Raw genomic sequence first — 144179 nt, forward strand, 5'->3', positions numbered from 1 at the left:
GCCTCCAGGAACAGAACATGCCTTTCCTAAAGTTCCAAGTACTTCCAGCCTTTCTGTCAGCAATCTCCCATTATAAATGCATTGGCTTTCCATACATCTTTCTACAGAAAGAAAATGTGTCAAATAGATGTCCTTCCACTATGCTGATCCTCTTGACAAAAATTTCACCCTGTATGTGAAGTAATTGCTGTTACAATCTTATATACAACTCTGATGACCTCATCTAATGTGAGTCTCTTCCTGAGAGATGAATCGATTCCTTACATTGACACAAAATCAGATCTGAGCCTGTAGAACTAAGAGTGAGGTTCCAGACTACAATAAATTCACAAAGGCACTCATTCAACATTTGTCCAGTTTCTTCAGCTTGAGCTTGGCAGTCTTATCTCCTGGCAGGCATAAACGGATATACCAATATTATCAGACATAAACATGTGTACTTTCTAGGGAGGAAAGTGGTATTTTAGAAGGGATTTACTACTCATGAGTGCTTTTCTAATATGCTAATATGGATTTACTGCTACACATTTTCCTCTAAGAACTACTTTTGATGTCTTCCACAAATTTTGGTAGGTTGCACTTTCATGATCATTTTATGGCCCTGATTTTCTACCATTATATTCCATGTTGTTCCACTGGAGATCTGTTGTAACTCTTGGATTTGAGGCTTGTTATCCTTAACAATTTCTGGGCTCTGACCCATCATTTTCTTTTAAGTTTACTCTGGAAGGACCAGTTTTACTTTAAGGAATAAAATTTCATGGTACCCTGAAGCGCAAAATATCTCATGCTTAAAAGGAAATAGTCATGTTCCTATCCGAGACAGCTCACAACTGTTTTTGCTTATAATTTCAATATTCTTGTCTCCTAAATTGAGATTAAGAAATAACTAACTATTCAATGGAATAATTTCAATTAAAAGCATTAAAGAAAACAAATTTTATAAATTAGAAAACACTTCAAGGTATGGATATTGATAAACATGTCTTTCTTTTTTTTTTTTGCCAGTCCTGGGCTTGAGCTTAGGGCCTGAGCACTGTCCTTGGACTTTCTCAAGGCTAGAGCTCTACCACTTGAGCCTCAGCACCACTTCCGGCTTTTTTCTATGTATGTGGTACCGAGGAATCGAACCCGGGTCTTCATGCATGCTAGGCAAGCACTTTAACCACTAGGCCAAACTCCCGGCCCAAACATGTCTTTCTTAAGACCTGTAGAAATATATATTGATTGGAGAATATATATTATATATTTATATATAGATAGGAGATTTATAGATTTTAATGATTATAGGTCACTCAAAACGTGAAAGTACTCTGGCAACCAGTGCTCACGAGGGATATCATTTTTGATCTTCAACCAATAGACTACTGACTTTTTATTACAAAGGGATTCCCTTCATTATATGACCATAATTGTCATGGCCCCAAATGTTGAAAGTGTACATTAGCCCTAAAACTACTTACTGACAATTTCTCGGTCTATAGCAAATACATTTGAGTTCAATTTTGCCTAGGCAGTCTTATCTAAACATTCAATTTCTGTTAGGATTTTTGAAATGTCAAATATTACTCCCTGGAATTTCTCCAGGTTCCCTCCCCTTGAGTGAGGTTCACCAAGATAGATTTAAACAGTGGGGAAATAAGTAAACAAACCTCCATCACAAGTCTTGCTTTGTGCATAAGAATATGGCAATATCCTCTTTATGGCCCAGGCACATTCATTTTAACATTAGATTGAATAGTCCCACAGGGAATTACTCAACCCACTGCAGGAGACTGAGAGAGAAAGCATAAGGAATAACAGCAATGCAAGATGATGCTGTGGCTAGATCCCAGACAGCAAAGATGAGAAGAATAGATGAGTGTATGAAAGACAAGGACAAAAAACACCCATGAAGCTAATCTGCCATCACATTCAAAGACTGTGCAGAAGTAAGACAGATAATAACAAAGCCAGAAGCTCTAGATCCAGATGCAAACAGGAAGAGGGCTGATTAACAAAGGAAGAAATGAAGTGGCAAAATCCAGATAGATTTCAGTAAATATTAAATGATGTCTTTGATTGTAATAGTTCCCAGGATGCGGTGGGTGAAGAATGTGCCAGTTCAAAGATTGGAGCCAGGGTTAACCTGTCCAGGTCTCTCTCCCTGGAGCAGCATGAGCTCAATCACTGATGCTGGAGTTGCTTACTGCCCAGTAGCTCCCTACACATGCTACCCATCACTCTACATTTGGCATTTTACCTTCTGGGGGCAGTCACTCACAGTGTTAAAGTGAAAGCCCCAAGGGGCTTGTTGTTCTCCCCAACCTGCAAACACTAACTATGAGCTAGTTTCTATGCCTAAAACTGAAACACTATAATTAACTTGTTCTCTGGTTTGAAAAGAGGAAATAATGTGAGATGGATGTGACTCAAGGGGAAGCTGAATGCAAGGACTGTAGGAGGCCTCACCGGAGGAGCTGACATGGGCTTTAGCTGAAAAGCCACGAGAGCTGTGGCTTTTCTGCTCCAGTATTTATTTGAGAGAAAGGATTAAACCGGCACACAGTGTAAACACCGTGGACTCCAGCGTCTCACACCCTACATTTGGATGCAGGTTAATGAGTAGTCTCACCTGGGCCATTGGATGTGGACTCACATGGAAACCCTGTGAAACTGTGCCACATGTGACAATGCAAGGGAAAGTAACTGCCTTCTTTCCTGCTCTGTTAAAGGAAGAATGTGAATCTACAGTTTTCAGTGGCCCCTCTCCCCAAGCTGCAATTTATTCGGCACTTTCCAGAGATAACAGGAGTCGGTATGGACCTGGCCATAGCAAAGGCCTTGGAAGACAACCCCAACTGCTTCCAAGTCCTTTCCTCTGGAGACAAAAGGAACCATGATTGCTCCCATTCCCATTCTTGGGCGTTGCTCCTTCTCAAAGGAATTGCATCTGTTACTATTGACCAGCTGCCTGGGCTTTGCTGGACATGGAGCTGGTGACAGCGCCCAGGTCTCTGCTTCCTTCTCTGGTTCCTAACCCTTGCAGACATATGGAGCCTAACAGAATACAAGTCTCTTTAGACCCACGATTTATGGCAATAGAACATAATATCCTTGCCTACCATCCAGATTTGGCCTTAAACTACCAGCCCCGTGCTGAAGGGAACGGAGACAGAACTTGGTTCTGCTTCTCCTCATTACTGTTACCTGTTGACTAGGCTTAAGCTTGGTTTCCTTTTTTACTTTCAAATGTTTCAAAGTTGAAAATTGTTTAGACCCATTTAAAGGAAAACGCATTTCACAGATTCTCAATATTGCCTAAAATTACTAAAGTTTAAAAATACTGACTTCCATCTGTTATCTGTAAATGAATCTCTCTCCCTTAAATACCATCTGTCACTGATGTTTCTTTTAAGGCAGGAATGGGAAATGTTTGACCAAAAAAAAAAAAAAGGAAATGTCAAGGTCATTGGCTGAGCAAAACTTGCAGAAGCCTTGGCTAGACAAGTAATGATAAAATCAGAATCATCTAGGCACTACAGAAATGGGCATTCCTGAACTCCATCATAGACTTTAGAAACTTATGGAGACCAAAATCACGTTTTAACAAGTATTAGGTTGCACACTGAAGTCTAATAACTGAGCTGTAGAAGAAGGTGAGACTTCCCCGATTTACAATTCCTGTGTCACGTCAATGGGAAGGGAGGACAGCAGACTGGGAAATTATCTTGTATTTGGGGCCCCATTTGTATTTTGTAAAGCAGGTTTTCACAAAATTAAAAGCAGATAGCAAAATGATTTTTAACACAACTCATATAAGGCAGAAGTAATAGCTTCTCTGTTCCAAGTAAGCTATGTGATATATGCAATGGAATTCTGAACTTTTGTCTTAAAATCTTTGATTCAAAAAAAGACATTAATTTTGACTGAGATTCACCAAAACCATCCACAATAACTCCATCATTAGATGGGCTTACAGTACTGAAAATGCATTTTAAACCCTCTTTACATTCCTTATTAATTCTAATAGCAATTCATCTATATATATCTACATATATCATCAGTCCATCTGCAAGGACTTCTTTCCCTTGCCTTTGTCAGCTGTCTAGAATTCATAATGCAGTATTGAATAAAGTCATAAATGTCTTGTAGAGCTTAGCATCTCAGAGGGAAAGCTTTTTATCATTTCCATCAAGTACGTAGAAGGTTATGGTAAACACTGTTTGTCAGATTAAAGTTGTACCCATTATTCACTGTTTATTAAAAGTATTGCAAATGCACAATGAAATTTACTGAGTGCTTCTGCGTCAGGAAAAATTATATTTATTTCCCCCTATTCTTTTTATGCCTAATTTCTTTGCATAAAGCTGTGTGAGATTCATTCATTTTTGTTGTATGTTTCAATGCCTTTTCTCTTTCATCTTCAGATAATATTCCATTATACATGTATAGTCGTTTACCTGTTTTTTTTATTGGTAGACATCGGGCTGCTTTCAGCTAGAAATGATATGACTGGAGTACCTGCCGATGTTCCTGCACAAGTGCTTCAGGAACATATCTTTCTATTTCTTTTGGATTAATGCCAAGGAGTACCATTACCCTTTTTACTTTCAACTTTTCCATCCTTACATTGAAGATTTTCCTCTTGCAAGCAGAATCTAAATGATTAACTTTTTGCACATTCAATCTGACTATATGTGCCTGACTATATGTGGAAAATGGAGTTCAAAACCAATGTAATCATGGTCATATGTAAGTTTAAATTTAATGTCTTTCTCTTTCTTCCACTTCTAGTTTTGCTCTTCTCTCCTTGAATACTCTTAGGTTTACTTGTTTATGTTTATTTCCTCTGCTCTCTGCTTGAGTTTGGAAATTATTACTTCCTCTGCCTTTTTGTATTTACTTTAGGGATCACTGCATGCTCCTTGGTTTGTTAAAATTTGATATAAATTCACATTTGCCACGTAAACTATCCCCTTGCAACTTTTCTGCTTTGATGGCCATTGTGTTTCACGTTTTGTAATATGTTTTCTTGTTCTTTATTATGTTTATTATTTATTATTTATATACCATTTATCTTCAGTCTATAATTCTCTTTCCTACTTTCTGAGTTTCTGTGGTTTTTATCCTGAATTATTATCCTTGTCCTTGAGGACCTCCTTTACTTCTCTTTGTGAGGTCTGCCAATGGCCAACTAAGGAATGTCTTTTCTTTCTTTTTTTTTTTTAAAAAAAAAGGAATGTCTTTTCTTTTAACTGCTGGCACATGCTTACGGTCTTCTGAGTCTGATTTCTTCCCTTTGTGTGTTTGCTTTGTGAACTTATTTTATATGTCAAGTCAGTTGCTAGTTTTACCTTTATTGCTTTGAAATTCTGCTTTGCTATAATCTGCAGCTTGACAGGATTTTGGGGATCAATTTCAGAGCCATTATCTCTTCACGGTTGTTCCTTTCCCATCCTCCTTTTCTTTTGTTTTTGTATTGCTTTCATTTATATTAAATCTTTACACGGTGCAAGTTACCTATTGTGAGTTTTTGTCATTTTGATCCTTTCTCTGTATCTTTTCTTCTTATATTTCACTAATCCAGATTTTGTGCTCACTTCAGAAGAACCCTCTAGTTTACATATCAGTGACACCAAACTCTCCTAGCTCCTGCATCCTGTGTCTTTTCTGCTTTTTGTGAAACCGATCACTCTATCTGCTATCATCTCTCTGCATCCCTCCATCTGTAAAATATCAACTCTAGCATCAGATGGTCCTCCAGGATATATTTCTTTACCCTTTGTAAACAGGACCAACAACTGCTGTATCACTTCTTGTTTCATTCACTCTAGCCAAGGACTTACAAAAACTGCTTCCTGCGCTTAGAGACCCATATACTTGCTGCCTCCCACCGGGATGGGGATTTCCGTCTTACTCATCTGAAAGCCTCCAAGATCTAGCCAATGCCCAGCACACACATAGTAACTAAGGAAATTACTGCTGAATGAATTAGCATAATGTGACCATCTCAGGTTACATATAAGACTCACACAGGAGAGATTATTTGAAAAACCTTGATATTTAACTACAGTAGCAAATCAAATCTGTAAGTGTGGTATGAGTCTCAGAATCTTTCTCTTTTTTTATTTTCTTTGTTTAGAAATTAAAACAAAAACATTGCAGATGAGTCTTCTGTGCAGGCTACATAAAGGGTTGTTTACTTACAAAGTGTGGAATGGTGACTTGATGGCAAAATCAGCTGAGGTTTAAAAAGGATTCCTTGGTGGAGAACCAAGTAGGTCCAGTGAAAGGCATGATTAGAACTGTGCATGAGCAGGAGATACATGGGGTGTAACTTTCTGTGAGGGTTAATAACCAGGAACCCTAGTGGACAGTGTGTACAGGGTGTGTGTGTGTGTGTGTGTGTGTGAGAGAGAGAGAGAGAGAGAGAGAGAGAGAGAGAGAGAGAGAGAGAGAGAGAGAGAGAGAGAGAGAGAGAGAGAGAGAGAGGGAGGGAAGGAGGATGGGAGGGAGGGAGGGAGGGAGGGAGGGAGAGCGAGAGAGTTGAGAAAAATGCAATTCTCAGAGCCCATAGAAGTAGCTGCTTAGTTCTCTGATCCAAATGCGGTGTTAGTCTCAAGGAAATTGATATTTTTCTCTCTTTCTCTCCACCATGGTAAATGCCAAGTGATGTTGGCAGGCATCATCACTGTGCTGGCAGGAGGTCACCTGGTCCCTGTCTGTTCCAGGACTTTAGGGAGATGGAGAGTGACTGATAGAGGCATGCAGGAGAGGGGAAAAAATGATGACAGGCCTTAGGTGAAGCTGTCAGCACTACTGCCCTGATTCAGACCTCTTGCAGCACTGGTGTGTGGGCTCCTCTGGTTGTCATAGAAACTGGATCTTTCCTGGTGACTCTCATCGCCTTTGCCGTGTGTTTGGTTTTTCACTTTTAATGAAACTAGCTATGCGGAAAAGTACTCACAGTCTCTCCCTCCTAACCCTGCTCCTCCCAAATCAAAACAGCTCTGGGGTTATGTGCCTGGCAAGACAAGCAGGCCCTGGGAAGCCCTGCTCTCTTCTCTTCACTATTGTTTGGGTACTAGCACCCTTCAGGTTATACATTGGATATTTCTGGAATTTCTGATCAGGCATGGGAGAGGAACATGATTCATAAAAATATAAGAAAGGAACAAGAACATTTTCTTGACTTCGAGAGGGTATTTGTGATGCCCGGTGATATTGAGGACAATGACTCTAATTGGAGAAAAGTAAAGCAGCTCTCTGTTTATAAAACAACTGAGTTTAACAGAATGTTAATGAGGTCACCATATTTATGAGATAGCTTAGTTGTCCTCTTGATAGGAATTTGCATCTCCAGTGGTTTGCACTGGTGGTGTACTGGGCCCTATCCCTCCTGGTTTTCTGAATGTTTGTTTCACAGAGAGGGAGTTTTTTTTTTTTGTTTTCAGGTTTGTTTGTTTTTTTTAGAACAAGCTGGTTACTTGCTATATTGGGAAACTAAGTATTATCTTAAAGTAAATAATGTTTTGTAAAATCTTATGTAATAGGACATTTTCTCATATCTTTTTTAGAGTAGTTGGAAGACCGAGTTATCTATCTATCTATCTATCTATCTATCTATCTATCTTATATTTATTCATGTATTTATTGTACTAGGGATGGTATTCAGAGCTTTAGGCTAGCAAGAGCTCTAACACTCAACTATTTCTCAGACATCTTGCTTTCAATTTGTGTTCTGTCTTTATAGACTCCAAGTTGGTCTCAGACCATGATCTTCCCTTTCCACCTCTTGAGGAGTTAAAATTACAGGCTTGTTATGTCAATTAGACATCTTCATCTCCACTGGTTAACAGCAATGAAGCCTGGACCAATTTTAACTTTCTCATACTCTATAATTTATCTAAACATTATTGTGTATTCATATTCTTTCCCTCCTTTTGACCGTTTTGAATGTATCTATGCCAAAAGTAGCTGAGACCAACTTCTGAGGCATGCTAGTTGCTTAGAATGTTAGGTAAAATGGGTATTATATGTGTCTTCAGTGCTCAAATGTTCAGAGGGGCTTCTGTGACTTATGGTGGACAGGTGTTTATGACTAAGTAGCCTGGGATCCACAGTCCCCATTCTTACCGTCACTGGATATAACTAAGTTCATTCATTCATCCGCCCTCATTCAAGATCTCAAACCTAAGTCACCTTTCCCTTGGGCATTTTGGTCTAAGCAAGTGACATTACAATAAGAGAGGACAAATTATTTTCAAAATCATTCCTTCATCCAGGTACTCTTTCTCCCTGGAAAACTGCTAAATTTGTGTCAAATTCTGTTGACATAAAACTCCTTTATGTTGTGGACTTTTTACACTTAGAAGTCAAAATAATGCTTATTTCCTTATTGTCTGAGCCTTTTAAATAATTTGCAATAATACTAAACTCATCAAACTAGTCCCAATTTATTATGTAGCACTGGGACCAAGAATCGCATGCAAATACCAATTAAATCTGCTACAGAAGGTCTGTTTGCCAACCAATATATTACCTCAACAGAATGATTAACCTGGTACTCATTTTTGAGCATCAGTCATCATGGATAGGTTTAACAGTTGATCTGGAGGAGAACATTCCTGTCTAGATATACAGATATATATGGTAACATCTATATGGTAACATTTACATCTATATCTAAATATCTATCTATCTATATAGATAGATAGATATAAATATATAATCAGCACCAAACTAGGAATCCATTTTGACCTGAATACATCAACACTCATAATCTTTTTTTTTTTTTTTTTTTTTTTTTTTGTGGGTCATGGGGCTTGAACTAGGCCTGGGCGCTGTCCCTGAGCTCTTCAGCTTAAGGCTACCACCCTACCCTTGAGCCAAGCCCTACTTCACATTTTCTAAAGGTTAACTGGAGATAAGAGTCTCAGGTCCTTTTGTGCCTGGGCTGGATTTGAAACTTGATCCTCAGAGCTCAACCCCCTGAGTAGCTAGAATTACAGGTGTGAGCCACCACACCCGGCAACACTTATAATCTTTATGTAAAAAAAAGTCTTGATTAACAGAACTCTTTAGATAAACATGACTATTTCTAACAAATAAGTTACTGAAAATTCCTTTGACTTTAATAAGCCTGATGAGCAGAGTTGTGAATAATGCAAATGTAGCCACAATCTTTGGCCCAGAACTTTCTATTGGAAAACCACAAATGGGATATCCCAGTCCCCAAACGAGAAACATCCATCCACCCCTGCATGTCCATTTCTGTCTCCCAGGTTCTAACCTTTTCGATGCTTTCTGACCCAACAAACTCCAGTTAGTTCTTTTTACTTTATCCTCAGACTTTATCAATTCAGTTTGTATATCACACAGGAAATGCTAGATTGTGCCATGCTGCCAATTGTCCAAAGTTTTAGTTGTCCTAACACAACAAAAGTTACTTTTATTCATGCAAAATCCATGAGAGGTCTGGAAAACTTCTATAGGATGACCACTTTCTATGCAAAGCTCAACTCTCCAATTTGAAGCAATTCTACCATATCATGCCATTGTTTCAGGAACACTCAGACTTTCCTTGACTAAGAAGAAAGTACATGTCTAGAGCAGGGATTGATGTACTTTTTCTTAGGTAACCTGACATTTTAATTTCTAGGTAATGAAATCTTGGTCAAAACTACTAAACTCTGCTTATGTAAGATGAAAACGGAAATGACAATGTGTAAATGTATGAATATAGCTGTGTTTCAATCAAACTTGATTTATCAAAACAGGAAAGATTTGGCCAGCAGGTCATTCATACTCTAGAATCTGTCCCTGGTAATTAAATGTTTTTGCTTGGAAAGGATCTGGATCACTTTCTTACATATTGTTTACTAAAGCAACTCACATGGTGATGCCTTCTGGAGCCACAGAAGTATGATTTCTCTCCTTTTTCAGGAGACATGGGAGAATACGTATGAAGAGTTATGTCTGCACATTTTTCATGCTGTTTTGTAACAGAGGTCATAAATGAGAGTCTCAGAAATAGAAATTAATTAGTGAGCCATCTGCTGTGGTCCGAATGTGTGTATTCTCACAAACCAAATTCATATACTGAATACATATTTATATCCATTATCCCCAAGATAATGATATACAAAGGGAGGTGGTGCTTTGGGGGAAGTGATCATGAGAGTGAGGCCCACTTGAATGAAATTAGAGCCCTTATAACACTGGCCCACATTAGCTCCTTTGCTGATCTCCTGCATAAGGACAGTGATACCTGCCATCCTGGCTACTCAGGAGGCTGAGATCTGAGGAGCGTGGTTCAAAGCAAACCCAGGCACGTTAGTCCATAAGGCTCTTATCTCCAAAGAACCTCCAGAAAACCGGAAGTGATGCTGTGGCTCAAATAGAGCACTAGCCTTCAGTTGAGGAGCTCAGGAACAGTACCCAGGCCCAGAGTTCAAGCCCTGTGACCGACAAAAAAAAAATCAAAATTAAAAATCAAGAACTTGCCACCAGACATCAAATCTGTGGGCACTTTAATCTTCAACTTCACAGGCTCTAAAAGTATACATAATATTGTAGCAGCTATGATGGTTAGACATGTTGGGTTAAGGAATGCCTAAAGAGCTGACTCTGTGTGTGTGTGTGTGTGTGTGTGTGTGTGTGTGTGTGTGTGTGTGTGTGTGTTTGGAGGAGGGGTTGACTATAATACTGTTCCCAGAAGAAATTAGTACTGGAAGAAGTAGCTGGAGTATAGATCTTGGGCAACGTAGGTAATTGTCATCTAATCCCTTTAAGGCCCTGATGAAACAAAAAGACAGATAGGGGAGAGGGGGCTCAATTGATCTTCCTTTCACTTCCTCCTCCTCCGGATGTTAGGGCTCTAGGTTTTCAAACCTGTGGTTTCTGAGGTTTCTGATTGGGAGTTGCTCCATTGGTTTTCTGGTTCTCCCTTAGGTCACTTAGCTACTCTCCACAAGTCCTGGGTAATTCAGTTTAACATCTTGGTCATTAGTATTGGTAACACAATGATCACTGTTTTTCTAGAATTTTTAAGGATCAAGTTAGATTTTGTAAGATGAAAGAATTTGAAAATTAGATAGCAGGGATTCACACTGTTAACATTTGTTATATTGTGTCTTAAGAGATCCCGGACTCAGACTCTGCTTCAACTGAAAATGTACACACCTATGAAGCTGTGAGTATTGCATACTCTGAGTTGCAGGCTTAGTAACAAAGAGGTGGCTTCTTTTAGATCTTCTGTGTAGGCACCAGAGCAGATGTCCAAAGTTTTTCTTTCCTATTCTCTTCAGAGTACATCTCATAACATTACTTAAAGTGGGCCCAGAGGAAAACTGGAAATGGAATAACTGGCTATGTTATACAAGATGGAAATAAAGTCACATTTTATGGTCTCAATGAGAGCATATGAATAGTCCATGTGCTAAAGGCTCGGGCCCAGGGTGCTATTAAGAAGTAATAGAATCTTTCTAAGATGGTAGCTAAAGAGAGGTTCTTAGGTCATCGAGAACATGATCTGGAGGAAGATTATGGGCTCTCAGTCTCTGTCTTTCTTGGCTCACGGTGAAAGCAGTTTGCTCTACCTTACTCTCCCACCAATATCTGACATTCTTGCCAAAGACACAAAAAACTGGCTGCCAGATCCTGGAGCAGAAACCAGTACTATGAACCCAAATGACTCCTTTCTCTTGATAAATTAATTCCCTCGAGTACTGTGTGACAGTTACTTTAAGCTTACTAATATACTACACTAGACATTTTTGAGGCAAAATTGCTTTTGTGAGCTTTTCTTCTGGTCTTTTACTTCTTAGTATCCAAGAGTCTCATTATCTCCTAAAAGAGTTCTCCTAAATCATTTCGGTCCATGTTCATTTGTTAGTCCAACATGATATGCTTTAGCTTTACTTGTTTTCAGGTCTCTTGGTGGTAAAGAAGGGTGGGAATGGTGAAATGGGACCAGAGATAAGACCAGGAAGGTGCAACTTCAAGGAAATAAATGTTCATCAATTCTTTTCTCTGGGTTAGAAACACTGCATATATTATCTAATTCTATTCTCCCAGAAGCACTGAACCATGGGTTGTTTGATTTCCATCAGAGATATGGAAACTCTAAGAGTTTAAGTGGCATTCCTAAAGACTAGAACAGCTACAAAGGAGCAAAGCCAGGTGCTTTCCAAATTCACTTATTCCCGCAGCCCCATCCGCCCACTACCAGGCTTGGCCCTTCATATGTCAATGATGCCCAGATGGATGTCTGTCACCCTTCTTCCCTTTAGGGAAGTTTATTGGCTCATCTGCCCCTCAAGGCACAGTATTCCGGAGAATTCAGTACCTGAAAACTTCCCGACAGCTTTCCCTCATCCCATTTATGTAAGCCACTTCATACCAGCTCTTTCCTCTTACCTTCCATACAATTTTAGGATTAAGCTTCTCAACCTACAGGTTATGTCTGTTCAAGGCACTACAAGTCAGTGAAAGCTTATGGAAAGAAACATCAGTAAGGTCGTCACTAAACTTAGAACATCTTGCATTTATTGTGACTGCTGCTTTGCCAGCTACTCTCCCAAATATTAGCTTATGTAATCCTCACAACACTACACATAGTTTCATAGCTAGTAAACAGCAAAACTAGGGTTGATTTGTGTCTAGAAAATATAACTCCGAAGACCACTGTCTTAACTACTATGCTGGTCATTTATGCCATCTTGGTATAACAATTCCAAATTCCTACGATCTGCTTCTCACTCTTCACATATTTTCATATATTTTCCACATTTGGTAGAAAATCAGGGCATTAGAGGTTTTAATGCTTTTGTTTTCTTTTTGAGTTGTTAGGAATAAAACCCAGGGCCTCATGTGCCCTAGCCAAATGCTATGCCACTGAGCAATGTGCCCAGAGCATTCCAGTGTTGTTTTAGAGCACTTCCTGGTGTGAATCTGAAGGACAGGCTGAGTGAAGACTCTCACTCAATTGTCCTACTCCCCTGTGCCTCATCTGAATAGAAGTAGGATTTAGACCCGTGAAGGATATTACAACAAATGAAGCATCTAATAGGCGGCTTCAAATGATGCCGGAGATCATATTGCCTAAGAAAGAATTTTCTTGCTCAAATTGCCAGTAACATTTCAATAGTATAATGTACCTTTCAGCTTCCAAATTCTGTGCATAGGAGATTCTAAATGCTAAAGCATTTCAAGGGAGGTAAAATACTTTCCTTCATTGCCGAACAGATTCTTTTGCTTTAAACTTTTAAATCAAGAACGCTAAGGGAGTCTTAGGCAAATTGGTGCATTTGGCTCCTCCTGGTACCATGCCACTGTGACCTGAAAAAATGTATCCTCCATCTAGCTCTAGCGCTCCTCATTTACACAGTGAGATTCAAAAATAATTCAATTTCTTCTGAAGGATTATATAAAATTGTTCATGCAAAGATCTGAACGAAAAGATGCTTGGTACATAGTAATACTTGATGCAACACATGTGCACACACACAAATACATACACCCCAAAGAATTCCTATTATTACATTAAAGTCAGCTAAAACTGAGCCACGAGACCTCATTTATATGTGTACTTGTATATGACAATCCATTGTGCTACAACTCCTAGGCCATTCCACTCCTAGTATATAGACCTTCCTTAGCCAAAGATCACTCCAGCAGGATCTGGTAGTTGTACATGAGGGGAAAGAGAAAACAGATAGGAACGTTAGAAGCTCAGGAAATGAATGTATGGATCATCATCCTCCTTTTCTGGGAATCTGAAGTCAAATAATCATTTTCCTTCCTAAGGCTTATGCCATGTGCACCTGAGTTCCTCAGATTTGGTAGAGAAAAGGGCAGGGTTCTCCTTCAAGTCTGATGCAGGAAGGATGACTCTTCATTGGTTATCACACCACCTACGGTGATGGTTTGGGATTGGCGATAACCTAGGAGCCTGAGAGTGAGGCATGGTTAAAAAATATGGCAGCAGACATCTGAGTGGATGCTCTTTAGCACAAAGAATAAACAAATCAGCTTGTTTCCCAGCAATAGCTGGAGAATATAAAACAAAAGGATGCCATTAGTACAGTGCCATCTGAGTAAATGTAAATCACAATGCAACAATAAAAAACATGTTTCTTATAAGGATAAATAATATCTGAGATTAATATTCAACATATTAGAATGGTAAGATAAGAATGTGCAATAGGATAGAGGTGAATGGACAACTTTTTTAAAATCAAACAAGTGTGATGCCTTAGGTGAGCCAAAATTCTGGAAGTGGGGAAATGATTAGCACAACTCTACATAAAACTATCTCAACTCTCAAAGATTCCCTGAAACTAACTGGAAATTAGGTAGAGCTAAAAATAGAGGTAGACCATACCTCATGAATCTGAGAACTAATTTTGATGTGTTTTTAAGTACTTCCAAACCAATCTAAAAAGATTACATAATGTTCCAAGTGCATGGCATTTTGGAAACAGATAAAGCAACAGAAACAGCCCAAAGATCAATGTTTGTCAGAGGCTTGGGCAGAGAAAGTGTGTGTTGTGTGTGTGTGTGTGTGTGTGTGTGTGTGTGTGTGTGTGTGTGTGAGAGAGAGAGAGAGAGAGAGAGAGAGAGAGAGAGAGAGAGAGAGAGAGAGAAAGAAAGAAAGAAAGAAAGAAAGAAAGAAAGAAAGAAAGAAAGAAAGAAAACACATATAGAGTACCAAGGTTTTTCTAGGGTAATGAAATTAGTCCATATGATACTGTAGTAATAGATCCATGTCATCACATAGTTGCTAAACATAGAATAAAAGCTACTACATAAAGTTTTAAACTACAGAGTGTAGATGATAATAATGCATTGTTTTTGCACATCAGTTTTAACACATGCACAACACTTAGCAAGAACTATTCTAATGTAAATTAAGTCTCATAAGGCACAGAAGCACAAGAAATGGATGAGTGCATTCAACAGTATCAAGAAGACACTCATACTTTGAAGCAGACAGAGCGTCAAAGTTCACCAGAACTCTAAACAAAGCATGTTTTCTCTAGAGCAAAATAAAATGAAAGGTAACAGAAAACTATTTGTGTCAGGGACACTTGAAACAACCTAACCCTAAAGTCTCCTTTACTTAAGCTGAAGGACAACATGCAGCAAGGTACTGTTAAGAGATTTTATTTCAAATTAAAGGTACTTTGTGTAAAAAATAAAAATGGAGTAAGTCAGACACAGTAGTACAAACTTGTAATCCCAGCCTTCAGGAAGCAAAAGCAGGAAGAATCTGAGTTAGTGAGACCCTGTCTCCCACAAAAACAAAAGCAAAATGGAATAAAGAGATGAATTGCTTATACAATCTAGAGCGGTTTGTGCAAATTCACGTACATGCCTACTTCCCTTATATGTCAGCATACAGAGAAGCACTCTTAGTAATTGTACAGTTATATGACAGGAAGATCTAGAGTACCTATCTACGTCTGTCTGTCTATCTATCTAAATTTAGCCCTTGATTTATAACCTACATCTCCTTAGCTTTTTAAATGAGGATCTCTACAAGAACAAAAAGGGTTATTTGATAACAAGCCATTGAAAGCAATGTGGAAGGGGGAGGTGAAGGTGGACATGGATCCTCTCATTAAGAAGAACATGATATGAGCTGCCTTGACAGCTGGTAAAGGAAATGAAAGGAAGTGGGTATAGAACAATGCTCTAAAGAATTATCAGGAAACTTTATCCCAGGCCATCAATTTCACCACGGCCTATTACACACTCACATTACAATCCTTTCCACAACTCTGATCGAACTGAGTAGAAGGTGGGGGGCAATGTATAAGCACATCCAATGACTAGTCAGAGACAAAACCATGCTATAGCCTTGCACAGAGGTCTTTAAATTCAACTTGTGGAAATGGCTTTGCACCTAACCACTGTAGAATGAAAATCTTTGGGAGAGGCCAAGGAAACAGAAAGATTATAGTATAGAAAAAGAGTCATAATGATCTGGGCTGTATCGCCAGCTCTAGAGCTTTCTAGTTAAACAGTCCTAGATTAAACAATAAACCCGATGCTCTAAAGTTCATCTTAAGTAAAACGGGAGTACTAATATTTACCATTCAGGATTGGTAAAGGTATTCAAATCATAAGGCCTGAAGAGTCCATGAAAACAGCCATTACAATTGTAATCATGTTTAAGGAAAGTACTGACCTCCTAACAGCAGGGTTACAAAAGAGTTTAGAGAGAAAGAATTCCTCCAAAGTCCTCAAAGGGAGGGCTCCCATATTATCAGTGCCACCCTGTGAATTCCAAGATAAGGGGAGCTTTGCCCTGTAGTACTTAGGAAAACAATTAGGAAACAGCAAGAGATCAATAAATATTAACTGTTACGTTTTGTAAAGCAACTCACAGTGCCCTCACTCATAGCAGGCAGTCTGTCAATGCCTCTTGTGCTGCCTCTCTGGAGTGCGTAAGTCAGGAAAATGCCCTGCCAGCACAGTGGAGGTCAACCTCTGCCCGTGTGGCTCTCAGATGCCCAAGTGCAAGCTTTCGGGAGCCAGGTAAATAAAGGCTAAATATGCCATTGTCAAGTTTAATAAACAGAGAACTGCTCATGGGGGCACCTCTCTTTCCCACTGGCAGTTACAGACAATCTTCTCTCAATTGACTGTAGCTAATTTTAATACAAGGCCAGCTCTTCTCATGTTGCTCTCCATGTTCACCTCCCAAGTCTCCAGTGAGACCTGCTTAGAGAATATAAACCCATATTAATATCATCCTGAGCAAACATAATTAGAAAACTATATCAGAAGCCACAGGAATAGTGCGAGGCTTTCCAAAGCTGCCTATTGAGCATGTGTAATGTGGGCTTGAAACAATTTCCTTTGACTGGGAAGTAACCCTGTTTTCCTTACACCATAGAACTATCAAGAAGACTGGATGTCTGTCTTCAGCTCTAGGTAAGAGTAGAAAAATAGGGCTGGCAACCCAGTCTAGCACTCTGCCTGTAACTCTAAGTCAATTCTGACTGAAGTACATCCCACCAGTTCACCCTGAAAATTGTCCATATCTGCTTTGGAGAACAGATCAGTTTTGACAGAGACTAGGTGGCCCAATGGCTGAAACTATTTACTATCTCTCTTCTGGAAAGTTGTGTCCCCTATCCTAGGGTACCTATAAAAGAGATAGCTTTCAGAACAGCCCCTTCATCCCAGTCAACATTAACAATGATTGCTTTCCCCAGACAAACAGGTGGTCTGGGAAGATGGCCTAGCTGTGATATAACTTGACAGATGACAGAACCCTAATGAGGTCGGGACTCCATGTGGCCCACCATGTGGTTGTTGCTCCCCAAGCACAAAGAGTTCAGGAAAGACTGGATAGATCCTGCATGGTCTGGAAATTACCTTAGGGTCAATCTAAACTTGAAGTGTGAAGATGACTGTGTGGTTTGCATCCCTGCTGACTGAGGCCTCTAAACTTCATCACTCACTTTCTGGGAGTCAACTTTGAAAGCATACTTGGTAACTGAACACAGTGGATCATAACTGAAATCCAAGCCACTCAGAAAGGAGGCTGAGATGTAGAAGACCTCTGTTTGAAGCCCATAGGAGCAGAAAACTCTGTGAGACTCCAAATATCCAAATATCCAGCAGAACTCCACCCTGGTAGAGTTGTTCAGCTGGCATAATGCCAGCCAAGCAAGCTAATAAGCTGAGCAAGCCCCTATATTCAAACTATAATATCAGGGGAAAAAAATCAAAGGTTCACTCTATAGAAAACAAAGATAGAAGTTGATAGTTATTACTGTGTCTAAAGATCTCCAACAAAAAGTAGTCTCCCCTCTGTGGTCTGAACGTGTGACACATGCTCCGGTAAATTCACTGGGTGGTGAGGGTCCTAAGGGTATGTATAAAAAAGAAAATTGCATTTCCGCAATAAAGGATAATGTCTAGGTTCATGCCATAACTTGGTGCTGGGACCAATTTCCTCCCTCTGGTATCTTTCAAGTTCAGTCTTCAGGAGATTGTCTATCCTGTCTATCCAGAGTTCCTATCCAGTGAATCAAAGAATTCCTTCTGCAGAAAATAACCCGAGGAACAACTGACACATGAGTGTCCTAAACTCCATGGGCTCAAAACCCATCATGAAGTTGGCTCCTCTACCTTTCTCATTTCCTGATTTCTGCTGTAATTAAGATACTAATTTGTGACACTAATATATCTATCTTCTTTCTCTTCTGTTCTTGTTTGTATGGTGGGACATTGCTCAAAAAGAAATGTACTGTCTTATGTAACCATAACCCCTCTGTACATAACCTTTACAATCATGATTAAAGAAAAGGTGCTATTGGGAGATGGTGGAACATTTAAGGGGTAGAGCCTAGACAACTGTCTTTAGGAACTGGCTCCTCTGATTCCTGCTCTTCCTTTGTTTCCTGAATTAGGGCCAAGAAGCTTTAAATTTAAATGCATAACCGACTGCTAGCTAAGGCCAGTGAGTTATTCTAGCCTTGGACATCACTAGAACTAAAATAGAAAAGACTCTCAAACTGTTGTTGATGCCAATGTATTATTGTTACACTATCATTATCAAATCCAAGTGGCTCACAGAATCTGATATGATGTTGAACACTGACAGCTTAAAGCACTTTTTTGTGCCTGTTCTGGGGCTTGAACTCAAGGCCTGAGCACTATCCTTGGGCTTTTTTAAGGCTAGCGCTCTACCACTTGAGCCTCAGCACCACTTCTGGCTTTTTCTATGTACGTGGTACTGAGGAAATGAATCCAGGTCTTCGTGCATGCTAGACAAGCACTCTACCACTAGGCCAAACTCCTGGCCCCATAAGGCACTTTCGATGCTTCTTACTTTACTGTCTTAGCCTGCTGAAGTTTCTTGTATCACAATCTGTTTCTGTGCCATAGATGTCCATATCAAGGTCTACTCGATGGTAAATTCCAAGGACAAGCATTGTGTAGTAGGAGGTGTAGGGGGTACTCTATGATTCTTTATCCTGTACCAGCAAAAATAACTTAGTAGAAAGAGAACTAAAAAAATCCACAAGCTGGGGGTCTAGTCCTAGTTTTATTGTAGGAAACTGTCAGTTTCCTAATCTTTGAAATAAGGGATATGCATTTCACTTTTTAGGTTACCAAGAAAATTTAGTAGAAAGAATGTTTGTGAAAAACAACAGTGCGTGAGAAATGTGGGGAGTGGCAGTGCTGCCATCCTGTCACCTTAATTCTCAGCTTTGAACTGCTATTCCAGAACAAATCCAACAGAACTGTACACATATGACCGTCACCATACTACAGCTACCTCTGCTTGACCTCTAATGAAGGTTGTGAGAGAATGCATAAGCTTAGCACATTCTTTAATTCTCTTAAAACACTATGATATTTGAAATAGGAACTGTGGGGACTATGCAATATTATGGTGGAAGAAGAGTATATTATATTCTATGAGACCTAAAGTTATTTTTTTAACCTAGGGAGAGGAAGGGACACTTGTTGATTAAGACTAAGAATTGCACAAAAGCAGGGCTAGCTTGACAGATTCCCATCTGCTGCACAGGGTGCTGGCCTTTTCCCACCTCCAGAGATGTAACTTTAAATCAGACAAGGTATCTGCCATGCCATTAGGTTGCTAAGCCATACATCTTCTTTCTACTGACTTGCTAATAGTTCTTCTTGCCACCTTTCTGGCTAATCCAGAATAACTGTAATGAAATATGGGCTTGTTCTGTCTCTCCCAGCTGTGGCCCCTCTGTCCTCCACTCATCCTGGGGAGACGCAAAGGCTCTGTGTTTGTCACAGGGTGTCCGTTAGAACAGTGAATGCTGTCACAAAGAATGTGACATCCCGAAGAAATTAGAGGAGCCACAAAGAAGCCCTGGAATCTGAGAACCAATGGTCCCTCCTACCCAAACTCCATCAGTAAATGGCCTCTGATTTATTTAGGAGAGACAGAAAGCAGGAGGTTTCCATTTGTTCTAGGGGCCACACTATTCCATGCACATATTCACTTATTGCACAGTATAGAGCATTTGAAGTAGATCAGCAGAATACTGGGTTAAACTGAATGACAATAAACATGATCACACATGTTTTACAGGAGTCATAACTAACTGAAATGGACTGAAAGGATATTTTTTCTAGGTAGAATAATGAAAGACATAGAGCTGGAGGGATTCAAGAAATATAGTTTTAAGTCTTCTCTATTCCTTAGGGAGAATGTGACCTCATATAAACCCTTGTTAGTCTTGAAAAGTTCTATCTATGAATTGTCAAGCCTCTTAAACTCCCGGCATGGATTTTGAAAATTCAGCATGATAAGCTTTGTGGTTACAAAACTTGCCTTGTCTTACTTATCTGGTTTCAGGGTCCAATTTCTCAGCTGGCATCTAAACATTATCTTGCTACCTTGCCCATGAATTCTACAGTGGTGACTGAATGTCAGAGATTCATAATTACTGTGCAACTTGTGCAATGATGGATAGCTATTGAATACATGCAGTTGGTTGTCTACATGGCTTAATTATGGCAGGTACACATTGTATTGCTAATTGATGAGCACAAGTCCATGTCCCAGAAGCCCAACCGACCTAAAAGGAAAGATAAAAGAAAGAAGAGGCATCCTTGAAGGGCCAATTTTAGTATTAGGTCATAGATCTCCTGACTAAGCATATTTCTGTCTTTGATGCTACTCTTCCATTACTGAGAGTTGGCAAGTTGGGATCTAATAAAATTATTTTAATAATTGCCCAACAATTTAACTCCCAATTTTTATAACTTCAGATGGGTAATACAGATTGATTCTGGAAATCCTAGAATGAATCGGTTTAGGATTTCAATTAGTTTAAGATGCTCATGTTTTTTCAGAGTAACAATGCCTTTAGTAAGTGAACTAAAATTTTCTGAGATTTTTTTCTGTACAAGGCATCATATTAACATATTTGTACTTATTTTCTTGGCAATTCATAAATATCTGAAGCTACCGCTTTTGCTTTGTTTTTTATTTTTTGGTGTCAGTACTGGAGCTTGAACTCAGGGCCTGGAGCTGTCCTTGATCTTTATGTATTCCAGTTCCACTTCTGGCTTGTAGTTGGTGACAAGAGTCTCATGGACTTTCCTGCTCAGGTTGGCTTCAAACAACAGCCCTTGTAGCCCTTGAAGCCCTTGGCATTAAACTCAGCCTCTTGAGTAGCTAGAATTATAGCTGTGAGTCACCAGTGCTCAGCGTAAATGTCATTTTTAATCTTCCATTTTATGGATGTGGAAATTGAGCTCCAAGAAAGTGCTAAAGATGAGGATGTCTGGTATCACACAGCAACTTTTCAAGCTAATCGTATGATGATAAAATTATAACGCATTGGGCCAGGAGTTCGGCCTAGTGGTAGAGTGCTTGCCTAGCATGCATGAAGACCAAGATTCGATTCCTCGGTACCATATACATGGAAAAAAAAGCCGGAAGTGGTGCTGTGATTCAAGTGGTAGAGCTCTAGCCTTGAGAAAGTGCAAGGACAGTGCTCAGGCCCTGAGCTCAAGCCCAGGACTGGTTATCTATCGATATATATCGATAGACAGCTATATCACATTGAATCATGCAAGATTGGCTTAGCCATGTTAAATCTTTGCTTGGTGAATGCTATCATATCCTCCACTGGTTGAGATCATGTACACAAAGCCCAATTATATCTACAAATTTAGCAGAATAATGAGGGCTGAGGGAGGAGACAAAGGATGGCAGAAAGATGGAAGGCATGAGCGAGGAAATGGAAGGACCATCCCCACATCTCATGTTGGTAAGAAGACAATGCCATGGCACAGATTTTGAAATATCGGTTTCCCTTTTTATCATCAAGATGAATAAAAATAAGAGCCTGAACATTTGTGAAGGATAGCAGAAGAAAATTAAAACAGCAAATCTTAGTTTTATTCCAAAATCTCATTTTCTTTTTTCTGAGACCTGGACTCAAAATTCAGTATCTGATGCTATTGCTCATTGGCTGGTATTCTATCAGCCAAACCCCTCTTCCAACCCCTCAACTGGTTAAATATGACCTCATTCAGACAGTTATCTTACCTTTACAGGTGACAGTTTCTCTATCTGCAACACCTACTCCAACTTTGTTGGTCTTTTTCCTTCTACATAACTCTTACGTGTTCTCTAAGATTCATCTTAAGGGTCATATCTTCTAGTGAGTCATCCCTACATCTTAGTCAAGTTCTCCCCGTTTTTCCTACTACAATAGCATCACATTATTGTTCGGTGCTTTTCCACTTTCCACAATGACCATGCATCGCTTTAATGAAAAGATTGTGCTTAACTCCTAGTTGTATATTTAATGTGTGCTAGCGGCAAACGAATGAATGAGTACATTTTGGCATTGAACAGGTGGGCTATGTCTGCTTAATTATACGTAGTTTAATTATAAACTACTTGCTTCCTTTGTAAAAGTCAAGACTGGAACTCTGTCTAACAGAGACCTAAACCTGGAAGGAATAACAAAGATAGGTAAGTGCAACCTCTTCCCTGTGTAGTTGATTCAACAGAGGCCAAGGGATTTATGAGCCTTCTCTAAGGACACCTAACTGATCAGGGACAGAACTGGACTAGAATCTAGAATGCCTGACTGCTAAGAAAGGGGTCTTTGCCACCTCATATGAGTTCTCCTTCCATGGACGGTTGAACTTCACTGCCCTGAGAGGACTACATGTTTTCACATCTCTTCAAGGTAAAAACTGTTAAAAGTTAAAGACTGAAATGTGAATTCACATTTCACAAGTTGCAAACAACTTTCAGGGTCTCTGGTCATTCAAGGTATTCAACCATCACTCTGTCAATATGCCTCAAAAATTCAATTATTCCAGGGCACTGCTTACTTTTTCTCAAATAATTCTGTACATAAAGGACATTTAAAAAGAATTAGAGACAGCCTCTTATAGCTGAACGAGCAGTCAAGGACAAATGATACATCACGATTCTCATTTCAGCCACGATAGGGATTTCTAATACATCTTTTCAAAAGGATAAAGTGGCTATTCTTTCCTTTGGTAAAATACACTCACAGTTCACAAAGTATTTTTTGATAGAAATGTTAGCAAGTAATGGCATTTAGGAAGCCCAAAGCCACTGACATGCGGCATAAGGCCCGCCAGCCACAAGGAAATGAAAACATCACTTTGGTGGGCAGAAGTGAGTCCATGTGTCTATCCAATGCTTTAACAGAAACACTACTAGAACACTGGGAAGAACAGAAGCTATGAGAACTGCATGATTTGCCTTCATCCATATATCCCTGCCATCTATTGAATGAATGTTCACTTAAATGTTCATTTAGGTACTGGGTGTACAGCAGTGAGAAAAATTAAACAAACAAAGTTACTCTCTAAACTCATATTCTCATAAGGGGAGACTTGGGAGACAAATAACTCATGCAAAAATAGGAAGTGCCTTGTAGGTTATTTGGAGACTAGGATTACAGAGAAAAATCAAGTTAGGAAGAGGGGGTGTTAGGAAGAAAGCAATGTAAAACAGGGTAATTAGGACAGTGAGACTGAAAGAAAGTGGAAAAGGTAAGGGAATGATTAAAGAAAGCACATGGAGAACAGTGTCCCAGCACAGGGGAGAGTCAGTTCAAAGGACATGGAATGGGTCCGGACATACGTTTATTCAAGGGAGTTTTTGTTTGAATTTGATAATAGACTAGATGTGGAGTTTGGGGGAAAATAAATCAAAAGTAAGTTCAAGGCCTTATAATCTAGCAGTTAAAATGATGGAATCATCCCTAACAGAGATGGAGAAAATGGCGGGAAGAGCAGGTTATTGATTCAAACCCAAAAGTCAGTTATTTGATCTGTTTTGGATATCTCCAATTAGAGCTTTCCTATTAAATATCTAAAAATTATATATACTAATTAGGCCATTGGGTCTACCATGTCAGGAAATGTCTGTAGACTGTATAGATTTTCATCTGTCTTTATCCATTTGTTTAGGCTGTGAGAGAGAAATGACCTCACCACAGCAAGAATAGTCATACAAAGACCAGGCCATAAGGTGCCCAGTGTGAAAAGATGAATAATAAAAAAAGCTCGCTCCCATGGGGGTTTACCATGTGGTAGGCTTGAAGTGCTTTATATATAAGTACTTTAACCATTGAGGCAGCCCCATAAGGTAAGAATGATCATTACCTTCATCTTACAATGAGGAAACTGGGAGAAAGAGGTAAATCAGTTTCCATCTGGTGTATGGTGAGTGGAGAACCACAGTTGTATTTGTTTACTGTTGTACCCCCTTTTCTGTGCCCCCTCACCCTCCCAAAGACAAATAAGATAAAAGAAAAAAAACTAGCAACAATAGCCACTAAAAAGTCACTTGTTTCCTTTTCTTGGCATTTATTTCATAAAGTATCATTTTATATGATGTATATCACCTCTATAATAACAATAAAATGTATATTTAGAAAATAGATAAATCAGAGACTGGGAGTTTGGCCTAGTGGTAGAGTGCTTGCCTAGCATGCACGAAGACCCGAGTTCAATTCCTCGGTACCACATACATAGAAAAAAGCTGGAAATGGTGCTGAGGCTCAAGTGGTAGAGCTCTAGCCTTGAGAAAGTCCAAGGACCGTGCTCAGGCCCTGAGCTCAAGCCCAGGACTGGCAAAAAAAATAATAAAATAGATAAATCAGCTTTACCAATGGCATGTACTTATTTGAGTACAGTATGGATTCTGACTTGGGCTGTGTGGGTCCTGAGTCTGGGCTTCAGCCCCCCTTTTTTTCTTGCTTGCTTTTGGATAACTAGAAAAGAGATGTCATCCAGAGAGGATCCTCAGAAGGATCACCCAGAGGGGTAAAAGGACATCAATGAAATGTGGGTTCCAAGAGGAGGGAAGTGATCACAATGCCTAGCAATGTTTGGCAGGCCAAGAAAGACAAGGACCAAGGACAGCAATATGGAGGATCAAGAGCAACTTAGTTGAGAGGTGGCTAAAAAAGATGGATTGAGGGCTGAAAATATGACTTAGTAGTAGAATGCTTGCCTAGCATGCATAAAGCCCTGGGTTCAATTCCTCAATACCATATAAACACAAAAAGCTAGAAATGGCACTGTGGCTCAAGTGGTAGAGTGCTAGCCTTGAGCAAAAGAAGCTCAGGGATAGTGTCCAGACCCTGAGTTAAAGTTGGACTGGCACTAAAAATAAAAATCTAGATCAACTGGCTGAGTTCAAGAGAAATGAGCAGAATGAATGATATAAATAAGTCATTTGACAACCTTAGTGAGTACTTCGTTATATAGAGGAACATGTAAATGGGCAGGTAGCTAGATATGGGTATGAAATTCACAACGATTTGTTCAAGAATGGCCTGACCTTTGAAATGGTAATCTCTTCTGTAGATCACCTGTATAATAACAATAAAAATATTAAATTACTGAAGTTATTGAGAATGATAAAAAAAAACAAAGACTGCTGCAATGATATACTTAGTAGTCAGGACATGAGCTTAGGTGAGGAAATGGGCTCTCCATCCACTCTAAAAAGAGAGAAGCAGTATCTATAGGCACAGCTGATGACACATAGTATGATGGTAGAACTTGGTGAACAGCCTTCCCCTTCTTGGCTGTTTGCATTCGAGTACTTCAGTTTTCTCATGTAACTTTGTAATTGTATATCTATGAGGGTTGGATGAGTTAACCTGCATAAAATGAGTATGAGGGTCACATAGAGCAGTTTTCATGTCTTCCTCCTAATTGGATATTGCTATTATTAATATTAGTCACTAACATTTATTTAACTCTTACAATGCAGTGACACTGTGCTTGGTAAAGGGTTCTCTACATACGGTCAATGAGGCTTCCATATTTGTGGGAACTTAGTGAGACTTTCTAAGCTCTTCGAAGGAACCTATATGATTGGCTGACCCAATCCATCTTCCATTCCCCTTCCATCCTCCCATTCTATTTCACTTCCCTTCAGAAATATGACATCCTTTCATCCGCCTATGAGAGGAAACTGGAAGAATGAGGGTACCTCAGAGGTCTACTTGGGTATTAGCATCATGGATTTTTTTCATCCCACAGACAGACTATCTTCTGCCTTTTGAAGTAAATATGGATTTCTCTACTGAGTCCCCTTATCAAAATGTGTATGCTCTGAGACACCCCAACTCCCTCTAGGTGAAAAGCTTCAGTGAGAGTATTATCTATTCTATTTTCTCCAGCCTGTGTCTAAGGGAAAGCAGAATTCAATACCTTCTTGCTGATGAATTTTAAGCAATCTGCCCTTGTTTACTGCCCTCTTACACTTTTGAGACCTGGAAATTAAGGCTGCTCTACGTAAGCTAAGATCATAATTTCTTTCCTCTGAGGAAGCAGTTAACATAAACATTGGAATGATCCTGATGTGTGAAAATACGACTACAGGTCCTTCATTAAGAGATGGGAGGGTCCTTAAAGTGAAAAGACAGAGCTACAGGGTGGAGTTTGGGGCGGGGGAGTGAAAGTAGGATAGGCATGGAGATTGCTTATGTACCGTCTAGCTTCTTGGAGCACTTCTACAAGCTAAGTACTACAAGTACTAAGTACTACAGGTGAAGAAAGAGGCTCCAAGAGGTTTGAGACCTTGTCCAGTCAGTAAGTGATTGAGTTCATGTTTGATCCCAAGTTTACTTAAAGCTATACAATCCTTGGCTTATCTTTGACTTTAACTTTAACCATCAAATATCGAAAGTCACAGAAAGCTGTGGTGCGAAACTTAATGATGCCCATATGTTGTTTTGTTTTAAACCTGGAGACATCCCGGAAGCTGTAAGTTCATCAATAATGTCTCTTCAGCTTGTTCAGGTTCCCAGGGCCAGTAGGAGTCAGATGATCTAGGGCTTTGTATGGTATCGCTGGAAGCTAATGTGTTACTTCATAGTCTTGGGTTGCCATCCCCTGGAGTGCTTTGATGTGATCAGTTGTCAGTTTCAGGTCTGTTGTTTCTCTCACCAGAAGCCCAGCCGGTAGAAGATGACAGCCCCAAAGCCCTGCCTGTGTTAAGGGAGCTATCAAACTTGGATAATGACATAAACGAGTCGGTGTTCATTTGGGGAATCTCAGACAAAGCAGCCCAGAGAAAAACCATCTCTGCCGAAGGTTCATTTCACTTGCAACAGGAGAAGCAGCTGCGGCGACTGGAGCCAGCGCACAGGCTGGCGAGAGGTAAAGGGAAGCTGAGGCTGCTGCGTGTGAGTAGCATTTGATGATTTCTCTGCAGCTGGGGACAGGATGCTGGGGCAGGGGCTTGGCTGGGGTATGAGTGTGCATGTGTGGGTTTCCGTGCAGCTGGGGGGAGGGGGAGAAGCGGTGGCTTACACAATTAGCAAGTGCATTTGGGATCTCCCCTCCTCTTCCAAAGGAGGCACGGGAGTGTGCCCACACGCACTTACATTTTCTCCACGGGCTGATCGTAAAGCATGCATGCAAACACCAGGTGTGGAAGATTTTCTGTTGGTTTTCTCTTTTATTTCTTTATCTTTTGCAAGTGGACTGCAGGGCAGAAAGACACCTCATCCCCTCCGAGCTTTCCAGAGCAGTAAGACTCCCCAGAGGGTTTTTTACCCAAGTTTCTCTCACAGACATGTGGGTTGTCTATTGCTCCTCCGGGAGAGGTGTTCATATCTCTTGTGCTGCAAAAGGAGGAGAGGGTGAATCTGGGTCTGTTATCAGTCTGTCTGTAGTAAACAGAACCAAATCCAGTCTGATTTAACCTCTTAATACCATTGAGAGTTCCATGAGTGGAGTCCAGGTGTGGAAGTGTGAGATGCATTCTACTTATCTTCCTAGACTGAAACAAATGTGCAGGTCTCCTAGCATCAAAATCATTTTGAACTTTGCGAAAGTTTTCCTTTGTTCCTTTTGCTTTGTTTTCTTTTGTTTTGAAACCAAGCCTTGGATTTTTGCTCTGAGTGAATACTGAGGTGATTTAAGTTGTAAAGAAACAGAAAAGAACGATTTTGCTTTAAAACCCACACACTGCCAGCAGCAGGTGACTTGTGGTGTATGCTTTAGGTAGAGGTTGTTTACTGTTGCTATATAATATGCCAGACCAAGGGGTGTCTGGTTATCAACTTGCTAGTATTCTGGTGTATACACAGACACACACAGACACACAGACACAGACACACACACACACACACACACACACACACACACACACACACACACACACACACTTTCTTTTGAGGCGTGGACCTTCCTGAGTCTCATGCCTGGGCATCTGCAGTCAAAGTAAACTAGTTTATCTGCTCCAGGAGGAGGAAATGAGGGGGAGGTGATCATTTCATGTATCCTAAGAATCAGCTTTGAGCAGCTGTGCATGAGAGTGAAGAGTCGGATTGGGATACACAACTACGTACGGTTACCTGGGAGGCCAGGGCCCTGCTCCCAAGTTGTTATGGGGCACATGATGAAGTATGGAGCAGGGTAGTGGGGAAAGGAAAGAATTATCTTCTGTCGGGACACTCTACCTAGGTAGCTTGTTCCAGACTCCTTATATCATCAGCGTGAGACAGCTCAGGGCTGGGAATGAACAGAAAGAGGGTTCAAAGGCTATCCAAAGTAGACAGGGTTCATTAGTCAGCGTTGTCAGACGGCCTAGACCCATTCATGGCTTCGTAGTGTGCCTTTGCTGGCAGGTTGAGAAGAACTAAATTAAGCAACCCAGGGGAAGCCAGAGAAATGGGGGCAAGATGAATCACTGGATGCCTTGCTTTGTTGTTATTTGTATTTGCCATGACTCATAAGAATGGTTGCAGAAACCTTACAGAATCTTTGTAAAGACCTCCTCCTGATCTCACCATCTGAGTGCCTCAGATTTTGCTCTCCATGTGCCTCTCTTTCACCATGCAGAGCAGATACACATCCTTGCTCTCCTTCCTCGCCAGTCTTCTCCCACACCATTTCCCCATATTCCATTACAATTTTCCTATACATCAGCAACTGTGCTTGGATTAAATGTATTCATCCCTTTAAGTGGATATGCCACAATCTGTTAAGCAACTGGTGGGTATTTAATTATGCTATGAGTATTACTATAGTCAGAGCACTCCTACTTCCCTTTTAAAAAAAAAGAAAAACCTGGGAGGAATGAATTCACAACACTGGTATTAATAAAGTGAAAATGTGAATTTTTGGCTTCTTGTATTTCTTACCAAACTGTTTTTAGAATTGTATTTCCATTGACCCAGGCCCCAGTGGTTCCTGCCTATAATCCTAGTTACCCAGGAGGGGGAGATTTGAGAACTGTAACTTGAAGTCAGCCAGGACAAAAATAGTCTGTGAGATTCTGGTCTCCAATTAATCCCCCCAAAAGCTAGAAGTGCGCTATAGCTCAAGTGGTAAAGTGCTAGCCTTGGGCAGAAAAGCTAAGAAACAGCATCTAGGCCCTGAGTTCAAGCCCAAGTATTGGTGCATGTGTGTGTGTGTGTGTGTGTGTGTGTGCGCGCACGCGCGCGCACACACACACACACACACACACACACACACACGAACAGGTTCTGAATAATACCAGTTTATCTAGTGTCTGCACACACATTGTATTCCTTATTGTCTTTTTCTTACTAAGGGAGTTGCCATGTTATTAAAATTGGCATTGGAATCCTAGTGAGGCAGATAATCAAGACATCCTCCACAGGGCAGATCTGTGGCTTCCCAGTCCCTCCTCAAGGTGAAGGGGGTGCAGAAGGGAAGGAAGGATGGATGGAAGCCCTCTCTTGTACCCAGGGAGTCAGCAAAGGTGAGCTGGGGTTCCACAGGGAAGCCAACCTAGCACTGACACTCACTCCTTGGGGCCTCCTATCTCCCTCCCAACTTTGACAAACTAAGCATAGAAGTCAACTCACTTCTTGGGTGGGATGTGAGTGATGGCTTTTCTGGTGGGATTGGAGTTCTTAGGAAAGTGAGGCCCAGCCAAGCGGAGCAGAGAAACAAAGGAACATGTGTCATCGTTAACTGTCATATGTATTTCTTCCAAGGCCATGTGCTTTGATGACAGGACCAGAGATAGAGTAGAGCATTCTAAACAACCACCCCAATCAAATAGAAACTGTTCACTAGTTCAGCACGTGCAGCTCCTACCTTCTGTGACAGCGTTGTTATCAACCATTTATTTTCTTTATCTCTTTCTTCCTCCCTCGTGTCTGGGCAATTTAGAGATTAATCTGTGCTTTCCTGACCTCCTGTGTAGCTCACTATAAATTGCTTCAGTGCTAATCTCTTTTGTTCATTCAATAATTATTTGTGCAAAGGCCAAGAGTGCCCAGTGGGAGCCATGCTGCAGCTCAGCATGCATTTATCCGTGCTGACCTATATCGGTAAGAAATAACAGCAGCTTGGGAGCAAGGATTTTCTCCCATAGATAAGCGATCAATTTTTTTTTTTAGGATTTTTATTGACTTTTCAGTCTACAAAGGTTTGGTAGAAACAGCTTTACTAACTGGGGGGAGGGGGAGGGTCATTGAAACGTAGATGTGAGCACAGAGTTGCTCAGAGGGACAGAGTCCTAAAGACATGTAAAATAGAATAAAGCATTTGTCCTCTAAGTAGAGCAAAAGAGGCTTCTAAGCTATAGCCCCAGTGTTCAAACAACACACTAAGAAGGCCTTCCCACATGCCAGCACCCCTACTGGCTTAAGGTCTACTTTTCCTACAGTATGGGCAAATGTAGTCACCACTGTCTTTGCTATTACTTCTCCAGGCATTAAATCTTGCCTAGGATCTCCTGTATGCTAGGCCCTGTCTCCATGTATTTCATGTGATCCTCCAGAAAACCCCATGTGGTTTGTACGCTTACTACTCCCCGCTTATCGTTTAGAAAGCTAAGAGACAAGTTGTGGTGCTGAGGGGTAAAGGATGCCTGGTGTGTTAGGTCATCATCAATGTTTACCATGAGATGAGAGAATGACAGGAAGTCAAATAGAATATTAACACGCCTTTGTGCAGCTAAAACTAGGAATTCTGGCCACGGAAAAGGTGATGCTGTTTATCACAATAGTGAGAAACACTGTATTGTGTGCCAGGAACTTGTTATAGAAGCTTGCTCATAAATTTTTAATCTTCACATAGCCTCAGAAAGTTGCCATCTTTATCTTTTTGTCTTAATCAACAAAGTAGCTCAGAGTCTGTGGATGTTATTTAGCTTGTGTGTCTCAAGATGATGACTTCAGACCATATCTCACTAATGGACTAAAAGGTTAGTTTTGCACATTTGCCTAGTGCTGGGGCTTTGTTCATATGGCTTTTTCTGCTCTCATTTGACTTAAGAGATCTGGGGGTTGCTTTTGGGTCACCTTAGGACTTACCTCTGCTACTGGCTCAAAAGCAAATTTCTAAAGGACAAAAGGCTCTGAAAAGATAAGAAAATCATTGGAAAAGCTTTGTACCAGCTAAGCAGTTAGTTGTGTACAGATATAGCAACATGTGGCTACTCAGTATTTGAGATGTTGACGGGTTGCATAAGTGTGAAGGCACACACTGGACTTCAAAAGATTTATATTGATTACATATTGAAGCAATAATGTTTTGGCCACAATAAAATATATTATTAAAATAAAATAAACTTGGGCCTGGATTTTAGCCTAGTGGTAGAGTGCTTGCCTAGCATGCATGAGGACCCAGGTTCAATTCCTTGGTACCACATACATAGAAAAAAGCCAGAAATGGTGCTGAGGCTCAAGTGGTAGAGCTCTAGCCTTGAGAAAGCCCAAGGACAGTGCTCAGGCCCTGAGTTCATGGCCAAGGGCTCGCAAAAAAATAAAATAAAATAAACTGGATGTGGGTACACATTTGTAAACTGCAGCTATTAGGGATGTTGTGGTCTGAAGTGGACTCCAGTGAAAGTATGAGACTGAGAAACAAAACTAAAGCAAAAAGGATCAAATGGATCAAGGTTATGGCACAAGTGATTCAATTCTTGCCTAGCAAATGAACTAGCCTTGAGTTCAAGCTTACTTTACTATGAAAGTATGTATAGTAGAAAATAAACAAATATTACCTGTTTCTGCTAGGGGGTAAGGAGAGGGTAAGGGGAACAAAAACATGAAAAGGGTATCAAGGTTCGAGAAGTAATGTACCCATTACCTGACAAATGTAACTGTAATCCCTCTATACATTATCCTGATAATAAAATACAATTAGAAAAAAAACTATGGTTAAGTATAATCTGAACAATTTATTTACTTCGCTTAACTGTGTTTCATTGATTTTTATGATGTGTGTATGTACACATGCACATACATACACTGGTCCTGGGACTTGAACTTAGGGCCTAAGGACTGTTCTCAAACTTTTGTGCTCATGATTAATGCTCTCCAACTTGACCCACAGATACACTTCTTGTGGTTAGATCAAAGAGTCTTGTGGACTTTCCTACTGGAGCTGACTTCGAACAGAAATCTTCAGATTTCAGCCTCTAGAGTAGCTAGGTGTACAGGAGTGAGCCATTCGCACCAGGCCCCATTTTGTGGGTTTTAAAAAACTCATTGATATTAATCACCAAGCACAGAATATGGTGTGCATGCTGCAGATATGTAAGTGCAGTTTTTAAAAATTTTCTGTATATGTTGTACACAGGAGTCAAACCTGGGTCCCCTTGCATACCAGGCCTGCATACTCTACCACTAGGCAAAACAGCCCTCTCAGTAAGAGCAATTTTATCATGCAAGGTGGCATTATCAATGAATGAAGGACCTTAAGGTGGAGCTGGGACCCTGCTCATCAAATTTACCCTGACAAGTTCCCACACTGGTGTGGTGGCTCAAGCCTGTAATCCAAGCTACTCAGGAGGCTGAGATCTGAGGATCAAGGTTCAAAGGCAACCTGGGCACAAAAGGACCTGAGACTCTTATCTCCAGTTAACCTCTAGAAAATGGGAAGTGGGACTTGGTTCCAGGGTAGGGAGGTAGCCTTGAGCTGAAGAGCTCAGGGACAGCTCCCAGGCTGAGTTCAAGACCCATGACTCACAAAACAAAACAAAACAAAACAAAAAGAGGAAGGTCTTGTTGGGATGTAAGATGAGGGGAGTGGGAACCTATTTTCTACCAGGCTACTAAGTTTTTATTATTTTTCTAGTATTCTAACATCCTATTATAAACATGTTCAACTACGCTGAAACATTAACTTCCACAGTGGAATAATTTCCACGCATCCAACACCTCGACTGTTCAGTTAATTACTCTTTGTACTTTATCCGTCAACCCATCTTTGTTTTTTATGCATTGCAGAAGAAGTTCCAAAATTCATTTTCACTGTGAGACCAGAAATGAAGGTGCATACCTATAACACCAGCTACTTGGAATGTAGATGTTGGAGGACTGTGGCCAGGGGTAGCTCAAGTAAACTTAGTTTGAGATCCTACCTGAGAAGTGGAAAGAGTTGGGGCATAGCTCAAGTGGTAATACATTTGCCTCACAAGGGAGAAGTCCTATGTTCAATTCTTAGTAAAACATAGACACACACACACACACACACACACACACACACACACACACACTCAGAGTAACCACTATTAGTCAGTTTTCTGTGACAAAATACCTGAGCAAACAACATAAAGGAGAAAAGGCTCCTTTTGTCTCATGGTTCAGTTCACAGCTCAGTCCATGGTTGTCTGGCTCCATCACTTTGGCACTGAGGGAAAGCAGCGATAGGGATATGTAACAGTCCCTCATGGCAGCCAGAAAACAGAAAGAGACAGAGTATGGGGCTGGAATCATAACCTTCCTGGGCTTTCCTGACAAGGACCCAGTCTCTTAACTAGGTCCTCCCTTCTTAGTTTTCTCCAACTTGCCATAATCCTCCCAGGTGTAGCAACAATCCATTAATAAACCCATCAAGAGATCATCATCAACCAGTCACCTCTGGACAATGGTACTTTGTGGACTGATATTTCAACACAGGAGCCTTTGGGAAATATTATAGATCCAAAATAACAATAGTTTTAAAGTTAATAATTCAGTGGCATTTAGGATATCTGTGATGTTCCATAGCTATCATTTATATTTACTTCTGAAACATTTTCACTCCAAAATAAGATTCCTTACCAATTAGGAAGTCATTTCTCATTTCACTTCTTCAGGCTCTGGTCACTACCAATGTGCTGCCTTGCTTCCATGGACTTACTTATTCTGAAAATTTCATATAGACAGAATCATACAATAGGAGATATTTTGTGAGGGCTTTCTTGGCATGTTTCATGGTACATCTACTTTATAGTATGTGACAATACTTTGAAGGAAGGATAATTCCTCATTGTAAAGGTAGGGTACAATTTGTAAATCTACTCATCTGTTGATGGACATGAGGTTATTTTAGCCTTTTGTCTACTGTGTATTTTGAGCATTTGTATAGAGAGATTTATTTAAGAACTTGTTTGCAGCTTCACTGGGTCTATGCCTAAGAATGCCTGGTGTCCTCTGACGCTCATGAGTCCCAGCTGGCAGAAATCAGACAGGGCACCCTCGGGGTGCTCTAATGGGTTCTAATGGGAGCTAAGTACAACAGGTTTGGGTTGGAGAGAAGTTGCCAGAAATGCATGGGAGTGGAAGCTTCTGGAACAGACATTGACAGCTGGCGTGGGACTTCAGAGAGTTGCCCCAGCTCTACTAGCCTGAGAAAACAGAAGAAATTCCAACTATTGCATGATATCATCTTTGCCATAAAAGCATTTGTTTTTAAACTATGGCTTTAATTGCTGTTCCACTGGCTCCTATTTCTTTGTTCCCCAAGAAAAAATGGAATCTTTGAAATTCCCATGAAAGCATGTTCAATTGCCATTCCTGTTCCAACTTCCAGACAGAATTATCCCTAATAATGAAAACAAATCTGTTATTGACAAAGCATACATGAATGTTGCTTTTGGAGAATCAGCAAGGCAGAAGCAACATGGAGTCGCAGGAACAGGAAAAGCCACATAGTGCACAAGCATGCCAAGAGCCCATCACACATTCCTACAGTACTTTGGCATGTGGCAGAGCAGTTCACAATAGCCCTAAGAGACAAGCAGAGGGGTGCAGGCAGGTCTTGACTGAGGATGAAGCACTCTGAATTATAAAGAGTTGGAAGGATTGAGGACGTAGGTCAGTGGTTTAGAGGATGCTTAGTATGTGCAGGGTGCTGGATTTTGTCCTCAGTACTATAATAAAGGAAGGAGGATATAGGGTGTTTATTCAAGACCACAGAACAAGGCTAAAAACTCAAGCCTAAAAGGATAAAAACCTAGGACTCAAGCCCAGTACTAGTGTTAGTATTGAGAAATAAATAATGGCTATACCAGGTAGTGGGGAAATTAGATGTTGGAGTCACTTAGAACTGGAGTTGGGCTCTTGGAATTGTGACGATCATTGACAAGTCATCAAAGCAGGCCCTTCAGCACTCCATTTTCAATTTCCTTCTCGGTGTCACGGAGCTAATAGTACTTAACTCCCAAGATGACTGTGCAGATAAATGAAGTCATGAATGTGAACTGCCTTGCATACTGGTAGTTGCAGGTGTTAAAATTTTTGTATCCATATTAGAGCACACTAGCAGATTCTAGAAAAAGCTTCTTCAAGTCTTGCTCATTTTTTTTCTTCAGAGTATCCTAAACTGCACCTTCTTGAGCAGCAAGCAGAGCTCTTCCAAATGAGAAGATATTGTCCCTGACATTAGAACAATGGGGTTCCTTTGAGATGAGGGCACAGCAGTCAGAGGGTACAAAGAATAGATGTTCATTGCTTGATTGGGATAAACATTCATTTGTACATACAGCTGTCAGGAAGCAAAACCTGATCAAAGGCCCATTAGTCACAAGGCTGGCTCTAGGAAGGGCCACTTAGTTAAGGCTGTGAATTCAACATGAAAGGAAAAGAGGGGGCTGGAACACTGAGGCCTAGAACATTGTGCATTAGTGATTATTTTGGTCCTAGTTCAGCAGCAAGCTTTTTCTAGCAGAGATTAACCCAGATCCTAAAGGCTGACATATCAAGTGTGGATGGCAGGCAGGGGGAGTGGTGGCTTTTAATCTCCTTGTTGCTTTTCTGAATGGGGCAAACTTGAGGAGAGTAAAAAGTAGAAATGTCTTGATAAATTCTGCAAAAAATGAAAATACTCGAAGTAAAAACTAAATATCTTCTGGCATTCCAGGGCAGAACAGAATGACTTGCCCTTGGGCTCTATCTATCTCTGCCACACTTTCCTAGATTTTTGCAAAGGTCATTTGTTTTGAAGCTCTGCCAGGGTCGTGCCATACACAGATGTTCCAATAGCACTCATTGTTTAATATGGAATTCTCATCTGTGACAATCATAATTAATGATAATATTTATATAATTATGTTCTATGACCAGTGTGAGCCACAAATTAACAAGCATTTGCTCAACACCCACACAGCACCAGATGCTGCTGCCACAATGAGGAATTGCAGAAGTTCATGGAAACACAAACTATTTCTCTCTCTTTTTTTAACATTTGTAAGCACATTTGCATGGAACAGGCTCTCATCACAATTGGATAATCTGCTAGCTGAATGAATAAATCGGCAATGTATTGTCAAATTGTCTTTAATATGTGGTAAAGATAGAGTTGCCATTTTCCTCTAATTGTCCTCTGAATATCAAGGATGGGGAAACCACATGGGAACAGCAGTAGACAATGGTAGACAATGACTAAGAACAACTACTAAATTCATATGGCTAGCCAGCCGCTGGTGCTCATGCCTGTAATCTTAGCTACTCAGGAGGTTGAAATATGAGGATCATGGTTCAAAACAGCTTGGGCCGTTTTTAAAAGTCCATGAGACTATTAAAAGCAGATAGGTGGCTCAAGTGGTAGGAACAATGTTATCCTTGAGCAAAAAGGCTCAGGGACAACTCAAGGCCCTGAGTTCAAGCCCTAGGACCAGCACACACACACACACACACACACACACACACACACACACACACACACAAATTCATATTGCTGCCTTTAGTTGCTATCTGCTGCCTAGCTGACTATCCTTCAAACCAAGTTTTTGGTATCTTTAGGATTAAAGTTCTCCATCTGTAACTTGATGGTAGCAACAATAATTTCCACTATAGAGTATCGTTACAAAGACTAAACAAAGTAATGTTTGTAATGTGATTATGACAGTATTGGCACAAGGCAATAAAATATTATAAACCTAAGTGGTGACTCATGCTTATAATCCCAACTACTTAGGAGGCAGAGATCCAGAGAATGATGGTTTGAGGCCAGCCTGGGCAAAACACCATTCAACAGAAAAACTGGGTGTGATGGCCTATACACCTGTAATCCTAGCTATGTAGGAGATGCAGAAGAATCATGGTCTGAGGCCAGCCCTAAGCAAAGTGTTTAATCCTCACTGAAAAGTAATTGAAACAAAGAAACAAAAACAAACTAAAGGGGCTAAAATGTGGCTTAAGTGGTAAAGCACCTGCCTAGCAAACAAACACGGTACCCTGGTATACCTTGTACCATAAAAGCTCAATTATAACTATCATAATTGTAGAAAATACATAATTTAGCAGGAAAAAATATCAAGAAGGCACCAAGAAATTAAAACCCTTTTGAGTAAACACAGAGAGGTAACACTTCTATCTGTCACCAGCCTGCCACCTTTTACTGAAACAAGAATCACACTAGGTCCAAGAAAAGGATTTGCTTTCTGAGATACTTTAAGGTGGCAACTCTAAAGTCAATGGAAATGAAATGACCTTTTGCTAAGACTTTCCATTGCTGTGGCATTACTTTGATTTCAACATGAAAAATTCATTCACTCAACCAAGCTGTCCTTTGTTGTTCACTGCAGGTAGATAATACTGGAGGAAGACTGAACTTTGCTCTCTGCTTTGCAGGCCTTAGTCTTGAATTAGGATGGTGATTTTTCTAAAGCACATGGCTAATCATTCAAATTTTCAATTTACCCACTGAAGATAATGGTCACTTAGGATTCAGCTTCACCCTTGCTTTCTTTTTCTTCCCATTGTATTTCTCTCATTGTATTAGTGTCTGAACCCAGAGCCTTGTGCTACTTGGTAGCAAGATGCTCATCTGCTCTGCCTCACCTCCAGTCCTTTTTGAGGTGGTTATATTTGAGATTGAGTCTTGCTTCCTGCTTAGGCATGTGTCTATACTAAAATCTACTTGTTTACTGTCCCCACCACAGCCAGGATAACAGACAATGCACCACTACGTAGAGTGTCTTCTTTGGAGATGATGTTTCATGCACTCTTCTGCCTATACTGTGTGGAGCTACAGTCCCCCAATCCAGCCCTCTCCATGGCTAGGATGATAGATTTGTGCCACCATGCTTAGGTATTTATGGAGAAAGGGTCATTCATGTATGAATGGGCTGGCTCCATCTACTAGGCCTCCTAATTTCAGCCTCCCAAGTAGGTAGAATTATAGGTGCAAGCTGCCTCTTCTCCCTCTGATGATCTGATCTTCTCTTGATGAATAAAGGAACAGAGAGCTTGGGGGCTGAAGAGCCTAGAGGTCTTTCATGATCAAACATCACCACTTCACCATAACAGGGAAATGTAGCTATCCCAAGGGCCTGTTCTAAACCTATCGTCCCACACTCTCAAACCCTAGACTGCTTACTACCTTTCTCATAAGTGTCCTTGCTCTTCTCTTCATTCTATCCCTTACAGGTCCCTACCTACATGTGGTTGTTTTGTTTTCTTTGTATTTTTTGAAGTGGTCTCTTAGTATGCACTATTTGTTTAAAAACAACAACAAAAACAACTCCTTTATCTTTTTCTTTGGATAGATCACAAATTATCTGAATGTTGATAAGCCTTTTAATATGCCTCTCTCCCTCTCTCTCTCTCTCTCTCTCTCTCTCTCTCTCTCTCTCTCTCTCTCCCTCCCTCCCTCCCTCCCTCCCTCCATCCCTCCCTCCCTCCCCCTCTCTCTCTCTCTCTCCTCCCTCCCTCCCTCCCTCCCTCCCTCCCTCCCCCTCTCTCTCTCCCTCCCTCCCCCTCTCTCTCTCTCTCTCTCTCTCTCTCTCTCTCTCTCTCTCTCTCTCTCTCTCTCTCTCTCTCATATTCCTCTTGTTCTAGGGCATAAATGAGCTGGTAATGACAGATGTGCTTTCTCTTGTAACTTGAAGTGTTTACTATTATTTGGCAAACCCCTTGGTGAGTGTTTCCTGTTCTTGGTCCACAGCTAAGAGATATAGATTGTGACTCATTAACTGTAAGTCAAGTACACTGCCTGAATAAATCATCTTGTTTAAGTCTTATAACCACCTTCAAGAAGTAGTCATTCTATCTTGTAGAAAAATTTGAATTTTTGTGTTTTACTGTGTTGGTAGGATAAATTTTATTACAGTTATTCTTCTGAAGAATACTAACATTTTAAGCAGAAAATAAATTTTCTTAGACTAAAATTGTACTTTCTTACTTGTGGTGGATTGCAGCTTAAATTTCAGTTTAATTCTTTTTCTAAGAGGAAGGTTCATATGTGTGGGATCAGGGATCAATCAGAGGCCATGCAGAATAGATCCACAGAAGTTCTGGATCCTTACTCTACTGAAGAGGGAAGTGCTTCCTTCTCCACTCTTTTTTTTTTCTTCAAAATATGAAATAATCAATTTTATTAGTTTAGCTCATTTACTAACACATTAAAATATGAAAAAAGGTAAAACAGTTAAAAAGTCACAATCTCATATTACTAAGACATGTAGCAGTTGTTACAATGAATTGTAGAATGGACCCCAAGATTTAACGCAAAAGCACTGTACACACAAGTTTCAGGCTTCTAACTTCACTGAGTCCGGTACAGAACGCGTTTCTTTATATTCCTCGGTTTCTTCCAAGTCTTTCTCACTTTCTAATATCTGCTGAAGATCGGTATATGCAGCTTCTAACCTGCGTTGGCAATCTGGGATCATCATTCGAGATTCTTGAAGGATTTCTGCCTTGCTTCTTAATGGCATAATTTTCACCATCTTCAGCTTTCATCTTTTCAATCTTTTCTTCATGCTGTTTTGCTTCTTTTTCATACATTACTTTTTCTTTGACCAATCGCTCCACCACGCCGGTCTTGATCTTGATCTGCCTCACACGAGGGTCGGCCATGGTCTCAGCAGCGCGCGGGAAGGAGGGGCAAGGAGCTGAAGTCACAGGGGAGGCATCAGCAGATCCCCTCTCCACTCTTTATAACTATGTCAGTACTGAGCTGTGTCTCTGATTCTTTAGCCTGGGAAGATGGCAAGTCTTCTCTTATTCTATCCATTCCCTTGACAAAATTGCAACTCAGCAGAGACCTCAACCACTGGGCAATTCCTCTTCCAAGTCTTAGCTCCCATCTATAATCCACCTGCTTTTGTTGGCTTTCCAGAGTCTATGGTATACTTTCTCTCTTCTTTAATTTGCCCAGAGTTCTTAGCTGTTTTGTGGATGTCAGCCTGCTGAGCACTTTCTCTACCATACTGGATGAATAATTCTGGAAATTCTCATTAAATGAATAATATTGTTATCACTATTTCCATAATCAGTCCCTCTCTGAGAGTCACAGGACCAGACACTCTTGGAAGGCATGACAGAGCTGACAGACCATGAATACCAGGTACCTTTCTGTAAAAAGCATTTCATCCCTAGGCAGTTGCTCTCTCCAGAGCTGTATGGGGCATAACGCTTCTTGAGTCTCTGGGTATATGTGGGGAAAGGTTCATGAGCAAGACACAGCTGGGAATGGTTCATTTTACTTTATCCCCATTTCCCACAAACAATGCGCAGTGAGCACTCTGGAAACAGGATCTTGTTGAATGAAGTACACAACACAAGTAAGATGGAATGGGGTGGATATTAGTGTGCCTGAAGAGGCAGAAGCTCCCTATCCAAGTTCCTTGTGGTTTGGGGGAGGGTCACAACAGCAACTGCTGACAGAGCCTGCAGTCTCTCTGTGAAACAGACACCATGAAACATGGTTCTCATGAAGAATATGGGGCCATAAGTAGCAATGACATCTGAGGATGTTCTCTGTGCTAAGGGGCATGGGAAATGAGTACTATTTAAGATGCAAGTGCTAGGGCTGGACATGACAGGTTTTGTCTAAAATCCACTAAATCTCCACTTTGGAGGTGGAGATATGGAGGGTCATTGTTCAGGGTCCAGCCAGGCAGTGTAATGAGACTATCATCTGAGTAAATCATGTGCAGTACTCACATCTCTGATCCAAGCTACATACAGAAGAAGAGAGAGGTAGGAAGATTTTTGTCTGGAATTGGTCCTGGGGAAAAAATGCAAGACTGTATCCAGAAAAAAAATAATTAAAGCTAAAAAGGTTTGGAAAGCATGGCTCAAGTGGTAGAGCATCATCCTAACAAGAATGAAATTATTATTTAAAACTCCAGTACTACAAGACAAACACAAATGAACAGAAACACATTCCTTAAATGCCTCTACATCTGCAGAAAATTACATCCGTTTTTTTATTAAAGAATTTATTAACATTGATTTTTGCAACACATTTCAAATGACATGTTTAACAAACAAATATTCAAGAAGGGAATCAATATACACTTGGATTTTAGAACATAATTAAAATTAAGCTGGGGGTTTGTATGTCATAGATATATACTAATCTATATAATAAAACATTATGTGTATAGAGTCATAATTTTTTATGTCTATGTAGTTGTGTTTATAGTTCCAATACCATGTCCATAGCATTGGGTATGTGAATAATGCATCCTCACTCTTGTACTATTTGGATCTAATAGCCACATATTAAGGATGTCATGCGCCTTTTGTTCCTTTGGTCTTTACTTGTCTCACTCAACATGATTTGCTCTAGATTCATCTACTCCCTTGCAAATGCCATTATTTTATCTTGTCTTTTGGCTATGTAGAATTCCATTGTATTTATATATATATATATATATATATCACATTTTCTGTATCCATTCATCTGTAGTAGGGCATCTGGGTTGTTTCCATTGCTTGGCTATTGTGTATTATACCAGTTTTTAAATATAGACATGCTCTTCCTACTGTGCTGGCCCCAACAGCTCAACAGCAGTTGCTTAGAACCAGAAGCCATGTCATTCCATATCCAGGAAGAAATGGAAAGAGCAAATCACCTCAGAAAGAAGAGGAGGGGAGAATGAAAAATGAAACTGAAGAATAGTCATTGTCTATGATTTCAATAACCAAGGTTGATGGAGAAAAGAAAAACAGGAAAGACAAAAAGAAGCTGCCTGCTCTAGGTAGATGGGAAGTTAAGGGAATTTATAGTTCTGAGGATGAAGTGGGCTGTGCATCAGAATATAACGAGCAGTAGCTTTGTCCTTGTATCTCCTATATACCCTGAACTCGGAGTCTAGGTTCTCTAAAGATTGGCATTTGAGCCATAGTATCCAAACCTCTGTAGCTCAAGAAGCATCCTCAAAAGGCTAAGAGGAAAGTAAGACATTAGTAAAGCCAATTTACAACATATAGATTAAAAGAAATATGTCAATAAATTAAGTAAGCCAGTGGAAATGGACAATTCAACAACAAGTCACAAAAGCGGATATGTTAAGTGGTTAAGAAGAAAATTGGTTGAATTTCTCAGGAGTTGATGGTAAAGGAAACTAAAACAAGAAAACTCTTGTTGTGGCCTATATTACTGGCAAAAAGATTTTAAGTATTTGTATTGCTTTGGGGTTGGAGAGAAAAAGATTTTCATTTTATGGTGCTGAGATCCATAGATGGATACACATTTTTCTCAAAGCCAACCACAGTACCTGACAAGAACTTACATGTGTTTATTCTTTATCAAATGATTTCATTTGGAGAAATCTATCCTACATTATCCCAAGTAAAGAAAGAAACATGTAAAAGAGTTTTTCATATAAAAGAGTTTGCTATATTACTAATAATTGAGAAACAAGAAATTACGTAAATGAACTGTAGTAAAAGAATTCTCAAGAAACCATGGATCCACAAGAAAAAGTGATATATATATATATACATACATACATATATACAATGGAATTCTATGCTACCCATCAAAGAACAACATCACCCCACTCCTAAGGAAATGAAAAGACTTAGAAAAAAATCACGTTAAGTAAACTAAGCCAGACCCAAAGAAACACAGACTCCATAATTTCCCTCATTTGTAATAATTAGTATGGGTGGTCTTAGGAGAGGATCACAATAGCTCAGCAGCTATGGATATATGGCTACATAAGATGAGGCTAAGTGAAATGAACTCTAAGTCATGGAAACGAGAGGTTTTTCTTAGTTGTTTTTAATGTACTGTGTGAAATCGCTTTTTTTTGTTGTTGTTGTTTTCTTTTCATCCTTTAGTTTATCCCTTGTTGTCACTGTATTTGATTTTGGTACTCTGTGTCTTGTATATATGTTTATCTGATTTGGGAAAGGGAAGGGGAACAACAAAATGGTGAAACAAAGGACAAAGGGTGAATCAATGTGACAGTGATACTCACAAGGCAGTATGCTGGAAATGAATTTTATAACTTGGGGGGTGTGGGGGGAAAAGTGGGAGAAAATGAGGGAAGATGGTAAAAATGTTCATTAAGATATGTACTCATTACCTTATGTATGCAATACCTCTATACATCACCTTGACAATAACATTAAATTAAAAGAAAGAAATCATGGATCCACCATGTCCTTTGGGGTTCAAAAATATTAAACAGTTATTAAAAAGAGAGAGGTCTGTGTATGACTGAGAACTGGTGCTTGATAATCATGCAGTGGCATGAGCAAGTTGCTTAAGTTTTCATGTGGTAGGTACCATTCGCAGAACTTCTCAGTATTAACTTGCCCCGGCAATCTGCCTTATGTCACTTATGCTCTAAGTGTTAGCTCCTAGCTGAGTCCTTCCCTAAGTGATGTCCTCTGCCCAAGGAAGCTGTCTCCTCCAACTTCATTCTGCAGGAGCTGAGGGGCCATCACAGCACCCATACTCCACACCTGAATACACCCAAGCCTTTTTGGTAACTACATCCCCATTCCACCTCTCCCTCTCCAATGTGCTTCTTTCACTTCTGCCTGGGCCCAGGTCTTAGACCTTGTCCCAACTGACCTTTACTTTACCCTACAGTCTATCCTTGATAGCTGGAAGGTGGAGAGTTGAGGGGGAATAAAGAACAGTGTTTTAGCTTAACATATAGATAGATAGATGAGATACATAGATACATACATACATATGTACATACATACATACATACACATATATAGGAATATTTATTCACATATTGGAATATATACTACATAATAATATATGTTGTATATATTGCTATTTGAGAATATGTAGATTCATTCCCCCAAAAATCAATACAAAAACTTTTTTTCATGAAACATGAAAGCATAAAACCAGTTAGTGTTGCTATTATTCTGTAACCAACATAGAATAATAAAATTGAATTCTGTAAATTAGGCTGAAAGTTTGTGTCCTGAAAGGAAATACCATGGCTTTCAATTATTTCCTGGATCTAAGAAAAATGCAGTGCCTTTCTGCTGTTCCCAGATTTTCCCTCCTCTTAATAGAACCATTTTGTTTTCCTCTTGCTTATCCAAGTTTTATTTGAAAAATGTGATTTTTTTGTCTCTCCAACGGCTCTCTTGTAAGAAGCTAAAGGAAGCTTATTGCATTTACTTTTAAATCTGTGTCACAAAGAACATAAGATACCCCAGTATGTGAGAATTCTGATGCATTATACAAAAGCAAACAAAAAAGCTGTGCATTTAGATCATTGACAAAGAAAGATTTGCTGATGGAAAGGAGACTGATTGATTGATTTCTTATTTAGAACAGGAACACAGTAATTTTCAGGTCTCTATTTTACTTGGTGCCCAGTTGGTACATGCATTCTCTGTCCATTTATTCATTCTTCAAAAGTGGACAAGACCAGGCACCAGTGGCTCATGCCTGTAGTCCTAGCTTCTCAGGAAGCTGGAGGATTACAATTCAGAGTCAGCTGGGAAAGAAAATTCCACAAGATTCCATCTTCAGCAAAAGAGCAAGGCTGGAGGCATGACTCTAGTGGTAGGGCACCAGCCCAGCAAGCATCAGTCCCTTAGCTCAAACCCCAGCACTACCAAAACCAAAATAAAAAATAAAATAGAAAGTAGCGTTTGGAAAAAGTGTTAGCTTGATTACAATTCCACAAAACAAGAGAGTTATTCCTTGGATTTTATTAAGATGTCATTTAGTGAACCTGTTCAGCATTGAAATGACCTGTATCTTACCTGTAACAAAGAATGCTGCAAGATTTTGATAAAACTGAGATTATGTGAGTCACTCCAGCCAACAGAAAAATACTACAGGAGAGTATTCTTTCCTGAGTGATCACAGCATTTGTTCTATACCACAAGGAGCCGTCAAGGCTCAATATTAAAAGTGTGTTGAACTGCTAATGATAAGAGTAATATTTGACTGTTGAATAAAATTTGGGTGAGGGATAAGATTCTGAACTGACAGAGAGCTGAGGTTACCCATGTAAATAGCACTGCAGGAAAACTAAACAGGCATTCTGAATGGATAATTGAGTATGCAAGTGAAACCCAAATGCATCAGAGAGAGGATTTATACATCATCTGGGCTCTGTAAAGACCACAAAACAAAATGCAGAGACTGAGACCTGTGGGCTAGATAACTGATTTCTCTCCTTTCCAGCCTATGTTGAGCACCTACTACATGTCAGATACAAAGAACTTCACACAAATTAAGGCAAACCATTCTTTACAATTCCAGAAATCATTTTCCTACATACTTCTTTATATTATTTTTCCATAATCAGATCTTTTAAGAAGTGAGGAGTTCAGAGGAGAGGAGTAAAAATGTAAGTTCAATGTCATTTCTAATGTAGCTACTCAACTAAAACCTTTATAGCCTCGAAATCATTCTTTCGGCAGAGGATCTGCTCTGAGATCAACAAAATCATCATGTCCATGCAGAGATGTGTGTATTGTTTTTAGTTGCTTTAGTATCTGACTTTAAGCCCAATATAAAAGTGGGAGCTGCCTGGTTCTAAGAAGAAAGAGGTATCCAGGGGGTAGGTGCTACAATTCTAACAGGAAAGTCAAAGCAGTGGGGAGGGGGACAATACAAAGAAATCCCAATGGAATATTTTGAACTCAAACTCTTTTCAGAAATAATGTGGGTCCTTGTTTGGGGGAAGTTAGGTATAATGACTGCTTGCCTATGCTTGAATAGTTCTTGCAACACAAATGGCACACTCTGTTGAAAGGACACCAGCTGGTTTAAAGAAAGCATTCAAATTCAAGTGTCCTAGGGAAGGTGCCATGAAAAGGGGAAGCAGGAAGGGATTCTACTTCAGGAATCCCAGAAGCTACATGGAAGAAGTCCTCAAATACTAATTTCAAGTATATCAAATAGCCTTGTAGGAATTTAGGCTCTAGCATCAGAACCTGTAAAGAATCCAGAGAATCATAGTTTCAAAGTCTTCCAAAGAATGACAACGTTGACTGAAATCTCTAAAACTATAACTATTTTAAAGTAAATCCCATTCCAAGGCCTGTTTTGGTGAGGTTTTCATCAATGGGAGGCCCAAGCAAGACAATGTTCCCCACTGTCAATGGTGAGCATGGAAATCAAGAGGAGGAGTGCAGCACGTGGGGGTTGTCATGGCAACCAAGGACCAGTACGGAAGATGGTGTTAATGGAACAGAACTTCCTTCCTTCTTTCTTTTTCTTTTGTTTCAATTTGCCATTTATAGCAAAACCAGGAGAGTTCAGAGAATATAGATCAGGCTGTACCTATAAAGTAGGGTGTGTGTGTGTGTGTGTCTGTGTGTGTGTGTGTGTGTGTGTGTGTGTGTGTGTATTTTCTTAACACTTCTCCCCTGGCTTTGCTGCAGCTCCAAGAAATTGTGGAGAACTCTTATAGTTCTAGGATGCCTTTGAATCTCATTTTATAGACTACGAATATCAAGCTGGGCTCCAGACATTTCCCTGTTCTGACCAGTTAACAGTATTTATTTGGGAAATTTATAGGAAAAGGTGGGGATATTTTTAAAAATTGATCCTATCACCAACTGTTTTTAGCTTTGATAAAATATATCATAAACTATTCTTACCCTCTCCTTTTCTCTTCTTGGATCTTCCTTTGGCTTTCTGAGACTTTACTTCTATACCTGGTGAAGGATATTTAGAAGGCGACAGAATGAAGTGTTACTAGCTCTGTATGCCCTGGGAGTCTGAAGTCTTAGGCTAGTTCTTGAATTCAAGCTAATTTGCTGATTTTGACAAGTGTGCCTGAATTTCAGTTTTCCTGCGTTCATAAGTGCTAGCCTGTCATGACAGAAGTCTAAGCTCAGTTCGAACTTTGACATAATTTATATCTTCGATTGTGGCTAGATCTCTTCTCTCAGTCTTTTTAACCCCAACTGGTATCAGTATTGAGTTGTTAACACACTTAAAAAATATCTGTCAAGTTCCTGGGATGATCTAGGTCATCTATGGTTAGGTTGTATTCATTGTCTTGTAGTGGCCGGAGGTGGGGGGTGAAGGGGATGGGGGGGTGGGTGTTACTTGTAATCACTGCACTTAGCAGGATTGTAAGTTTGAAGCCAGTCTGAGTTAAACAGAGAGGTTCTGTCTCAAAATAAACAAAAATAAATTTACAAACAGAAACAAATAAATAACAACATATATAGGTACATCCTAATCCTGTGAGCCTGTGAATATGCCTTGCAATGACCTATGCAGACCTAAGATGAAGTGCTGGAGGTGAGGCTGTCTTAGAATATCTGAATAGGCCCTAAATCCTGTGACAAGTGACATTATAAGAAATAGAAGAAAAGACTACAGAGGAGAAGAACATACTAGGAACTGGAGCAGAGATTAGAGCACTGTACTAGTCCCTCCTCCCCCGCCATCCATAGAACACCTGGAGCCACCAGAAGCTGGAAGAGGCAAGGAAGGATGTTCCTCTAGAGCCTTCCGGAAGATGGTGAGCTTGCTGTCACCCTGATTTCAAACTTCTGGCTTCCCGAATGTGAAATAACAAATTCTTGTTTTTTAAGCTTCCAAATTTGTTATAGTGGCTTTAGGAATGCATTTGGGCTGGAGCCAACCAGCTGGCAGCTTACTGTTCTTCTTTAGTGGGGTACTCCCAGGACCTTTGTGAAGCAACACTACCATTTGGTCCTGCTCAGAGCTCCTGCTGAGGATACAATCCAAGATGGATAGCTCTTGGATTACCACAATCTCTGTCATGTGACAATGCTGTTCTTGGAACAGCTGGTCTACCAGGAGGAACTACGTGACCTCAGTATGTAAGCAGGTTATAAGTGAGAAAACTGTATTCAGTTTCTCCCTTTCGAGAGTGTACATGTGAGATACAAAAACAGAGATGTTAGTTGTTCAAAGATTTTAAAGAAGGCAAAGACTTATATAGTATTCATGGAGGAAATAGAATTGTGAGCCATTAGAACTGTAAATAAGTTTATTCATTGTATTATGTATGTACATATTTATTTATCTTGCTCATATTGGGCTTGAACTCAGGGCCTTATAATCTTGCTTATCTGTTTCTGACTCAAGAGTAGCACTTGAGCGATAGTTCCACTCTGGCTTTTTGCTGGTTAACTGAATATCAGAGTTTTATGGATTTTTCTGACCAAGGTGGCTTTGAACCACAATCCTCAGGTTTCAGTCTCCTAAATAGCTAGGATTATAGGTGTGCACCACCATAGCTTGGTGAAACACTATACTTAGGAAAAAAATCTGCTTAAGGGAGGTTAGAGGTGTAGCTCAAATGGAAGACTTCCAGCCAGTGAGAAAAAGCATCAGGTACCAAGTTCATGTCCTGGTTTTGGAGGGGGGAAATTAGCTTACAATGGGACATGGTTTTATCTTCCCCTAGGAAAAATGGCTGTAGTCTTGGAGTTCATATTGCAAATGACTTTTTGCCATTCTCCCCATTTGACAGCACATTTTCAAGTTTCTCCCTTTAAGGTTTTAATCAGCAAGGGGACTTCATTTCAACACTTCTCCTATGTTGAGAGTGTTCATTTATGTCCTGGGCAGCAGGCGTGGCTCCCTGAAGCAGTGATCGACATGGGACCTACCCACACTGACCTTTCCCCTCCTCTACTGGGAAAATGTGCACACTGTACTAGGGAAGCTTCATAAAAAGCTACAAAGACTTCTAATATATGACTACCTGTTCTAGGTAGTGCCTGGTTCACGCTGTTCCTGTATGCTGATTAATAGAGTAATGACATAATACTACTATTTCTTGAACTTGAGCAAAATATCAAGTACTACACTGAGAAATTAGCATAATTATCTCTAATCTTCATGAGAATTCTGTCAGGGAGATATTATCTCCCTTTTAGGTACAGTTAACATTTATCTGACAGGAAGCTTTGATGATGGCAGATACTGGGTCTAAAATGGCACATAAGAAACTCTTGTGTTGGCTGTTGCTGCGGCTTTTGCCACTGATGAGAGACAAGCCTAAAAAATTAAGCTATTTCTCCCAGGGTCATGCAGATGTCATCGACAAAGCCAGGGTTTAATCCTGATCTGACTGACCCTGTGTTTGTGCAGTGTTTGATCACAACCTGGGCTCATGATGGGGAGTGCTTGCAACTGCTATGCCTTAGCTGTGGTTAAATCCAGTGATACCTGGCTTCCAGACAGGCTGGGGTTCCAACATCTGGGTAACACCTGTCAGTCCTGTGACAGCCCAATGAACCTTGCCTTCCTTTCCCTATGGCTCCCTTTGCTGTTCAGTACTGTGTAGCCCCCTTGAAAACCCAGCCAGTCCACTGCACTAGCTGGTGATAGCTGGTTCTACATTCAGTTCAAGAAAACCCTCAATGGGGGGCCTTTAACCCATTTGTTCATCTTGGGTTTTACTGAAACACCTCTCCTAGCAACTCCCTTCAGGGCTGTTTTTTGTTTTTGCATGTGTTTTTAATATTTTGCCAGACAGCCCACTAAGTCTTCTAGGCCAGATATTGGCAAACCACAGCCACACACAGGTCTAACCTGCTTGTTTATACAAATAAAGTTTTATTGGAACAGCCACAGTCATTAACATGTATATTATCTGTGGCTGCTCTAGTACTTAACAGGAGAGTTGAATAATTGCAACAAAATGTGTACAGCCTGGGAAAGCCCTTTGCAGACTACTGGATCGGTTCTAGTGCTGGCTGCTCTGGCCTGGCTTACAGCCAGCTACTTGTGGCTCTCTTTAGAAAGAAGGATGCTTAGCATAAGCATCCTGATTTGGACCATAGACACCCTTCTGAGTGAAAGGGGAAAAACCACCTTCCTGGACAATGTGAGAAGTCTGTGTATGTACAGAGGAGGACGTTTTCAAAAGAAAGCCAAGTTCTTGCTTTTTTTTTTCCTAGGGAAAAAATAGGTCACTCCTCTATTTACTTGCAGAAATTTGCTTTTTATCAAATCAGCAATATATTACATTCTTTCATCTTTGTGCATATAGATCTCCACTAACCTTATTAATGGTCACATAATACTCCACTATACAACACCCCACAATGCAATGCTCTCCTACTGGTAGACACTTATATCACATATGCTCTCAATACCTGAAATAGTATTGTGATTATACCTCAGGAAGAGGTTTTCTAAAAGCAGAATTACAAGTCATGGCATGCACATAATTTTATTCCGATATAGTTCTAAAGTACCACTTTAATTAACAATATTGATCATTAATCAAAGAAATTATTTTTCCTCTCCCTACTAACATTGACTAGTATCCATCATTTTAAACATTGCCAGTAAAAGCAGAGGAAAGGTTCCATCTTCCCTGCCTCACCCCTAAATATGACTCGCTTCAATAGATGTACTTTGAGCAGCTGGTAGGTAGGTATAAGGTACCAAGCCATAAAGGAGACATGTCTCTGCCTTTCTCCCCAGGGAGATGAAGCTGTTAAAGGGAGGGTGTGGGGTGAATGGAAGCACTACTCTCTTTGCAGACAGTTGGTTCCAACTGTGACTTTGCAATTTTCTAGCCTGGTCACCTCCAGTCCCACCTCCTAGAATGAGTTTCCTCCTCTGAAAATGTGTATGATAATAGATTTGCCCTGGGGGAACATAGTGACTAATAAATGGAATCTCCTGCCACAATGGCCAGAGAGACTTTGCTATGAATATGCAATGGGAGCATAAGAGGGAAAGATTTTGCTCTGATGGTTGAAAGGGGAAGAGTCTTAGTTGTGAGTTGCTGCCACTTTGCAAGATGGGCTTATCGGGAAAACTGTACATGGTAAGGATGAGGAAAATGCTTAGGTGAGCTGGGGGAGAGGACATAGGTTTATGAGTCTGTGCAGAGGAGCAGAATGTGGGTCTCTAAACAGCAAGGGGGAATTGATTTCTACTCCCATATAATAAAGGTAGTTGAAAGCTTTACAATGAAATTAAAAAAAAAAAGACCTGTAGAGCAAATAACTTTGCACCTGAATGTCAACTTGAAAAGGACTTCTTACTAGGCACACTGCAGTGGCCTGTCATCCTAGCTATGCAAGAGGCTGAGATCTAAGCATCACAGTTCTAAGTCAGCCTAGCAGAAAAGTCCTCATGAGCCTCATCTTTCCAATTAACTACTCAAAACTGGAAGTGGCTCTGTGGCTCAAGTGGTAGAGTGCTAGCCTAGGGCACAAGAAGGCTCAGGGACACGCAACCAGGCCCTGAGTTCAAACCCCACAACCAGAAAAAAAAAGACTTCTATCATGCCATACTTGATTGGTTTACACTATTACTTCTAACATAGCAGTTACTTCCAAACCACAATAAACCAAAATAACAATGGTCCTTTTCTACCCTTGGAAAAGCAGGAGGCATAGAATAGTCAGTTGCTGCACTTCAGCATTTCTGCAACCCATCCCCTTTTTCTCCCCTTTGTTATAAATCCTCCATACCCACTAAAGCTTTCTCTACAGTAGATTCTAATGTAAAAATCACACCTGGTTTATCAAAAAATGTGAAGTGTTGCTTTAATTTGAATAGACTGATTCAATACTTCACAGTCTTTACAAATAACAGAGGGAATTCTGGATCTCCATTGCTGAGACACACTTGAGAACCATGGTTCTAAACTACAAGTATCAGCAGGGTAAAAGTGTGCGTTTCTCACCTTTGTTTCCTTCTGGACAGTTGGGCCATAACAGTATATAGCAACTCTTCAAACAACAACAAAAAAAATGTTGGTTGAAGTAAATACAGTGCTTTGAATTTTGCAGATAATGGTAGCACCCAAAGAGAGATATAATTAAAGTCTTGTACTAAACCAGCTATGAGTTTGGCAAATTGTTCAACCAAAACAATACACATGATAAAAATGTGTTAATCAAAATCATAAAACAAAATGACACTTCAGGAATAATTCTGCAAAGTCATTGAGTAAAATTGTACATCATCGTATATATTATAGAGTTTAGTTATTTGTCAGAATAGTTTAGTAGACATTTAAAAAATCATTTTTCTTCCAAACTAGTGTTTGGAAGAAACACACACACACACACACACACACACACACACACACACACTTCCCACTACCTTGATTTTAATTCCCTACAATATTCAACCTTTTCCATCTCCCAACATTTCACAAAGAAATGAAAACAGATTGTCAAAGCAGCTTTTTTTCTTTTTAAACAAATCTGGAGCAGCAGGTTCTTTGTTGAAAAATATAAAATATTTCCACTTATCAAGAGATGTTTTTCCCTGAAGGGGAACGAACACTGTGTTCAAAGTACCAACTTCCTTATAAAGCAAATAGGGAAGTGCATTTTTCCACATTGGTAATGTCCGGATTTGAATTATTTCAACTAAAGGGAGATACTCACGATGGGCCTGACTCATAGCAGCTTGAGGACATATGGTCACTTCTCAGAAGAATTGCACTGGAGAGATTTGTGAATCCAGCCAGTGCTTCTGAGGTAAATGATCTAACTACCTGGGTAAGTAAAAATCTTCCACCATGGACAAGTAATCTTCATTTGAGGAAAAGGAGTTGTGGAGGGGACTGCTTTTTTTTTTTTTTTAACATTCCCAGCTAATTTCTGGAACTACAATATCTCACATAGGGAAAACAATTTTGCTAAACAAATAGTATTTACAGGAACCAAATAGTAATTAGCTTGAAAGCTTATAGCAAGATACATAAAAGAAGAAAAAGAAGCCATAGGAAAGCGTTATCTTCAAGTATATGTTTACAAATGAAAGATAATGCAGTCTTTTGAATACATGCTCCCCACTGGGTTGTTTTTGTTTTGAGAAAGAGTCAATACAAATTTGAAAGGGTCTGTTTTGTGCAGAGACTTACCTGCCCCAAAGAAGGAAAGCTTTGCTTCTTGGCTTTTTTCTTTGTTTACATCACAGTATAGATCCTCAGAAGTGAGATGGCATTTTTTTTAAAGATATGCTACCAATTTCTGTAAAGTTAGCAGCACGCATGTAAGAGCTAGCAGTTCTGTAGCTAGCCTGCTCGGCTCAGGTATTTCTCTACGTGGGTCTCAGAGAGCAGAGTCAATGGATTTGGTTGCCTAGGGTCTTGTCTGGACTGTCTGAGGAGGAATCCGATCCCAGGCAGCTCATTTGGGTAGTGGTAGGACTTAGTTCCCTGTGGCTGTGGGAATGAAACTGTATCCTTGCTGGTTGCTGGTTTCTGGATGGTTAGGAGTGAAGGTTGCTCTGGGTACTGGGATGCCGGTCATCTTCTTGTGCTTTGCTGAATGCCTCTTACTTTGGGTCTTGGTCTCAGAGACCTGGCTATGTGATTTTGGACAAGTTAATGTCTCTTTTTCTATGAAGTTCACTTTCTCCTATCAACTGTTCCAAAGACATGGATAGATGAGGGGTGGGGGTGGAGAGAGGAAAATGGGGACCAAGACATGAGAAAGGGTATCAATGTATGTGAAGTAATGCACCTTCTATCTGGTGAATACAATGTAACTCTTCTATTCATTCCAATAAAAAATATATGAAAAAAAGAAAGGAATGAATCGAGTAGAATGTGAATTTTTAAATTTAGTTATGCATCAGTAGAAGAATGCAGAAAAGTGACCCCAGGAATAAAAAGTTTCATGCAGGAATATGCAAAGTTCATTTCAAACAGTTCTCTTGTTCACTGCACGTGAGATGAGCCTCATCCGTGGAGAAGGATGTTTCAACTTCCCTCTGATTTTGTGCAACATGCTAGTCCTTTCCACAGCATCCTGGGATGCACACAACTCCGAGCTAGTGCTTTTTATTATGTTCCTACCTCTATTTTAATGCTGTGAATGAAGTTTTTGAGAGGTACACCTGCCATGAGATAAGCTGTGTCCTGATAAAAAGGTATGTTGAAAATCTAACCTCAGTACTTTAACATGTGACTTATTTGGAAATAAGGTCCTTTCAAATGGGAGAGAGCAAGAAAGGGGTGACTGTCCAGAAAGAAAAGTACACTTTACCCGACTTACTTAACTGGACCCCTCTGTACATCACCTTTATAATAACAATGAAAATATTTATGAAAACAAGAAATAAGGTCTTTTAAGTTGCAGCCCAGTTAAAATAAAAGCATTATGGCAGGCTCTAATGCAATCTACTTGGTGATTTGTCGGGAAGGGAATGAGAAATTTGGACAGAGACATAAAGAAGGAAGGCTTATGTGAAGACATACAGGAGAAAAGATAAGGTAAGAGTGAAGGTAGATTCTGCAGATACTTCTACGAGCAGTCACTGACTTTTCACAAGCTGGGAGAGGAGAGAGAGGCAGGACAATCCTCAAGAGGAACCAATGCTGCCGACACCTTGCTGTCCAGACTCCTAAATGGTAAGATCCAGCTTGGAATACTTTGGTATAGCTGCTCAAGGAAACAAGCATGGGCTCTGACCCACATTTTCCCAGAATCATTAAGAGCTGGTTTTTGGGTTTTTCTTCCTTTGTTTTCACAGGAATACACATGCTGCTCTGTAGCAGAAATGTCTGTACTTACGTGCTATCTCATCTTACATGGTCCTCTGTAAGCATCACCATTATTTTCCACAAAATTAGCATCAGTGGATGAAACTAGGGTCACTGGATGTCAGCTACCATGACTATCATCATTAGTCTGCTTAGTTCAAAAGGGAATTGGGGGCAATTCTAAATAGTCATGCTCTGAGTTCCAAATGCACAGCTTAACAATCTTTAAATGATGTATTAGTGATCTGTGGAAACTTCCCCTTTGGGAAAATCTATGCACTATACAAACAGAATAAATAATAAACTCCAGCCCAACTTGGATACTGATAAGGAGTGTTGCTAGCTTGAAGAAACAGATCTTTGAAGAGCAGTGTCATGTTGAGATACCAACATCATGATAAGGGTGGAGGAAACTTGCCCAGCTTTTGGCTCTCAGAACACTCTCTCTCTCTCTCTCTCTCTCTCTCTCTCTCTCTCTCTCTCTCTCTCTCTCTCTCTCTCTCTCTCTCTCTGTGTATATGTGTGGGGGGGGTGGTTAGAATTTGTGAATACAGCTGTGGACTTTGTGCATGTTAACCAATTGCTCTAGCACTGAGCTACATTCCCAGTCCAGCTTTTTGTTGTTTTAAGCTATCCAGTTTGTAAAAATTCATTCCAGCAGTCACAGTAAACTAATGTAGTCGCTCAAATTTCATCTCAGAAATTCCCTTTGATGATCTATACAGGAACACACACACACACACACACACACACATGTGCACACAATTTCATTACTCCAACCAGGTTATTGTTCTTTCTCGTACTTCTCAGATTCTGACATGCAACGGGCTCATGATTTCACTTATTTCTGTCTCCTGCTCTGTAACATAAGCTTCCTAAGGGCAACATTTTGGTAACTGCTGAATCTCCCTAGCTCAGTGAGAGCTTTCTAAATCTTTGTTGAATAGCTGAACGAAAGCCTTGGCCTGTAACTACAAAAAGAATTTCATAAGCTTTGAAGTTACAATTTGTATTTTAACATTTCATTGCCCTCCCACCCTTACTTGAATTTTGACATAAAACAGGTAGCAGTAAATATATTTATTCATAGTCTGTTTCCCAGGGTAAATCCCTGGAGGTCAGTGTGTGTGTGTGTGTGTGTGTGTGTGTGTGTGTGTGTGTGTGTGTGTGTGTGTGTGTGTGTGTGTAGCAACTGTATTAGAGTGTCAAGTACAAGTTCACAGGCCCTGAGATTAAGAGGAACCAGGGCCTCACCAGCCTGTCCACACCTGTCAAGCTGTCCTTAGCATTTTGTAATTTGCCCAGCAGGTTTGGAACAGGCACAGTAATAGATGAATACTCTAAACCTTGTCATGATGGAAAAGTGACATGCTATTTTTGCCTGTACCAATTTTTTTACCCCAGGAGTCTTTATGAGCAGTGGATTAAGTGGAAGAGAAAGTAGTTCCGATGTAAATGCTGAGGCTTGTTACTCAAACAGGACACAACTGAGCCTTTCACTTAACGAACACGGGAAGGGAGTGATGGATCAGATCACAGGCTACTTAAGGGATTAATTTTCTGGTTTTATTCTTTCACCGATGTTTCACTTAACACATTTTGAAAATCTCAAGTGAATAGTTTATAGGAAAAAAAGCTAGTAATATTTAGAGTTCCAAGCCTCCCATCTTTCCTTCCTCTTTTTCTTCCAATTTGACTCATAGATCTCCCATGATGCTCTAGGGATATTCAAGTGCAGACTACCTACTGATAGTGTGCCTCTTGGGAGTGAATGCTGAGGATGCTAAGGTTGACTATATCCAGTCCCCATTTGCCAGAAGCTTTGGTGTTCTAAGAGAAATCAGAAATATAGCTGTTAGAGCTCTGCCTGGAGACTTCAGGCAAAATCTAAGGAGGATGAACAAGAGAGAATGAAATCATCTCTCCATTTGAGGGGAAGTACAGAGCTCTGTGTGGTTGGAGTATAGTGTGATGAAAAGGGAGACCAAAAAGCCAACTCTTGAGGAATCCTCTCCTGCTATCTGGACCTTAGCCTGTGGATGACACTATGGAGAGGGCATTGAGTGCAAAGTGACATGACTAAGTATGTGGAAGTCAGATGGAGAAATCAGGAGCAAAAGTGGGAGACTAGTTAGTTTGCTAGTCATAACACTGTGTCAGGAAGAAGGGCTGAGACACTAATGGAGTAGCAACAGAGAAAATAGTGGGGAGGAGCAGAGTAGATATAGCAAGTAACTGCGTGTGGTAATAATTTACTTGAAGTAATTATTCTCTGCAATATTCAGCCTAATTTTGCTGCTAAATGGCAACAAATACAGGACCAAAACCCAGGAAGAAGTCAGAGACTCCAGTATCCTTCTGCATCTTCTTCCCATCGTCTCTGGAAGGAAGCCGAACTATGGGTAGATCCCAGGAAAGCCTGGGAAAGAACAGTGTGGAAGAAGGCCACAGCAGCTTCAGGAAGCATCACCTATGTAGCTCTGTGGTGTTTGGAGACAATCGTTTCCCTTGGCTCATGGTCATATTATTGGATTTCTTGCATGTCTAAAATGTAGCACAAAGATCCTTAGGTGCAGTAACCAATATTACCCTGACATGCCTCTGATGAACTACATAATTACATTATGCTTTCTTTCTTTCTTTCTTTCTTCTTTTTTTGGAGGGCCAGTTCTGGGGCTTGTACTCAGGGCCTGAGCACTTTCCTTGGGCTTTCTCAAGGCTAGAGCTGTACCACTTGAGCTACAGCACCACTTCCGGCTTTTTTCTAGGTATGTGGTACCAAGGAATTGAACCCAGGTCTTCGTGCATACTAGGCAAGCACTCTGCCATAAGGCCAAACTCCTGGCCCCACATTAGGGTTTCTTAAATGATAATTCCTGAGACTGTTTCTGAAGTGAATTGCAATATTCTTGCAACCATCTAATGTGACAGGAGAACCAAGAACACAGTTGACTGATAGAGTTAGTAGTTCTTAGATATCACTTCCCCTCACCAAGCTCAGATTTCCAGCTGAAGCCTTATGCCTGGGAAGCCTCTGTCTCATTTCAAGAAAAAAAATATCTACTCCACCCAATTCCTAAACTTAGGGTTTGGCTGATCTGTCAATTGAGGATCTAGCTGTGGTTTGGCTCCTAGCTGGGTCTTCCTGGATTAAGAACACAGACGATTTCACAGAGAGCTCCATACTTTAGTGGTTATAGATTGAATGTTTGTGGCTCCCAACACCCTAATACCAAACTGTTGAAATCTTAATTCCTAGTGTGATGGCATTTGGAGGTGGGACCTTGGGAAGGTTATTAGATTTGGTCATTAGGGGCCGTGGTGGAGGCAGAGGAACTCTCTCTGCTCTCTGCCATGTGCCAAACATAATAAGCAGACAGTTGTTAAACCAGGAAGGAGAGCACAGACCCACAGAGATACTAGTACCTTCTCAGACTCCAAAACTGTGAGAAATTAGTGCCTACTGTTTAAGCCACCCAGTCCAGAATACTCTGATAGAAGTCTCTAAATGTCTAAGGCAATTATGTCCTAACCATAATTCCTCTCCACTCTACAATGTATGTAATAGATAAGTATAAGAAATGGATTATTCCTATTATCTTGTCCCGAGTTAGATAGGTCACATGCTCCAAAACTTGCTTCCTCATCAACATACCCATTAATCAATTAGACGTTCATTCATGTCAACTGCCACTACTATTGGAACTCAGAGGACTAGCAGGTTGAGGAACCTCTTAGTGGCCCCTACCTAAAGGAATTATTTCTTGCTATGGTATTATCAAAGTGTGTTGATCTATGGATACATTCCAGTATTTGGAAACTGATGGCAAATAACCATTCCCACCACCTCCAAGACATGTTAAATAGGTATCTCTTGTGGCATAAGACATAGATCAATTTGGGTGTGGCCAAACTCAGGTTGTAAACTGCATGAATGAGCTAAGAGGCCAGAAGATTTCAATGCAAAAATAAAATCGATCTTCATTTGCCAGAAATAACTTGAGAAACACCAGTCATTTGGCTTCTTACAGAATGCCTGGAGCATTTGTTTAAAGTCCAAATTCTCAGTTAGAATACCAGCCTAGCAACTGCAAACCCCTGAGTTCAAACGCCGGTACTGTAAAAAAAAAAATACAGCTTCTGGGTCCAATCCTAGAAACTAAGAAGTCAGAATGTCTGGAGGTGGAGCTATAGCATCTATGCTTAAAAAGATCAAGGAACAACTGTTCCTTCATATTGATGTCTGAGAATATGCTAATTATTCATAAGTAGTTTTGAAAGATTCCATTCATGTAGCAGCCATTTTAAATCATCTACAAGGACAGAGAATTTATCAATAGGCAGTGCTCTGGAAATCCACTAGTAACACTTGAAGAAAATGACTCAAACCCCATATTATACTGAAGTTGCATGCCAGTTATGTACAAACAAATTAACTTATTGCAGAAAGTTTTTTCATACTAGCACATGACCAAATATGGAGATCCTATTTCATTTAATATTGATTCTCTGGAACATATACTGAGAGGCCAGATATGTGGAGCCATTTATTAAAGAGACAAAAATGCTGAGTTATATGATCAACTACATATAGCACATATTGCTAGACTACAGTCTACTACTTTACGTTCTAAGTAACATTTGATCTAGGTACTTTTGACTCATTCATGTCTAACCCTAGCTACTGAGGATCAAAGTTCAAAACCACACCAGGCAAAACATGTGCAAATCCCATTTCAACTGGTAATAAGAACTCATTTGGTTGTATGCTTGTTATTCCAGCTATGTGAGAGGCTGAGATCAGGAGGCCAGCCCAGGTAAAAAAAAAGTATGGACACTCCACTCAACAGAAAAAGCTGAACATGGTGGTTCATGCATGTCATCTCATCTAGAGTAGGATCGATAAACAGGTGGATCATAGTCCAGGCTAAAAATCAAGGAGAAAAAGCAAGGCCCTGTCTCAAAAATAACCAGAGCAAAAATGGCTAGAGGCTGGGTTAAGTAGTAGGGTACCTGCTTAGCAAGAGTGAAGCCCTATCTGATATATTGAATTTATTTGTATTTGGATATTTGAAATTTGATAGGGAAGGGGGGAAAACCAAGACGGGTGGGGGGTGTGGGGGGGAGGGAAACGGGTACCAAGACATGTGAAAGGGTATCAATGTATGTGAATTAATGCACCCTCTATCTGGCAAATATCATGTAACCCTTTTACTAATTACAATAAAAAAAAAGATACATAATGACAAAAAAAAAAAGAGTGAAGCCCTGAGTTTAAAACCTGATAATGGGGCTGGGAGTTTGGCCTAGTGGTAAAATGCCCGCCTACCATGCACAAAAACCATTTTTCAGTCCCACATATATATAGAAAAAGCCAGAAGTGGTGCTGTGGCTCAGCTGGCAGATCTCCATTCTTTTTTTTTTTTTTTTTTTTTGCCAGTCCTGGGCTTGAGCTCAGGGCCTGAGCACTGTCCTTGGACTTTCTCAAGGCTAGAGCTCTACCAGTTGAGCCTCAGCACCACTTCCGGCTTTTTTCTATATATGGTACCGAGGAATCGAACCCGGGTCTTCATGCATGCTAGGCAAGCACTTTAACCACTAGGCCAAACTCCCGGCCCCAGATCTCCATTCTTGAGGGAAAAAACCCAAGGACAGTGCTCAGACCCTGTGTTCAAGCCCAGGGACTGGCAAAAAAAAAAAAAAAAGTAAAAATAATACCTATACTGTTGTACTGTCACCACAGGGTAATATTTGTTATAAATACAAAGATAATGATATTCCTTTATTTGAGTTATGTTTATCACATTAGATTTACCACCAATGTGATAAGATGAATGGCTAAATTGTGTAGATTCTTGAATGGCTAAACTGTAAGGTTTCATGGCTCGGGAGTACCTTGTTACTGAATGGTGCCATGGAGAGGGGTCTCAGGCATGAACAATGATTAGGATGTACTGGGGAGATATTCCTCTCCGGTAATCTTCAGTAACCCAGGAAGTGGGGTGCCAGGAATTTTCCACATGATTTGAGCATAGAGGCAGAGTTTAGAAATTACTGATTTATCAGTCCTATTATTGTAGCATTATAAACTGAGTGCTGAAACCCTAAGAGGAGGTTGTGTCTACATGAGTGTAAATCAAAGCTCTGGAAACCACATACGTTAGAGAATGAAATATTACATAAACGGTACACAATAAAATATGGAAAGGAGCATCTACTATTTTGTAATTAACAACACAAGCCTCTTTATAGGAGCTGTTATACCATGATTCCAGGGACTGTGTACATCTGGTAATCTACAATCAACATTGAAGGTGAGAGAAAGTCAGTGGAGGTAATGAGCAAACTGAGAGAATCTCATCTTTGTCTGCCTGGCATATCTACCTCAAAACTCTACAGAAGAAAAGCCAGTCAGCCTCCAGTTATGGAGTCTGGGGAGGACGGAAGCCAAAGGCGCAGTGGGAATGTGGTGCTCCTGGATGGTCTAGGCTGGCAAGCAGCTAAATGTATCAGCACGAGTTCAAAAGTGGCTGGTCTTTGGCAGTGACAGCCCAGGTCTCCGGCCAGGCCCTGTGGAAGGCCTGGTCCTTCCATGACATAGAAGTGGTTTCTTTTCTTGATTTTCCCAGCAGAGGTAGGATCAAGTGGAAAGAGAATGTGGTACATTTTAACTGGTATAATCAAGCCTCTGCTGTGTTCCAAACCCTACGTCCCAGACTCATGATGGAAATGAAATCAACAGTGCCTGCTCCCTAAGAGTTCACAGTCTAGGTGGAAGCAGACACAAAAACAGTTGCCTAAAATAATAGAAGACCTAGCAGGGCGATGCACCGAGTTATAGAGTATCCATGGGAAGCCGTAGTTCATTCTACCTGGCTCTATAGGGAAATTTGCAGGGATATTTGAATAAGCCTTCAAAGATATGTGGAAAAATCACCAGTTATACAAAGGAGAAAGACACAGTTGGTGAAAAGGAGCGATATTCTTGGCAGAGAATATTACGGCTTGCTAAACAATTACAAATGTTCTCTGCAGGTTCCAATAGAACAAGCTGGAGGCTAGAATGCCAAACACTCCAGAGACCTAAGGTCCTCATTTCAGAAGTGAGAACACTGAGGCCCTCAGAGGAGTCCTAACTGAGCAAGGTCATAGAAAGTTATAGAATGAAAACCCTATTGAGATTTTCTACTTCAGCACTACGCTCTGGCCAAACTTTAGAATTAAAGAAGCATAATGCCTAGAAGGTTTCAGAGTAGGAAAGACTGCTGACCGGAGATAACCTACGTGCTTGGAGACCATAATCATTATAAGGTCTCATAATTTTCATGGCAAATGGGAAACAAATAATAGACAAGTATTCTGTCCCTATAACCCTAAGTAGAGTGTTTCATTTTTCCCTGCTTTCAGGCAAACAAATATCTCTGCTCACTAATGTCTGTGGTACTAACTGTCTGAAGAAGGGTAGGAAGATGAGCAAAGAGCTGGGGGGGAAGGGGGAGGGGCGATCAGGGGCTGGGGAGCTGTTGTAAATCTTCCTACTCAACCCCAAAAAGGAAGGGTCAAAGGTTAGCTACATACCAAAATTCATTCAAAATGTAGTTAGGAAACCTCTGCTTCATTAAGCCAAGTGATGGGCCAGTAACCAAAGATCAAAGATGAAATGGTGCTTGCTGCTAAGGATCTTCTAGTCTCATGGAAAAATGGAAAGAGGGCATAATTAATGTGATGTGCTACTAGTATAAAGGTAGACAATGTAATAGGGTATTTGGAATTCTAGAGACATTTTTGACTGTTAACACCTAGGGGGTGAATGGAAAATAGTGTTAAAATTGGAATCTTTAGAGTAAAAATAAGCCGGGTGCCCATGGCTTACACCTGTAGTCCTAGATAAGGCTAGGACTCATAAGGCTGCAATCTGAGGATTGTGGTTTGAAGCTAGCCTAGGCAAGGAAGAGATTCTCACCTCTAAATAATCACAGGAAAAAAGAAAAGAAAAGCCAGAAATCATGCTATGGCCCAAGTGGTAAAGCATTAGCCTCGAGCAAAAAAAAAAGTAGCTCAGGGACATTGCCCAAGATAAGAGTTCAAGCCCCAAGATTAAAAGGAATAAAAAGAAGAAAGGGTTCTGCAAAATACCCTAAAATGTACGAGCCAACCCCTACACAAAGACTGACATTGTCCCAAATGGTAGACGTGCTGAAGGGTGAGAAATCTTACTCTAAACTTTGATAGCAGATGCCTGTCATCCATTGAGTATTACTCTGACCTAAGGACTTTATGGTGCTGTATTTAATAATCACAGCAATGAATGCTATACAAAACTTAATATTTTCTCTATTTTATAGATCACCTGTGTGACTCTGCCTAAGATCACAGAGTTTGGATTTCAACCAGGTACAATTCTCAAACTGAGTTCTTCAAATGGCAGCCAAGAAGTCCACCTCTGCCCATTTTAGAGTGCTTATGAGAAAAAATTAAGGGGAATTAGCTTTTGTGGCTCAAATAGTAGAGAGGTTGACTAGCCAGCAAGAGGCACTGAAGTCAAATCCTAGTATTACCAAAAGAGTGATACTAATTTTGTAAAAGCAACGTGTGAGTAGAAATGCAATTTATGCCATTTAGTACAAAAGTACTAAGCATTGGACCTCAGTTCCCTTCACCTTTAAAAATCAAAGCCTTAGATCCAGATTGACCATAAGGATCTCATTTGGCTCCAAACACTAAGACTGGTTGGTTGATTCAGATAAAGTTAAGCACCAAAGCAAGCAGAGGGCTCATTTTTGTTTTAAGCAGCCAGGATAGGTGTTCTGGATCTTAAATTCCCATTTCTAAACCTAGAATAGTCATAATTTCAACATGAGACTTTTCCAAGTCTTTCCCCCTTTCTGTACCTTGAAGCCTTCATCTTCTCAGGAATAATAATGTTTGCTTTTCCTAAAAAATCTCATCTTAAAGGCTATCCTGGCCTTTACCTCATTCCTCTAGAGTTTGATGGGAGTAAATATAAAATTTAAGTGAGGGTATATGAAGTGAGAAATAAATGTTGGTTGTGGTTTAGTACAACAGTATTAGTAGGAGGCTACTAGGGTGACTGATGCAGGGGACATTTTCTCAAGAATCTACGAGAGATAGATAAGCTGTTATTTGTAAGGTTGAAAAACTACTTTCCTTTCTGGCTAGCTCCCAAGAGCATCATGTGAAACCTTCATTTTACATATGTCCCAGGCCCCACTCCAAAGAAAATAATGAAAATAAAATTCAAGGGGCAAAGTTCTCTATGTCTGTAATGTCAGGGATCAAGTGCCTGAGTTGTTAGATGACATTTGGGAGGTGTTGGTTTCCTCTCACTTTGGAGGCCTTGGCAGAAGACAGCTCAGCTGTTAAATGACCCTGGAGCCAGCATGCTGGCTGGGCTGGGACTATAGAAGCTCGAGACCAGACTGTGAGGCTGGTCCCGAATACCTGAAGTCCCAGTGAGAACTCAAGATAAACAAGAGATTAGGAAATTATTAAGCAGAGACTGTAGTGCTTTCCATTCAACTTGGTGGTCTGATGTTCTCTGATCTTCTCAGAATAGCTTTCTCCATCCCTCCTTCCCCCAACCCTGCTGCAACTAAACCATTATCTTTTTTAGCCTATCATTGTCTTCTAGGGATCATCACAACAATGAATTTCACAAGGGCAGGGCTGATAAAGTGACACTAGAGTGAACTCAGTAAAATTATTCCTTGCTTGGGCCCATTTCCCCCAGCTTTTGTGCCTGGCTATTTTCTCACTATTAAGGATTTTTTCTAAAGAGTTTGTCAGAAAATTTCCAAGTTGCAGTCAAAATTCTTGATCAGCCATTTCCAGAAGAGTATACTAGTACTGTCCCTAATCATATTCTGATCTCATCATCCCAGGGTAACTGCTCTATTTCACCCAAACATGTCTTTGCACTCTGTCCACATTACCTTTCTTCTGGATGGCTCATATTTGGCCTCTGTGTTTACCTAATGACGCCTACATTTTTCCTCAGACCGGGTCCAAGCAGTAGATCCTAAGAATACCTTTCTCTCAAGTTCCCACATATCCTCAAGTTCAATACGTTGCCTGCTAATGCAATTCAGTTGCAATGCAGATTGCAATGCCTGCTAGTTGCAAAGAACTGCTACAGCACTTGAATGATAGACTTAGGACACAGGATCATCTTTGGTGGCAGTAGGACTTCTTTTCTTCCAGCTCTTCTTCATTCACTTCAAAAGCTTCACACATCTCCAAAAACTTCATTTGTTAATTATGCTTACTATGGGACAAATGCTGAAAATATGAGATCATTAAATCCCTCTGACAACCCTATGAGAATAAAATAATTACAATCCATCCAGCTTTACAAATGAGCTATGGAGGGGGTTGAGTGGTGAAGGGATGACGTGACATCGAAGCATAGCTTCTAGAGTCCAAGTGAATGGATAATACCTAATAATCCTAATTTTGTTGGGGTTAATGTTTCTTCCAAAAGCTAAATCGGAACTAGGGAAAAGGTGTTGCATGTAGATATAAATGTTGGAGGAAAAAACCAACACATTACAAAGTTGAGATTGTATCTTGCTTTACAAGCTAGACTAGTTTCTCAATATCTTTCTGAAATCTCTCAACACACAGCTATTAGACAAATAAGAATAATATTGCAGGCCATCTTCCTCATTTTAGGAGGGGTTTGTTGGTTCCTGGTTAAGACCATTCTCCCCTGAAGTCTGTGAACAGTTCCTTGAGTGTGGTTAACCACTAAGAGAGTAGCTAATAGGCTTTAGAGACCAGGCAATCTAGCTACATTGTGTTAGGTGATTAGTATTTCTGAGTCTTAGAATCCTGATTTACAAAGTGGGAATTATGGTTACTCTAGTGCTGTTATTAGTTAGGATGGATGAGGTTATGCTGGAGTCTTGAGAGCATCTCACACTTATTAGGCACTTCCTGTAGCAAAGGTTTGCTCTTCCCTGAAGCTTTTGCTCACTGCGGGCCAACAAAGAGAGATGATGTTCTGTGTTTCTCCAAGGATACAGGGTGATGGTGGCTTCATCTAGAGCAAAGATTCTCCACTTCAGCACTACTCATAATTCCAACCACATCTTTCTTTACTGTGGAAGCATTCTTTTTACTGTAGCAGCATCTCTTGGGCTGACTAGAGACCAGTTGTAATAGGTGGAACTATCAGCAGACATTTTCAGTGTCCCCTGGAAGGCCAAAGGCATCTCTAGTAGAGAACCATTGATACAGACATGCACTTCCTTAATTACAACACATGAGAAAAAGGAAGACTGAACTTACACACTGGCAACTAAATAATTATACACAAATGTGACATAGTCACTAGCACCACTCAGGTGACAATTCCTAACTTCAAGGAGGCAGGAAGTCCGATTCTTTTATTAAACAGGAAGAGAAAGACCTAGAGTATTTTTAAACAGACCTGTTTAAACAGCCAGTTAGGTTTGTTGAGAGGGTTAACATATATAATACATGCACAATGCTTATCAAAATGCCTGGCTAATAAGCAGAGTTCATGGCTTGGGGGTTAAAATAACACTTCCAAAGCCTCCTTTCTTGGAATATACAAATCTCATATCACCAATTCCAGCTTTCCTTTAGCTAAAGGCTGGCAGGTGGAGTTTGGTTAGTTTGTGGAGCATGAATGCAAAGAATGTTCTTACTAACAATATTTTTTAGTGTTCTTTTTTTATTGTAATTAGTAAAAGGGTTATATGATATTTGCCAGATAGAAGGTGCATTAATTCACATACATTGATACCCTTTCACATGTCTTGGTACCCATTACCCTCCCCCCCACACCCCCCACCTGTCTTGGTTTTCCCCCCTTCCCTATCAAATTTCAAATAACCAAATACAAATAAATTCAATATATCAGATAATAAAGTGAGATACTATAACAATATGAGATAACCAAGGGACAGCAAAGGAGATGAGAGACAACATAGTACATTAAGGACAACAATCATTCATTATATGGCTTTTGTTTCAATATCCTGGAGGTCTTTTCAATTAGCTTCATATTATATGGCCTTATGTATCAAGATTTTGCTCTATTGCAGATCTCTGCTAGTAGAGCCCAAGGTTTCTACTGATTATGACGAATGAGGGAAACCATTGAGCCTAAGTTCCTTTGAGTCTGGCTTACTTCACTTAATATGATTTTTTCTAAGTCTTTCCATTTCCTAACAAATGGGGCGATGTCATTCTTTCTAACAGCAGCATAGAATTCCATTGTGTACAAATACCACAACTTGTTGATCCACTCATCAACTGAGGGACATCTTTACTAACAATATTATAGTTAATTGAAGTTTCTTGTTGTTTAACAAATATAAAACAATAAGAGCACAGCTGGCCTCTATTGAGTGCAGCAACAACTTCGATTTAATTACTATTAAGTTCTAATCATTGGAGCTTTCTTCCTTGAACATTCCATCTTCCTTACCTAGTAGCCTTTGGTTATGCTATCATTTCCCTTACTAGAGTGCTCTTTCTCCATTCATCTAGTTAATTTTGTACTAATGTCTTCCCTTTCCAGGAAAGCATTCCTGATTTCTTAGACTAGGTGTTCTTTCCCATATTCTCATTCTGCTAAGTGCTTCTAGCTCTGAGATCTTTTCTTCAACACCTATCATGATTCTCCAGGACATATTTACTTTGGGGATTATTTAATGAATGTCTGGACTGCACATCTAATCATGGTTTTCTTCATCTGAGGGACTCTATAAGTCCTGGGACTAGTGCCTGGTATATAGTAGACATTCAATGAATACATGTTCAATTAATGAAGGCCAAAGCTAAAGCCTAAGTCTATTGATAGGTGCACTGAACCCTTTCATTTTAACCACACTTTAAGCAATGAAGTCCTGACCTCATCACATTCCTGTAGAAAAGGAAGGAAAAAGAATCTCAACCTATGATGTCAGTCTCTTCACCTGTGAGGACACTTCTGATAAAGGTTGGCCACCTGTACACACAGTGACTGAGCGGTTCACCCGGGCCTGTCACTTTAGCAGCCGTGTTTGCAGAGAAAGCACAAGGCTGCCAGTTCCTGGTTGGGAACCATGGTGAAGAGACTCTAAACAGAGCTGGCAGTACAGCCTCAGCCTGGAGCTCAGGGAAGCAGTCTGGAGGTCTGGGGGCAGTGACGGGCCATCCCTGAGCCACTAGGGGTAAGTCTGCTCTTGTTTCTCAGAGTATAGGCTTATCTCTTGGTCTTAATCATTTAACCCACTCTTCTTGCTCTTTAGCAGCTTGGATGCTGATCTTTCAAACTTGAATGGGAATTCACTTTCTTTCTTTCCTTAACCTAGAGGGAATCCAGCTCTCTTGTCTATTGGCTCGTGTCTCTTCCCAGCCAGACTTTGCTTCCACCTTCTAGTAAGGGGACTACAGAACCTTCCAGGAATGGGTAATCACTTTCTCTCCTGGCTACACAATGAGTCGACTGCTCAAGGAGTCTCTCCTAGATCTGCATCCATCAGACTTGCTCAAACACCACTTAGTTCTGTTCACAGCCCTGCTACCTCAGCTGGTATGCCTGTGGGGCTCTTGCTCTATTTGAAATATGATCATATTGTTTTCTGCCAAGGCTGAATATGGCATACCTAAAAAAAATACAAGTAAATACTCCAGACAAAATGCATAGACAAGCTGGGATACTAAGAACAAAGCCCTTGTTATAAATGTATACAGAGTACAAAAGAATTTTAAAAAAATCAACAAACAATGGACATTTTCATTGACATCATTTATTGCTCTAATTTAACTCATTTTTTATAGTTTTGTTTTGGGTTGGCACATCGAAAGTCATGGTGTTAACAAGAAAAAAAATCTGATAATGCTGAATTGGTATTAGGTAACAAAATTATGAAGTAATCTGATAATTAAAAGACTAAAATGACAAATCTCTGGCAGAATAACTCATTGAATTTACTCCATTAAGTCAGAAGAGCACTTAAAATCATTTCAAGCAGAATGACTGCTACTTCACCCACTGAAACAAGGACAAAAATAGTAATCTGAGAGTGAAATCTATGATCTGAATAAAGAGAATGTTGGCTGGACTATGTAACAACAGTCTGAAGCACCTAGCTATAGAAGAAATCGTCTTTCCACATACAGCAAATTCATGTATGCAAAGTTTTATCTGTAGGAAATGGTTATAGTGATATATAATTTACACCATCGAGGACAATTATCGGTTAGAATACAGAACAGTGTATTTTATATAAGAGCAAGAAATCACTTTTTTTAACCAGTTCAGGGAAAGTTATGCGTTGTATGATCCTGGAGCCTGTTTGTGGTCTGAAACACATTGTTAAGAACATTCCAGGGGGAATTGCTGCTGAAAATATGGCCTCACTCCAGAATGGGAAAGACAGAGGTTTAGCTGTGGTTACTACTTTAATCTGATTTACTACCTCTGAGTCATTAATATGAGGATTTACTCTGGTTACCACTAAAGTCAACTTTCTCCATCTTCTGGTCCTCTCTTGCTCATTCTATTGATAGTTGAGTCAAGTAGAACTAGAACAAATCCATATAAAACAGGGAACTCTCCTTCTCTCTCCCTCTCTCTATCTCTCTGTCTCTGTCTGTTTCTCTGTCTCTCTCATACTAGTACCCAGACTTGAACTTAGGGCCTTGTGTCTTGCTTAGCTCTTTCATCTCCATTTCTAGCTTTTTGCCAGTTAATTGGACAGAAGTCTGTCAGATTTATCTGTGTTAGTTGGCTTTAAATCCTTATTCTTAGATCTAAGATTCCTGAGTAACTAGCTCTACAGGTATGAGCCACTGGCAACTGGGTAAGAAATTCTCTTCTTTTTACTCATATTTATTGTCATTCTAAATCAATCCCCTTCCCATATTAAATACCTATCAGTTGCCAGTATATACCCTGCAGATAGTACTCTTCTAAAATGCCGAGGAATACACCTAGAAAAGCAGTATATGATACGAAATGTGCATAATTTTTGGATTATTTTTTCACCTAAACATGTCCTGAAGACATTTTCAATGCTAGTAGGTATAGATGCACTTGATTTACTTAAGTGATTGCACATAGTTCTCAATTCTATAGATTAGTATGATTTGTTCCACTCTTCTCCTATTTGTCAGGTTTAAATGGTTCATGGTTCTTTACCATCATAAACATGGATCATATATATATATATATATAAATACATATATCCTTGTGCATATAAATACACATACATGCACTTATATGTGTATGTAATTTGTGTGTGTTTCTGTAATGGATGGGATGTATGGGATGAAGTAATTCTGTAGGGACCGTGGACAAGTTACCCAACCTCTGGGCATCTCAACCTTTATACCTATAAAAGGAGAGCTTTCAAAAAGGAATTACCTGAACTAAGTTTGATGCTATAGAAAACAGTTCCATAGCCCTTGTAAAGAGTCTGCTGGTTTACCTGAAGTAGTATGTTGGCTAGTGACTGTTTGCCATGCATTTACCAATATGGAATATTTTTCATCATTTCATTATTGCCAACCAGTGTGGATAAAAAATATCATGCCATGTCTGATGTCAGTTACAGTTCCATGGTTGGGAGTTAAGTGGACTCAGCTTTATCTTAATGCATTGTCCTAACAAGTCTTCAAATTTTCTAGTAGAGTAACTGATCTACAACATAAAAGAAAATTAGCCAACTTAAACTCAGCTGGCTTCTTTAATGAGGCCAAAGCTAATTTTGTTGAATGATGGCAAGAAGCAGGCATAGAAAGTGCCCTATCTGACTCTTCATGTTTTGGGTAGGAAAAAAAAATACCAGGGTGCTTGGCTGTACAAGTTTTGACTGCTTGTCCATGGGCAAGTTCTACAGTTGATGGGTCTCAACCTTCTTATCTGTAAAATGAGAACTCTAATGCTGTCTTCCTCACAGAACTCTTATAATGAGTTTGTTATAATTATTTGGCCTAGTGGCTAGAATGTACTTATTAGGCTCTTTGAATATTAGGAATAATAACACTAATACAGTATACTTATCCTTACTATCATAAGGCTAAGAGATAATTACAAGCTCACAGAGGAAGAGAATCCACAGTGAGAAGCTACACACCTGGGAGAGATGCAGGTAGGAAAGTCATGCATTCTTTATAGAGTTCAGTTAGCCTGAGAAAAATGACTAATCACTTCCTTATTGAAAACTAATTGAATGGAATGGGATCTTAGAGATCACACACACAAAAAATTCATTGTATAGAAAAGAAACCAAGACCTAAAGGGAAATGATTTCACCTAAGATCACAGAGATACCCAAGCAACAGACTCAGATGGATGACCAATATTTTGGCTATAACCCATTTTGGCTCATGCATGAATTTGTGAGGTTATGAATTTTTATTTCTCTGGGTTATATTATCTCTGAGAGGAATTCTTATATCATTCCTAGACAATAATTCTGTTCTTTGCCCATCCTTTTCTTTTCCACTTTGGACTTCATCAATGGCATTTTCTTCTTGATCTTAACCTTAACTTTTATTAAAATAATTTGATGGTCTTTGACAATTCCTACTTGGATCTGAATCTTAGAGGGTTCTCCTACCTCCAGCAATTCTTTCATGGGTTACTGAAGGCTTGTAGGAGAAAATGGGGAAGAGAACAAAAATAAGGAAAAAAATCACAAAGCCAGTTGCATACAAGGAGTAATTTATCCTGAATGGGAACTCCCTAGAATGGAAAACTTAAATGACAGCCAGACATTACCTTGGATACAAGAATTTTTGATTTGCTATCACCGGTTCTCTTTATCAGTACACTGTTCTTCCAGTCCTCTACTCTCAAAACTCTACCATCATCCCATTCCACCTACAGTTGTCATCCAGTTAGTGATCTTTATCTGAACTTGCTAATGACTTTTGAACTGACCTCTTCTTTTCCGTTCCCTCGATGTTTTAATGTATATTCCCACCCTGAACTTCCCGTATAGGACTTTGTGACCCATCTTCTAAGAAGTACACTTTGATCATAGCTCTAAGCAGCTAAAAAATCTGACTCTGTCTTTTTTACAAAATGATATGCCTACCCCGTCACCTGTTCAATCCCTTTTTGCTTCCTTTAAGAAAGTTTTATTTCTTCCCAGGTATCTATAGCTCATTCCTGTAATCTTAGATACTCAAGAGGCTGAGATCTGAGGATCACAGCTCAAAGCCAGCCTGGGTAGGAAAGTCCATGAGACTCTTATCTCCAGTTAACTAGCAAAAAAGGAGGAAGTGGAACTGTGGTTCAAGTGCTAGAGAGCTAGCCTTGAGCAAAAAGCTCATGGACAATACCCAGAACTGACAAAAAGGGAGGAAGGAAGGAAGGAAGGAAGGAAGGAAGGAAGGAAGGAAAGAAGGAAGGAAGGAAGGAAGGAAGGAAGGAAGGAAGGAAGGAAGGAAGGAAGGAAGGGAGATTGGGAGGGAGAGAGGAAGGAAGGGAAGGAGAGAGAGGGAGAGAGAGGGAAGTTTTGTTCCAAATAGTTTCTATTTCGTTTGCTTTTCCTAAAGTCACTCTGAGGTTGCTCTTGTTTTCTATTTCATTCTTATAGTTTCATTTATCTAGAATAATATTCTCCCTCTGTTCCACCTCAAAATCTTTTGAGTTGAACAGTCTCTAAAGCATTAACACCCAGACTGTTAATGACCTCTACTACCATGAGTTAAAAGTCTCTATGAGATAGCTTAATCACAGCTGGATGTGAATCATGCAATGCCTTATATTTGCTTGTCTTTCACTTCTTAGAATTTTATATCTGCCAAACCTCCTAAAAACGACATTATCAAGAAATGTCATAATCTTCAGCTATATTTCTAGTAGTAAAATATCTCTCATAAGGAAACTTTTGCTATGTTTAGTACAATTTAGTCCCGATCAAGGATGCCACATTGCCAAGAGAGAGTGACCAAATGGAACACAGACAGACAGGGAATGCCAAAACAGAGGGAATGGAGACAAAGAAATTTCTGAAAATGGAAACATTCAAAACTGGTTGCAAGTGCTTGTGAGAAGTAGTTATAAACATGTGCTGTTGGGAATATACTTAGATTTAGTTTATGAGGTCTAGAGAGTAAAGAGAACACTTGCAGTGGTGATATGAGCACATACTGGTGATCAGTCAGAAAGGGTACCGGCTATCAGGCTGGCATTGAACTTTAGAGGGCCTCTATGTTCTGCCTGACAATAAAATTTGAGCTCCAGTGCAGGGGGGCGATGGGGAGGGTTGTAGGAGGTAGACTGTGCAGTCCTTTTATAATACTGCTATGGGCATGCTTTAGCAACTGAACACAGCTTACTGGTCCCTGCTAGCTGAAGATCAAACTTGGGTGTTTCATGGTTTATCTATCTGTAAATTGAGGCAGAAGGAATCTATCATGAGAATAGGCTATTCTGAGTTTCAGCCTTTTTACAATTGGATAGCTTTCAGAAATAACACCAATATAGCAAGGCTATAAGGAGATACGTTTCCAGCAAATTGCCATCTAAACCTGTTTCTAGCCATTAAGATAATAGAAAATAATATTGCATAGAAGACCTGTATGGTTCCTTTAGGCCACAAAAGTCTATAGCTTCCCTGTCTACTGTCTTCCTTTCGTAGATGAAGAAAGTAAAACATGAGGAAACGTGAATATGATCTGCTTTGTTATTGCCATTTTAGTTCTGTATCATGAATTTGTTTTCTTGAACATACTTCTCATTAGCCCTTGTGTGTTGTTTGCTGCTGTTCCTTAGATGAAATAAAATCATGAGTTATACACAGCAGTGCTTTAATAAACAAGATTGTAAATGGATCAATTTTTGCTCATCCCTGTTCATATCTGATGTTCAAAATCCTGGAATATAAAAACTTAAATCATCTTCATCATCTTAATTCATGCTCCAGACTGCTTCTTCCTTTTCTGACCAAAAGCTAATGGAGTTTGCTAACAAATCCTCTGACCATCAGAAAGAAAAAGAGCATTAAATACTCTAATTAATCCACAAATTATAGTCTCTGAAAAAAATGTGATTGTGTTTCCTATAGAAATCCAGACAGGGACTAATGGGTACTAAAGCATTGGTCTTGGCTCCTTAGGGTGTGTAGTTTGGAGATTACCTGTTGTTTTTTCAGGGATTATGAGACACCACTTGGCTTCCACTGGGGTGGAACTCACTAGAATTCCATTCCAAGTCTGAGCTGTCTGTTTGCTTATTAAATGGGAAAAGGGGAGCATAGAGTAACCTCTTTGTATAAGGTGAGCCTAATATTAATAGCAAACATTTATTGAGTACTTACCATGTTGCCAGAAATTATGATAAACATTTTACTTGGAAGAGATCATTAAATTCTATACCATTATTTCCTCTACTTTATATATAGAGAGAAACTGAAGCTTGGGTGAGATAGTTACACAATCAAGATGATACAATGCATAGCTAACTGAAACTCCATGCATTTTAGTATTAACCCCAACCATTACATTCTATAGTTTGTGGTCTTCATGTTTTGCTCTAGCTCCTATGGATAGAGTGTCTGCAACTTCCATCAGCCAACTCTTAGCATGGGCTGATACAAAGTTGGATTTAATGAGTCGGTAAGGGTGATTGGCAGAGCCAGGACTATCAATAGGTCAGAGAAGAAAAAGGGGGGATCCTTGGTGATTTTGGTTTATCTGTCTTACAGAGGAGCCTCACAGGTTGCCTGAAAGCATACAGAGGATTCTACTAAATAAGAGAAAAAAAATCCTGACAACCATCAGCAGCAGCAGCTACCAATAAACTGAAAAAGCAAATACAAACAAGTAAAATCAAAAGGTTAATTAAGTGTTGGAAACTCAAAGAATGGATCAAGAGGTTAGGATGAACTGGACATAAAGGGAGAAAGCCTGCTGCTTAGAGATTAAATTTATACTTGGCTTTTTCTAAAGATCAACATTGTGTGTGTGTATGTGTGTGTGTGTGTGTGTGTGTGTATGTGTGTGTGTGTGTGTGTGTTTGAAAGAAAGAAAGAGCAAGAGAGACAGAGACTGAGATAGAAACAGAAAGAAAAAAAGGAAGAGGGAGGGAGAGGGACAGAGACAGAGAAAGAGAGAGAGGGAGGGAGAGAGAGAGGGAGAGAGGGAGAGAGAGAGGGAGAGAGAGAGGGAGAGAGGGAGAGAGAGAGGGAGAGAGAGAGGGAGAGAGGGAGAGAGAGAGGGAGAGAGAGAGAGAGAGAGAGAGAGAGAGAGAGAGAGAGAGAGAGAGAGAGAGAGAGAGAGAGAGAGAGAGAGCGAGCGAGAGAGCCTACCAAGTCTAAAGAATTTATGGAGGCATTCTTGTCTATATGAGTCCCATGCAGACTTTCAATCAGTGAAAAATAATTCCCAAATCAAATCTTCTTTCCTGAGTCCAGATTGGCAATTAGTCACACTTGTTGACGAGTAGTCTAAGAGCCCACAGAATAACAAACTCAGCATTGAATTTAAGTGCCTACTTTGGGCACCCACTATTTCAGTTCAACAAACTCTAAGATATAGATGAATCATATGAAAGGGCTATAATAAAATTCAGAATCCTGATTCAGCAAATCTGGGAGAAGCCTGGTCTTCTATTTCTAATAGATTTCCAGGTATATTAGTGGTTTATAAGCCACTCTAAATTAACTCTTGATCCTTATAGTGTGTGTGTGTGTGTGTGTGTGTGTGTGTGTGTGTGTATTTCATTTGACAAGTGAAAGCACTGAGCTGAGTGTACTGGCTGATTACCTCAGTTCAAGGATCCAGGTATCATGCCTGAAAATCCAAGCTCCCTCTTCTGTCTTTGTAGAGTACACAAACATATATAAACTACAGTTTCCAAGAGACTCAACACGGGGGCACTGGACCCAGAGGCCAAGCTTCCCAGGCAATGAGAAAACTGGTGTTATCTGCCCGCTTTCTACCTTGGTCTTACCCAATTAGAAACTCGGAAAAGCTCTCTTTATTTTAATGGAATAGTCACCAGGCAGAAGAATATGATGCCATTTGCTCTTTTATTGACTGGATGGATTCTAATATGACTGGAATGTTCTACAGGATGAGGACCAATGTGTGTTAATGGTTTTCCCTTAGACTAGTCCAAATCTTTCCTCCTCTTATTTTCAGACTCCCCAGTCTTGAACTCTAGCTGCTCTGTGTTTCCCTTTCCAGGCCTCAGTGGAACCTTTTAACATGCCTGCCTAAATGGCAAGGAAGCAGTTGTTGACATTGTCACTGGCTTCCCAGGGCTGGGTAACAGATGCAAATGATCCATCATTTCTCTACTTTGTTATTCCTTGCCTTCTTCCTCATCTTCAAGTCCTCAAAGCCAGATCTATGAGAATTCCCATGACGAGAAAATGCACTGAAAGTCACAGAGAGGCCACTCTTTCTCCAGAACATAGGGGTTGTCAGGAACGATGCCAGGATTTGAATCCATAGCACAGGTGTTTAAGCACAGTGCTAAGGACAGAAATGGGAGTGAAGCAGACAGAGATGATGGTATGATTTGTGACTTATGCAGGACAAGAAGAGAAAGTATCAGGTGATCTCACACAATGAGGTAGAGTGATGGTTTCAGGTAAGGCTGGGAAGGTGGTCTGGGAACAGACTGGGGGTCCTGTTTTCCTCTCCACAAGAATGAAGAGTATGGAGCCACAGAGAAGAAATACCATGTCAAATTTTCACTGAGAAGCGTTATTTATGTGCTGTCTCTGGCCCAGCCCAGGACTGCTCTTGTGTGGGGAGTAAGGATGCCAGCCAGCACCCCTGGACAGCTCTAAGGGCCCAGGAGCCCAGGGCAAAGTCACACTTTGAAGAATAAAGTTGTTGGTGATGCTCAGAGTGGCCCAAATAGAAGTCAAATACCACATTCAGTCCTCCAGGGGTGTTTTTGCTATTAAATTAAGTCTGGAAAATAAATAATTGTTTTTGGAATAGATCTGAGAGATTTTTTGGTAGCTGAACACTCAAGAGTGGGGGGTTGGGGAACTATTTCTTGAAAGATTCTTTGACTGGCTCCCCCTGATAGATGACAGCAGATCACAGTGAAGACATGGAGTCTACAAAGAGCTAATTGCTGACACAATTATCCCAGAAAAAAAAACAGGGGGGAGGGGAGGCTGTCATATGTTCTAATTTTTATTGCTACATTCCTTGGATGGCTCCATATGTTTACCTTTAGCTGACTTTAGACGTGGTGTTCTCTGTGGCTGCTGGCATCAGCCACAGAATTCTTTCATGTCTATTACTTTATTAAGGAATGCAAAATCCACATATGACCGACCAGGGGACACAGCAGCACGAGACACAAATAACCCTGAACTTGCTCACAAAGAACCAAAGGGAGGCTTCACATCTATTTCTCCCAGCTGAGTTGTAAATCTTCCAAAGACCAAAAGGGGGCACTCTTAGCACTTGCTCCTGAGTCCAGTTACTAATACCCTGTTGATGAATATATGCAGACACAGCATGGTACTTTAAGACTGGCCCTGCTGGAAGTAAAATGTGGGTGAAAGAGCCACTCTTTTTGTTGTTGTTGTTTTAATTAGGGATTTTATTTAAAATATTTGACTTTTCGTTAGTTAGAAATGAAACTTTCAGATGATAGAGGTTAACACTAACTGGGATAAATGCATAAATAATTGCTTTGACATATATAATAAATGCTCAAAAGAGAAGCTACTATTTAATATTACACTCTGAATTTTTCTGTAGCTTAAAAGGGGCACAGGTATGTCTTGACTATCTCATAACCCAAGGATTTAAATGTGGAATGAGTATACTGGATACTATTCAATGGAGTAGGAGATAATTAATCATTAATTATTTAACTCCAACTGTTTTCCAAACACTCTGCATAAGTCATCTTGTTATTATAATCTTTTAGATAAAGAATGGGTCATCAAGGTAGCTTCAATGCATTTCCCTAGCATGTGAAAGAGGCAAGATTTGAAGATTTGGGCTATTTCCATTAGATAAGAAAACACACTGCAGGATCTATTTCTCATAACACATTCATTTTTTAAAAACTCAGGGTAGAGCCAGTCCTGAAAAGGCAACTTCCAGTCACCTATAGATACAACTCCAACATTACCTGAAGATCCAAAATCACCATGCTTTCAGAAAAACATGTGTGTGGAGAGATTGAAAGAAGAACTGGGAGAGTATGTAGGAAAGAACATTTACAGGCCTCCAGTCACCAAAGATGCTTGTCAGTATCTGCAATATCCAATATGGTCTCCTTTCAGGGAATCTCAAGATTCCTGCTATGAGACATACGTAAACCCAGCTTCAAATGGCACAGAACAAAGACTGAGTTTTACTTTAACACCATCAGTCCTTACTCTTTCCTTCACTCAACTTGAAGATACCTGCTTTCATGGGAGCACACAGTGCTGACCCTTACTATCCAACATACTGGGAGGATTTTTGTTTTGTTTTTATTTTAACTCAGGGCCTGAGCACTGTCCCTGGGCTTTCTCAAGGCTAGAGCTCTACTACAGCACGACATCCAGCTTTTTCCATGTATGTGTGACCGAGAAATCAAACCAAGGTCTTTGTGCATGCTAGATAAGCACTATGGCTAGGCCAAACTCCTGGCCCTGTATTTGGAGTTCAAGAGAGTTTTTACACAAAGACCTGGAAATACCATGTATGTAGAGTATGTATGTGCAAGGGGGAGGAGGGGTGTTTCACTTCCTTCCCAGAGGATAATGGCCTCTGTTCCTTACTGGAAGATGCTCAGAGATCAAAAGAAGTAATATTTTGACATGGCATGCAACAGAAAGAAGGGAATCTTGTGGAAATGGAAAAAAAAAACATGTCTGCCCTATGATTTTCCTTAAGACTCTAGGGTGACTGAATGACTTACAGCTGAAGGATGTCTTGATAATCAAGAGGGATGTCCCTTAGCCAAACTAAGAAAAGCCTTTGACCTCCTATCCTAAGTGAAAATGTTATCCCATGTAGTTCAGAGAATTCTTTCCCATAACAGTTTATTAATTCCACTAAGTCTTTCAAGGAGATCTTCAAAGTGCATATCTCGTTTTTGTCTTTACATCATTGGTGACACTAGATAGTATTTCCAATGAGAGGCAGCTATGCATATAGCTTGTGCTTACGGTGTGACAGTACTTCTCAAAGTGGTAGTAAAGGCTTTCTGGAGTCCTGTGCTAAAGAAAGCTAGGTCACTTTGCTAAATCCAGGGATTCTCATATACATCTGACAGCAAAACCTTTTTAGCTAGCATCTATGAATATCTCACAGAAACTCTCCAAGTATAAACATATAAACTCTTACAGCTGTTTAGAAGGAGTAAGTTTGATGGATTTGAATGGACTATTTAAAGCAGGGCTATTGGTCACATAACTGGGGTAAAAACTGCCTCAGTGGTCTCCCTGGGTTATTTCTAAATATGTGCATGTATTTATATGGCACATTTACACTACCTGCATTTTAGTTCTGAGGTTAAAAGATGAGGAGTTGAGAAGGAAAGGAGAGTCCTTTCTACCAGGAAGCAATCAGTCTGGGTGCTGGTGGCTCATGCCTATAATCCTAGCTACTCATGAGACTGAAATCTGAGGATGGTGGTTTGAACCAACTCATAGCACAACAGACTGTGAAATTCTTATCTCTAATTAGCTAGCAAAATTTTTTTAAAGAAGGTGTGATTCAAGTGGTAGAGCACTAACCTTAAGGGGAGAAAGCCCAGTAAGAGTGCTAGGCCCTGAGTTCACGTCCCAGTGTTGACACATTTTTTTTTTTACAAAGAAACAATATGGCATATTGCTACCTCCTACTTCTCTCAGACTTTAGACAATCAGCCTCATGTGGCTCCTGCACATATGGAAGCACCTGGACTCCTGTTCTTGGTAATGTACTGACAGTAGGAAATGACACCCTTTCACTCACCACCCAGGATAATATTCAAGCCCTTCCCCTCACTCTCAGTTTAGCACCCAAAACATGTCTTCTCAAGTCATTGTTATCCTGTACCCTTTGGGATTATGAATTAAATAAGTCGGGAAATAGCATTATTTCCTCAATGTTGTAATTTTGTTTTCTTTCTCAGAGTATGTTTGAAACCGTTTTTAGAAAATTCTTAGAAACCCATGCTATAATAAAATACAATTACATATATATATTTGTTAATTGTCACAAAGTTGTGGGAACTGTTTTTAAATTATTTAATGAAATATAAGATTGCTTTCTGAAATAGAACTTTATCCCTGTTTTTTTTAATTGTCACATAAGGAGTGATTTTAAAGTAAATAAGAGCACAAGGTTCATATTATTTTAAATGTATATTGTATTTGTCTTCTCAACGCTGTGGTTTTTAGGTCTGTGAATAGCATCATAGTATGGAGCCAGCCTATTAAGCAGCCTGTTTGGGTAAGGAAACCCTTAGACCAGCACAATGTTGCATTGCTCACTGTGTCCTTCCAATATGGTTAGAATTCCACAATCTAAATGATCATTTGTTGAACAAATTCATGCTTTTATTAGTCAAAATACAGAGAAAACAGAGCCTCCCTGTTTCACGATATTTGCTAATGCATGGTTAATTATCACATATAGCTTACTATAATTCATTTTACAGGGGAGACCTCCTGCAGGTAACATACTAGCAGTTTATGAACCAAAATAACCTCACTATAGATTAGAGCTGTTTCAAGGGCCTCTCAGACAGTTGGTGCTTCTAGACCTTCTCACTTCACATTGCTAATTCGAACAAGGCTTTATTTTTATATTTGTCAGCAGCAAGACTGTAAGATGGTTGTTAAACTTCTCCCAGGCCTAATTAGAGCAGCAATGCTCGCATTCATAATGAAGCTCGTGTCTTGCTAGGGAGACTGTGTGCAGGGCAGTTACAGTAGCTTCCTGGCAGGCTGTGGCTGGCAGTTGTAAGGTAGCTAGTGGCTGCGATATTAAGTGACTGTTGAAATTCATTGACTCCGCCACGGCTAATGTGTCTAGATGACAACAAGTTTACACGGTTCTTTTATAGTTACAGCAAATGGGTCCATTTAAACAGTTATTAGGTGATTATGGTGATGTGAAATGGAAAAGAAAAAGAAAAAAAAAAGAAGCCAAGTGCAGTATCTCAAGTATAGCTGCATTTAACTGTTTATGTGAGGTCCAAATGATGGTATCACTCAAAATTGCAGCATCTTTCCCTTATAAATATTTACAGTAGATCAACAGTGATGAATGCTAATTTATTTGTGCTTTGTTTCTTTATTGACTTCTCCCTGGGCAGAGGTTAGGTGGGAAAATTTCACAGGCTCCCTGCACTGAAGGAGATTTTGATCAGCCAGTCTAGGGGTATTCTGATGAGGTGAAAGTTGTCTTTACCAAAGCTGAAGACTCCTTTCTGCTCTTGATGCAGCTTGAGAGGGCACACAGCAGCTGCTATTCTGTCCTTTTTGGAAGTCGATGTGCATGCAACTTGTTAAACTTCCTTGGATGGAACAGGCTGAGGCTGGCTTATTTGGGGTGGCAGACTTATAACCAAATTGTTTTACAGTTTTGTTTTGTTTTCATATTCCGTGAACAATTTAAACGACTGTATAGTCACAAAAGCCAAAAAGTAAATCAAATTGAGTGAAGCAATCTGAGTTCAAAAGTGAAGTGACAAGGAACTCAGGTCTATCCTGTGACATCCTGGTACTAAAGAACTCAAGAAATTGGTAGGGGGAGGGGTTTCAAACTTTCAGGCACATAAAGAGCAATGAAGTTGTCACTTTGCAATTAAAATGTTTTGACTGGATAGTGTGGGCTTAACGTAATTCCCAACTCAACATTTACTATTTTCTTTCCCAGCTCTTGAGGCAAACTGGACCTGAATGGAGAGTTTGCAGGCGATTTCTACAAGTAGCTTTTGAAAATAATCCATTACTATGGATCCATTACTATGTCTAAGTGATGTCCCGTTGAAATTTTTCATGGAAGACATAAATAGGAATTCTTTGAAGCTAGTTGTTTGTTTTTTTATTTAAATCTTGATCTCTGATAACTAGCTGTATATCTCCTATAACAAAATATATCAGACACATCTGACCTGGCGATCAAGCTTTAATCTGATGTCTTTTCCAAGGATATTAATTACCCAAAGGTCTAAAAGTATTTCATTTTGTGACCAGTAGTGCAGCCCTTCCTTCTAGGCAACATGGCTGTAACAAGAATTCACTACAGGGTTGCTTCTATAAAGTCAGGCAATTAAGAGACAAATTATGTGGGAATCTCATGATGAAGAAAAACCTACAGCAACTTGAGGGTGAGGATGGAAGGGGGAGAAGGGATGAGAACAAGGGAAAGGGGTGACGTTGATTAACAAGCACTGGACTCAAAATTTGACTTAGGAAATTGTAACTGCTTTTTATGCCTACTTAATAACCAAGAGAAGTCATGTGAATACTCCTCTGATTAGAATTCCTCTGAAATCTACAAATATGTATCCGATGTTGAATAATCTAGTCATAGGTCCCTGAGTAAAAATTACTGCCATGAATCCTTTTCATGCAGAATACCTGACTTGTTTGCTATAACAGACACAGTGATTTATGAGTGATCCATGAGAGGAAGCTGCTCATGTGTTTTTAGTCTGAATTTTATAAGCTTTGAAATGGACATGAAGAGCTGATTTAATCCGAATGAAACCTCCCATCTTGTCCCATCTTGTTGTTCTCAATTAATGCAAAATATATTTTTGTCCCTTCAGCACAGCAAAGACACGTTTACCCTCCCCATTTGATCAAGAGATGTGAGCTAAAAGCATCTTTGGGCTTTTCTGTAGATCTCAAGGTGGGCTGCCACCTTCCTCAGTGCTTGGAGGTCTGAGTGGGAAGGCCTAGAGTGTTGGGCATTACTTATCATTAGAATCCTACATAACCACTTTCTCTGAAGGAAGAAACTTGCAACTTGGAAGGCTTTATTCTAATACGATTTTAGTTAATTTCATAAGAAATATGAGAATTTCCATCTACAATTTTCTTATCTACAATTTCCCAATTTTTATAATAATTCTGTCCAAGCAAGGTGTCTTCTGTAATTGTTTCCCCAACATACAAATATATCAATGTACCATAGACGCAGAATATCATGGTGATAGGTCCATTTGGGCATAACAAAACACACTAACCACAGTGTCTTATAAATATGTCTTCCTGCTTCTTGGCATGGCAGAAGAAATTAGCAAACTTTCTGGTATTTACTTTTAAGAGCACCAATTCCATTAGTAAAGGTTCCTTTCTCCTGAATTAACTACCTCTCCAACTCTACTTCCTAATATCATCAGCTCAGATATTAGGTATGATATGTGAATTTTTTTAGTGGGAACACAACATCACAGCAGGTAATAAGGATTACAGGTCAGGATTGTTTTCTTTAGAGTCACTAGAGTGATGCAAGAACCAGACACAAGACAGAAAACTAAATTCTGTTTGCACTTGAGAGACTACCAGAAAAGAATCCTCTAGATTCCATTCCTAGATATCAGTCTAGAAAAGGCTCTTCTTCATTGTGTTTGCTGGGAGATGTAGGCAAAGAAAACAGCAGCTCATTTTTGGCCCTGTCATTAAGTCTGTGTACCCTTCAGTTGGCTGCCTAATTTATTTCAGGTCAAAAATAACAGTCTTTCTCCAAGGGAACAGGCTCATAGATTTTTTACATGGGGCTCATAGATTTTTTTACATGGTGAAAGATAATTGCTGAATGTCAGAGCTTGCATATGTGCTGTGACCCCCAAAGTAAACTAACCCCACATTTAAATTAAAATCAACTTCAGCATGGATGACTTCAAACAAAAGCAATAAAACCTTCAATGCACTTTCTGCTCCTCATGTGTTTTGTTCGTTCTAGTCTAGTGAGAAAAATGACAGCCTTAAAAATGAAATAGCAAAGCATATTTGTTCTCAGTTCCGATGCCATTTGGGGTGTGTATACCTGTGTGTGTCTGTATGCGTGCGGGCACACATATGCTTGTGAGTATGTGTATAACATAGTATAACATATCTGCATTTCCTCCTTTGCAATCACAGAACTTTTCTGTGTCATGTACCTGAGTCTGGACTCTCAAAGCAGGTCAGTGTAAGGCCATTGTTTAATCTGTAGTTTGGCTAAAGAGATGGGGGACAGATCTTGCACATGGCTCCACATCATTCTCTGGTACTAGACATGAAAGGATTTTCCCAACATACCAAGCAGTTCTCCAGCACATAGTGAGGAGCCCATGGTCTACTTCTATTCTAGAATCATCTGTTGGGAGATAGTTTCAGTTCAATAAAGTCCTTTCCCTCCAAACACATTATAAGCAGTAGCAGAACAGAGACCGGGTTATGTCTACAAACTTCTCTTTTGGCTGGATGAATTTGCTAGGGAAATTCTAATGGAGGATTATAACAAATAATGAAGATAAATGATCAGATAAAAGAGATGGAGGAGGTAAGACCTAGAAAGGACCCAAGTATGAGAGCTGCTGTGGAGCTCAACTTGGAATTGAGGTGAGCCATGCTGCAAGCAAGCAATGCAGATCTCCACATTTCAGGGATTCTATGAATTTTCTTTTTTGGTGGTCCTGAGGTTTGAACCTAGGTCCTTATGCTTGGTAAGCAGGAGTTGCTACCCTTGGAGCCATGGATCCAGACCTTTTGGTTGTACTTACTTTCCAGACAAGGTCTCACATTTTTGTCTGAACCCAGACTTAGATACCATTCCCACTTCTCATTCAGTGGAGGTGACAGACTCCTAACACACCTGGCTTATTGGTTGTAATACAGATCTCACTAACTTCTTGCCCAGGCTGGCCTCCCAATTTCTTCTATGAATAGCAGCAATTAAAGAGGTGTACCTGTCCTTGGGCAATGGATCTTATTTTTTTCTTAATAAGCAGACAAGATCCTTTGTGAACTGCAGTGACGGCCTCTCCTCTTTCCCCCGCAAATGAGGGATGGGACTAAAAGCTCCAAATACATAATCACATTTTGGTTTTTCTAGTGACTAGCCACCATCTAGGAGTCATCTCACTGGAAGAAAACATTTTCCCAAAACCCAGGGATTTCTGAAGAACTTAAGGTCTCTGTACTGGGAATTTTTGTCAAAGAGACCAAATACAAGAACAGAAGATTCTCTCAGCCTCCTTATTACTGAGGAAATTACAAGGGTTTTAGGAACTCTGTGCCATGGATTAGAGGCAATATGTGTATTTTAAAATAATTGACAGTATAGCCAAAGAATGACTGGAAGAAAATGAACTGAAGATGGTAAAGCTGGTTGGGAAACACAGGGGGAGAACCATGAAGGAAGGTGATTTGGTCAAGATGCATCATACCTATAAATCGATTTGTTGTATTGAAATCCCTTTGTTCTACTGACTAAGATAATAATAATAGATGATAGATAGATAGAGACAGATGGCTACGCAAAACTATAAACTGAGAAGGTCTATGGCATGTTATTTATACACAAGTATAAGAAAACACTAATTCATCTCATCCCATTTCAATAAACTATTATATAAAATACCTTGGATATAGATTTTGGTTTTATTCATTTGTAGTCTTTTTTGTTCTGATGTACATCTGGGGTGAAATTTTGAGTTATGAGATAGCAGAGTTGTTTTTTCTAAAGGTAAATCTTTCCGGTATGATCTGAGTAAGAGATAGAGCCTTAGACAAGAAAAGAGAACTCAAAAAGGGCAGGGTTAGCTCCACAGAGGGAAAGGCCTCAAACAGACCGAATAATGTACTTCATCTACTTTAAACAGTGCTCCAGAAAAAAAAGGAAAAACAATTACAAGTTCTAGGATTAATCATTCTAACTTGTTCACATTATGAAGGCTCTCTGATGTCAGCCTAGCTTAAAAATGCAAAATCCTAAACAAAGTACTTGGCAGTGCTATTTATTTTGTAATATGCATGTGTATTTGTGTTTGTCAGTGTGTGTGTGTGTGTGTGTGTGTGTGTGTGTGTGTGTGTGTGTCTCAAAGCCACACAGTGAGAAACAGAGACCATCTTCTGTCCAAATTTAATAGATCAGAAAATGAGATTCAAATAAACACCCTCAAAGCTCACAAAGGTAGGGTTGAGATTAGAATCCATTTGTCTATACTGTTAGGTGGTACTTGATATATACCATCACAATGCATAGCAGTAGTTCTGGCAAGGCCAGATATTGAGAAGCCACCCAGAGATTCTCAAAATTAAACATTACTATTAAGAGAAAAATGAATGAGAAAGAAGTTACCTAGTTTGAATCAGCCAGGCTTGGAAACTTGATCCTGAGATCCTCTGGTTCTTGATGGGAAATTATTCATACCAATTAGGATTTTCTGACCTTCAGAATTCACTTCATGTTTCTCTTTCTCTTGGAGTTATTGATTGAGTTCTATTTGCTCTATGTTTAAGCTTCAGTGGCTGTTAAAAATGAAAGAAAAACTTTTGAGGATCACCTTGTTCTACTCTACTTGCAGAAAATGAATATAATAGGGAGTAGAAGGCACAGATAGAAAGTCATGCCAAAGTTCTAAATGGACCTAAAAGTCAAAAGTTATGATAACGAATCTGGGTGTGGTAGCACATATTTGTAATTCTAGCTACTCAGGAAGTTAAGGCTTGGAGGCCAGCCTAGGCAACAATGTTTCTGAGACCACCAGTAAAATCTGGGTGAACTGGTTGGTGTGCATCTGTCACCTTAGCTACATAAGAAGCATTAAAAGGAGGCTCATGGTTCAGGCCTGCCCATGATGAGAGTGAGTCCCTATTCAAAAAATAATGAAGCCAAAAGCCTGAAAGCATGGATTACATGACAGGACTCAAACTGTAGAGGGGCTAGCTAGTAAACACAAAGCCTTGAGTTCAATCCCTGTTGCTCTCTTCCCCTGCCAAAAACAAAACAAAAAAAAAAAGGTATGTGAATGAGAAGAAAAGAGGGAAGTCGAAAGAGATGCTTATACTGGGACATGCTGATTCTAATTAAAAGTTACCAACCTAGTATCTCATAACAATAAAAAATTATTTTCAAAGCCTGGTAACAACGGCTCACACCTATAATCCTAGCTACTCAGGAGGCTGAGATCCAGAGGTCATGGTATGAACTCAGCCCGGGTAAAAAAGTCTCTTTGTGAGACTCTTATCTCCAATTAACCATCCATCAAAAAGCCATGAGCCAAACAGTGGCTCAAGTGGTAGAGTGCTAGGTCTTGAGCAACAAAGTACAAGGACAGTGCCCAAGCCCTAGGAATGGTACAAACTTTTTTTTTGAAAAGTCATCCTCAGGGTTTGCTCACCAAGTTCATGTGTGCACTTAGAGACCCGAGTATAGGCAGTCCAGAGACCACACTAGAAGCTATACAACAATATGCCAGGACACCCTGAATCCTACCATATCCTACCTCCTATATATCTAATCATCTTTGGGATGGTTCCCCAAAGAGCTTAGTGGTCTGGATAAAACTGCTGAGGGACTCTAAGGATGCAATGACATTTTACGTCTCTTCTTCCAGCTGTAGGTCATATCTTTGGAAAAGAAAGAATAAGGGAGTGGAGAGCTGGAGATAGTAGAGAAAAGAAGACACTGGTTTCCTGGATTGTGGCCTATGATACTAGAACAAAAGGTTCTGGCTGGGATATGGTGCACTTAAACAGAGAACAATAAGAATGTATTTGGCAGACAATTCTGACATGAACAATGAAATGGAAACAAGACTTTTGTCAGAGACAGGGAGAATAAAAAGAATCACAACATATTACAAAACCAAAGTTCTATGGGAGATATGACATCTGATATGACACAAAGCATCAGTGAGAACAGGGGCATGGAGAATTCCTTTAGGGATGACTGGCAGGTATGCACCACACTTACAGGGTCAAGGGGTAAACAGTTTAACTTGAGATGCTCACATAGAGCATCCTGTTTCCTGGATACTTGAATGGTGAGGTCTATAAGTAAAATATATCATCAATGAGCCTTGAAAAAAGGCAAAGAATGCTAATCCCATCCAGAGAAACATATCTACATGGCAACTATTTGGGGCCAGATTTCTTGCCATAGCTAGTTCAGCAAAGATAAAAGCAATATGTTGCTTTGAGAGATCAGAGTCTCTTTGATAAATCTCAATGCCGCCTCCTGGATCTGCCACAACCTATAAACACCAAGGAAATTAGACAGTCTGTAGACAGACCCACTACAAGTCAATCATGCCCATATAATTCCTACCGTTTGCTTACAGTTGTATGGTTGATATTCAGGCCTTTAATTCAGAAGGTTATGGCCATTACGGAGAAGCAATTAAAGATCAGGATAGCTGACTATTTTTTCTCCATTTCTTGTTTCTTTCAATTTGGAAGTTGTATTCCTAACATTTTACTTTAGAATGATTCCATATCTGTCTTGTAAAGAAATGATCAAGCACAAGAATGACGTTTTAGATTGAAAAGCTTCATTCAGCAATTCTTTTTTCATATATTTTTATTGTAATTAATACAAGGGTTACATTATATTTACCAGATAGAAGGTACATTACTTCACATACATTTGATACCCTTTCTCATGTCTTGGCCCCCATTTCCCTCCTCCACTCCTGCCCCTCATCTGGTTTTCCCCCCTTCCCTATCCTATTTCAAATAACCAAATACGCACATATACAATATATCAGATAACAAGGTGAAATACTGTAACAATATGATAACTAAGGGACAGCAAAAGAGATGAGAGATAACATAGTACATTAAGGACAACAATCACTCATTATATGGCTTTTGTTTCTATATCCTGGAGGTCCTTTCAGTTAGCATCATACTATATGGCCTTATGTATCTAGGTTTTGTTCTATTGTAAATCTTTGCTAGGAGAGCCCAAGGTTTCTACTGATTGTGACAAATGAGGGAAACCATTGAACCTATGTTCCTTTGAGTCTGGCTTACTTCACTTAATATGATTTTTTCTAAGCCTTTCCATTTCCTTACAAATGGGGCAATGTCGTTCTTTCTGACAGCAGCATAGAATTTCATTGTGTCTAAGTACCACAGCTTCTTGATCCAGTCATCTACTGAGGGGCATCTGGGTTGGTTCCATATCTTTGCTATGGTAAATAGTGCTGCAATGAACATTGTTGTGCTAGTGGATTTAGTATGTTCTTGTTTCTGGACGATTGGGTAAATGCCAAGTAGTGGAATTGCTGGGTCATAGGGGAGCTCTATGTTTAGTTTTTTGAGGAACTGCTATAATGCTTTCCATAGTGGTTGAACGAGTTTGCACTCCCACCAACAGTGTAGTAGTGATCCCTCCTGGCCACATCCCCTCCAGCATCTGCTGTTATTAGATTTCTTGATCATGGCCATTCTAACTGGAGTGAGATGGAATCTTAGAGTCGTTTTGATTTGCATTTCTTTTATGTCCAGAGATGTCGAGCATTTCTTCATTTGTCCATAGGCCATTTTTGTTTCTTCTTCAGAGAATACTCTCTTTAAGTCTCTGGCCCTTCTTTTAATGGGATGGTTGTTTCTTTGGAGATTAGTTTTGAAGTGAGTCAATTTTTTTAGCTGTCAATATATTTATGAGGCCTTTGTCCATTGTATGGTTAGTGAAGATCTTCTCCCACTATGTAGCTTTCTAGTTCATTTGCTAGCTATGTCCTTTGCCATACAGAAGCTCTGCAGTTTAATGCAGTCCCACTTATCCACACATTCTCTGATTTGTTGTGTTTCTTGGTCCTTATTAAGAAAGTTTCAACCTGTGCCAAGGAGACCTAGTGTATCTCCTAGTTTTTCTTGCAACGTTTTCAGTGTAGCTGCTTTTACCTCGAGATCTTTGATCCATTTGGAGTTAATCCTGGTGCAGGGTAACAAAGAAGGATCCAACTTTAGTTGTCTGCAAGTGATTAACCAGTTCTACCAGCACCACTTCTTAAAGAGGCTGTCTTTCTTTCATTCTATTTTTTTGGCTTCCTTATCAAAGATTAGGTGGCCATGGGTCTTTGGGTTAATATCTGGGTCCTCAGTTTTATTCCACTGGTCTTCAGGCATGTTTTTATACCAGTACTAAGCTGTTTAGTCACTACAGTTCTGTAATAGAGTCTAAAATTTGTTATTGAAATTCTTCCTGCACTGTCCTTTCTGCTAAGAATTGTTTTTGCTATACAGGGTCTTTTATTATTCCATATGAAATTTTGGATTGCCTCTTCTATTTCTTTAAAGAATGACATTGGGATATTCATGAGTATTGCGTTGAATTTGTAGATACCCCTTGGCAAGATTGCCATTTTGACGATGTTAATTCTTCCAATCCAGGAGCATGGCAGTCTTTTCCATTTCATAAATTCTGCTTTAATTTCCTTTTTCAGGGTTTTAAACTTTCATCAAAAAGGTCCTTTACATTCTTAGTTAATTCTTAGGTACTGTATTTTCTTTGAGGCTATTGCAAAAGGAGTTGCTTTCCTGATTGTTGCCTCATTCCTCTCATTGTTGGCATATAGGAAGGCGGTTGATTTTTTTTTTAAAGGCAGTTGATTTTTGAGGGTTAGTTTTATACCCTGCTACAGCTTGCCAAAGTTTCGAGTCAGCTCAAGCATCTTGGGAGTGGAGTGTATAGGGTTCTTTAAATACAGAATCATGTCATCTGCAAAGAGGGAAAGTTTCACTTCCTCTTTCCCTATTTGGATCCCCTTTATGCTTGCTTCTTGCCTTATTGCTCTGGCTAGGAATTCTAATACTATGTTAAAGAGGAGTGGAGAGAGTAGGCATCCTTGTCTCATTCCTGATTTTAGAGAAAATGTCTTTAGCTTTTCGCCATTAAGTATAATGCTAGCTGTGGGTTTGTCATACACAGCCATTATTATACGGAGGAATGTTCCATGATTCCTAGTTTCTCCAGAGCTTTTAGCACAAAGTAGTGTTATATCTTGTGAAATGCCTTTTCTGCATCTTTTGAGACAATCATGTGATTCTCGCCCTTGCTCCTCTTGAAGTGTTGAATTATATTAGTTGACTTGTGTAGGTTGAACCAGCTTTGCATCCCTGTGATGATTCCTGTTTGATCATAGTGTATAATTTTTTTGATGAGTTGCTGAAGACTGTTGGTCAATATTTTGTTGAGAAGTTTGGCATCAATATTCATCAAGGAAATGGGTCTATAGTTGTCTTCCTTTCATGAATCTGTCTGGTTTGGGGATGAGGGTTATACTGGCTTCATAGAATGAGTTTGGCAGAGAGCCTTTTTTTTTTCAATTTCGTTGAAGAACTTGAGGAGTAGTGGTGTGAGCTCTGATTTGAAGACCTTATAGAATTCAGCTGTGAATCCATCTGAACATGGGCTTTTCTTGGATGGGAAGTCTCTTATTGCCATTTCTACTTCAGTGCTTGAAATAGGTCTGTTGAGTTGGATTAGGTTTTCTTGGTTCAGTGTGGATATGTTAATATTGGCTATAATTCATCCATTTCTTCTAGATTCTTAAATTTGTTGGCATAAAGGTTTGAGAAGTATTCCCTCATGATATTCTGGATCTTGGTAATTTCTGTCATGATATTACCATTTTCATCTGTGATTTTGTTTATTTGGGTGTACTCCCTTCTCTTTTTGGTAAGATTTGTTAAGGGTCTGTCAATTTTGTTAATATTTTCAAAGAACCAACTCCTTGTTTTGTTGATTCTTTCTATAGTTTTTTGGACTCCAATTCATTTAATTCTGCTTTGATTTTACTAATTTGCTTCCTTCTACTTGGATTAGGGTTGTTTGTTGCTCTTTTCCCAAGAGCTTAAGGTGCAACATCAAATTGTTGGTTTGTGATTTTTCCAAATTGTCAATGTAAGCACTCAGAGCTATAAATTTTCCTCGGAGTAATGTCTTTTCTGTGTCCCAAAGGAGCTGGTATTTTGTGTTCTCCTTTTTATTACATTTAATAAACTGTTGAATTTCTGTTCTGATCTCCTCGATGACCCATTGGTGATTCAACAATGTGTTGTTCAATCTCCATGAGTTACAGGGTTTTCATTGGTGGAGATTGGTGTTCAGTTGCAATTTGATGCCCTTATGGTTTGAGATAATGCAGGGTATAATTTCAGTGTTTCTGAATCTACACAGGTTCGCTTTATGCCCTAAAATGTGGTCTATTTTGGAAAATGTTCCATGTGCTGCTGAAAAAAACGTATATTGTGATGTTCCTGGGTGAAATAATCTGCAGATGTCTATAAGATCTAGTTCGTCTATACAGATGTTCAAAAAGTTTGTTGAGTTTTTGCCTGGTTAATCTGTCCATAGGTGAGAGTGGTATGTTAAAGTCACCAACAATAACTGTGTTTTGATCTATGTGTGCTGTTAGTGAAAGTAAAGTTTGCTTGATGAAATTTGGTGCTCCAGGATTAGGTGTGTAGATATTTAGGATGGTTATGTCCTCCTGGAGAAGATAACCTTCTTTGTCTTTTCTCACTAATTTTAGTTTCAAGTCTATTTTATCTGATATGAGAATGGCAACTCCAGCCTGCTTATGGGGGCCATTAGTTTGATAAAGTTTATTCCAACCCCTCACTTTCAAAAAATGTTTGTTTTGGGGGGCAAGTTGTGTCTCTTGAAGACAAGAGAACAGTGGATCTTGCTTTTTGATTCAACTAGACAGTCCATGCCGTTTAATTCAAGAGTTAAGTCCATTGATATTGAGGGTTAAGATTGAAAAATATTTACTAGTTCCTGCCATTTTTAAAAGCTTTCATTGGGGCCTGTGGCTTGACAATTCTTGCGGTAATTAGCTGGTATGATTTTTAGGTGCCATTTCCTTTTCAATACCATGTGTTGGTTTTCAATGTGTAGAACATCTTTGAGAATTTTCTGTAATGCTGGTTTGGTTGCTACATAATGTTGCAACTTTTCCTTGGAATGGAATGTTTTTATTGTTCCCTCTGTTATGAATGAGAGCTTGGCTGGATACAGTATTCTTGGTTGGTAGTTATTTATCTTAAGGGCATGACATATATCCTTCCAATCTCTTCTTGCTTGCATGATCTCTGCTGTGCAATCTGTGGTTATTCTGATTGGTTTTCCTTTGTAGGCGGTTGTTCTCTTCTCCCTGGGTGCTTTTAGGATCCTTTATTTGGTCTCTATTGATCCTGTATGGATTATAATGTGGAGGTGGGATGTCCTTTTCTGGTCAGGTCTATTTGGTGTTCTAAAAGCGTCTTGTATCTGGATGGGCCTGCCCTTCTGGATATTTGGGAAGTTCTCTGAGGTGATTCCCTGAAGTATATTTCCAATACCATTGACTTTTTCTCCAGGCCTTCTTCAATACCAATTAGCCTTAAATTAGGTTTCTTAATTGTATCTTGGACCTCCTGAAGCATTCTCTCATATTTCCTAGATTTGGTTTGACTCATTTTCTGTTCTTTCTTTATAACAACTAGGTTATCTTCAACCCCAGAGATTCTTTCATCTGCATTCTCTAACTTTCTATCAATACTTTCTACTTTATTCTTAATCTCCCTTTCTTCCAATTGCTCATTTTTGATGCCCTGCATCTCGTTTTAGATCGTGCATGGACTTCTTTAACTCCTTGATTTCCATTTGAGTGGTTAGCTCAGCAGCTTTACTCTCATTGGACATTTGTTGGAGTTTGGCCAGTTTTTGTTTGTGGATTCTATGAATTCTTCCATTTTTCTTTGTAAATCCTTTATTATGGCCTCCTTTATGGCTTCCTCATGTATCACCTTCTTTATGGTTTCATCTCCTTTAAACATGGCTTCCTCATGTATCTCTTTCTGTATGTTTATATTGGGTGGGAGAATCTATTCCTTGATTTGCCATTCTTCTTGAGTTTCTTGTTCTGCCCATTTGAAAATGGGAGCAAGATTAATACTGCACAGGATTACAATTTTTAAAAAATAACCAATCTAGAGCGTTTTAGCTTGCCAGACAATAGATGTTCACAATTTTGGATTGGTATTATCAGTCTCTCTGTCTTTTTGTGTACTTACAGACAAATCTAATACTACCACCAGTCACTGTTTTATGACCAAAAAAAATGCCTCAATCCAATCTCTATTGTATTTAGGTCCCTTTTGACCTACAGTATAATTGAACACCTAGATATACAGTATTGCTCAATAACCATCATTATAAAAGTTGAAGGATGAACAGAGGACCAGAGATAGAAAAATAGTATGAAAGATAAGAAGGGAGGTAAGAAAAGAATAATGTAGGAGTGTAAGGTTAATATAGTAATGAAGAAAAGGGATAGCTTAAGGATAACTGACCTAAGATGATATAAAGGCAAAATAGTTGAGTACAAAATTTCAGAAAAATAAGATATAACTTATGAAAATAAGAAGAATATATAGAGAAAACAGGAAGATATATATAGGAGAGTTCAATGATAAAAATTTTATAAAAGTAAAAATAAACAAACAAAAAAGAAAAAAGGTGGGGTGAGATCCCACACAATTGTGAGTTCTTAGACAAGAAATAGTAGGGCTAAGAACCAACAGATTAAAAAGCAGGTAACTGTATCAATAAAAATATTATTTGTATCCAGTCTGTACCCAATGCTGTCATTATTGTTTCTAGGAATAACCACTATAACAGAAGGAAAAGGGGGGGCGGAGGGGGAAATGGAAAGAATCATAACATTAAAAAAGATGAAAGTAAAGTGGCAAAAAAAATAACACATAAAATTGCAAATGAAAAAAGGTAGGAAAAAAAGGGGGTATTCTTCAGTTTGTTTTTTTCGGGGGGGGGGGGTGAGGCGGGATAGGAAACTTTTTTTTTTTTTTTTTGCCAGTCCTGGGCTTGAGCTCAGGGCCTGAGCACTGTCCTTGGACTTTCTCAAGGCTAGAGCTCTACCACTTGAGCCTCAGCACCACTTCTGGCTTTTTTCTATGTATGTGGTACCGAGGAATCGAACCCGGGTCTTCATGCATGCTAGGCAAGCACTTTAACCACTAGGCCAAACTCCCGGCCCTAGGAAACTTTTATCTCCACTAAATTCGGGATCCAAATACTTCCAAAAGTCTTTTTCTCCTCTGATTTGGCTTTGTGGATTTTCTGATCAGTTTGCTTCATTGGGCAGAAAGCAAAACCTGTGGAGCCGCAAGCGGCCTTGTTTACCAGGAGCGAGGCCCCACCCAGGAGGAGGAACTTCAGCTAGGGCTGGGGATGGATGTCCGGCTAAGCTGCCTCTGGGAAAACCTTTGCCCTTTTCAATGACGGAGCTGCCAGCACCACATCTCAGGCTCCTGTTGGTCTGGCAGGGTCTTTGACAGCAGTCAAGATGGCGCTGCTCTTGGCTGGTGGGGAGGGGATTTCTTCCCACAGCCTTTCCACAAGCAGAAATGGAAATGTGTCCTCGGAGGTACTCACAAATTGCTGGGTTTTCTGGTTCCGTGAAGCTGGCAGGTCCATGCATGGCCGGGTGACGGCTCTGGGCTCTTGTATGCTCTGTGTGGCTCTGTCTGGAGCCGGCAGGTCTGCGCTGCCAAGAAGCACTGTCTGCTCAGGTGCAGGAGGGATGCTTTGTCTCTGTGGCAGTTCTGAGCTGCGGGTGCTGCTCCACGCTGTCTTCTTGCTCGGGTTTCCTGCCTTTCTCATCTCTGACTGAGATCTCTGTGGTGCTAAAGCTTACTTAGGATAGAACTTTAGGTATGAACTTTCCCCTATTCTGGTAGAACTGGTATCTTGGCGAGAGCTCAGAAAGACTCACACTGATCTGCTGCCATCTTATGTGGATCTCCTCATTCAGCAATTCTTAAGAAGACCCTCCGAAGCCACATATAAATTTTAAGTGTGGAAGAACAACAAGAATGCCTGAGACATGGCCTTCCAAATAAGCTATCCTGTGTTCTCAGAGTGGTGGGCTGTTTAGGGTGAAAGAGGACTTGAATACATCTATTGGGAACGGTGGAGGGGGAGCTTTGGTAGAGCAACTCTCTCCAGTTTCTTTCCATGCCTCATCCCTGTGATCTCACTAGGGCAGGGCACTTGCTGTAGGGCTTCAATTCCATGAATACACACCAAAGTGAGGTCTGACTTCCTTATCCCAAAGCATTAGCAAACCAGTATCACATGGACAATAAGATCTCTTCATCTTTCTAATGAAGGTGGCCAGGAATAACTTCATGCTGTACATAGTTTTATGGAGCTCAAAGAACAAATCACAGATGCTATTCGAATCATTCAACTGACTAATGAAAATGACATACTGGATAATTCCCTATGGGACTGCCCTTCAACTTGCCCTCCATCAAAGCTTGCTATCAACCAAGTTCACTTCCTGAAGAGCCTGATAGATGTTTTTGGAAGCACATGACCTTAATGATCTAGGAATGGGCTTAGAAGACACTGCCCAAGAGCTTACTTATATATCTCTTTTATTGGAAAGGTCAACTCCATTAAAACATGTTTCCAGACTATGTATTCATTCCCTAAAGATTCTGACTCTAAAGGTAGAAGGACATATCTCTGAATGACTCTCTCAGGCTTTTCCCTTGTCCATTCATTCCTGTGCTTTCTAATGCTTTAATTCTTTGAGAGTCAAAGTGTTCTCTGAAAACAGCAAGTGGTTCTTGTGAGTAAGAGTTATTTGACTTCTGAGTGCCACTTCTGGTTTGGGTCTCACTGTATTAGATTTTCTGTCATCTATCTTCAATCCACTTCTCAGGATAGGCTCAACTGTCCTCCATTCCACCCACACTACATTCATCTAGACCCATCCTTAGAGATTGCTCATTCCTCCCATTCTAACAACCATTTTTATCTGTGTGATGAGTCCATCTAGAGATGAGATCTGACCCCAGCCCCCACAGAAATGCATTTGACTTTTAAGACAGAGGACATAGAGAGGACCTGTCATGTTGAGCACACAGCAAGCTGGGATTCTCAGAAGAAAACACACATAACTCTAACATTAAAGAGAATAGAATACAGTGAGGTGGATATCACTTGGAGCTTTGTGGTTCCTTAGGGAGACCAAGTGCTCCATGTACAGTGGGTTAAAGGCTGAGTGCCAAGATAGCACACAGAGGGTAGTTGAGAAGAGGGAGTGTGAAGTTGCCCATTTGCATTCAAATGCCAAGTAGCCCTTCTATGCGTAACTTGTTTTTCAAAATATCTTCAGAAACTCCTTCATGCCTCTTCCCAACCCAGCCACATTGATCATGCTCTTCTCAATGCAGCCTCCATTGTTAGAGTATTTTTCATAATTTGTCTTTGTAGTGGATTGAATTGTGTGACCACCCCATGCACCACGACTCAAGACACATCTCTATTAATGAGTATAACCTGGTTTTGAAATAGGGTCTTTCCAAGAATGCATAGATGAGTTCACCCTGATTTAGCAGGGACCTAAATCCAACTTCAACAAAGCCACCAGGCAAAGCTAGTGTGATGATGAAGGCAGAAATTGCAATTGGGCAGCTATACTCCAAAAATGTCAAAGAGCTATCAGCAGCCATCAGAAGCCAGAAAATGGGTGGGGAATCAGGGTTTCCCCTCAGAGTCTTCAGAAAACATCAATTCTGTCAAAACCTGTATTCCAGACTTTCAGACTCCACACTGTGAGTGCTTCTCTTTGTCAAGCCACCAAATTTGTGTTGATTTGCCATTATAGTCTTAGGAAACAAATCATTTCATAATTGTGTATCTAGACTTTTTTTCCGGTCCTTGGGCTTGAATTCAGTGAGTGTCTGGGCAGTGTCTCAGAGCTTCCTTTGCTTAAGGCTAGCACTCTACCACTTAAGCCACAGTGCCATTTCTGTTGTTTTTTTTTTTCCAGTGTACATGGTTACTGAGGAATCAAACCCAGAGCTTCATGCATGCAAGGCAAGCACTGTACCACTAAGCCACATTCCGAGCCCCAGCCCTGCATATCTAGATTTTTATCCTTAGAGGACTAAGGTTGTATCTTGCTCATCTTCAGATTCCTACTGCCTAAACAGTGCCTGGTACAAAAAGAGAAACATTTGTCACATTTTCTGAAAACAAATTAAAATAGAATAAAAACTAAGTCTAGAGCAATTGAAAGCAACCCTGGAATATTCTCAAGAGAAAGAAGATTTCCTTCGAACCTACTAGCTCAAGTGAAATGAAGGCTCAGCCTGTGTAAAAAGTTAAGCATGCACTATGCTTCATATTCTAGGTTAATCTATGTCTTTCTTTTTGCCTACAGGTGGATTTCTGGAGCTACTAAGTAGTAAGGAGATTCCTTGTGCCAACCTGCACAGGCGCCAAAGTGTTTTGGCATAAATCCAACCTTTTTCTTTGGGTCCATGTTAACCAGATTTGTCTAGAAGATGGACAAGTAGCCTAGGCACTATGATTTAAACCACATGCTGTCCTGGGAGTCCCTGGAATGAGGGGTTCCACAGTGTAAATAATCTGCTGTTTGGCTTGGGTGCTTTCTTCTCTAGCTAAGCAAAAGGATGATTTTCACCCCCTTAGGAGGAGGTGAGTGAGTGAAGATGAAAATATTTACTTAGGGACCACCTAGGCCAGGTCTAAAACTCCTGAGCCAGGTGGGAAACTTCAGCCCAGTGAGAGTTCTCTGTTTTGCTTAGAAGGAAAGAAACTGCAGATGGACAGCCCTGGAGCTCTGGGGCACAGACGTCTGAAGCAAGCCCAGGGACCACTGCCCTTCATGCTTTTCCATTGCCTCATTTTACATATGACTGTCTAGCCGCTTGTTTAGAGATCAAGACTTTCTTTTTCTTCTTTCTCTTCTATTACTCTTTTTTATTTTCTTTCTTTCTAATAGCCACAAGCGTACTGGTGTTTTTTCCCTCTCTTCCTGGGGAACATTTATTACAGATGCTGAACCTTTCCTTACTCCTTGAGGCAACCAAGGCTCTTTGGGACAGGAGTTTAAACTTTGTCTTGGCAAAAATACTGTCTTCACATAAGTGTGTGTGTGTGGGGGGGTGTTCTTATAGTGTTCTATCAGGAAGTTCTGACTGAGAAATAAGCATTCAAAGTATACCTAGCAGGACACAGAAAACACAGAATAAAAACAGCGGGGGAAAACAACAGCGGGAAAAAGGTATCTCCCTGCCTTCAAGAAACTTCTAACAAAGAAATATATCCAAAATATGCAGACAGCCAGGCATAGTGGATCACACCTACAATCTAGGAGGCAGAGATGGGGGACGTGGGAGCTGATATGAAGACAGGTTGAGCAAAAATTATATGAGATCTTACATCAACTCATAAAAAGCTGGCTACCATGGTGAATGCTTGTCATTATTGCTATGCAGAAGCACCAACAGTGGGTTCCTGGTTCAGGATGAGAAACAATGAAAGCAAAACAGTCTGGGAGCATGGTTCAAGTAGTAGAGTGCCAAGCTAGCATCCAGAAGTCTCTGGGTCCACATCTCAAAATTTCAGCTGGTCTACACTGGGTCCTTTATTCTTTGCTAGGTTCTGTTGTAAGCACTGTGCCTTCATGACATTAATCTCCTCCAAAACCCTGTAAGGAGGGCAATTTTCACTCTTCACAGGTGAAGAAACTGATACTTATTCAGATGATATGGCTGGCTGCCATTAAAACCAGAACATCACATCTGTCCCAAAACTCTTCAAAGCCATCCAAGATGGGTTGAAAATTCCCATTAATGTAAAGAGGTAAAGTAAAGCAGTGGTTATCTTACAGAATATGGATTTCGAAGTCCACTTTGGAACTGGGAAGAAAGTTGCATATACCTGTAGTCTAGGCATGTGGAAGGATTCCAAATTAAAGGCTAGCCTGTGCTACATAGTGATATTCTGTCTTAAAACAAAAAATAAAAGAACTGAGAACAGAGAGGAGAGATGAGTTATTGCAAAGTTAAGACAGGTGAAGTTCTTTAAAAGAATATAATGTGCCCTACTGCCGGGGCCTACCGGCAGCAAATTGGGGTTCCTGAAATAGGGGGCAGGGACTGGAAAAAATAGAAGAGAGACAAACACATCGGGTCCGGGAGGTCTGCAGCCCAGGCAAAAACTGCCGTGCGTTTATTATCAACTCAAAGCTTATATCTCTTCTCGAGACCAGGGTACTGCCAGGTGTTACATCCAGACGGTTAATCAGGGAACTGTTGGGGGTTACATTCATATGGTAAATCTCAGATCAATTGAACAGGAGAAGGCCAAAAAACAATAAGACAATCAAGCAATTATCTGATGCAAAAGTACAGTTTGATTCCACTCTGGCTCCCAACACCCTACGTATATGATTCTCCTAAATGTACAGGTAAGGGAACAAGTCTCAAAGAGATCAAACACACAGTGACACAGCTGGGACTTCACATTCATGCTTGTGTGATTTCAAACTCCGTGTGTACCCCCACTCTACCATACCTGATAGGACTAGGACAATGGGAGGTGATGGTCATGTATGTCCCTCATATGTGAAAAATACACATTAAGGAATGACCCAGTTGTTTACAGGGGCCTTCCAAAGGGATTCCTTTGATCACGAGGCAGAAAACAGAAGGAGACATAGCTGGAATGTTCAGGGATAGGGGAACTTAAGAGTACGTAAAAGTACTGTTTCATCCTTTGATATTAAAAAAATCCTTTTACATAACAGAACACATAAGTGTGTAAGTTTCCATTATTAATTTACCTTGCTTAGGGGTCTTGACGTTTCTTTCACGATGCTGACAGAAGCAAGGGGCTTTTGCGTTCCCAGTGCTACACTATTGTGGTTTAAGTGCTTATAGTGGAATAGTCAATGTTAGCCCACATGATGCTCCTATCAACTCTGCAAGCAGTTAATATTTATCCCAATGTTCAGGCAAAGTAACTCAAGGCAATAGAGGTTGTATGACTTATCCAGGGCACACAGGGAACAAATGGAAAAGCTGGGAAATTTACTTGGGTCTATGATATCCTAAAAATCCATATTCTTCATTGCCTGAAAGGATTCTACATGGTAGCCACTGGGGGAAAATAGGGTTTTTAAAGGTCAAGCTGTGTGTTTTCATTTGAAATAATAAATTATAAGGAAGATAACAGAATAGAAATAGAGCTGAAGGCAGGAGGAGAGACATTGGAGGAAAGAGAGACCTTTGTCAGAGACACACATACCAGCAGGGATTTACACTGTTGATTTCTGGATAAGGACCAAGGTCGTGGAAACATGAATTCAGTTCTCTGAACAGTAAATGTAGAACAGTGATGGGTGAGATTTAAACCACAGGAGAAGAAACAGAATGGATCTGAAGGCAGGTACTATATATCCGAGCCACAAGGAAGAAGGATGGGGATGATAGAGAGGCCCAGGGAAGTCAGAAGTTTCATCTGCAGAGTTTCCCAAAGGGCTGGATCCAGAGCAGACTCCACAAGCAGGTAGGCTACGTGCAGATGAACTACAGTGCCTCGACAGAAGGCCATGGAGAAGAAAGCTCTTCTCTAGAAATAAGGGTGCCATTACTGCCAGTCCATACCCAGTAACTTGAGACCAGTGAAGACAATAACTTGTGCTCAGGTACATGCTTGTCTACATACATACTTGGCATGGTGATCCTATTCACCATGAACAGGAGGAGTGTAGAAGATTCTGGAGCTATCTAGTTCCCAGACATAAGAGTGAGGCCCTATTGATCCCATGAGCACTTTGAGTACAGCCACACTCCAAAGGAGTTAGGATATTTTGTTTGGTGCCTAGTCACAGCAGCATCTTCTTGTTTACAAAGTACCATGTTGAGATCATTTCTGTAGGAGGGCCATACCTTATTACTTGGTAGATGGTTTTACAGACCACTGCTTGGTGATATGGATTACTGCTGACAACCTTATACTTCTACCTGAAGGTGCTTATGCACCTTATGGAAAGTTCTGTACAGTTACATATTGGCAATTTGTGAACTACATAAGATCCACTGGTGTACTGTTTGGCCTATACAATATTTAGCCATCTTTAAAACCAAAATTTTTTGCCAGTCCTGGGGCTTGAACTTAGGGCCTGAACACTGTCTTTGGGCTTTCTCAAGGCTAGATCTCTGCCACATGAGCCACAGCACCACTTCTGGCTTTTATTCTATGTATGTGGTGCCAAGGAATTGAACCTAGGTCTTTGTGCATGCTAGGCAAGCTCTCTACCAGTAGGCCAAACACTCAGCCCCTAAATTAATGTTTTATATTGAGAAATTTCACATAGACCCATGTTTCTAAGCTTCTCTTTAAAAGGTAAAAGCACTCTAGGAAATCTGCACTACAACCACATTTCAAGTTAACCACTGGAGCTGGGACAATATTGCTCCCTTTATACAATGCATTTTGTCTCTGTTCCAGCAGTCTCTGTCTCTCCTGGTTGTCTGACAAAAAGCCTGCCATTATTTTGCTTACTTGACTGGACTCTAGGCATTTAAGGTTTAGCCACCACTGGATGGTAATATTATTTCTGGTAGATGTTAGTCCATTCCAGGAAGGTCTAAAGTATTTGAATGGTACATCCAACATAGTTAAATAGCTGAACTTCAACTCCTTTCCCTTTTATGTGTCCATCTCATTGTTTCCTTATACCATAGTAAAAACCACTTAATGAATGCTGAGTACCAAGATACCACCCATTCCTGTCACAAGAGAACATCACAACCCCAAGCTTCTTTCCTCCAAGATCTCATTCCATAATGCTGTTCTCAGAGTTCCCGGGTACAAGCAGAGAAATCTTGCCAGTAGGGAGATGATGATAATGTTCTGACCGATCACCTGAGTCACATTTTGAAGAGGCAAATGTAAAAGAAAGAATAGGGTGAGACGATTCTTTTGGAAAGAATGTGAAGCACTGGGAGAAATGTGATAGATTTGGAAAGTTTAGGGAAGGAATATGACAAGTTGACAGGCACAGGCCAGAGAAGCTGAAGAACAGTACAAGTGGGGCTTAATGGTCATTCTGGTGAATATTCAGAAGCCAGAACTCCAATAAAAAGGCAGACTGAGGCTGGGTGTTTGGCCTAGTGGTAAAAGTACTTGCCTAGCATGCATGAAGACCCAGGTTCAATTCCTCGGTACCATATACATAGAAAAAGCCGGAGGTGGTGCTGTAGCTCAAGTGGCAGAGTTCTAACCTTGAGCAAAAAGTGTTCAAGGACAGTGCCCAGGCTCTGAGTTCAAACCCCAAGACTGGCAAAAAAAAAAAGGCAGACCGTAGATTTGGGAGTATGGCGTAAGCAATTGTCTACCAAACATGAGACACTAAATTCAAACTTAGTGCTGCCAAAAAAGTAAATAGATAAATGAGTAAAGTTTCAGATGGAAACAAGGAGTCCATTGGGAATGGTACTATAGGCCATACATATGAAGATCCCAGTGCATTTTTATCATATTCTGAGACTTTGCATGAGACTGAATAACAACAAAAAGTGGACTAATTAGTATGATGGAAGAAACTCCATCCATGCAGCCCAGCTAAGCATCTATCTGCAGTCTCAAAGGAAACTTAGGACTTGAACCTTTGAGCAATATTAGAACTGTTAAAATTTGGTAGCAGAAATTAACACTATACTGAATAATTATTCCATAGTAAGTAGAATTATGACCTTTGTACAGTCTTTATTTGGTGATTAAGTGTGGTTTAAAGAGAGATTTGGGGTTTCAAGTTGACAAGTAGTGGATTTAGGATGGCTAGCCAATCTTGATTGTCAACTTGACTGGATCAAGAGAAGCCTAGGAGCTTAGTGAAGCTCATCTTCTGATGTGTCTGTGAGGGTATTTCTACAGAGGATTAACAAAGTGAGGAAAGACCACCCTAAGTGTAAATGACATCTACAATAGGTTAGAGGTGAGACTGTGAACCAAAATAAATCTTTCTTGTTTTTTTCATTTTTTTTTTCAGGATTTGTTAGAGTGAAAGGAAAAAGAAACCCTGACAAACAATGATCACAGAAAGCTTGAGAGACTAGACTTGTTCCTGAGGCAATAGAGAACAGCATTTTATTCTGACCAGTGACATCACACTGGAGAGACCATTCTGGGCCTAGGGTAGGAGACAGACTAGAGCAGAAATAGGCTCCAGGGCAGCAGCCACTTAGAAAGACACCCCCTACAGACTAGGCTTAAAGTATAGTCTCATCTTTGAGCACTCAGTATACATCATCACTTTGGGTCTTAAGTCTTCACCTGTGATCTTCAGATGACCTGAAAGCATCTGTCCATTCTTTCTCTTTGATACCTAGCATTGTTGCTATCACAAAGATGCAGTAAACCAGGAACTCTGCTTCCTTTGATTGGAATCATTCCCTATTTGGTGAGTTTGGATTGGGATGTGCCCCTGGACAACATTCTTAGTCATGCAAAGTATGTGTTTTTGACAGTGTGCCCCATAGAATTGTGAGGCAACTGTGGATCCAAATTAAAATGAGGCTGAATACATGTTGGGGTGTGTGTGTGTGTGTGTGTGTGTGTGTGTGTGTGTGTGTGTGTGTGTGTGTGATTTTTCTTAGTGCATCAGTATAGCTCAGTGTGAACAGACTCATCCCATGATTAAACCAGATTGGATACAGAAGTTCCCATTGCTATTTCTTTTCATTTACTTGGCACTTTTTCCTATTGTACAGCAGCAACATTTAGACAAAGAGTTCCCTTGAGTTCTCCTTTTAAAAAGGCATCGTGGTCAAGGGTAATGGACTTTGCAATCAAGTTGCTCCCCCACCACGCACCTGTGGGCTAAAAGGAACCATAGCCTATGAGCATCAATTCTTAACTCCCAAGTCATCACACTCCTGTCCAGCATATCCACTTGGTGGCCCGGCAAGATGCTGCAAACATCCTCCTTTAGCAGCCATGTAGGCAGCAAACTTTTCATTCAGCACCTCCATTATCCTGGGCACTAGGCTAAGTCCATCCAAATTCTGCAATCCATTGCTCCACCTGTTCTCCTTGAAATTCCAAAATAAGTCTGCACTTGGGGTTCCTGTCTTTGGCTCATTCCTTAAAAGATTCCATTCTGGAAAGAAATCTAATTCCTACCCTTTAAGTATGGGCCAAATGAGAACTTGCTTGACTCCAAAAATGATCCTATCATCTCCCTGCCTGTCCCCAACAGACTTGAAGTAAACAGCCAAAATGGCCCCTCCAAACAAGCCAGGAGCCAAAAATAATACAGTCCAAATTTTCACCTACGCTTCTTAATTCAATGATTATTTGCTTCACTAATCTTCACTATCCGCAGGAGCTGGAAGTAAAGTGCTCTGCCTCCCCTTCTCTCAAGCCTCCTCCCCACCTCACCCCACCTCTTGCAGATGTGCATTCTAATCCCACACCTTTCAGGATACACAAAGGCAAACTCAAATCTAATCACAGCATCAACAAATGTGTTTCCCTGTCACCATGCACTTCCCAAGACATAATTGTTTTTTTCAAGTCCCTTATTTCATTCTTTTTCATCGAGTGTGTGGTGACACTTCCCCTGACTCTTGACCCAAAGCAGGGATTGCAAAGATTAGGCGCTTCTGAAGCCAGGCCCTGAAAGAGGAGGCCATTCTCAGCCACCCTGGACAAAGCCGGGGTTCCCTTGGCAACCAAACCATGTGGATGTTTGCAAAGGGGTTTCTCACCAGTCCTGGGCCCTCTTTCAACTCAAGAGCTTACCCCAGTGTGGTGTGTGTGTCTGTCTCTCATGGAGGCATCTCTAAACAGAGTAGGAAAACAACAGTTCTGAATCTCATCTTGTAACTGGCATTTGGAGACAACTGTTTTGCATTCAACAGGCAGGAAAATGTTGAATTGAGTGGGTGAGTGAATTCGGGGGCACAAGTTAGTGAGCATCCCTGGTCAGGAGGAGGGAGAGCTAGTTTCATTTCGGCACACAGGCAAGCCTTGATTGAAATAGTTTGGGGCTGTGAAGTGTGCCTTTGTCTTCAGGGAAGTGGGAGGATGGGAGGGACAGAGCAGGAAAGCATTCTGGAAGTAAGTGTTTTCTGCTTTCGCTCATCAATTTATTTTTATGACTATAAGGAAACCAGGACGGCTTATTTACAGGTCAGTGGCAATACTTGATAATTATTTCTGCCAGTGCACGCATGTATTTACTCTCTCTCTCTCTCTCTCTCTCTCTCTCTCTCTCTCTCTCTCTCTCTCTCTCTCTCTCTCTCATTCGCTCTCGCTCTGAATGGAGAAGAAAATGGATAAGAAGGGTTAATGAGTTCTTCTCTACTGACTTCAAATCTCTATCCCAACTCTATAGGGCTGTTGAATACCTGTCACTGATGCATGTTGGTCCAGATCAAGCCATATGTGCTTTTAGTTGATGGATGAAATGTCTATTACTGATCTGGCCAAAAGTACGAAGATACATATAAATTTTATCATTGAAGTCCAGGCTTCAGGCCTGGTGGGGGATACTGAAGGGAAGGGGAAATAAATCAATTACTTCATTTCACCCCATGACTTGAGTGTAGGAGAGAGCCGGGGCAAGCATTTCAAGAATGACCTTCCAGCTCACAGACTTTGAAAGATGCAGAAGTAAGTGTTGGAAAGGTTAAAATTAGAGTCTGTGCCTTTTCCTATTTTGTCTTTTCCTCCCTCACTCCATCCTTCTTTTCTTTCCTCTTATTGTCTTTAATCATATTTCAATGAGGTAAGTTAAATTGACTGTTCATGGAGGCTCTGAGAATGGAGGCTCTGAGACATATTTTGGTGTGCTTTCTGAGTTTAAATTGGTTAATGGTTTATCCTGTTAGCCAAAATTACAATACAAAACCCTTCTGATTTCTTGCATTCTGTGTCCAATATTCCAGTAAACTCTTTGGAGACGAGTGCACTGCTGACATTGTTGTACCCCAGTCTAATCATAGAGCCAGGTGCATCTGGGATTCTTAGTGGATGCTTGTAGAGATAACTGACTCTTGTATGAGCTGCCTGAGGTATGACTATTTTCTTACCTTTGGGGAGAAGGACAGGGAAGAAAGAGGACACAGAGTCAAATGAGCCCAGAAGCTGGACTATGTTGGGGCCATGACCCTCAGGTCCCTTCTAACACTTGACATTACAATACCAGACTCGTCTTTCTGATTTTTGTGTCACTCATCTTAAACTGAGTAATTATAAAGAATCAAAGTTACACACTGATTTGTTCTGATCAAGACAAGCAAGTCCTCTTGAGGATGAGGAAATAAGTCTTCTAACCAGTGACAGATGCAAATGTCTGCCCTGAAGTACAGAGAAGAAAGCTTTTCCTAAGCCTGAATGGTGTCAGCAGGCCCAGAGGGATGAACCTCTTGATATGAGAGTGGGCTTGGCCTTCTAAGACAATGGATTGGAGACAGAAGTGAGTCAGGAGAGAGAGAGGAAGAGAGAGAGAGAGAGAGAGAGAGAGAGAGAGAGAGAGAGAGAGAGAGAGAGAGAGAGAGAGAGAGAGAGAGAGAGAGAGAGAGAGAGAGGCGGGGGGGAGAGACAGACAGACAGACAGCATTCATCTTTAAAATTTATTTTTATTGTCCAGGTGATGTACCAAGGGGTTATAATTACATAGGAAGATAATGAGCACATTTCTAGTCAAACACTGTCACTCCCTCCATTTTTCTGCTACTTCCACTCCCTTCTTATCCCCACCCAAGTTGTAAAGTTCATTTTAACATAGTGCCTTGTGAGTACTGCAACAGGTTCACCGTTTGCCCTTTGTCTCATCATTTTGTTGTTCTGCTTCCTTTCCCCAATTCCCATAAACATATTATACAAGACTCAGGGTAGAAAAACAAATACAGTGATAGCCATAATGATCATGATAGAAACTAAGGGGTAGCCACTACACAGCTTTTACTCAAAAGGACTAAAAGGTGGTTACTTCAACAGCTATGAAAAAGTATTTGGTCCAGAAACCTTATATGTGAGTCACTGGGTAGAATGAAAGACATATCAGAAGGCATATATTTTGGGGGACACTTGGATGTTATCAGATGAATCAAGATTTCAGTCCTGACTTTTGAACTGACCACTGTGCACCATGAATGTGCTATTAAACTTAGCTGATCTCTCTGTTAAAAGTAATCATAGTAATTGCCCTGATGAGTAGTTAACATGAAAGTAGAGCAAAAACATGCCATCTCATTGCTGATGCTTTGAACATTAGCTATTATCATGAGAACAGATCCCAGGACCTTGGCATTATTAGCCACAGATAAGTGCAAAGCACCTAACAGACCTTGCACAGTACATTTTTTTTTATGCCATGCTTCCTTTGGGACAAGAAGGAAATGGGAAGGAAGAGGGGAGGTAGTTTGTGCAGGTACTCACTTGGTTGACATCAGGACTGTAATTAGTAGGCCATATTCAGGTTCTGAACTCATATGTCTTGCTCATTCTTTTACCAGCTTTCTATGTCTGCTTTAGCAATTTGACAGTCGAGTTGAGTAGTTACTATTAAGACTGGCCCACAAAGACTAAAATATTTACTAACTGGCCTCTGCAGAAAATACCTGCCTGCCCCGGTCTATGCTGTTCTACTCTCTTCATTGGCATGGCTTTGTTGTATTTAGTTTACGTGTTGCCAGCGAGGAAGGGCTGGGCTTCCAAAACAGTAGGACTGAGAGTTTCTCCTGGGGCAACACTAGCCTTACAGGATACCAGGAATGAAAAGGGGTCATCTGAATAGGGCAAAAAAGACAGAACATGGGGCCTTAGAATGCTGGGGCCTTGGGAGCCTGAGTGGGGCAGAAAGAACACCAAATTATTACCTGTGAGTACGTCAGACCTCAGAAACCGGTATTTTAAGCAGTGAAGAGGAAAGGGGTGGTGCAGGAAATGGGCCATGCAGCAATTCTGACTGACCAGCTCAGCACCAACAATACTGATGAGAGTGCCTACCTCTAGAGTACATCATCTCACACCCCAGATCACAGTCAGCACGCTATGAGACAAGTCTTGCACCTTTTCTGATACCATAGCTCACATACTAAGCTTTCTGAATGCGCTTCCTTTCACTCTTCAAACTTTAGTCTTACAGGGACTGTTTCTTTGTAGTATTCAGACTTCAGTCTCTTTGATCTCAGCATTCCCATTAATGCACTTAAACAGACATTTCTAGAAGGACGCCACAGCCTATGAACTCGCTGATGCTTTTAATCCCTGCAAGTAATCACGCACCACCTTCAAAGCTTTAATCTCGTGTTTAAGGATACATTTACAGGTACTAGCCCATAGGTCAGAAATCAGTGGAAGCTGCTCTCAATTCTGTATGTAGAGTCTGCGTTTTCCCTTCTCCCCTAGGTACTTCTCTCAACTCCCAGTTTGACAATTTAATTTGTTGTCGTAAGCAGTAAAAACTGGGTTACAAAGTTCTTCAACTTCAGGTAATATAAATACAGTATCCTGTATTTCCTGGCACTCTTAACTTTCCAACCAGCTTCCATGGAGAATACCCCAGCATTGTGGAATGCTAAATAATCTACCAGACCCATGAACCATGGTGTTTCAGAGTTCTGTAGGCTTCTTCCACTGATCCAATGAACAGATGTGCTCATTTTTGCTTGTTCAGAGTATCCAACCATTTGCAGACCAACTGATTTGGGCTGTATCAATCACAAAGCCCTGATACCGTAGCTAATTCACAGCCCTTGCAACCCCCCCCTCACATATGTTACAGAACTGTCCTGTCTAATTTCTAGAAGCAGTTCAGTAACTATGAAATCAAATGGGATGATCATTCACTTCCAACATGGCCTGGTCCTTTCTTCCCAAGATATTTTAGTATGGAAAAGAAGAAAACTTACTTAGGCTAAATAAACTATTCTCTTCCCTCTGTTCATGTTGGTGCTCACATAAGATTGTCACTTTCACAGAAATAGTTAATGGAAATGTAAGGAAAAACCAGTAAATCTATAATGAACTACTGTCTAGTAGGACAGCTTGGAGTCCTCATTAAAGCACTCATAGATATAGGCAAAGCAAGAAGTAACAGAAGCGTTCTTGCCTGTTGGATGCTTAGCATCAAAATAAGAAACTGCTGAAATAAATTGAGCCCATAGATTCAAAGAGGGGTCAAGACAGATGTGGACTAGCATCTGGAAAGGAAGAGAATATTATAGAAGGCACTCATGCTAAAAATAAATGAGCTCTTCTTTTTTTTTTTTTTACAAATGTGGTTAACTTTACCAAGACTTAAAACTACTAGATAAGCCTGCAGTTCCCCCCTAAAATAAAAGCTCAGAGAAAATTTTAACTATATCACAAGAAAGAAAATTTTAACTACATCACAGGAAAGAAAGGTTTCTGTGAAAGCTTTGCAGATTGAGACCACAGTTCCAGTATGATGATCACTGGGAATATTTAGCACTATCAAAAGTAAATTTATGTGAATTTGCTCTGTTAAAATACATTCAGACATTTGTCTTGCCCCATAAAATAATTCCCTAGAACTATTCTGTATGGAAAGTAACTATCACCAATCTAGAAGACAAATAAAGAAGACAAGATAGGCCAATTTTCTTCAAATCTGTTTAGTATTCTCTCCCAAGTGAAAGTAATCATTTTGTACTTAATCTATATCCAGAAAATGACATTCCATGCAGTGTGACATTTTGTTTTTGTTAGCTAGGATTAGAACAGCTGATTGACTGAACCAGCAAAGATGGTGTCCTTATGAATCAGCCTTTGAGTCTATAATGACCTAACACTTATCATTTCAAACCAGACATTTGCCATACAGCTCTAGCCCTGTCTTTTGTTTGTTCTTTATTTCAGAGTATCATAGTTGGCCAAGGAGATAGCACTCTATGATTTCTGAACATTTCTTTAGCAACAATTAAGTACATTAACATTTTAAAGCATTATTTCTGTCCAGCTTGTGTATATTTTCCCCCACCCATCGTATAGGGTGTAGACAAGTAATGTAGGGTGTAGACAGTTTGCTACTAGGGGGTGGTTTTGTGCCACATGATTGAAGTAAGTAGTGTGTGAGAATGTCCATCTAACATGATCCAGCTCTTAGCCTCCCTCTTTTCAAAACACACACATTCATAATTCTTTAATATCAATCATTATGCTTTTATTCCTTTGAACATGGTCAGTCGTATTTATGACCTAGCTTAAAAGACTTTATGTTTGGAGTTTTGATTGCATTTTTTATTTGTTAGAAAGATGGAGAGAGGCTTAGACAAATCTGTTAACAGAGGCAGGACTGATCATGGAAATAGAAGTTTTAAGTTATAAGATAAAAGAGGGTAGGGGGTGAAAGGGAAGATTTGCTCAGAGGAGGTGGGGGGAGGGAGAGCTACTGGTAGAGCATAGGGAGATGGGAGTGGGCCATCTGGTGTTAATCTCTGGCTGTATGTTTGTAGGGCAAAGTAGTCAGAGTACTTTGTCAAGGTAAAGTCTGCTTCTGCAGACACAGATCTAGTGAAGGGAGATTAATACATGTGGTTCTAACCACCTTTCATATCTTTACAGCTAAACATTATTTATAGAAATCAATTAGTCCTCTGTCTCAGCAATTTTATTATGAGGCTCTGTCCAAGTTTCTGGCAAGCCCTTTAAGAGGATGATTGATGTAAACTTTCAGTAGAAATAAAAAATGAACCCTCCCCTAGGAATCTGTGCAGTGGAGAGAAAGGTAAATGATAAAAATTAAGAACTTTGCAAGTCACTAGGAGACAAATGTAGGATCAGTGTGGTCCTTGTTACACTGTTTAAACTTGTAACAAGCTACTCTCTCTCCCCCTTCTTTTTTTTCTGTCTTGTTCTGTGTTTCCCCAATACACACACACCACTCAACTGTCTGTTTTCTATGGAAACTTTAGGAGAGCTTGTTGCCTATAACTAAACTTGTGGGAAAGTAAAGGTTTATTCTTTTGCCAAGCTAGTAAATGCCACTTTGATTACTGATGCTCACAAAAGATAAAGAAACCCAGGGAAGAAAGGAACAGAACTCTCATGTTTTCTCTTATGGAAACTTTTATAAGAGATGGGAGCTGCCGATTGGCCTCTGTTAAATGAGTCTAGGAGCCAAAGAGCCAAGTAATGATAAGCACAAAATCTCACTGCACCAAATTCCATGGAAGATGCCTATGGGTTTATACTAAATTCTAGTCAGTAGGCTGCTCCCAGAGCTCACAACCCCCCGTATAAGCAATGAAATAGAAATGATTCTTGAAGGTGAGGACAGAATGATCAAATTAAGCATCCATCTGAACCCAGGGAGGACAGGATACATGAGGTGTTCAATGTCTAATACACTGAATCCGAGGGTAAGGTTGTTCAATCTTGAGTAGAATAAAAAGATTCCTTTGACCTATAATATTTGAGATGGTGGTGGTTACAAAAGGCAAATGGAATCATATGTCGCTATAAAGGATGTCAGAAAGTTCTCTAATTTTATTCTAGTCTAGTTTTCTCCTCTATAAGGAGATCTCTGTCCATCACAGAGATCTATTGGGGGTTGTGGCTATCAGCCACTGAAGCACTTGGCATGGTGTAAGCATAGCAGGTTCTACCTTAGTAGTATCAGGATTCACATCCATGGCCTCATTTTCCTATTTTGTTATTCATAGTAGAACTTGTTAGCTATTAAATGGACCCGAGTAGGCCCTAGTAACTGTCTATGGGAAGGCAATTTCTTGTGTCACACTTTGTCTTATAGTCATCTGAATCTTTTATGCAGTAAGTACTTAGTAAACACTTTCTCATTTGAAATTTTCTAAGTTTCGATTCAATTTTTTGGTAGTACTGGTGTTTGAACTCAGGGCTTCATGCTCGTTAAGAAGTAATCGACCATGTAAACCACACCTCCAGCATCAAATTCTCTAAGTTTAGATGGAGTTTCTTTATTTGCTTAATTTGACCTCTTGGTCTAAGTTTACATGGATTCTATGTAATAGAACTTAATAATATATGAAATGAGATTTCTAAGTGTTTGATGATTCTTAGTATCTAGTGAGAATAATTTACCTAACTCAATGTCTGACACATGTGTGTGCATGACAAGCATCTGTTGATGAATGATGCATAAAACATACATGAGAGAGAAGAGAATTAAATGAGGAAAACATTTTGAATACATTTTTATTAACTTTTCATTTTAGAATTGAGTCAAAAGATGCATGGACTGAATTAGGGAAAGAAATGCATGCAATCTATAGAAAATGTGGTTTTTCTAACTTGAGATAAAACAATTTACAGCAGATTTGGAACAGATCTCAAAACCCACAGGAATTCTGGATACCCATGCTTGTAAATAGGGTAGGATATGCAGAGCAACACACATCTACACAGATCTATACAGGTGAAACTACTGAGCAGCCTTATCGACCAGCATCACGAAGTTTTCTTCTAGTTCCACTTATATCACCCAATACAATTATACAATTTTCTTTTTTCTATAGCTGTCAGGTTGGGATTCAACCAGCCTCAGGTGAAAAATACTTGGGGAAAATTGACATCTACCTTAAATAGGTACAGGGCTGTTTCTTCTCATTATTGATTGAACTATAGAACAACCATAAGCTATATTGTATAAAGTATATAAGAAAGTGTACATAAGCTTACATGTAAATACTATACCTTTTATATTATATAAAAGACTACAGTATGAATAGAATTTGGTACCAATGTGGGTTTGTGCAACTATCTCCTAAAGATTCCAAGAGATGGCTATATTCTGAAGTGCTAGAGGTTAAGACTTTAATTTTGAAATTGGTTGAGGGAACACAATTTAGTGCGCCACTTGTGTTCTGTAAAGCACAAGTAAAAATGAATAGATCTAGCAATTGACAAACTTGGTTTGTCACTTTTAATTAAGATGGAATATTTCTGTGATTTTTCTGAAGGATTATTCCATGTTCTAAATTTGTTGGATGAGCTAATCCAAGCAGAGATAAACAGGTTTTCTCCTCTCTGATATTAAGTACACATTTTAACCTTGACAGATGAGAACTGGTAAGCATTTTCTAACTTAGATGCCAATTTTGCCTATAAAAGTTTACAGAGAGATTTCCTCAGAACAGAGCCACGCAGGAATAAGTTGTTATTACCTCCATTACGAATGCAGATTTTTTCTCTTGGAATCCGGCCACTGTTTAGACTCGATGCTGTCCAGCCTTGAATACCACATGAAGTACTAGTCATATAGTGATACACAAAGTCCTGGCTGGCTCCTAGGGTGTTTAACTTAAAACTTCTCGCACTCATAGTTCATAATTCTGTGATTCGCATGTTCTCAGCCTAAAAATTTTTGGTCTCCTACCATGACCCATACTTTTTCTAAACTTCATCTTCAATGCCTATGCTTCCTTAGCAAGATGGAACTTTGGACACTGGTGGCCACGGGCCAGGGACCAGAGAGGCAGCTTGCTTCTGAAATTCGAATTTGGCTGGTTGGTGTCTTTGTGGAGTGAGAGATGATACAACAGTGCAATGGATGGAACCTGTCCATCTAGGTCTACCTAAGGTATTTGCCCTCCTTTCCCTTCCCTTCCAATGCTCATGAATATTAATCCATCATTCCTCTAAGGCTAGCCAAATAAACACATATGCTAAAGAAATAAAGGCACCAACTCTGATGAAGGTGTCTAGACATATAAAAAACAGCTTTTGTTCACTACTCTAAACTTGGTACATGGGCATGACAGAACAGACTTTGTGTGGCATGTTAGTGTACATGTCGTTAAAGAATTGGATAAATCAGCAGCAGTAGCTGGCACTATTCACTCACATTTTCAGCTTGGTCTTTTTTATTTCCCTCTGCTTTTGCCAGGCTTCCCCTCTTTCCTGTACCCATCTTCAAATACACAAATAAACATATATATATATATATATATATATATATATATATATATATATACCAGGTACCAAAGTCAGACACAGTAACAACATTAGATAAATCTTAAGGGGAAAAGAAGAAAAAAGAAATAGCTTCACATAGTACATTAAGAACAATCACAAAGAAAGACCTTTACTGCATCTCACTCTCTCGTATCCCGGATAGTCTCAGTCTAGACGGTGGATCTCGTGGGAGATGGCCTCTGCCTATTTACCTGCTCCTTGGTCTCAGCCAGACACTCCTCTAGAACATCCCCTAATACCCTTCCTATCTCCATGGTATCCATTCTCATGCATTGGTCATGAAATAATCATTTTAGGTTTGGTGCAGGATTATATATTTCACCTCTTAATCTCCAGCCCTTAGCACAGTACTTGGCTCATGAATAATACTTAAAGGATAAACAAATGTTTGAATTAATAAAAAAATGAACAATTGAATTTACAACTTTCTTTTTTTCTTTCTTTTTTTTTTTTGGCAGTACTAAGATTTGAAGTCAAGGTTGCACTTGCTAGTATATGCCTTACTACTTCTTAAGCCACACCTTTAGCTCTTTTTGTTCGCTCTGATTAGTTTTGAGATAAACTCCCACTTTTTGCCGGGGCCAGGCTTGACAGTGGTCCTCCCATTTATGCCACAGCTAGAAAGACAGATGTGCCTACCACCACACTGAGACTTTTCTGTTGAGTTTTCATTATCTTTTTCTGCCTCTGTTGGCCTGGGATCATCTCTACCTCCTGAAGAAGTAGGATTACAGCTGTGAGCTACTGGAGCCAATAATGACAGCTTTCTTAATGGCAGTAATCTAGAAATTCTAAAAGCTTCTTCATTGAAAATAGCAGTGTTCCTTGAATACAGACTAATGCCCCCCAGATTACAAGTTAAAATAGTCTCTGATCCTAGGTTATTTGGGGGGGACTTCACACTCTGAACCCCATTGCTAAGGATCACACATCAATTTCTCAATGAAAAATCCAGTTGTTCAGGATGTTCAGTTAAAAGATTTTCAGTGGGGGCAGCTATTGTATAAACAACAGTGAAATGCAAAATCTAGTACGGACTGCCAAAACTATAGCTTGTTCAAAAGAGATAGATATCAACGTATGTAAGTGTGCTTGTGTAAGTATATATAATGTGTTCATTATTGTGATGTCGTGGAGTGTATATTAGGCTAAGAGCCAAGAGGCACAGTTTCAAACCTGGCTCTAACTATTTGCTATCTATGTGATACAGGGCCCCTGGTTAATGTTTCTGGGCCTTCCTAACTTGATTTTTGTAAAATGAAATAGGGTTCTTTCAAGTTGCTTTATAAATATTAGCTCTGTGTCAACATCATGGGATGAAAATTCATCTTGAATATCTGCCTACTATGTACCTGCTGTTTCTGTTCAACATTTTAAAGATGTGTAAACCCAAATAGAGATGTTCTCAAGACCACAGAGAATGAGATCTTTCCCTTTCTATCACCATTTGCCATTGTTCATTAGCTCATGGCTTGACAAGTGCACATAATATATAGCAGAATGTTCCAGAATTTCTCAGAGACAGAATTCCACACCCACTATCATTGCTAGCACACGGGCCGCTAGCAATTCCTTGTTACATAGACAACTTGCTGATCTAAGCAGAACCTTATTTCAGTGAGATAGATCTTTTGCTATGCTTTATCTCCTTGTCAAATGAAGTCAGTTTACCAAAGGATCCACGTAAGTGTTGTCTGGGTAACGTGTTCTATACTCTCAAACTGTTCAGACTCCCTGTGGAATCTATAAAATGCCCAGCACCACGCACCCTCTTGTGCCTCTGAATCAGCTGTGTAGGATGTCTGGCGTCGTACAGACCAAACATTCAGATGCTGGGCTCATTTTTCTAGTTTTCTTATGGGTGTTTGGCACTCACAGAAACAGGCAACCTTAGCCTGGAACACAGCATCCGAGAATTGTTTAAAGTAGGGATTAGTCTGGGATTTCTTGGGGGGAAATGTTCTTTTTACATCATTTCCCAGAGCAGTGATTTGATCCTGTTTATGAACAGCACTGTCGGTAACAAGAGATCTTCCTCTTCTGTCGCAATCACACTTGATGCATCCTTATATTACTTCCTCTGCTTTAATATAGGCCCTATTACAAGATTCCTAACTCTACTTTAGGATTTATCTCACCTTTTCTGCCTTTGCTTTCTATCTAACAGTTTGCCTGGCACATGTTCTCTATGGTTCCTGTGTAGTCTCCCTAGCAGTCTTTTCTCATATTCATGATCATTCAAATGTAGTGCGTTTTCCAGCAGCTCAAGAGGGGAAACAGAGGAAAGTCTTTGTTCTGGCTCCATTGTATCACAGTCTGTGTGACCTTGGAAGAGTTGCTTTCCTTCCTTCCCTAGCTCTTACCTCCTTGGAATGTGACATGAGGACATAACATAAACGGACAAGATCAGAGATGCCAGATGAATAGCACAGTGCCCCAGTACCCTGCAACTTGTTCTTGACTGACTCTTTGCTTTTCCCTTAGAATCTTAATGCCTCCTCCACACTATCTATGCAGTCACTTCCAACAGAGCAGCAGTGGGTTCTTGAGCTCAAAAGCCTTTTGGGCAACCTTTGAAGTTACTTCCTGCTGTAAGGATCTGCAATTCCACATTGTTTTCCCCTCCTAACCATCTTCTATTCCTGATGCAAAACCTATGCTGCAACAATAGTGGTTTGCATATTGCCTCCAAATGCATTTTGAGCTTTTTATTATTCTGGATGCCCTTTTACGTCCAGCCTTTAGTAAAACTCGAACTCATTCTACAAGCTCCATCCACTGGAGACCTTTGCTGGTAAAGCTCTGGCTGGAAGTGCTTCCAACCTTCCACCTGTGCATCTCCACAGGACCGTTTTATGCTCAGTTATTTTGAGCACAAACTTTTTTTTAATCACCTTTCTGAATTTCTGGTTATTGAACTTAATGGCATCTGTGCAGCACTTATAGCCCTTTACTGGAGTCTAAACTCCTGAAACTTAAAATCAAGTAACCTGTGTTTAAATTCCACGTCTTCCTATTAGTTGCTGTGGGTCCTTAAACAAGACATTGGATTTCTCTGGTTTTGGAGTCAGCCACCACTTGACACCTAGTAAACAAAAGAACTTATCTGATATATACCAGAAATCAAAAGGTCTTTTTGTTAACAGAGGAAGAAAGGAAGAATCTAACAGAGAGAAACTTATTAAGACCTATTTCATAAGTTTAATGTGAAAGTTAACACATCACAAATGGTATATATATGTGTGTGTGTGTGTGTGTGTGTGTGTGTGTGTGTATACTATACATACATGTGCATGATACAGTGATACAACAATTTATGCATGCACAGAAAAATGAATTTTCATTCATGCTGCATATCCATTACAGACATACAGAGATATTTACACGATATTGCCATCATGCAACTACCATCTAGAACATATGAAAGTTCCTATGGCTCAGCAGATGAAAGAGAGAGAATTTGCTCAACACAGAATGGTCTATGTCATTTTTTTGATTGTTCATTTAATTTTAATAGTACATTATTAAATCAAAGATTTCCAAAATGTTATAATTTTTAACATGTTATCTGTATAAAAAGTATTAAAAGCCGGACACGGTGGCTCATGTCTGTAATCCTAGTTACTCAGGAGGCTCAGATCTGAGGATCACAGTTCAAAGCCAGCCCAGGCACCAAAGTTCATGAGACTCTTTTCTCCATTTATCCACCAGAAAATCAGAAGTGGCACTGTGAACTCAAGGGGTAGAACAGTACCCTTGAGCTGAAGAGCTCAGGGATAGCACCCAGGCTCAGAGTTTTGTCAATCTATGTCATTTTAGTCACAGATCCAACTTCAGTGGACCCGAGAAATCCCGCCATATACTCAGGAGAGAAAAAAAAAAGGTACTGGTAACCAACAGAAATATCTCCTGAGTCTGAGTGTAGTGGCTTATACCTGTAATCACAGCATCCAAAAGACAGAGCCAAAAGTATACCAGTCATGAGTTCAAAGCCAGTGCCATAGCTACATAGTGAGATCTTGCCCCCCTCCCAAAAAATAAAGAAAGGGTCAAGAAGGAAGGGAGGGAGGAAGGGATAAAATGAAAAAGTCTGATGAGGACATTGATGACCATTTTTTAAAACTCTTCAGAGAATTAAACTGATCCTAACAATAGACACTGATACCATTTTCCTTCCTCACCCCAATGAATTTGATAAGCTGTCATACATATATTTGCTATTTTCTTTCCGTTTCAAACTCAATTTTAATTTTAATGAGAAATTTGTAATTACCTTTCCTAATCTGCCCTCATCTCGCAAGAATTACTTTTGTGGTGTAGAAACTAATCAATTAACTTGACAATTTTGGAAAATTGTGCTATCTGGACTATTTATAGATATCAAAACCTTGTTTTTGTGTTTTCCTGTTTTGTTTTTGGCATGTTTTACTTGTAGTTCACAAATACTTTCAAAATTCATATGACTTATATTTTATTGCTATTGTGAAGCATTTTGCCAAGTACCTTCTCCTGTAGGGAGAAAGAGAGAAGGGAAGGACTCCCTGACTGCTATGATTGGTGGACTGGGAGCACCGAAACTGCTGTGTACCAGCAGAGGCTGAGAGGCTGAGGTGGAGGTCCACAAAGTGCAGATACTCACAAAGGAGTCACTCGACCCTTACTGACTTGTCAGTCAAACCTTGCTGCTTAAGTCAAGATTTTCTATGAATTTCATCTGAAAATATCCCAAGAGAAATTAACACCATTATAAATGATCATTTACTAATTCCATAAAAAATCACTACTGAACTATGTGGAGTTATGTTTTTTCCCTTTGGTTTATCCCCTGTTGTCATTGTTTGTCATTTTGGTACCCTGTGTCTTATATATACACGTTTATCTGGTTTGGTAAAGGGAATGGGAATAACAAAATGGTTAGACAAAGGACAAAAGGTGAACCAGTGTAACAGCCAACACTCACGAAGCACTATGTTTGAAATTAACTTTACAATTGGGGGGGAAGAAGTCAGGGAGGGGAGAAAGTGAGAGAAAACAAGGTATGAGGTAACACTGTTAGACAAGAAATGTACTCATTACCCCACTGTACAGCACCTTTACAATTAAATTAAATTAAATTAAAAGAAAAACCCACTACTGAAAGCCCATAGTCCTAGGTATTTGAGAAATCACATTCATGGAACTTACAAGACTCATTTTCCAAAAGCCTCTCTTCACCAGTCTTGGCTCAAGAAATGTCAATGTTAACTTCACAGTTGACTTCTTAAACCGTCACTATCCAAAATGACTTCCTTTTCTCTTCATCATCCAGTCTGCAGCAAGTACATTTGGCTGCACTTTCAAAGTTTCTTCAAAATTGACCCATTTCTTTTAGTCAGAGGTGGAGGATACCAAGAACTGAACAAAAAACTCCTTGTTTGTTATGAAAGTGCTCTGCCACTTAAGCTACAATCCTTACTTCCTTCTGCTTATAGTTTCTTTATCAAAAAAGGCCTCACCTTTTGGCTCTGGCTAACCTCCTGTTTCCGTCTCCCACAGGCATAGGTGGGGGAAGAGAACAGGCAGGAGATACACAGAATTTCCCTTCAGAACTTTCTGGCTTCTTAATGAAGTAGGAAGCAATTCATCCACCCATGAGTAAATGTAGAAGGATAGAAGATATCTGGATGAGTGAAACTGCCATTGCCCAAGTGCTTTAGCAAGCTCCTGGGGACACCGCCCAGTGTTCTGGATACTGAGCCTGCTGGTGATGATGACAGATAAGTAGTCAAAAGAACTATCCCTGGGAACCTGTTCTAACAAACAAAGTGGGTCCTGTTGGTGGTCTCAGTGGGGAATGTGGGGATGTTTGTGAAGAGGAGGCATCAAGCACCCTCTGTGAGCTCAGTCTTCAGAGACAAGTCCAGCTGATGATCTATACCTGCAAGGCTTCTGCTAGCAGAAGGATCTTTAATTAGGCCATGCTGGTAAGCCTGTTTTACTCCATGGCAGCTGTGCTGATAACAGGAGACCTTGTAGTTCTACTCTAGATGGATTCTGAGAGATGGGTCCCAGTTTGAAACAGAGCTCAGAATATTTTCTTGGATCCATCCTGAAAAAAAAATCCAGAAGTATCTTCAATCCCAATCTTGAGATAAAAGAAAACAGTGTTTAATGAAAATACCTATTCATTCACTCAGCCAACACATGTTGAATTCCCAATATGTTCTAGGTGATTCCAAAGGTTCCAAGAGGACCAAGGCAGCTCCATGCCAAGGTAAGGCTCCTTGACCAAAGCATGAGACTGATGTATAAGCAAGTAAAACCAGTGCAAATATAGAAGTCATTGTAAGAAGGATTACAACAGCTCAAAACCTAGGTACATAAGGTCATAGAGGATGAGGCTAAATGAAATGAACTCTAGGATATGGAAACAAGAGCTTTTTCTTGTGTGATTGTTGTTCTTCCTGTACTATGTTATTTCTCCTCTTTTTTGCCCTATGGTTGTTAATCTCATGTTGTTACTGTATCTGACTTTGTTACTTGGTATATTGTATATACGTTTATTTATTTGAAATAGGAAAAGGAAGGGGGAAAACAAGATAATTGGGAGGGGGTGAGGGGAGGGGAATGGGGACAAAAACATGAGAAAGGGTATCAATGTGTGAGAAATAATGCACCTACTACCTGACCTATGTAACTGTAACCCCTCTATACATTATCCCGACAATAAAATTTAGAAGAATGTAGAAAAGTGAGTAACAGAGGCTACAGGAGTCAGGTAGGAGGGACGCCATGAGGAGTCACATAGACTGTTTCTAGCCAGTGCGTGAAGTGCATTAATGTATCTTAATGTTTCCATTTTTTATCCTGTTATCACCATATACAGAGTCCCAATTTCCTTAAGTAGATAGAAGTTCCTGAGATGTGTACAGCTTTCACCTATATCCTGGGCCTGGAAGGAAAAAACAGGAGGCTTCTTCCAAGCAAAGTGTGATGGGGGTTGAATCCCAAAGAATCAGGCTGGAGGCATCTTGGAAGGATGTGGGAGCTGGTAGTAGAAAGGCATGATCTGGGAAAGTATCTCTACAAGGTTCTATGTGAAAGTAGAAACCCCAAGTGGCCTGGTCTTACTTCCATCTCCTCTGGTCTTTGTTCTTGCACTGTGCCTTGGAAGAGATGAGGAGGCACTGGAGTAGGGGAGGTTAGAGTGGTGGTTTTGATTCACAGCAGAGAAGGCAGGAGCCCCATGCAGACAGGAACTCTGTCTCCAACACTAATTCATCCAGCAGTGGAGCCAGGGGCTGCTGTTTGTTCCCTCTGACCTCAGCAGCATCCCTACCCCAGGCTTCATAAACCTGAGAGTGGCAGTGATGGTTCTACCAGCCAGTGGCATTCCAGAAAGTTGTTTATCCCCAGACTACCTCTCTATTTGTGTGTAAGTGAGTCAGATGATTCATTTTCCATAAACAGAGGGTGAACAGAAGGGGAAAATCCAAAAGGCCTGGGACTGGCATTTCACTTTGTGGAAACAGCCAAAGAAAAGTTCTTTTCTTCATTTGGCATCCCTCTGTGAAGAGGCCATGTCTCTGAAACAAGATGTCTGCAGCTGAGTCACATCATCCTGAGCCCAAGTCTTTACACGGACCCGTTAAACCCGTCAGAGCACAGATGTCCACACTGACGAGGAACAGAACAGCAGGGAGACATGTGGCACAGTGCAAACTCCACTCAAATGCACAGTGCCTCCCAGCTGGCAAGGCCAGCAAAGAAACCAACACGGGTCTCTGCCCTAGCCTTGTTATTTATCATGTTGACATTTCACCTCCTTAATCAAGACCTTCCAGGATGTGAACCTCCAGAGTGCTTTTGCACTCATTATAGCCAGGAATAAAAATAGCAGAACAGAAACAACTCGGTTTAGTTACCTGTTCACCAAGTTCTTGTCACATGCACAGTGTTTTGGCTAGATTGTCTATTTAGTACTCTTCACAATTCTGGAAGGTGTGATTATTTCACAAGTAAGAAAAAAAAATGAAATCTTCATGTGATTAAGTAATTCAGCTTCCAATCAGACCCCTAACCTTGCAGAATGAGTGCCTGAGTGGCTAGAAAGTTCTACCCATTATACACGTACTTGTCTTAACTTTCGAACATCACAGAATGGGACAGTCTTCCTGTTCCCTCAAAAATTCCTGCAGCTTTCTCTTTCTGCAGCCCTACTGGTAAACACTGTCTGCTCCTACCCATTCATTCCCTTCTGTGCCAATGTCAAGGTCATGCTAAGATAAGACCAAGAAGCCAAAATAGGTGCCAATAGGGTGGAACTGTGGAAGGCACCAGTCCTGGGAGGAGGGATCATGAAAAGTAAGAGGCAGGACATGGTGACACTAACCCAGTGTCCAGAGAAACCTGGGAGCTCCCAAGAATGTGGGGACAGGAGCATGGGGCATATTGGCTGCAACAGGCTACTCTGCCTGGTGAGTTTGTGCCATGTGACTTACTGACACATATACGTAAATTTATGCAGAGGGTAGATGAGAGGGAGCATCTTCTCAGCTGGCCCCTTTCCCTTGTGATCTTAAAGGTACCATGTCAGGAGGGCGTCTATAGCCAACTTAACAGAGAGGGAGAGACAGATTCCTCCCCGGGACACTGAGAGCATCTGCTGTCTGCATGCATATGTAGTTCTTGGCAAACATCATAAGGGAGTTTCTAGCCTCCACATGGTGTCAAAGGTCCCAGAGGGAAGAATGGAAGCAGGAATGCTAACATCACATACAATTGGCTTCCTTAATCATTCCCTTGGCTTCTGTTTGCTCCTGAACAAAATCCTTGACCCTAGGTGCCTTACCAGGACAGGTTAGAAACTCGTTCCTTTTTTTTTATCATGGTTTTAGAAGTGTCCTCACTGAACACACGATTCTGTCCTCTGCAAGCTCTCAGTTCTCTATTCTAATTACTGTCATGGCCCCTGGGCTCTGTGGTGTCACTGCTGGCCATCACTCACACATACCTTTGGCCCCTGCCCTGCCTGTGCTCACCACACAGATGGCAGGTTCCCCAGGGGCTGGCTTGGCTCACTTCCTCTTGGCTGTCCAGTCCTTCCTCACCTTGTGAATGAGGCTTTCTTTGCCCATCCTAGCACTGCAGACACCTGTGTATTTCCTTTGCAATGTTCCTTTATATTTCCCCATAGAGCCAGTCATTTAACCACTTACTACGCCCTTCGCTGTCTCCCTAACACACACACATACACACACACACACACACACACACACACACACACACACACACACACACACAATTTCTGAATGTAAATCCTAGGATGATAATGGGATTCTCTCATTTTTGCTTTCAACTGTCTCTCCAACTCCTACAATGCCTGGAACAGAAAAGATACTCAAAAGCATTTGATGAACGAGTGACTATGATGTAGTCAGCACCTGGGGAATGTGTTAATAGAGGTTTCCCAGACCTACTAGACATTACTTGGCTGGCTATCTCTACAATTTCCCCTGAGCACTCTTTTTGTTGTTTTTGCCATGAACTCAGGACCTAAGCACTGTCCTTGGGCTTCCTCAAGGCTAGAGCTTTACCACTTGAGCCACAGTACCACTTCCAGCTTTTTCTATATATGTGGTGCCAAGGAATCGAACCTGGGTCTTCATACATGCTAGGTGAGCATTCTACCACTAGGCCAAACTCCTGGCCCCCCAAGCACTCTTCTCTCACCTGCATAGAGTCCTTTTCTTCGCCTCTTCCCCTCTCCCTCCCCTCAATGCACCTCTGTACCATCTGCCAGCTTCTTCTGTGCTACTGTATTGCTGTTGCCTTCTAATAATCTCTGAGTTAGGCTGACATTGTGAGCATTGCAGCTGGAAGGAGAGGAATGACAGTCCTTTCATGAAAGTTATCACCTTTTTCATATATAATTTTTTTATTGTCAGGGTAAGGTATAGAGGGGTTACATTACATTTCCCAGGTAGTAGGTGCATTACTTCTCACACACTGATGCCCCTTCTCATGTTTTTGTCCTCATTTCCCTCCCCCGACTCCTCTCAATCATCTTGGTTTCCCCTTTCCTTTCCTATTTCAAATAAACATATATACAATATATCAGATAACACAGTCAGAGACAGTAACAATATGAGATTAACCAAAGGGCAAAAAAAGAGAAGAGAACATACTACATTAAGAACAAGAATCACACAAGCTCTTGTTTCCATATCCTAGAGTTCATTTAGTCTCATCCTATATGACCTTGTGTACTTAGGATTTTGAGCTATTGTAATCTGCTGCCAGGAGAGTCCTAGAAGTATACTAATCATTACAAATGAAGGAAACTATGGAGCCTATGTTCCTTTGGGTCTGGCTTACTTCACTTAGTATGATTTTTTCCAAGTCATTCTTTCTGATGGAAGCATAGAATTCCATTGTGTCTAAGTACCACATATTCTTGATTCAGTCATCTACTGAGGGGCATCTGAATTGGTTCCATATCTTCTCTATGGTAAATAGTGCTGCAATGAACACTGTTGTGCTAGTGGCTTTAGAATGCCCTTGTTTATGGACATTTGAGTAAATGCCAAGGAGTGGAATTGCTGGGTCATATGGAAGCTCTATGTTTAGTCTTTTGAGAAATTGCCATACTGCTTTCCATGGTGGTTGAATTAGTTTACACTCCCACCAACAGTGTATCATAACCTTTGTTTCTACTTCTGCCTTGACTGGCTAAGGAGCCAGATGCCATGGAGTTCTCTTTTTGCCAGCTGTTTGTTGCAGGTTTGCCAGCCCATTCAGCTTTCCAGAGACACTCTTCCTACAGAAGCTTCTGATAGCCTTTCGTGGGACACTGGAGCCCATCCCACTGGGAATGTAATTTTCTAAGACAGCTAGAATAGGAAGGAACAGAGGTTGAAGTTGGCTTCCAAATCTACAAAGTCATGGATTTTTTTCTGTTCTGGGCCTTGACTTATGGTCTTAAACTTCTTAGGAAGCCTCTAGCACTGAGCCATACCTCTAGCCCTATTTTTTACTGGTTATTTTTAAGAAAATTCTTGCCCTGGCATACCTGTTAAACTGTGATCCACCTACTTTTAGGCTTCCTACAATCACTGGGATCAGCTATTGAGTAGTCTAACTTTCCTCCATTGAGATGGAATTTCATGGCTTTTTCTGCCAGGGCTAGTTTGGAATCCTCCCATTCTTAGCCTCCCGTATATTTTATGATTACAAGCACAAGCCCAGGTATGGGTTAAGAAGGGATCTCTTGAACTTTCCTGCCTATGTTGGCCTCGAATTCCTATTACCCCATTCTCAAACTCTCACGTGGCTAAGATTATAAGCATGGATTACTGGAGCCTAGAAAACCAGGAACCTTTTATTGGCTTATTTATGGGATCCTTGGGTAGGCTTGAAGCAATTCATCAGTTTATCTCTCCTCGTGAGACCCTCTGTGCTCCAGGGATGGCCCCTCACCCTCTCACCATCACTGCTGATTCATGGTTGCATTTTGCCACATGGGTCAGCTGTTCATTTCTAATATGTGTCCCATTATGAGACAGAGTCTCATTTAGCATTTTGCCCAAACAAGCCTCCGAAGACACTCAGACCCCTGCTACCCCATCTCAGATTTATTCATTAGCTCCTAAGTTGTAAAATAAATAACGATTAGTAATAATTCAACTCCTGCCTTCATCTTTAGATCAAATGTGTTCAAAAGGTAAGCTCAGTCCAAGGGAATTAGCAGGTTTGGGAAGGAATGGGCTCTCTGAGGGTCCAAATGAGACCTTAAGGCACACAGACTTATATGGACCTAATCTCTTTTTATTAAGTGGGAGTTAGTTAATTATCTCTCTGTGTACAATAATCTCTTGTGCCCTGATCAGTCCATTCACCTTTTGAAAAAGAGTAATAAATGAATTGTATCTACATTTGTTTTAAACAAATATTTTCCACTATTGAGACCCAGATTATTTTCTACCATTATTCTCTAAAAACTGAGATCTCATGTTTGCAAGATTTTAGCTATACATACATACATACATACATACATACATACATACATACATACATACAGAGAGAGAGAGAATAAGGTAGCAACATATACATTCCACATATCAAGGAAGTAATTCATGTTGCCACTTTTTAGTCTAGAAGGTATGTCAGGGTAAGATTTTGACTTCTGGCCAAGGAGTTCTTTACAAGGAGAATGATGAAAAAGAAATGCTTCCGGATATGTAACTGGCTGGGAGTGAAGACACTCCCATACAAAGCTACCTCACCTTTAAGTCCTCTGGCAAATATTCTGGTGTTGTAGAGAGGGACTGTGGAGGTGGTGTGGAACAGTATTGACTGGACTTGCTTGCACAACTTGCCAACCCACTTTGCAGAGCTGTTGTATATCTCTGCCAAGGACATACAACTGGGCACATGAAGTCAGCTGTTCTGGCTGGTCAGCACTGATATAGCCCAGATCTCCAGCTCCCTTCACAGGATCAACACCCTGTCATCATCTATCCCACCTTTCCCCACCCTCCCTGCACCAACCCCACCCTCTCTCACAGGCCCCTTCAACTCTGCCTGCTTCTGCCATCCCAGCTATAGAAGTTTCCAGCCCCTTGCATTCAGCTATCAATCAGTAGCAATCTTAGCCGCAGTGGGCTGGAGCAGACAAACCAGCCTTTCTTTGTGCCAAAGGGAATGCTTGAAATAACTAGACACACAACTCTGATTGATGTAGCCACAGCTTACACACCACACTTCAGACAGCCTGAGATGGCTGGAATTAATAGCTTATTATTAGATAGTGGGGGTGGGGAATAGGGAAGGCAAGAGAGGGAGAGACAAGAATACCCTTTTATGATCTTCTAATTTAAATCTATTTATTTGATTTTTGCAGAGTGTGACATGAAGTGGGTGGGGAGGGTGGTTCTTACCACCCTGAACATCCTTAGGGACCTCCAGTCAGATTGGCACAAACCCACTGCATTTTTTTTGTAAATGATGCAAATCCATGTGGTTGGGTAAGGAGGGGTTAAAGAGGCCAGGGAGTGAGGGAATGAAGGAAGGGAGAAAGGGGGAAGGGGAGTTTGGCTCATTTGCTTTCATGCCAGGCTCTGCTAGGCAGCTGGAGAGCAGGGAAATGGGAGTTTAAAACCTTGGTAGGGGATTTTTCCTTGGTCTGAACATGGTTTAAATTCCTGAAGTGGGTGATCCCTGTAATAAATACCTTGGGCTTTGTGAGACAGAGATATTTATTCAAGTTTAAAGTTTGGATTTGATGGCTATGTACTTGGGAATGCTCCAGGTTGGTGTGTTTGCTGTATGTTGGCTCCCTCTCAGTGTGCACAAAGGGAATTATATCTATAGCAGAACGGACTGTCTTACCCATTTATTGTGGTTCCCTTCATCAAAATCTGTGGTTCATCCTGTATTTTGAACATCAGTGGCACTCAAGAGATATTACATGAGAGAGAAAATTTGGCCTAAGATACTCAAATCTCTTCTTTACTTCTACATGATTGAAGTGTTGAACCAGGTCACCTGCTGTGCATGTTGGAAAACCTTTCTCTGAGGAGAAAGTCCTTGCTATGAAGCAGAGTTCAGAGACTGGAAGAAGGGCACAAAGAGGTTGAGCAGTCATCTTATGTTCTATTTTCCCTACAGTATTACTGGCTTAGCTGTCATTATCTATCAGAGGAGAAAGGATTTATGGATTCTTTCAGGACACAAAACCTCTTGTCTAGGCCAAAATATCTGGCACTTCTCTAAGTAACATTGCTACTTTCCTAACGGACCAAGTCAGCTAGGTAAGTTGAAGGCAACAGATGGGAGTTACTAGGAACTCAACACACTTGTATCTTTGTAACTGCAGAAACACATACATTTGTCCAAAGCACACCATTAATACAACCCATCTGTGGGCCTCTGCTATAAGTGACATCCTCTCATACTGTACAGCATAGTGACCAGCTGACTGGCCACCCCAGGTTCCTCCCAACACTTTACCATCTATAGAAATATATATGGAGCTTAACAGAGCCTGTGTTATAGGGGACATAGCCACAGGCCCCTACATGCATGCCTTCGGCTCCCTCCTTACCACACAGAATTTCTCTTGAGCTTTCCAACATGAGATGAGTTCTCATTTTTCATGACGTCTATGTATAATATGGAAAATCATCTCATCTTGGGCTTGAATAGACAGCAATAAAGCCAGAGCCAAAAGCCAACTAGAGATTTCTGGTCTATCTTCCCTGTAAGAAGAGGAGCAGTTCAATACACCTACAATTAGTTTTCACTTTAGTCTAATGTGCAATTTGACATGAGTGACTCAGAAAGTACCTCACAAGGTAACCAACCAATATAACATTTGTTTGAGAAAACATGTCCCTTTTGTAGACTAAATTATACCATGTTTGCACTGTTACTTTCCATGATGCTGGTATTTTAACTTCTGAAGGTCCAATTTTTACTACGGCTGCCAGCACAGGGTTTCTTTTTGTTGTTTTTTTTTTCAGTATATTCCTTTTTTTTTCTTTTTTTATTGTAATTAATAAAAGGGTTACATGATATTTGCCAGATAGAAGGTGCATTAATTCACATACATTGATACCCTTTCACATGTCTTGGTCCCCATTACCCTCCCCTCCACCCCCCCCCGTCTTGGTTTTCCCTCTTCCCTATCCAATTTCAAATAACCAAATACAAATAAATCCAATATATCAGATAACAAAGTGAGATACTGTAACAATATGAGATAACCAAGGGACAGCAAAAGAGATGAGAGATAACATAGTACATTAAGGACAACAATCATTTATTGTATGGCTTTTGTTTCAATATCCTGGAGGTCTTTTCAATTAGCTTCATACTATATGGCCTTATGTATCAAGGTTTTGCTTTATTGCAGATCTCTGCTAGTAGAGCCCAAGGTTTTTACTGATTATGACAAATGAGGGGAACCATTGAGCCTATGTTCCTTTGAATCTGGCTTACTTCACTTAATATGATTTTTTCTAAGACTTTCCATTTCCTAACAAATGGGGGCGATGTTGTTTTTTCTGACAGCAGCAGAGACTTCCATTGTGTACAAATACCACAACTTGTTGATCCACTCATCAATTAAGGAACATCTAGGTTGGTTCCATATTTTTGCTATGGTGAATAATGCTGCAATGAACATTGTTGTGGTAGTGGATTTAGTATGCCCTAGTTTCTGAATGGTTGAGTAAATGCCAAGTAGTAGAATTGCTGGGTCATAGGGGAGCTCTATATTTAGCCTTTTGAGGCACTGCCATATTGCTTTCCATAGTGGTGTTTGCACTCCCACCAACAGTGTAGTAGGGATCCCTCCTGGCCACATCCCTTCCAGCATCTGTTGTTATTCGTTTTCCTGATCCTGACCATTCTAACTGGAGTGAGGTGGAATCTTAGAGTTGTTTTGATTTGCACTTCTTTTATGACCAGAGATGTTGAGCATTTCTTCATGTGTCTATAGGCCATTTTTGTTTCTTCTTCAGAGAAGACTCTCTTTAAGTCTTTGGCCCATTTTTTTATGGGATGGTTGTTACTTTGGGGATTAGTTTTGGAGTGATTCAATTTTTTGAGCTGTTGATATATTTTAGATATAAGGCCTTTGTCTGTTGTTTGGTTGGTGAAGATCTTCTCCCACTCTGTAGGCTTCCTAATTAATTTACTAGCTATATCCTTTACCATACAAAAGCTCTGCAGTTTAATGCAGTCCCACTTATCCAGCCTTTCTCTTATTTGCTGTGATTCTTGGTCCTTATTAAGAAAGTTTCAACCTGTGCTAAGGAGGCCTAGTGTATCTCCTATTCCTTCTTGTAAAGTTTTCAGTGTGTCAGCTTTTACCTCCAGGTCTTTGATCCATTTGGAGTTAATTCTAGTGCAGGGTGACAAAGAAGGATCCAACTTTAGTTTTCTGCAGGTGCTTAACCAGTTCTGCCAGCACAACTTGTTGAAGAGGCTGTCTTTTGTCTTTCTTCCAGTCTATTTTTTTGGCTCCCTTGTCAAAGATTAGGTGGCTATATGTCTGTGGTTTAATATCTGGGTTCTCAGTTCTATTCCACTGGTCTTCAGGCCTCTTCTTGTGCCAGTACCAAGCTGTTTTGATAATTATAGCCCTGTAATAGAGTCCTCCAGCGCTGTTCTTTCTGCTAAGAAGTGTTTTTGCTATACGGGGTCTTTTATTATTCCATATGAAATTTTGGATTGCCTCTTCTATTTCTTTAAAGAATGCCATTGGGATGTTGATGGGTAGTGTGTTGAATTTGTAGATAGCCTTTGGCAAGATTGTCATTTTCACAATATTGATTTTTCCAATCCAGGAGCATGGGAGGTTTTTCCATTTAGCACAGGGTTTTTTATGTTGTTGTTGAGATCCTGTTAAATTATTTTTAGTACATTATTGGTATATGTTACTTTTGGCATTTTCTGAAATGCTTCTAGTTATTTCCAAATTATGTTCATGATTTCCACTGGGATTTCACTAGCTCTTAAGGAATATCACAGTGACATTGCTTAGAAATGCAGAGTGATTGCTAAAGAATTTCTATTTATCATTCATTCCTGTGTGTTCAGGTACATGAATAAAAAATTGGATGATTACTGTGTCTTGGGAGTGAAAGAATGTCATTCAGTCTTGCTTGCAGGGTGTCCTCCACTTTGTTATAACCAGATTAAAAGGTCCTAGAGATTATTATTGGAGTCCTCAAAGGCAAAGACAAAAATTTAGGTGATTTAGGTTCAGCTTCAACTCTAAGGAGATCCCAGGAGTCTATGATCTAGCAGCAGGTTGTCTATTCAGGCTTCCTCATTCTTGTGTGACTGCATTTTTTCCTGTTTTCAGTTAAAAACAATAGACAATCTAAACTAATTTTGTTGGCAAAAGCACATTTTCACCTCTAAGTTCCTGAATAGAGTGCTAACCTAGACTTTGATATGAGATTCCACTTGGAAAAAAAATCTCAAAAATCAAGCTGACATCAGGACTTGGATATTACAATTACTTAAAGTTGCTTGAAGTATGTAACAAGGTGCTTAAAATATTCTGATTTTCCCAAATCAGGCACAGCAGTGAGCTTTGAGCCTGGAGGATAAACAGAATTTCTGTCCTCACAGTGGGCAGGAATTGTATTTAAGTGGCCTACAGATTTAAATGTCTCAAAGAATGGAGACCAGTAAGATGGTTGTTCAGTCTTGCACAGAGAAAATACTAACAAACCAAGCATGGTGTTGTCTACCTGTAATCCCAGTTACATGGGAGGCATAGGCAAGAGAATTTAAGTCCAAGGCTGACCCTGGGCAAAAACTCAAGACTCTTTCTAAAAAATAACTAAGGCTAAGAAGTACTAGAAGCATGGTTCAAATAACAGAGTGCCTTCCAAGCAAGTTTGAGTTCAAAAGAATTTTTAAAAAATGATTTCTGTGAAAAACTTTGACCAGAATTCTGATAATTCTTGACCTCTGGCTTAGGAGACTCTAACCTCATTTACAATATAGGAAAACACACACACACACAGAGAGAGAGAGAGAGAAAGAGAGAGAGAGAGAGAGAGAGAGAGAGAGAGAGAGAGAGAGAGAGAGAGAGAGAGAGAGAGAATAAGGAAACACTGGGACAAGAGTCATTTGGAGGTACAGTAGAATGTGCTTTGCCTTATAGGTCACTAGCCCCATCTGAGAAGACAGAGACCTGAAATATTAAGAAGGAAGACCATCAAAATGTGGATTAGTATCTCTACCACACCTCTTATAAGTGACCACATGCAAGTCACATAACCAATCTAAATTATACCCCCTTCATCTCAAAAATGGAGTTACCCAAACTATATAGGGGTTCATGAGGAAGCAACAATGTCCTATCAGTAGACATCTGATGAAATATCTGATAAAATATCCCTCCATGTGCTAAAATAGTCTTAGTTGTCTCCCCAAATCTGGAAGCAATTTTTCTTAACTGGCTTTGGTTCAATGAACATTCACTGTGGAAGCTAATGCCTGCCCAAAGGTGCTCCATAAGTGTTTCTATATGACTGAATAGTTACACTGAGTGAGTAAGGAAAAAAGAATCACTCGAGAAATAGTTAATGGACTCAAGTACCCTTCTGTTTTCATACATGGAGGTGAAAATGAGTAGGACCTTTTTTATTTTTAAGTAGAGTTGAAGCAGGGTCTTGCCATGAAGCCTAGCATAATCTGGTACTCATATTCCTCCTACCTCAGTATCCCAAGCGCTGGGATTTCCGGCATACAACTTTCCAAATGCCACAAGGGTAGGAACTCTTTTGGTCCTTCATTCTGCAATTTACTTGATCTCCCTAAGAGAATAAAGAGGTGTTACTCCCATTGTTCATAGTAGCACATTTTTCTAGGGGATAAGGCCACTCCATGGCTCTGAGATGTAAGTAAGATGGAAGCGAATGTAGCAGATCTTCATTCTCTCTCCTACCAGTTCCCAGGTGTGTGTGGTCCTCATCTGCACTAATGGTCTCTTGAAGTTTCCTCTATAAGCTTATTCATATCTTCTATAACCTAGGTACAATCCTGTGATTCAGAGTGGAAGGCTCCATCTGAGCTCCAGGCCCACACACTCAACTAAGCACTTTTAATGATGGAACTTTATTAGGATAGAGATGACACTACTGAAAATAACCAGAGAAAACTAACTATTTAGTATCTCATTTATAAAATGAAACCACTGGTTCTCCCTGTATACAGTGTTTTAAGGGGTAAAACAATTAGACTGTTTTCAATCCTCATAAACCTGCCTACAAGCAACAGTTACTGGTATTCCCCATGACAACATAATTAGTATTCTAAGGGCATTTTTCACCAGCTGCTTATGTCTTCAAGTAAAAAAGTCAACAGCTAAATATATACCATGGCAAGAGCATAAACAGTAAAATTGATTTTAGTGCTAAAAACGACTTGATTATCTATATTTATAGCTGTAATTAGAGAAAGGCTTAATGCCTTATATAATCGGTTCTTTATTGAAAGTTTCACGACAGAAGACTTGCTGCTAATTTACCTTGGAGCATCGAGGAAGGAGCAGAGCTTTCAAAGTCACACCATCAGCCTCCTCTTCTAGGTTCATTAACTACAAAACACGCTGCCCAGCATTATGTATAGTGTATTAAGGGCTCTTTATTAAACTACTTTCAAAAGGAGTTTCTATTCCAAGTTGCTAACATAATATACGTCTCTCCCCAGGGTCTGGTTGGCTGTTTGAGTCTAGGGAATGAGTGATGGTCTTTGTTATTAAAAATGTAATGTCAATTCTGTACAATGTTGATATGTCGATAGCATAACATAGCTGCCAAGAAGTTTCATCTTTCCTGCATGAATGCCTTTTTATCTGGAAAGTTCTGGAGTCATTCCTATGTGTTTTTTTAGCTCATATTTTTATTATGATCTCTAAATTGAAAAATTTTACACAAAGAATTTTTTGAGGAAAGAAGAAAAATTATGCCATAATAAAATTGGCCACTAGTTATGATAACTTGCTATTTGCTAGCCCCTTTACAAAAAATATATATGATATATAATATATAGTATATAACATTGTATAGTATACAATATAATATACACATAATACTAAATGTGTAATGTAACACATGTAATAACAATATATAATATAGTTCATATATTAAAATATAGTATATAATATATAGTACCACAGCTAGATACATATAGATAATATTATCTTTGCAGCAATCTAGTGAGGCAGACACAGCTCTGCTCTATTATCTAGAGATTGAAACTGACACTCAGAGAGGTAAAGAGACTTACATAATGTGACACAGCAGGCAATATAAGTTTTGTAAGCTAAGTTTAGGCAGATTGACTCTAGGAATGAACTCTTAACCACCCATCATAGAGGCAGATCAGTTGAATATATCTTCTAACACTCAGGCTACCGCCTGTTGTTTTCTGTCTCTTCTCTAAATAAACAAATCTAATATATAAAGATATGTATGCATGTAAGCATATTATGTGCACTCATACATACCCTATAAAAGAACATGATTAAGCACTGATTTCATGCTCGTACTCAAGACCACTTTATCATATATGCAGTTAAGGCACTCATGGATACACACTGACTTCTTTGCTTCCATGCCATTTTAGTTCTTGGATCCTTTTCCATGAAACAAATTCTCATGAGCGCATTTAATCTTCACATCAGCCCAGTTAGATCAGAAGCACCCATGTTATTCTCTCATTTTAAAACTGAAGTGACTTGTCCAGGATCAGCTCATTATTTAGGGAGAACTCAAACCAGAACGCTGCTCTGGCTGTACTGCAAAATATCAATTACTGTAGTTGCCTCCATGAGTCTCCAGACAAAGAATGACACTCTATGTTGTTCACATTGAGAAAGGACATAAAGCACAAGGTGCCAATGGCTCATGCATGTAATCCTAGTTACTCAGGAAGCTGAGATCTGAGGATCAAAGTTCGAAGCCTGCCCGGGTACAAAATGACCTGAAACTCTTATCTCCAGTTAACCACCAGAAAACTGGAAGTGGTGCTGTGGCACAAGTGGTAGAGCATTATCCTTGAGCTGAAGAGCTCAGGAACAGTAACCAAGCCCAAAGTTCAAGTTCCACAACTGACAGAAAAAGGGAAACAAAGCACTGGTCTTCAAATATGCAACGTACCATGGACCCAAGATGCAATGCTGGTAGAGCAGTTTCCTAGGTGACTTATCTTTTATAGATAATCCCTCATCATTGCTTTCCACTAGTCTCTGTTTACATGGTTAACCCTAGCTCCCTTGTATCATCTTGAAAGATGACCTAAATTCTAATACTAAATGCCACCCAAGGGTGATATATGGTACATATATTTCCAAGTGATTTCCTTCCAATCAATATTGAGTTCATCTCTGAGAGTCAGCCTTTAGCCTGGCAGGAAAAGATGCTCATGTACTTGTCTATTCACTATTTGTTCTACATAAATGTTTGCTAAATGTTTTTGGTCACTGGAAAAGAAAGTGAGAAACAGAAAAGGAAAAAGATTTGGAGACATAAATTTCCAATGTAACTCTTTTGCCATATGACAGGTCTCCATAATTTTTACAATTCCCCTATCTGAAACACATCTCTAGAAGCTCTACCTTCCAAGAATGGACCAAGGCAGGACTGGTAGTCCCAGAAATGGCCTACAAAGATGTTCTTTAGGGACTTAATGTGCCCTCCAGGACAGTGGAACCTATAAAATTGTAAGAGGGATTTCTAAGGAGGAGACCTGCATGGCAAAGCAAATGGCTCCCTCCCACCACAAAGTTAAAAAAACAATGCCCAGCCTTTAAGTGGAGCAAAAGAGAATGGTGAGATCATACTCTGTCTGGCACAAGTTGCAGACTATTAAGTCGTTTGGGAAATGTGGACTTGTACCAATCTACGAGATTGGCCATGGCCATTTTAATATGTTTTTGAAAATCAGTGAGTGCTTAAAACTTGTAGTAAAAGCCCTAATAAACTAAATTAGACCAGGACTCTGCCAGAATTGTATTTACCTCGTGAAGTAGGGGGTTAGGAAACTGATGTTAAAAATGAAAGTTAAAGAGAGAGACAGAGAGTATAAAAAGGCAATATATAGTTTGTGTTTGAGGAGCTATTGCGTCAATAAATTAACTGTCCACTGTCAAAGGGCAACTCATTTGCAAAGTGACAAGCAGGTCTTTTTGATGACACAGTTAAGAAAAATGCCACCCGCCATCTCCTTTTTTGCTTTTGTTTTGTTTTTATGAGTCTTATTTGTTTTTACAAGGGTAAGTTTGGAGGGAGGGGGTGTAGTTACTGTTGCCAGTGAAGAATAAATGCTTTGTGCATTGTGCATACCAGTGAAGTATACTGAACAAGTACTAATAAGAATAAAATTATTGAAGCAAATAAAATCACGTATGCTTTTTAGTCACCTGGGAGAGAGGCTTTGCCAACCTTCTTGAGCATATAAAAATAATAATCCTTCACATCTGAATAGCATTATGGAACTTATAAAGCTCTTCCATCTATATGATCATGTTTGATCCTCAACAACCCTGTAAGTCAGGAAATATCTATATTATTATCCCATTTTACAGTTTGGGAGAGGTTAAGTAGCTTGTCCAAGGTCACAGAGCTACTAGGAGTCAGTCTGCCTCTAAGCGTGTTCTGGCTGCAAACAATTTCACTTTATGCATGACAAGGCATGGGAGCTATGCTACAAATTGGACCAAAAAAATCTCTAAAGCAGTTTCATATAGGAAAAGTTATATGTTACAGAAATGATTTATTGTCTGGTTCCTTAGACACAAAAGAAATGGTTTATTCCAGGAGAGAAATGCAACATTAATAGTGTCTCATATAACCTGATTCAGACAGAGGCAAAAAGAACTCTTGAAATTCAACAATAAGAAAACAAGTACTCAAGCAGGCATTGTAGCCATGTCTGGAATCCCAGCACTTGTGGGACTAAAACAAGAAGACCTTGAGTTCAAGGCTAACCTGGGTCATACAGTGAGTTCAAGGAAGCCTGGAATACAAAGCGAGATATTGGTGAAACACACACACACACACACACACACACACACACACACACACACACACACACAAATGTCTATTTAAAAATAAGCCAAAGATCTTAATACTTAGTAACATCACCAAAGAAGACATAGAAGATATATAGATATAAAACAATCATATGCAGAGATATTCCACATCACATGTCACTAAAGAAATACAAATTAGAATGTTACCATCTACTTCTATTGTCTGTCTATCTGGCTGTCTGTTTATCTGTCTTTGTATTTATCTTTTAGAGAAACAAAAGTCTAGAATACTGACAAAAACAAATACTGTTGAGAATATGAAACAGGAACTTCAGATCACTGCTGCTAGAATTTCAGGATGGCCAAGCTACTTTGGGAAATAACATGATGGTTTCTTACAAAAGTCAAAAGACTATGATCACACCTATTGTTATGCACTAGCCACTCTCCTTGGTATTTATCTGACAAAGTTGGGAAAAAAGGCCCATATAAAACTGTAAAATATTCACACAAACATTCTGTCTGCTGGGATCACAACTGCTGAAACTTGGAAAGCAAATTATCCATTCAGTAGATGAATAGATAAGTAAACTGTGGTATAGCCAAATAATAGTATATTACCTGGTACAAAAAAAAGAGCTATCAAGAGCTGTGAGTTTAGGCTAGTGTAGAGTGCTTGCCTAGAATGCACGAAGACCTGGGTTCGTTCCCTCGGTACCACATAGAAAAAAGTCAGAAATGGTGCTGTGGCTCAAGTGGTAGAACTCTCACCTTGAGAAATCCCAAGGACAGTGCCCAGGCCCTGAGTTCAAGGCCCAGGACTGGCAAAAAGAGCTATCAAACCATGAATAAGACAGAATGGATATTTAATATATATACATATATATCACTAAGGAAAAAGAAATGCTACATACTATATGATTCTGAAAAGACCATACATTGTATATGTTTTTATCAGCATGACATTCTGGAAAGGGCAAAAGTATGGAGATAGTAAAATAGTGAGAGCTTGCCAGGAATTAAAAGGAGGAAAGGGTGAATAAGCAGCCCAAAGAGGAATGTTAGGGCAGTAAAACACGGGAAAGTATTATAATAGTGAATGTATATCATTATACATTTATTCAAAGATGTAGCATAAACAACAGCAAGGGTGAACACCAGTGTAAACTATGGAATTTCAATGGTGATCACGTGTCACGACATGTCTATCAGTTATAACAATAGCTCCTTGCTCATGGGGAGGCTATGGGAGTAGGGAGCAGGATGAAAGGGAAAGTGCCATCATCCTCTCAGTTGTATCATCAACTATAAAAACTACCCTACAAACAGTCTGTTCTTTTATTATTATTACTGTTGGGATAATGTATAGAGGGGTTACAGTTATATTCGTCAAGTAGTAGGTACATTACTTCTCACACATTGATACCCCTTTCTCATATTTTTGTCCCGGTTTTCCCTCCTCCCAGTCATCTTTTTTTCCCCCATCCTTTTCCTAGTTCAAATAAACATGTTACATATATACAATATACCAGGTAACAAAGTCAGATACAGTAACCATATGAGATTAACCATAAGGGCAAACAGAAAGAAGAGAATAACAATCACACAAGACAAGGCTCTTGTTAACAGTCTGTTCTTAAAACTGAAACATTCAGCAGTGTCAGTAAAGCCACAGTGCCACTTTTATAACATTCATCTCTATGCTTTATTAATAAACATCATGTAGATAGAAAGACAGATGACAGACACAAGATAGACAGTCAAAGAAACAGAATATATCATGGAAATGGGCATCTGAGTTGCAGCTCTTACTGCTCTGATTACAAAATATCCAATTGACTGATTTTGATAGATGCCCTGAGAATACTGATGTCATCTGGCCTTTCCTTCCTCCACTGAGGTGGGCTTACACAGCTCTCAAGGAAGCTGACTGCCCTCTTGGGAACCCCGTGCACTTGGCATGTAGCACAAATAAAGCACTTAGCACACTGTCAAAAATTGACTAGTACCCAGAAATTATTCCTCTAACCAAATTATGATTTTTCAAGGCTATTTCTGATTCTTCTATATATTCCAGAATCTATCCAGTAGACAGGCCTTTAATGAATATTCATGCATGAGTGTGGTCCTGTATTTGGCATATTTCCCTTTATTGACATCCATCTTGGCTTTCATCATCACAAGTGTGTGATTGTCTATAATACTTTGCCTTGTGCCAAATACCGACTCTTAAAATGCTCACTCTGTAGGATGACACAGAAAAATACATCAAAGAATTCTGAGCCATTTCCTTTTCTCTCCTTAGCGAACTGCAGGGTTTGTGACAGCAATCAGATTCAGAACTGATGAGCATCGCTCAGCATTTGATTCTTTTTGTTCCATGCTTGCCTATAGCTCTTCTGCTTCCATTCACAAACAGGACCTCATCTACACTGACAGAACCTCTACACCTTGTTGACTAAACTCCAGAGACGAGAGATGCTTAGACAGTGCCAGTGAACAGTATGTATATATGTCACATTACATACTGATTTATTCCACCCTCAAATATTTTAGCACTTCTTATTAACACAAGAGGGAATATTTAATTAGAAAATATGTGATATAGTATAGGTTACTCAGAATTTGACATTGTGACTTCATTAAATCCTGAGATCAAGATCCCTGTGGATATTTTTTTTGCTGTTTTTTGAGTCATTATTGCTGCTCTCAGAACAGAATATTGACCAGTAGAATATCAAATACATTGTGGAGAGGTTGTGACCAATTCGAGGAATCGTGTACATTGTAGCTTGCAAATGCCGTTTTCAAACCTGATATTAGATTTCTATTATAAATAAGCCAAAATGTATCTTAATTATAATTGGATTGCTACATACTTTCAGGCTCAATTTTATAGCTAGATATTTTCTAGTTCTTCATAAAAAACACTTTTGTGTGTTTGTTCAAATGAAAGAAGATTTCTCTCCCAGGAAAACCATTGAAACCCATAGAGACTGCAATCTCATTTTCAAGTATTAGGTTTCATTTTATGACATATCATGCTGTTTAGTACAACATATCTATATTAAAAAGCATGAACAAGTCAGCCTTGTTCTGTGCCATTTCTGTCCTTCTCTAATGTACATTTATAAAAACACAGACATATCTGATTCCACACATACTGTATAATATTTTATCGATTACAGTGGAACTTAGTTATATCGTGTTTCCAGAGACTGAGAAAAGAAAACATAGAAAGTGGGAAACACTGAATTTGATTATGCTAGGCACGGAGTTTAAAAGACTTGAATTGTAGGGAGGTCTTGTATATGGGGATAATAAAAATACGTTTTACTAAAAGTCTACCCTTTTACAAACCATTGGAAGGAGAGATTCCTCATATATTCCTTTGTGTCTAGACACACAGTTTGCACAGCAAATTCTGCTGCTGGTTTCTATAGCTTTCTCCTGCTCATTCCTATGGCCAAGTTTTAGTTTATCTCCTGATATCTTTGGCTCATATTATTCCAGTAGTCCACTAAGCAGCCTTCCCAACAGTAGGCACATCTTCCTCCTCAGTCAACAACTGTTCTGTAACAAATAGTCAATTAAAACCCCCCAAATAAAATGGGACACATCTTCAGCTTAAAAGGGCAGACTAAAAATTGACCCTATCTTTTCAGTTTAATTTTCACATTTAACTCTTTAATGCATCTGGAAATTACTGTTTCCTGTGAGATGAAAATTACTAATTTTTTTACTGTGTGTCTAACTGCCTCTAGCATCTTTTCTTGAGTAATCCTTCCCTTCCCCACTGAGCTGTGTTTATTCTCCTATTGTGTTTCAGACTAGGGCTGCCTCTGGGCTGTCAGGTCTATTCCATTGTATTCTCTGACTGCTTTTTCCTGACCATGGCTCACTTATAAGGGATGCAGCTTGGGGGATGTTTTAACATAAGGAAGAGATAGTTACAAGTTTCATTACTCCTTTTAAAAAATTATTTTTGAGGGGCCGGGAGTTTGGCCTAGTGGTAGAGTAATTGCCTAGAATGTGCGAAAACCCAGGTTCGATTCCTCAGTACCACATACATTAAAAAAATAAAAAGCCAGAAATGGTGCTGAGGCTCAAGTGGTAGAGCTCTAGCCTTGAGAAAGCCCAAAGACAGTGCTCAGACTCTGAGCTCAAGCCCAGGACTGACACACAAAAAAACTATTTTTGAGCTGTTCTTACTAGTTTATTCCCCCAAATAAATGTTAGGATCAATTTGAACATCCATGTATGTCCTACTAAGATCTTGATTGTGATTTTATTAATCCTAGGAATTCTGAGGAAGCTTGAATCTTTTTGTGCTGCTTCTATGGGAAGCACAAACCTGTCTACCATAGTTTTGTTTTTATGTCTCTGATAAACTTGGTTTTTCTATATATGTCCTCCACATTTCATTGTTTTGTAGTTCTTTATCTGCTTTATATTTCCCCCATTCAATTTCCTAGCTAGTTGTATTGCTGTTATAAGAGCAATTACTAATTTCATATTTAATGACCTTACTGAACTCTCTATCCCAAATTTTTTCAGCTGATTCTTATGAAATTTTTTATAAAAGCATTTTCTGAAAATAGTAATTTTCTCCCTCTTTTCTAATAAGCAAAGGTCATATTCCTTATTTCTGTTCTGGTTCTCATTACAATGACTTCAATTTCAACGACAATGTGAAATCCCAAATTCATTTGTGATCCCTCAACTTTGATGTAGCTCTTTCTCACCCTAACCCCTGAATATTCTCATTTGTCTGACATTTGGGCCAGACCATCCATAATGTTTTCAGACCTCTCTGTCTCCTGGATAAGAACACTCATTTTTGACACTGACTCAACAGAACTCCATTCTCCAGTCTGTACAGCTGCATCGCTTAAGTTGGCCAAGTAATGTTCAGGATTTCACTTAAATCTGGACTTCAGATAAACAACAGCTATATCCCTTGTATAAATATGTCCCATGCAGTATTTGGAACACATTGATACTAAACAATCATTCTGTGCTTAGCTAAAATTTAGTTTTAACTGGATGTCCTATTTTTACTTATTATATCAGTCATCCCAGTCCCAGCTCCAAATTTTTTTTGGTGGGTCATGGGGCTTGAACTAGGCTTGGGCACTGTCTCTGAGCTCTTCAGCTCAAGGCTACTGCCCTACCCCTGGGCCAACCCCTACTTTCCATTTTCTAGAGTTTAATTGGCAATAAGTCTCTGTCCTTTTGTGCCCTGGCTGGCTTTGAACCTTGATCCTCAGATCTCAGTCTCCTGAGTATCTAGAATTACAGGCGTGAGCCACTACACCTAAACCAGCTCCAATTCTTATGCCAAGTTCCCTCCATGATTGTACATCTCTACACACATATTCCAATTGCCATGCAGTTCATGTTCTCCAGTAACAAAATGTTCACTTGGTACTTCATAACCACAGACCCTAGTGGTGGCTACATATCCTAGGCAGTTGATGTACATTTGCTCAATGAATTTTAAAAATGCATGAACAGTGGAAGGCATATCATCAAATATTTATTAAGCATTCCTGGAACACAGGGAATGATAAAAGTTTTGAAGCTTAAATAGAGGAACAAACAGGTGTGCCTTTAACAAGTAAGCCAAAGCATCCAGGAAAAAAAAAGAGAGAGGAACAAAGTCACTTTTTGTATTTTTAAAACTGGATTTTGTAAAGTTAAGAAATAAGTGAAAATACCTATTGAATTAAGTTTATTAGAAAGTTGTGAACACTGAAGTGAAGTAAGGAAACTCTGACTCTAACTCTAACTCTACAATGAAATGGCTATTGGACAGGTGGACAAATCACTTTACTTTCCCGGACTTAGTTCCCTCATCTTTAAAATGAGGTTATTTCTGTCAAGAACTTTTTAGTGACCAGTCCTTTAAGAGTATGTCAGAATCTACAGATAAAGGTAGAACTGTTCTGGCTAAAGAGGATGTATCAGGTCCAGAGTTCCCCCAATTCCACTGCCCTTTGCCCTTTTGAATGATCACTTGTAGAACTTTATAATTAACACAACTATTGAGCTACATGGTCTCATCTTGGCTTAAAATATATACACATTATTATAGGACAATATTTAAGCACAGATTCCCTCAGAGTATATAGAATAATTTTTTTGTCGGTTGTGGGACTTGAACTCTGGGTCTTAGCACTGTCTCTAAGCCCTTCATTTCTTCTGATGAAAAGAAGAAATCATCCCAAACTCATCCCAATTTTCTATAGCTTCAGCTTCATCCAACACGAATAAATGGTCACAGTGATAATCTGGGGCTATGAGATTCTGAAACTTTACCAAAAGGTAAAAGGTTAAATTCTGTTGTGTGTTGTGGGCCTCTACTTGCATTTTTCAAGCATAGTCCCAGACAGTAGGATAGACCACTTCAGTCACCTTTTCATGGGTTTATCTATGTGTCCTCTATGAGGCTTTTATAATCCAGTCTCTCTGCCTCCCAGAGAGTGACCTTTCTAAATGTGCCACTCATATGATAGCTTTCTTGACCCTGCCCCCTGACCAAATGCCTTATGGACTTCCTGTTTGAAGGGGTGGAAAAGTGGACACTACTTAGTGAACCTATCTGATCGTGTATATTGTTCCAGTACTCTTGCACAGCCTTAAAATTCCATAAGCCCATGTGCTTCCTCTCATTATCAGACCTCTCTACATACTGTTGCTCTGCCTCAAAACCTCCTCTCTTTCCTTTTCCTTGTTAACAACCAATTCACCTCATCCTTCTTATCCATTTCAGTACTGCCTTTCATCCTTCAGGAAATCATGACCAGAGGTAGAATTCCCCATGCTCATATTCATCTTTCATCATCATCATCATCACAAATTTACATCTGCATGTGTGTATCAATGTCTGCCTTCTTGTCCACACTGTAGATTCCTAGAAAAGTCTAGCACCATGCCTGATGTGTAATATATTCTTAATAAATACATATACATTGAATTACTAGTCAAGCAGAAAAATGCATTCCT

General features: G+C 39.9%; 1 long non-coding RNA gene and 1 pseudogene across 3 annotated transcripts; one reads left to right on the top strand and one right to left on the bottom strand.

Annotated features, from left to right (window-relative positions):
* Positions 1 to 22615: 22615 nt before the first annotated feature.
* Positions 22616 to 75032, top strand: LOC150051893 (uncharacterized). 3 transcript variants are annotated; one of them, XR_016538456.1, is made up of 5 exons: positions 22616 to 22703; positions 26965 to 27200; positions 61157 to 61218; positions 70962 to 71034; positions 74602 to 75032. It is a non-coding gene; the product is annotated as an uncharacterized LOC150051893 (long non-coding RNA). The 3 variants fall into 3 exon arrangements; XR_016538457.1 differs by having other exon boundaries at positions 26965 to 27174; XR_016538458.1 differs by lacking the exon at positions 61157 to 61218.
* LOC150051894 (tubulin-specific chaperone A pseudogene) lies at positions 39691 to 40112 on the bottom strand (annotated as a pseudogene).
* Positions 75033 to 144179: the final 69147 nt, after the last annotated feature.

The sequence above is a fragment of the Megascapheus bottae genome, chromosome 17 (genome assembly GCF_031878675.1).
Source record: "Megascapheus bottae isolate mThoBot1 chromosome 17, mThoBot2.hap1, whole genome shotgun sequence".
In the NCBI taxonomy this organism is placed as follows: domain Eukaryota; kingdom Metazoa; phylum Chordata; class Mammalia; order Rodentia; family Geomyidae; genus Megascapheus; species Megascapheus bottae.